General features: G+C 43.7%; 4 protein-coding genes across 8 annotated transcripts; 2 read left to right on the top strand and 2 right to left on the bottom strand.

Annotated features, from left to right (window-relative positions):
- Positions 1 to 4,658: 4,658 nt before the first annotated feature.
- On the bottom strand, positions 4,659 to 37,085 carry ZBTB11 (zinc finger and BTB domain containing 11). Its single transcript, XM_006271772.4, has 11 exons — positions 36,506 to 37,085; positions 29,451 to 29,686; positions 28,350 to 28,581; positions 27,086 to 27,909; positions 20,448 to 20,627; positions 18,248 to 18,484; positions 16,861 to 17,005; positions 15,715 to 15,832; positions 12,975 to 13,133; positions 9,451 to 9,626; positions 4,659 to 8,346 (listed from the first exon to the last, which is right to left on the bottom strand). The coding sequence occupies exons 1-11, from the start codon at positions 36,813 to 36,815 to the stop codon at positions 7,820 to 7,822; spliced, it is 3,144 nt and encodes a 1,047-aa protein (XP_006271834.1). The 5' UTR covers positions 36,816 to 37,085; the 3' UTR covers positions 4,659 to 7,819.
- Positions 37,086 to 44,764: 7,679 nt separating this feature from the next.
- Positions 44,765 to 48,808, bottom strand: RPL24 (ribosomal protein L24). Its single transcript, XM_006271771.4, has 6 exons — positions 48,717 to 48,808; positions 48,559 to 48,634; positions 47,933 to 48,043; positions 46,036 to 46,172; positions 45,368 to 45,431; positions 44,765 to 44,897 (listed from the first exon to the last, which is right to left on the bottom strand). Exons 1-6 carry the CDS (start codon positions 48,719 to 48,721, stop codon positions 44,817 to 44,819), a joined length of 474 nt encoding a protein of 157 aa, XP_006271833.1. The 5' UTR covers positions 48,722 to 48,808; the 3' UTR covers positions 44,765 to 44,816.
- Positions 48,776 to 78,206, top strand: CEP97 (centrosomal protein 97). 2 transcript variants are annotated; one of them, XM_014599141.3, is made up of 11 exons: positions 48,776 to 48,992; positions 55,929 to 56,071; positions 61,524 to 61,586; positions 62,039 to 62,140; positions 62,585 to 62,698; positions 65,200 to 65,366; positions 66,019 to 66,183; positions 66,504 to 66,637; positions 67,568 to 68,324; positions 70,505 to 70,580; positions 72,217 to 78,206. In XM_014599141.3, exons 1-11 carry the CDS (start codon positions 48,776 to 48,778, stop codon positions 72,940 to 72,942), a joined length of 2,664 nt encoding a protein of 887 aa, XP_014454627.1. In that variant the 3' UTR covers positions 72,943 to 78,206. The 2 variants fall into 2 exon arrangements, with proteins under 2 accessions (XP_014454627.1, XP_006271841.2); XM_006271779.4 differs by having other exon boundaries at positions 61,524 to 61,682.
- A 7,044-nt stretch (positions 78,207 to 85,250) lies between these two features.
- On the top strand, positions 85,251 to 123,069 carry NXPE3 (neurexophilin and PC-esterase domain family member 3). 4 transcript variants are annotated; one of them, XM_059720561.1, is made up of 10 exons: positions 85,251 to 85,345; positions 85,799 to 85,910; positions 87,266 to 87,362; positions 88,088 to 88,261; positions 89,753 to 89,970; positions 105,043 to 105,803; positions 109,210 to 109,283; positions 112,704 to 112,757; positions 115,491 to 115,694; positions 117,438 to 123,069. In XM_059720561.1, the coding sequence occupies exons 5-10, from the start codon at positions 89,806 to 89,808 to the stop codon at positions 117,986 to 117,988; spliced, it is 1,809 nt and encodes a 602-aa protein (XP_059576544.1). In that variant the 5' UTR covers positions 85,251 to 85,345; positions 85,799 to 85,910; positions 87,266 to 87,362; positions 88,088 to 88,261; positions 89,753 to 89,805; the 3' UTR covers positions 117,989 to 123,069. The 4 variants fall into 4 exon arrangements, with proteins under 4 accessions (XP_059576544.1, XP_059576545.1, XP_059576543.1 ...); XM_059720562.1 differs by lacking the exon at positions 85,251 to 85,345 and adding an exon at positions 85,439 to 85,491; XM_059720560.1 differs by lacking the exon at positions 85,251 to 85,345 and having other exon boundaries at positions 85,498 to 85,910.
- The last annotated feature ends 3,268 nt before the right edge of the window (positions 123,070 to 126,337 follow it).

Here is a 126,337-nt window from a genome sequence, read left to right as displayed (position 1 = left end):
ATTGGTTCACATATTACTGGCGTGCTCATTCACTGCATCTGTCCGTAAAGCAGATTTCTCCTGTTACCCTGCCAGACTCATATAAGCTATTTTTAGAACGGGGGGCTAAACTTTTTGCAAAGTGGTGACACTGTCACCTGCAGGGCTTTGCATCTCATCAACTTCAGAAGTTGTGTCCTGCTTCTTCCAGCTCAAAACAGTCGTGTATTTTAATAATTGCTGGCAGGAGTGGGACTTTCCCAGGTTGTTCCTAGCTGGAAATCAACTGATTGGACTTTGCTTTGTCCAAGATAACCCTGTCCTTGATTTGTCTGGTGTGAAGGACTTTGGAGGAAATGCTGGAAACATAAGCTAAAGCAGTGAGCATGTCCCCAGGGGAGCAATCTTCCATCTAGAACATCAAGGGAAAGAAAAATCACAGCAGCAATGAACAGGGCCTTCAGCTATTGATCAGCCTCCATGAAGCTGAAGGAAGTCTACTAGAGAAGTGCTAGGACAGCAGGCTCCTAGCATGTAGTTACAATTCCTGGGCCATGAAAATCCAAAAGGCTAGCTATTGACATTCACAGTCTTACTAGTTTAAGTACCTAATATTTCTCTTTTTTGCATAAACAGGGAAACATCCAAGCTTTTATAGTTTGGAATTTAATGTTTGAAGACATGGTTATGTACACATATTAGCACCCATAGACAGCAGTCTCATGACGATACCTATTGAAACATTTAAGAAACTTAATCCATCCTGTGTTAGTAGATGTATGCTTTTGAATTTATGCTTATCAGTGATGGACTGGATTACGAAGGCTCTGAGAGTGTGAGCAGGTTCAAAAGGAAAGATTGAGCTATCAAAGTATTTGATTAATAAAAGGAGGTATGACTGTTCCCTAGGCATACATACATTGTCTGCACCTCTAACTAGTACAGGTGCCAACAGCAGCAGGGACAAGGGAGCACAGGCTAGCAACAAGCCTGGTTGCAACCCTTCTGTTTGTATCCAATACTGCCAATATTCCTAAAACTCAGGCTCAAACTGTTACATTAAAAGGCTTTGGGATTATTATGGAGATTATCTTCTCCCTAGTCTGTTACTCAAAACCCCTCTGGCAAGAGCAATCCAGAAATAGGGCTTCTCTTACTACAGTGGAAGCATCACTGATTTTGGTACCCAAATTGCTTGTTGATACTGGCACTAGGCTAGCAATTCTATAGCACACCGTTGACAAAATTTAAATCTGCTTCCTGATTAATACTTCACTCTTCAGTTAATCAGCAGTGTGTGGTTTCTCTGGTCCAAGAGAGCTTGGCTATACAGGAGTACAAGTACTATACCTACACCAACCAGGGCCTCATAGTTTTCCTGTGACAAGAGGAGTGGAAAATTGGAGTTTCCTTAATAATAGTTATCACGATGGCAGAAGAAAACTTAAAACAGGTGCCAGATCCTACAGTGCTGAATCCAGCAGGTTTTCTGACTCTTATCCTTCAACTAGACTAAAGCTTGTGTTCATATAAATCAGTATACCATTGTCTATCCTGCACTTCTATGGGCTGCAGGCGCACACAGCTCTCCCTTGGTTGTAAAGGGCTACAGTGAATGAGGGAAGGGCTCAAGGAGTGGAAGAAGCAACAGCCCTGCTTTGTCATCAGCTGTAGGCTGGTTCTTTTTTTGTAGCATCATTCCCAAACTACAGGGCTGAAGAAATTCTGGTTTCAGTTTTTTTCAGGCGTGACCAACATTAAAACCAATTAAAATTTAATTGGTCTTTGAATTGTTCTGCATGGCTCCTAATCGAGTAACCGTGTACTTCCCTACCAAGCAGTATGAGCAACTCTAGAAGTCAGTGAACACAGCAGGACTCCTAGTGCCAGTCAAATACCTGAGCTGTCCCTCAAGAATTCAGATGAACAGTACAGTAATTGAAAATAATTAATCAAGTGTCAACATGGACAAAACATTCATGAATTGCCAGTGCAAGCTTTGAGGCAGGAAGCCTGCCTGGTACTTATTATAGGCCTACAGCCTCATATAGCCAATTGGCCCATCCCTCAAGCCAGGAAAGGAAATGACTTTGAAGAACAAAGTCCCCAGACAGCAACCTCAACTATGATTAAAGTGTCACATAGCTCAAAAAATGCATCCAAAACCTTCAAATATTGTAATAGAAGCAGGGGCCTGAATACAGCCACCTATGGCACCTTTCATATTGCCTAAGTCGTGCTCTACAATCAAGTGTCATGTGTTGAAATTAGAAAGATAGTGACGTTTTCATACTGTAAACTGACGTGTCACATCCTCAGACTCAAAATGCAGCTGGCTAAATGAAAGCTGAAACTATTAAACCTGCAAACTTCCTTAAGGAAAAATGCTGGTTCAGGGTAGAGCCAAACACATTAACTTTTTTCTAATGGATTTGGGGCAGGGATTGTTATTTACCCAGCATGGTTAATGTTACAATAAGAGTTCCCAGCAAGTGTGGCAATCCTTGCCCCCATTCCTTCCTTCCCCCTGCTCCTTACCAATACTCAACTATACACCAACCGGTAAAAATAATGTCTGTTTGATTCTTTGATGGAATACCCACTACGGAATAAATCCCAATGAAGTCATGCTTCTCTGCCATGTTTTTATTTCAATCAGGTGCCATGTTTAGTAGTTCACTGCTGACCATTCTGAAATGGAACTAACATTTTTGTTCATTGGTGTTGGTATACTGGCAAATGAGAATGGGGATTGGGCTGTTAACGACTGTCAAAAGACTAGTGGGGCAAGGAACAAATCTTGTCTAGTCTCCCCCTCACATCCTAAATAAAAATTATCTTTGGTTTTACCGTAAGCATTTTTTATCCTCTCTCCCAGTGCTTCAATTACTTGTTGGATACCAAATAAGTCTCTACCGCTTCCTATTTTTTTGGGTGCAAGTGTGGAAGGGAAGTTCCTTATAATCAAAACTTTAACCTGGCCAACTTCTACAATTTCAGGTACCTATCAAAAATAAAGAACTCCAGCAACGTGGTTAGCATAGTTTGCACTAAAGCTTTCAACATGTTGTTGTTTCAAGTGTAAATAAAACTAAACCATGTCAGCTGGGCAGGAGGGAATGTAGAGTGATACAAATTCCTAATTTCAAGCTCCCTATGTAATTTAGTCATCAAAAGGGATCCTGGTTTTCTGTTTAAAAATCACAACAGTCTGATTTTAAAAAAATCGTAACTTCTCCGAGTAAAAAACAATTAAACTTTTCCTAAAATCCATGATTAAAATGAAACACCACTGTATGTATGTATGAATTGAACACAAAGCTTTATTTCTATATTTACAACTTTAAAGCAATTTGGAAGCCTACCAGTCCCTCTATCACTATAATAATGTGAACTTATGTTCCTATAAATCTTGGTATTTAATTTTGGGTTTTTTTATCATGGAAAAAATCAGAGCTCCCCCTGCCCCCTTCACTCACCATAACACAGGTCCAGGCCCCTCACTCCCCATCCCGCCAGAAGGGTCCCCCAGCTGCCAGGGCTACAGAGCCAAGAACCCGGGTCCACAGCCCCCTCCCCCTCCCTGCAGTGCCTGAGCCCCAGCTGCAGCCTGCAGGAGGCAGCAGCACCTGCAGCGGAGTAGAGCGTGTAGCCCAGCTCCCCCTCCCCCACAGGTGGCACAACCAGAGTGGAGCCACTGGGGGCAGGAGGGGGGTGGATGCAGGCTTCCTGCTGCAGGCTCGAGCTCCCTGCCTTGCTGCCCTGCCCTCGGGGCTTCCGTGGCCCAGCCGGCGAGACCCAATGCGGCTGTGCAAAGCAGGGCTGGGTGTGGAGGCTTGTGCTGCCATCATGAGCCAAGCACCACCATAGCAAGGAGCCTCCTGTCCACCTGGTAGTAGCAAGGGGCACAACTCCATGTCACCACCCCAGCCCACAGCACAGATCTGGAGGGCACGTGCTCCCCATGTCCCTCCTTGGGGTGTGTGCAGCAGCAGGGAGCCAACTCCCCCCTCCCCCCAGATAAGCCACCTGTGGCCCTGTCCCACTCCCCATGGCCACCCAGTCTGGTCCTGGGCCCCAAGCCCCAAACTGGCAGCAGCCCCAGCCCCAGCCCTGCCCAACTCCCTCCCTATAGGGGCCTCAATCCCAACTCCCTGTCCTGACTTACCTGCAGGAGCTGCTCTCCTGGCTGCCTGGCAGCCACGTGCATGCGAGTGAGCACATGCACATGGCACCCCCTGCCTGACTGCCCTCGTCCCACTCCCACCAGTCCCTTGCAGGCTGGAACTCTAACAGCCTGCAGAGAACTCTTTGCAACTGTGGAAAATGCACACTTCTCCATTAAAATGAAAAATCTGTTTTCTCCTCAGTTAAAAGGGGAACTCCACATTTTCTTCTGTTTTTCCATGGGAAACAGAAAACCCAGATTGGTGGTCATCAACAAAAAAGTCTAGAACTTGGAGCAGCAGCCTCACTATTCTTCATTTTGAGGGCTCATCAGTGGCACCAGGATCTCATCAGACTATTGAATATCTATAGCGATTTGCTGTGATTCACATTATTCATATCCAATTACCTGCGTAAGGTCCTTGCATTGAGGTGGGATAGAATCAATTCTGAAATGTGCTCGGGGGGGGGGGGGGGGGGGGGGGGGGGGGAAGTTGCTTAAAAGAAAAAAATTCATGGCAAAGCTGTTTATTTAATGACAGAAATAACCGTAACTTTATACATCTAACACCAAACAGAACAGCGGAATGTTCAAATCCATTATATTCACAGGAGCTTTGTAGGAATACATTATAAATGGACTGTTTCTCATGAGCCCCATTAAAAAAGAAATTTACCTTCTACAATCTCAGCTGCACGTGTACAGTCTGACATCACAAACTCTGCTGAGCCTTTTGCACTCTTAAGAACTGTATTTTGAAAAAAAGTTAAGGCAACCTCACAAATCCAGGAAGAGCAAAGCTAAGAATAACATTCCCTTCTTACCTCATGCCATCCTGAAAAAAGTAAGGCACAATAACATGTGTTGTGAAAAGGGCATAATTATCACTGATATTCCTGGCTTGATTTTGTTTGTGGGACAACTTTTTTGTAATGTTATTATTTGATTGGCAGGTTAATAAAACCAATTCATCCAGTTTCATGTTTAGAGTAGATATTAACGTTTTAAACTGAAATTAACAACTCTTTTTCCTCCTTGCCCGTAGGTTGGGCAGATAAATAAATAAATGCACCCAAGAATTAAGGTACTAACAGTATTGTTTTGTAAGAGAACACACTAAATATACAACTGCAAATCTAGCAATATTTACAAGGGGTTTTCCTGAATGCTTCCTCACCACATTGTCAATACATAATTGTATGCAAGTTACAAATATTGAACAAGTTTTAAAGTTTACCTAACAAGCTAGTAAAATCTTTTTCACATTATAATGGCTATAAGAAGTATTATGCTTACCTGTTTTCAGTTGATAACAAAATGGACAAATAGCTCCCCAGTGCATGTCCATAATGTTTCTGTGCACACAAATCTTCAGTAACTACAGCTAGCAGTATTTTTTCAAGTATACATTTTATTCTGGTTTTACTCCATATTTAGAGATAGCCACAATTCTAAAGGAGGCTGCAAGACGTATGCAAGTAGTAGACTATGTTTTTTGCTCTGTTAGAAGACATTCTGACCTTTGGAATACAGTGACCTACAGCTCAATTTTGAACCAAGGCAGGAATTCAGATTAAAATTAGTTATTGCTTTTGAGAGAGAAACATTTCTAACAGCAGTTTACATGCCTATGAAATCTAGAGCAATGGTCTTTACAGCTTAGTAAACTGAGATGTTCAACTGGTTAAGTGAAGTAGAGTATTTACAGAAACACTAATTCAAATGAGCCAGCCACTTTGACAAGGATTTTGCTCCACATTTTGTTTGACAGAGAGAGAAAACCAGTCTTGTGGGTTGATCCAGAAAGTTGCTATATAATCAACCTTGTGAGACTATCTAGCAGGGGCTAGTGGTTTTGGCTTCTTTTGGAGCAATCTTTTATAGATGCTTCTAATACTACATCTTTGAACAAACTGTCCCTAGACTCTTAAGTCTGCTTTAGTCCCCGACCTAAATGCTATCAATTTGCATTTTGCAGACAGAGTATATTGTAACACCGCTCAGGCTGAAATGAATGTATAGAGCTAATTCAAAAGGCAAGACAAAGTCAGCCCTCTTCAAGCATATGCCAAATTCACTTTTTTTCTCCGGCTGTACCTTAGCGCTCAGTGATAAACCACACATTTCACTCAAATGCTTTATAGTTCTGTTGCCTTCTCCTTATAGCAATGCTTTACTAAAAAGTAAGCTTCAGACATACCGAGCACATAACACTGCTTAATACAAATGAAACAGACAGGCAAGCATTACTGACCATGACAGTAATTTTAGCAAGCATGAAAAATAGATGCAAATGCTAGACAAAAGAAGCTTGTGCTTCCGACAAAGCTATAAGGATTCAGTTCATGAAGAGATACCAGCAAAAATATTGCATAGAATTTCTATAACATTAAAACACCTTCCCTTCAGTTTAATATATCCTTGATACAGAAAGGTGATGCAACGTGTAATGGTTAGGAACCTGCCCTGACAGAGTTTTCATTTAACTGCACTGCAATAAGTCCTTTGGAGATTTTCAGCCAGACTGTAACAAATCTGATGTGTGTGATATATCACAAAACTTATTCAACTCAGTTCTAACCTGGCCCTTCTCTCATGCCAGAAGTCCCAAGTGTCCAATGAGATCAATTAGCCACAACTGGGTGAAAACCAGATCAGAAGTAGTTTAAATTTCTTCAGCATATTTTTTACACCATTGCCAAAAAAAATACCAATTACATTTAACTGTTTTCTCTGTGGAAATTTCTGTTAAACTGAATACAAAGTTTAGACTTTATCTACATCCACCATAGTTTGCCTGCCTCGGGCACAACAAACAAAACAGAGGAGCACTTTGTTAACACAATTAAGTAATAGAATAATTCCCTTATAATAAGTGAAGAGCAGTTATATCCTACTGTACTCATGCAATTAACTGCTCTTCACTGGAACTAAGGAGCTCATTATCACTGCCTGGCTTGAACTCTCACAAACTATTGTTTGCAGAATCTTTAGGTGTACAACCTGTTACACACCAACTTCAATAATTTAGGCTAATTTTGCAAAATTCCTGGATACACTTTATAGATTTATACACAATTATCAGGTCTCCCCAAGGCAAACGAACCCAAACACAACACTTCAGCCCTTCCCAGGGAGTAGTGCACACTTCATGGTGCAGTCTAACATCCCCTGATCTGGGGAGTAAAAAGAGAGGACAGAACCTGCCACTGAAAAACCATTCATTGACCCTGATGAAATGCATTAAAACAAAGGCAAAAAGCTAGCGAAAGAGTTGTACAGTACTAATTTTTTAGCACAATTTCATTGTAAAAGTTAATTAAAAAATTACATGTTACTAACTGCCATTACACAGGAAACATTTTATTTTTAGACCTTTTTTGTACTCATTGACTATGACCAGTGCAGAAATCTTAGTCTTCAAACCCTTGGTCCACACACTGAAATATCTGGGGTTTGGGGGTTTTTTTGTTTTGCTTTGTTCTGGGAGGGTGTTTTTTCTTCTTTTTGTGATACTTGGATCAATACCATTTCGCAACCAAGATATTCAACATAGCAATTCAGTGTCTGAAAGTTACTCTCTTATTATAAGCCTCAAATATTCAATTAATATTTAGCTCATTACATGTCATAATGCCACATGCACTTCTTGTTTTCCATTACAAACTGCGTTCACTCTGTCTCTGTAACATGGGCCACTTCTACTTCTACAGTTTCAATGGCTTGTGTGACCTCAGCCATTTTTTGTCCTTGCTGTTGTGCCAATACATAATTTACTACCTGCATGATACTTTGGTCAGAAAGGGTGGACACTGATGTACATTCCTCAGTCGCCGCAACAGCTTCAATTGCTTCAAGTGTTTCTCCTGTCACTACCACGGTCTCAATCTCCTCACCACCCACATTAATCTCAGTTTCTTGTTCTTGCATGTCTGCTGCTAATATACTGATGGCATGTTCCACCTGTGTCCCTTGGTTATGAAACTGAAGGGTGTCCTTTTCCAGCATTATTTTACAAGGTACATAATCTCTGTGGAACTTGGTCATATGCTTTCGGAGCGTCCGAGCATCTATGTAAGCTTCACTACACACAGGGCAGATGTAGGGTCGCTCTCCGGTATGTGTCCTGACATGGCGCTTCAAGGAACGTGCATCAGCCCAAGCTACTCCACAAGTCAGGCATTCAAAAGGCTTCACACCTGTTTACAAAACGAGAGCAGGAAAACCTCACCAGATTTTGTAAGCCTGCATAAGTCACAAGAAATTGCCCCCAGGAAGAACAACGTTATAAAAAGGTAACTAGGAAACTATTTGCATTTCAAGAGGCTATAGAAGAGTCAATGCAAAAAAGAGGACAGAACCTGCCTCTTCCTTATAACTTTTAAGGACCTGTTGTCCAGTTCTATGGGGGGTGGGAGGAGGCAAACTCATTTACTACATGTTAATTTTGGACTGAGAAGTCTGCAAGAGAACAGTCTCCTAAAACATGTTTGTAAGCGCTCAGCTTAGCTCAACTCTGCTTTCAAAGTCAAGACTGAGTGCTTTTGAAAATCCTATTCTGAGTGTTACTGAACCCAATAAGAGTCAAGAGCCACTCTGTTTTGCCTAGAATGATATCACACTTCATCTAGTGTACAACCACAGAAGAGAGGTGGGAAAGGAAAGCTGAGAGGCCTACTGCAGGAAAAAAAAACAAACGCTTTTAGTTTTCTCCTGAAAACTCTCCAAAACCAGTGCCACAAACTGTCCAGACAAAATATCTGCTTTCAAAAAAAAGTGTTTCCTGATGTAGCGTCAGTGATTTTTCATTTTGAGACAGTTTCCTTAGACACAATTCCAGTCCCCTATTTTTAGTCCCCATTTTAAAATAGCGTGGTAACAAATTTAAGTCCAGAAGGAACACAGACTTTCACAACATTTTAGAAGTTTTCTAAATATTTGAAACCAATATTGTAACTGTGCCCCACTCTGAAAAATTGTGCATGTTTAATGTTTTGCCACAATAAATTACTTGCCAATTATAAACCTTTAGCCAAATCCCACAGAAAGCCTCATGGAAATATAGTTTTACTACAAATAGAGACCAATCCTTGCATGTGTCTGGTGCTGTGAAGACTTAGGAGATCCCTTTGGAAGTTACCAGAAGCACATTAACAAGGGTAAGTGTAGAGCTACCTCCCCTTGACAGGAAGATCTATAATTACTCCTTGAATGGACCTCCTTGAGGGAGTAATAAGGTTCTGAAGCTTCTGTCTTTTTGTAAAGAAATAGTATTTTTACAGAGAAGACAAAATCACTTATACCTTCATGATTGTTCATGTGTCTCCTGAACTCTCGAAGCTGGGTAAATTTTCTTCCACAGTGTTCACATACTCGTTCCAGATTTTGTTTTGCTCTCCCTTTCTTCCCGTGAGTGGCCTTCTTTACATGCCTTCTGTACAAAGCTTTCTCATAGAATTCTTTGCCGCATATGTTACACCTGAAATATATTGTTAAGTATAGAAAACCTACTTGAAACTAGGTGACTAGATAACTTTTAAGCCAAACGGGACAGTTTAAAGGGAATGCCAAAGTTCTAACTGAAAGTGTTAAGGTCTAACTCTCTGACATGAGAGGAGTATTTCAGAATGATTGCAAGACCACATGCTTTCTTATCCAGAAAAACAAACTTTCACTTGCCTTTCCAGAGACTGGAAGCCAGCCATACATTATTAAAGCAACATCACCCCCCCCCCAATTTTACTTCCAAAATTGATTTTATGAGCTACAATGAGTAACAGGATGCATCCTGTACACATGTTCTTTCTATTTTGGTGAAGGATAGTGAAAGCAAGGACAGGATTCAGATGCCCAAGGCCACCTTAACTTTGCATCATAATACCACTTTATCTTCATACATTTTAGGAAACAGACTAGAGAATCCTCCTAACATTGCACTCTAGAGCAGCAGTCAGTAACCTTTTGCAAAATGCTGGCCACAGATTGCAATTGGACCAAGTGCCACAGGCCACATCCCCCTCCAACTACTCCAGCAACAGAAAGCAGAGGCTGCAATGGGGAAGCACAGCCCTCCACATGGGCTGTAGCTGCTAGCTGGAAGGGGTGCGTCATTAGCAAAGGGAGGACCAGATCAAATATCTGAAGAATTGGCATGTCCTTAATAAAACACAGATTGGATTAAATCTATGCAGGCCAAATCTAATATCTTTGCAGGCTAGCTCCAATTCCTGCACAGGCTAGATCCGGCCCACAGACCATAGGTCCTATGGCATATCTCTGGATTTGAAGTACTGGCTTTTGTACCTTCCACAAAGGAAAATAGTGTAAGTATTCAATCAAGAAATGTAACCAGTGGTCTATAACCAAGCACATGTAGTATTAACTAGCCTCGAACATAAAAGGCTCTCTGGGCAGACTGAAAATCTTAACTGGACTGCATGCTACTAATGTTCAGTAACAGCAACATATCTCATTTTGTTTCCTGAAAAGTATTCCAAAGGGATACAACAACTACTTTTCAACCATCCCTGAAGATACTCAAAGAAAGTAAACACCAAGTGATTCAGATCATTCTTTCCAGTGATCTGTCTTTTTCCTAATTTACTAATTCCTAATCTTTGTTTCATTTATATAAGTGGTGTCAAAGATCTGGCCCCCAGAGCTGTATCATTCAGCCCCAGGTGCTGCCCATGGGTCTCAGAGCAACTCAAGGCAGAAGGTGGGGCATGCAGATAACCCTGCACGCTGCACACAGCACCTTCTAATTCATGTCCTGGAGCAGCAGAGCAGCTGCCACATGCAGCACAGCCCTGGAGCAGCTGTATGCCGCTCCAAGGCCATGCTGCCCATGGCTGTGACTCCAGGACCGTGTAACACAGATCTAGAGTAGCCAGAGCAGAACTGGGCCTCTCAGTGCTCATTCCAGCTGCTCTAGGACATGCACTGAAATGTGGTGTTGGTCTGCAGGTCCAATCCCACAGGGCTAAATGAGTTTGACACCCATGATTTATACTATGCATCAGTACCAATTTTACATTTTCTTCCAGATGTTTGCTAGAGATATAAATAGCAAAGGGCAACAAATTAATTCACAGTGGGCTATACTAGGGGCACGTCTGATCATTATGGTAATGATTACACTGAGCTCTATTATTTAGCTCATTAACCCATCCAATACATGCTACATTGATCCTATGCAAGACTAAAGAAACTAAAATACAGTACCAAATCAAATTCCTTCAAGAAGCTTTGCATCAGCCCTATCAACCAAACTCATATCAACTCAAACAGATGGCATGAGATTTCTAGTACTTCTCTCAGTTTCAACTAACCTGAGATAATGCAGCTTTCTTTCTATATGCAGAGAGGTGTTTAAGTTGCTGGTCATCCTCTTCTTTCATGTGGTTTGGTGTTCTTTAGCCAACACCAAATAAATCCCTGATCTGTGAATTCTCTCAAGATATCAATCCAACATCTAAGATCAAGTCTAATCTATATAGCTGATTTTCTAAATCAGCTCTATGAAGTCAGTCACTAAGGTGGCAGTCTTCATTAGGCCTGCGCGAATAGGTCAATATTTGATTCGGATCCAGCCAATTCAGAGGACAGCCATTCAATTCAGAGATTTGGATCACCGTCCCAAATCGATTCGGCTGAACCTTCAAGAGATTTGGCGCCGATTCAGAGAGATTCGGCGATTCAGATCAGCCGGGGAGAGGTAGGCACAGCCGGACGGCTCCTCCCCCCCGCCCCATCCCTGATGGCCCTCCCATCCGGCCCCAGTCCAGGAATAAAAAACAAACAAACACCCGCACTCACCGGCAATAACAGCGACTGTGGGGCCTCTGGGACCATGTGGCAGAGCTCCCCCACACAGCCCCCGGTCCCCAATCTCCCTCCCACCCTCACCTGGCCCCAGCATCCTGACAATTTAAAAACAAAGCCAAAAAGGCCCTGTACTCACCAGCTCTGGCAGTGGCGAACGGGGCCTCTGGGCACTCGTAGCAGAGCCCACCCTCACACACCACAGGGCAGTGGGGGGCAGCGGGTCTCGCCCCCCACACCTGGCACCTGTGCAGCAGCTGCCCCATGGCGTGGGTGCAGCACGGCTTAGCAGGACGCCAGGCGCTGGCTGGGACCTGGGCCACTGGGGCAAGTGGTGCCTGGCTCCGGCTGACAAGTGGAGCCACCCCAGCTCCCAAACAACGTGCAGCACTCTCCTGAGCCATGCTGCACCCATGCCATGGGGCAGCTGCCGTGTGGGTGCTAGGCCAAGAGGGGCAATCCCTGCTGCCACTTGCCAGGGGGGAGGTGGAGGCAGCAGGCGCATGGCATACCTCTCGCTCCCAGAGCTGCTGCATCCACATCAGCATTGGGAGCGGGGGCTCTGCTCTGCTCTGCCGCCACTTGCCAGACAGTGCAGGAGGCACAGGATGGCAGCACCGGAAGCAGGGGGCTATGCCCTGCTACCACTTGCCCCTTTCTGCCTGGAGCGAGCCATGCCCACACCCTGCCCCCCCAGCTTGTCCCAGCCCAAGCCCCAATCCCTCCCTCCCCCAACAGACTTACCATCTGGAGGCAGCTGGGGCTGAGCGGGCCTGTCTGGTCTATGGCCAGATCCCTGAATCGGCTGAATCTTTTCCAAATCAATTTGGAACTTTTACTTGGTCTCCTGATTCAAATCAGATTCAGAGATTTGGTCCCCGAATTAGGCCGAATCTCCTCCTAATCAAATCAGCTACCAAAGCTTCGCACAGCCCTAATCTTCACTGGTTCATTTAGAGCTTTGAATCTTTATTGCCATAGTTTATAATGCTCCTTCACTCACCTGTAAGGATCTGTGACAGAATGGGACTTCACATGTGAATACCAGTCTTTCTTCCAACTGTAACATTTCCCACAGAACTGGCACTGGAAAGGCTTCACATCAAGGTGTTTGTTCATGTGTTGCCGAAGGTCCCGAGCTTCATAGAAACTTTTATCACACCTGGAACAGTAAAGGTTTCACCCTTTCTCACTCAACCAAGACGAAGACAGCCATAGAGGGAAGGGTTGAAGACCACAATTTCAATGGCACAAACAAATTACAAGTTGCCTATAGTAGTTTGCTCTGGAAATCTGAAAGCAGTGGCAGACTTCAAGGATACAAAATGTACAGTATTAACCACACTATTTACCTACCAGCCTATGTCTTTGATTGACATTATTTCATTAATGTAACCCCCACCTGTAGAGCAAGAGAGATGAAAAGGAACAGCTAATTTGAAAACTTGGAATATAACTTGGAGGCTTCAGACATTTTTTACTTTTATGCTTTACTTTTGCCAGTTATTTTCACCTCAATTGTTATAACTGGGCGGGGGGGGAAAGAAAAAAGTTTGTTTAAAACCATATTCATCAATAAAATAATAGTTATGGCTAGTAACACATCACAAGTTAGAGTACTTAAAGCTTTTGCTCTATATGCTAGAAAAACTCGAACAGATTCAGTTGGTGGAGCCATAAAGGATTAAATACCAAGTCAGAGGCAAAACTACCAGTTACATTTTTCAACAATATTTCCTATCAATACAGCCACTGGACTATCAAGAACCCTGAGAAAAGCAAGTCAGAGGGACAAGGAACACTTACTCTTTAGGTCTCCATTTCTCAAAAAGCAAATGCCCCTTGCCCTAGAACAACTTCCTCCACACTCCACAACAGCATGTCTACAGGAGGCAAAGGTTCACTAACTCCTTTTTATCTAGGGTGACTATACGTCCCAGTTTGGCCAGAATAGTCCTGGATTCCATAGGCCAGTCCTGGCTGGTTGGTCAAAAGTCCTGGGCCAAAGTCCAGTGGGCAGGCTGGACCCTATCTTTAGACTACTATAAAAGATTTGTTTTAACCAAGAAGTTACTTCCTTCCCTTGCAGACCTAGGAGTTTTGCTTTTCAGAAAGCTCTGCCTACCAGCCTGCCTCTCTGCTTGTTATAGTATTCCAGGGCTTTGTCAGGTCATAGCAACAGGGAATACACAAGGTAGAAAGACTTGTAGGCAAAGATGCCCCCAAACCAGAACTTCTAAATCTACTAGGAACAAAATCACTCTCAGTTTGACAAGCCTCCCAAGAGAAGTAGGTTTGGCCAGAATTCAAAATGTCCTGTTCTGTGGCAAATGCTGAAAAACTGATGTTGTTTCATATGAGAACAACAACCTCAACATGCCTGGCAGAATAGCTGAAACTCTAGACAAGAAATGAAAACATACTTTTCAAAACAATATTGACAGGGTTCCTTAAACCACCTATATACGCAGCAGCGCAACTTTCAATTTACATTACTGTGCAGATGGGAGGCTGACGTTCTCTGGTTTTCTGGGCTCCTTGCTCCTCAGCACGGAGCTGTTCCAGACTAGATTTGAGATTTACAAGCTGGTGGCTCTGTGCTTGCTCACTAGAATAATGGAAGAGTTATCAAATGGCATTTTTGTTGGAAGATTTCCAGCCAGCTAGACTACAGAAGAAACAAAACTTATGGAGGTTTAACCAATTAAGAAAAAATCCTGAGACGGGGCTGACCAAAGATCTCCATGAGGAGCTAAACCAGGGAGACAATTAACAACCAGAGTCTGGAATAAAATGTTGATGTCTGCCAGCTTCAGCTAGTGAAGATCAATGACAGTGTGAATTAGGTCCTTTTTGCCTTAATTCTGGAGGACTCTGACTAGAGACTTGCTGATGCCACAACTGACTCAGTGCAGTATATTCAAAGATGCAACTGAATGTAAACAGGCTTCAATTATTCCTCCTTCAAAATACATATTCTTTCTCCCAAAGCATTAAGTAATTCTACCTCTTCCCCACCCCCAACTTGATTTTATTTGCTCTGGGTTTTCAGTTTCTGGTAGTGTCAGAAAGTATTAAGAAGCTTCTACACTTTGCCACAAAAGTAAAGAGAAGTATTTTGTACAGTTACAAAAACATTATAGATGCTTATAAAGACAGCAATGCCCGAGACAGGTTTCAAAGCATTTAAAAAACATGTATTAATTCTCAGTAGCAGAATGTTTTGTATGTAGTTAGTAAACAATATTATAAGCCTATTCAATAAAGGAAGAGGGGAAGATATTTAAAGGCACTAATGTACTGTGCACTCTGGAAGTTTACTATCCTGAACTGTTACTGTATGCAACTGTATGTTACAAGGCATGCACCCACATAAACAGAGATTAGTAAATACTGTAAAATAGGGCCTAGAGCAGAATAGAGACTGTTCACCTGTGAAGAGCTGCTATCTCTATTACACATTTTAAAACAAACTATGAAACTATTACTTAGAGAAGCACGTAAAAAAACAACCACTCAACGAACCAGACTACTCCATATTCAAATCTGACTTGAAAAGCACAAATAAGATCATTAAGATCAAGACCATCTTCGCTACCAAATGAGCTAGACAAAACTTAATTTTCCCTTCTAGAACTTTATACACTTTATTCTGGAAAACTGACCAGTTCTACATGACCAAGTATGGCATAATTAAACTATCTTCAGTAATCCCAGGAATTTAATGATTATTTTATACTTACTGGGTACACTGATATCCACGAACTTCAGGCTTTGGCTGGTGTTTCTTGATATGCTTACTGAGTCCGGAGGCTCTATGAAAAGAGTTCCCACAGATGGAGCAAAGATACTTAGATTCTCCTGGTAAACCAAAAGAACATATTACATACAAGGCCATGTCTCCTACAGGGGCTCCATCTCCCTGCAGTACTTTAGAGGGAATATACCCCTTTCACAGAATTTGTCTGAACTACTCGGAGCATTAGCTCTGCAGCAAGAGGGAGATATATAATACATGACTGGAATTTTAAAGTGTATTCTTTATAAGATCTTACATAAATGTAGTTGTGTGCAAGATAAAAGCTAAAAAAGCAACTCTAAAATTTTAGTGGAATGAAGGTTTGGTTTTTTTTTTTAAAAAAGAAAACCTCAACAGGTCTCAAATTGTATGAATAACTTTACCCCCTCCCATACAGACACTTGAAGAGGCATCTACTCCATAGCTCAACAACTACAGAATGCAAAATTCAACTTAACAGCTTTTTCACATCATATGCATACATTTAAGAAAAATCTCTTGATGCACACATATCAACCTTATACATTACAAACAGCAAATGCTTAATTTCTTAGCATTTATATAATGCTTTATTACAGAAAAATCTTTGAAAAAAATTAAATGTAGGAAGGCAATTGAAACTGAAGATATGCAACATAACTTGATTAATTTCCCTCAGAAACAAACAATAAGTCTAAGAGGTTTCAGCTGCTGTTAACCTATTCCCTGAAAGGTACCATTTCTCAGATGCAAACCCTACAGGTATAAATATACAGAGTGAGCTGATGAGAAATCCCTACATACAGGCAGTAAATTCTTCAAAGCAAGAAATTGTGCTAGGTTCTTTACAGAATATAGAATAAGACATTTTGGACATCAGAAAAATAAGGCTAGTTTTATTGCGATTTTCTTAGATCCCAGAAGAACAATTTAAAACGAATGTATGTATACAGCATATGGAAAGGAAGATTTTATCTGTAACTTGTCACCTCCTTAATAGTCAGGACAGCTGTACATTAACTGCTGTATTTCCAAAAGCAAAAACTGAAATCCATCAACATTTACAATGTGCCAGAGCTGCTCCAAGATAAACAGAGGAGAAACCATTTACCTGTATGAATGCTCATGTGTTCCTGAAGACTCCGTTTTGTGACAAAAGACTTTTCACACAATTCACATTTAAACTGCTTCTGTGCTTCATGAAGAGCTAAGTGCATTTTTAATCCATGCTTGTAAGTAAATGTTTTTCCACAAACCTAAGGAGAAAAGCCCCACCAAGGTAAAGCACATACACACCAGTTTAAAAGAAACTTTAAAGCCACTGCAACAAAGACAGTATTGCAAAGACAGCATTGCATTTTATCGTAACTTTCAGTCCATAAATGTTCACTTCTCTTAAACTACAAGGCAAAAATCAGCATTTTTTCTTGGGAAATCTAGCTAATCACACTTATGGTTTCTTGTTGGAGAACAATTGTGATGTATTTCTTGCTGGAAAAGCAGCCACATGCCCCTGAGTAAAAGGTCATTTTTCCCTAAAAAAATATGGAACACTTCAGTGACTTGTCATTATCAGCAACCACAACTACATCCTAGTAGTAACATGTTTCTTCCAGAAAAGCCAGGCAGGGTGAGTTAGCACATCCATATGAGAGCTAAGCAAAGCCTGTATTCCAGCACTATTGGTATGAAATCACTAAGTCAGGGGCGGGCAATTATTTTGGGCAGAGGGCCATTTACCCAGTTTTGGCAGGCTGTTGAGGGTCGCATGGGTAGCCCCGCCCCGTGACAGGTGCGCCACCCTCTGGTCACCATCTTGGGACCAACATCCCAATGTCTTGGGACCAAGGTCCCGGGGCCAGCACTGGTGTGGCCCAAAACGGGGCACAGGCTGGCAAGGGTCTGTGGAGCCAGGCTGGGCTGCACCAGCAGGGAGAGGGGAGATAGCCCAGCTCCATAGAGCCCCTGCCAGCTGGGACCCCGCACACCTGTCACCTTGCTCTAGGCCCCACCAGCACTGGCCCCAGGACACTGGTGCGGGCCCCGTGCTCCTGCTGACTCCCTGCCTGCTCACACCAAGTGCCCCCAGCCCGGGGTACAAGCAGGGGGCAGCGGTCAGCCCCGACCCCCTGCTCGCCACCAGGGAAGAAGCTGGTGCTGAGCATGGGGAAGTGGACCCCTTGCCTGCCCCATGGCTAGTGCTCCCTGCTACAGGCGCTTGCAGCCCATGTGGGGCTGTCTGGAGCAGGCACAGGCAGCCTCATGCAGGCTGCAGGTGGCTGCTGTGAGGAGCGCTGGCCATGGGCCGGGCGAGGGGCCACTTTTCCCCGCGCTCTGCACCATCTTGTAACCCACCCCACTGCCAGCCTGGGGGTTTCACAAAGCTATTTCTAAAACAATAGAATAACCTAACCTTTTTAATATGTAGGGAATCTACAAATACAGCAAGAAATCATTACATATTTTAAAGAGATCAGGAAAAGATTAATTTTTGCTACCTTGCATCCATGTGGCTTTACACCTGTATGTTTGAGCATATGTATTCTGAGAGAATAAAGCTTAGGTAGAGTTCTTCCACATATATCACATATAAACTCCCTCTTGGTTCTCCCTTTCACTTCTGACATTCCCATCTCTTCTATGCTGGCAGTTGCAGTCCTCACTTCATTTTTTCGGGTATGCCGAACAAGATGAGCTCGTAGAGAAGCACCATATTGAAATTCTTTTTTACACAGCTAGGAAAGAAATTTTGGAACTGTAATGTGCCCCTATTTCTTTAAACATATATGTATCACATATATTACACGTATATGTATCAACCATTTAAAATGGTACGTGGAAGGATTTCTGTTAACAATCTGAATCTTTTTAAAGTCACAGCATTAGAGTAACATTGGTGGCTGGTCTTTAAATGCAAATGCACTGCACCTCATCTTATTTTTCAGAAATTTTTCTCCATTAGTTTTGAAATGTAAATAGTTGCCCAGATGAGGAGGACCAGGTTAGAGTGCTTCTGGAGGGGCTGGATGTGTTCAAGTCAGCAGGTCCAGATGCTCTCCATCTCAGGGTGTTGAGGAAGCTAGCAGGGGTTATTGCTGGGCCCTTGGCACAGCTTTATGAGCGCTCATGGTGCTCGGGCCAGGTGCCAAATGATTGGAAGATAGCCAATGTGGTCCCCATCTTTAAGAAAGGGAGAAGGGAGGACCCGGGCCGTCAGTCTTACCTCAATCCTGGGGAAACTCTTTGAGAAGATCAAGGAGCACATCTGTGATGGGCCGGCATGGGGGATGATGCCGAAGGGCAACCAGCACAGTTTCATTAGGGGCAGGTCATATCAGACCAACCCGATTGCCTTTTACGATCAGGTCACAAAAACATTGGATGCAGGTGTTGCCGTGGATGTAGTCTTTCCGGACTTCAGCAAGGCCTTTGACACTGTCGACCACCCCATCCTCATTAAAAAACTAGGCGACTGTGGCATCGATGCCTATACAGTCAGATGGATTGCTAATTGGCTGAAGGGTCATACTCAGAGGGTGGTGGTGGATGGGTCATATTCGACCTGGGGGGAAGTGGGCAGCGGAGTCCCCCAGGGCTCGGGCCTTGGGCCCGTACTGTTCAATTTCTTTATCAGTGATTTGGACGACGGGATGAAAAGCAACCTGTTCAAATTTGCTGATGATACCAAAATTTGGGGTGAGGTGGGCATGCTAGGAGGGAGGGAGGGAAAGACTGCAGAAAGACCTGGATAGGTTGCAGGGGTGGGCTAACAAAAACAGAATGCGTTTCAATATGGACAAGTGCTGGATGCTGCACTTGGGCAGCAGTAACCGGCAGCAAACTTATAAGATGGGAAACTCCCTTCTTGAGAGCACGGAGGCAGAAAGGGATCTTGGAGTCATCACTGACTCCAAGACGAATATGGGCCGACAATGTGAGGTCGTGGTCGGCAGGGCTAACCGAACCCGATCGTGCATCCACAGGTGCATCTCAAGTAGGTCCAAGGAGGTGATCCTCCCCCTCTACGTGACACTGGTCAGGCCACAGCTGGAGTACTGTGTCCAGTTCTGGGCACCCCGCTTCAAGAGGGACGTGGACATCACTGAGAGGGTCCAGAGGAGGGCCACCCGCATGATCTGGGGACAGCAGAGCAGACCCTACAATGAGAGGCTACGGGACCTGAACCTGTTCAGCCTTCACAAGAGAAGGCTGAGGGGGGACCTTGTGACCGTCTATAAACTCACTAGGGGGGACCAGAAGGGTTTGGGGGAGACCTTGTTTCCCCTAGCGCCCCCCGGGATAACAAGGAATAACAGCCACAAGTTGTTGGAGATTAAGTTTAGATTAGACATCCGTAGAAACTACTTCACAGTTAGGGTGGCTAGGACCTGGAACCAACTTCCTAGGGAAGTGGTGCTGGCTCCTACCCTGGGGGTCTTTAACAAGTGGCTCGATGCCTACCTGGCTGGGGTCACTTGAGCCCAGTTTCCCTCCTGCCCAGGCAGGGGGTCGGACTTGAAGATCTACAAGGTCCCTTCCAACCCTGCTTCTATGATTCCATGAACTACTGGAGAAGCAGCTCTGTACTGGTTAGTTCCCACAAATTTTCCAGACAAAGCTAGAGCAAATGCAGCAACACAGGGAACAATTATCAACTGAAAAGAAACGTAAAACTATTTAAAAGCCACAAAAGCTTACCGGGCACTTGTACTCTTTAGTTCTCTCATGTTTCAGTGTGTGCATTATAAGTGCATAACGCCGCTGAAAAACCATTCCACATTCAGTACATTTGTGCTGAGCTTCTACCTCACTGTTCTCTGTGGAATCTCTCTTGGGTTGCTTCATTTTCTTTCCTCTTTGCACTAACTTCATGGCAGCCTAGATTGGGGGGAAAGGAAAATACATACTTGAATAATAATTGTTTATATTCTATCACATGCTTTATTTTAAGTAACAACCTTCACTATGGTATTTTCAGTCAGTTGTTATAATTTCAGTGAAGTTAATAGAAACTGTTTAAAAAGAAAACTGAACCCATCATAATACAGAAGAGCATGAGTTGGGAAGAGGGTGGCTTTGCTTTTTTAATCATAAACTGGTTTTCATCTTAGATGCTGACCATTCAGTTTAGATGCTTCTAAATTTTCAATGCATAAGCTTGCTTTGAATAACTGATTTTAAAACAACAGGTTGCAGAGCTTCGGCAAGTTCTTCATATGATCATGGTGTCTATATCAGGCAGAGAAGAATTATTTTCTTCATTCAAAGTTCCTTTTTCAGGATTTTCTTCACTTTAAAAAAAAGTAAATCAGCTAAACCAATACACGTTTACCAATTGCTTACAGTGTGGTTTGAGAGTTTCAGAATAACATTAAGATTTATAAAATAAACCTTAACGTTATTTTCACTCGGTTTCCCAGCAGTGGTACAAAGCATCTCTTAGATCAAGCATCACAAGTAAAATTAGACAGGAGACTGTCTTAAAATGGATTGTGACCTACCCCCTCTTCCTCCACCTCTCAGTAGTGTGAACCCACACCCCTGCATAAGTTTAGGTATGTTTCATGGCTATGAACATCTGTTCTCACATTGAATCATAGAAAATTAGGGATGAATGGGACCACAGATCTAGTTCAACACCCTGCTCAAAGCAGGACCATTCCCACCTATATCAATCCAGCCAAGGCTCTGTCTAGCCGGATATTAAAAACCTCTGGGGAGGAAGATTCCACAGCCTCTCTAGGTAACCTGTTCCAGTGCTTCATTACCCTCCTAGTGAGAAAGTTTTTCCCAATATCCAACTTAAACCTTCCTTGCCAAAATTTGAGACCAGTTCCTTGTTCTGTCATCTGCCATTACTGAGAACGGTCTAGCTCCATCGTCTTTGAAACCACCCTTCAGGTAGTTGAAGGATACTATTAAATCTCCCCCTCCCCCCCAGTCTTCTCCGCTCCTAATTAAATAAAATCAATTCCCACAGTCTATCCTCAGAAGTCATGTGCCCCATCCCCATAACCATTTTCACTGCCTTCTGCTGGACTCTCTCCAGCCTGTCCACATCATTTCTTGAACATTGTACTCCACATGTGGCCTCATCCGTGCAGAATAGAAGGGAATAATCACTTCCCTCAATCTGCTGGCAATGCTTCTACGAATGCAGACCAGTGTGCCATCAGCCTTCTTCGCACCAAGGGCACACTGTTAGTTCATATTCACCTTACAGTCCCCTGTAGCTCCCGGAGCAGGCCCTTTTCAGCAGAGCTGCTGCCCAGCCAGACACTCCCCAGGCTGTAGTGGTACATGGGATTGTTCTGTCCTAAGTGCAGAACTTTGCATTTGTCCTTATTGAACCTCATGAGATTTCTTTTGGTTCAATCCTCCAATTTGTTTAGGTCACCCAGAATCCTGGCTCTACCCTGCAGTGTATCTACTACTTCCCTTTGCTTGGTGTCATCTGAAAACTTGCTGAGGGTTCACTGTATCCCATCTTCCAGGTCATTAATGAAGATATTGAACAAAACCAGTCCCAGGAACGACCCTGGGGCACTCCACTTGATACCAGCTGCCAACTAGACATCAAGGCTTCAATTTTAGTCTAAAACAGATGGACTTCAATTACTAAGCAGCTGCAGACCCATCCTGCAGGGATAAGGCCACTATCACTACCCTGAATACACTCACTGATGTATACTAGACAGACAAAAGCATAGAAAAAGGCAGATTGACTTTGACTGCTATGACCCCATTCAAAACATCTCGTGTCAAAGGCAGTCACTAGCCCATGACAAATATAGCTTGGATAGCATAGAGAGAGCAAACCGAAGCTGCTGTGCAACAGTTAATATACCTGGAAACTCAACTTGGGTTGCTTGTCTTAAGAATTGTTAATCTTCAAAATTACAGCATGCAAGACAGGCTCTTTTTGTTTAAGGGTATTTTCAGTTTTGCTGAAGATCTTTCCCAAAAAATAATTAGCAACATATGTTAGGGAAAGCTAGAATCAGGTAATCTTATGAAGGTAAGATTACTAACATGGGTTTTTAAGTGGCAACTTCTAACCATTTAGACTGCAATTTCCTCTGCTGGATATATTTCAAGCTAAATTATTTTCTCCCTATATTTGGGGGAAAGTAATCCAAAGGGCTTCCAAGAGCAACATTAAGAAAGTAAAATAAAACTTTTCCCCCCTCTATTTTCTGCCCTCCATGCTTTGTAGCAGATACAGGGGTGGTATCCTTTTTCAGGAATATCCACTTTGGCCAAATGTGGGTAGTTTTCAGAGGCAGCAAATCATAAAGTCTCTGAAAAATCAGTTTGCTCACGACCATTCAAGCTCATTACAATTTGACCAATACTCCATTTATATTGAGTATGCTCATCCCCAGAGATCTCCAACTGGCCAATTGCAATGGCTGTACTCCTACTCAGAACTCACCACTATTTTTCTACAATTCTTCCTTCTGGCTACTGCAGAAGCACCAGAACAGAGGTAAAGGAAACTGTCCTCCCTCAAACTCTCAAATCATTCATACTGGCACTCAGAAGCATGGAGGATGAAGAAATAGCTTGCCAAAAGCGATAAAGAATAGGTGAGGGCACAAGGAGGCTAAGAAAGGGAAGGCTGGGAATAGTAAGACCAGAGAACAGGAACAGCCTGGAAGACGAAAGGAGCACAGGGGGCTTAAAAGAGTTTGACGGGAAAAAGGATGTCCCTTCCAGAACCCAGAACTGAATCTGAACTCTATGGCAGTGGTTAGCAGCCTTTTGTGGGTATGGGCTCCCCACCTCTGAGCAGTCAGCTGCCAGTTTCCCTAAACCCTCGGCAGTGAAGGCAGCTCAGATGCTATGGAGCAGCAAGCTCTGCAGTGCAAGGAAGTACTGTGGAGGGTATAGGCAGCACAGTACAGCTCCATGACAGCGATATGCTTCATGCACCACAGGTTACCAATCTCTGCTTTATGATGATTAAGTATCTGTGAGGCTGGCTCATGAGGAGGAAACCATCTTAATACCACAACCACCACTACCAGTTATCCTATTAGCTCAAGGGGTAGAAGCCTGGGCTTCAGAGCTTAATCCTCTTGATGACCCAGAGGGGAATCAATACCATTCCCCAGGATGGAATTTGGTTTTGCCATTTAGTTAAAACAAACATACACCCCTTCTCCTCATTTCATGATGTAATGAAGCAGATTATATTAAAAGGATGTTTAAAAACTGGAAAATAATGCACCCAAGTTAGAAGACTTAATCTTAGTCTGTCTCCCAGCAGCTGGCAAATAAATCTATTGTGGTGGAAAGGGAGGGGAGAGGGAAGGGGCATGGGGGGCAGATCAACACCTGCCATGGCGAGGGAGGTAGAGGGCAGGGGCAAGTGCTGCCCAGCTGGGGTTGGGTGGGGCATGGGACGGAGCCACAGCTTGTCCGGGGGGTGGGCGGGGCAGCTCCTGCCACTATGTGCACCCCTGGAGGGCATGGGGGGGGGGGGGCGGAGTGTGCCCCCCAGATCTACATGGGGCAGGGTGTGCAGGCTGCAGCTACGGGCTGTGTCAAGATCTTCTCGGTGGAGGCTGGGCTCAGGGAAGGCAGTGGTGGCGCTGGAAGGGGGCTACAGCCACTCCAAATTTCACTGTAGCTCCCTATAGCGCCACTCCCAGCACCGCCACCACCCGCCTGGCACAGCCCCAGCTCTTCCTGGCACATGGGGAGGCAGGGGAGTTGAAACAGGGCTGTGTCAGGTGGGCAGCCGCGGCGTTGGGAGGGGGAGTTGGGCGGGGCTATGGCAAAATTTGGGGTGGCTGCAGCCCCCTCTCAGTGCTGCTGCCACCTGCCCCAAGCCCAGCCCCTTCTAAGAGCATAGCGTAGCCCTGGCTCCAGCCTGCCCACCCAGCGTAGATCCAGGGGGCACATGGCCCCCTACCCCCGTGCTCTCCCATGGTACACGCAGCAGCAAGAGCTGCTCCCCACCACCCCTGGATGAGTTGCAGATCCATCCCATGTCTCACCCTAGCCCAGCTTGACAGCACCTGCTGCCTCCCTCCCTCACTGCTGTGGCCACCGATCTGCTCCCCACATGCCCCTTCCCTCCCCGCTCCCCTTCCACCACAACAGACTTACCAGCTGCATGCAGCTTTTCAAGCTGCCAGGCTCTGCTCCTTGCTGCCTGCATGCTGTGCTGCAGCTGCACACATACACAGGCATTTAATTGGCCAAACTATTGGCCACTTTAAGCTGATTTCCGATACAGCCAATTTTCTTTATATTGGTACTGATCCGATATTGGATCGATGTATCGGTACACCTCTATTCAATGGTATTACCACATACATTGTTTTTGTTTTTTTACTGTAAGAGCCCTGCATTATTCTGTGCACTGGAAAGTCACAAGGGAAGAACCCCCCACTCCAAAGAAAAAAAATAAATGCTGTTTTCTTAGGATCCTGCCTTCATCTGATAAGTCAATGGGCTGCACAAATTGCTTATCTTGAGGAAGGGAGCTACAGGAAGAGAAAGGAAAGCTGATGTCCAAGGCAACCGAATGCTACCCTGGAGAACCGGAATCTGGGCAAGTCACTTACAGGGTGTCAAACATGCAGCCTGTGGGCCAAATCCAGCCTCCAAAGCCTCTCTGTCCAACCCACTAAGCTACCAATAGGCTACCAGAAGTTTGAGGGGGTCATAACCTGCCAGAAGGTTCACTGCTGTAGTTGTCCCCAAATTCATAACCACTTCTCCAAACCTGCTGGCCTCGGGTTCAAATCCAGCCTGGGCTCCTGGTCAATCTGACACACCTGTGAAACTTCTGATTTAAGTCAGGGGGGTCACTAACTATAGTTCTCATTTTGAGACAACGGGATATTTGCAGATTAACACAGAAGTGTAACTGAAGTCAATGGGAGCTAGGTTTGACCTTTGACTTCAAGTTATTTAAAAGGTAAGAGTTCTAAAAAGTTATTCACTAGACCAGAGGGCTTCAACCTTTAAGAAGTATATCCCACCTAGACTGTACCCCCTGGACGAGCTGGGAGGGGAGGGGGGGGGGGATGGGGCGGAAGGAGACACACAGACAGACGACATGATGACGATAACAGCCGGCCAATAGGGCAGGAGGGTGCTGGTGCTGCATAGCAGCAGAATGTTTCCTAAGTACCCCCACTTCTCCGTGCCACCACTGTGTACCCTGTGGGGCCTTCCCAAGTACCCCCAGGAGTATGCGTACCCCCAGTTCACAACCCCTGAACTAGACATTTTGAACAAAACTGGGGACGCTTTCCTGTATTTACTTTAATTTCTATGCTTCACTTTCTCCATCTACAGATGAAGGCACGATACCATCACTTTCCTCCCAGGAGCATTGTAAGGAAAATTCATTAAATGTTTACAAAGCACATATACTGTAGTGATGAGACTTTCACAGATAAACCTCTGTGGTAGTCCCTAATTCTGTTCAATACAGAGTCTGAATTACATTTGGCATATAAGGTCCTATTGTCCAATGATAGGAAATAATGAACAACAGTGAAACTCATCTAACCTATGCAAAGGGGCACAGACCCTCTGGGGAAAAAAGAAACAGACATGTATGTGCTCCTATAGTTAGAAGTGGCCTGCATACAAAATATACATAAGAGGGACTGAATTAATGTAGCCCTGGACATTCATGTTTAAACACAACTTTCCCTGCTGGATGTTCTATTAACAATATCTTGCCTAGTCTATGAAGAAAAAGGACCTAATCTTCAATTTAAAATGCTGCTATAGAGAATACTTTGATTAGGACAAGAGACAAAGATTTTTTGGGAACGTTATCTTTATTGGGCCAACTGTGTAGTTGGGATAAAGTTAGACAAGCTCTTGGCCATCACAGTGCCTTTCCTCAGGTTGATTTACGATCACATTTAAGAAATTTTACAGTGATGCAACCAGTAAGATGTCAAGTCTTCATACACAAAATATGTACTCTGTTTTCAAGTCACATATTGCAGGAATGGTCAGTAAACGAATGGATATCATATATGGCTGCCTCCTCAACACCCATATACATCTGAAAGTATGTCCTTCTCCTCCCCTCCCCACCAGAGACCTCAATTCTACTAGGAAATAAAAAGCCAAAGATTCACTCAAACTGTGTTTAATGTCGGGCATGCAAGAGACACTATATGCTAAAGCAAACAGCAATCTATGATCACTAGGTTTGAAAGAAGTAGGATATTTATTGACTTTGCATGTTTCACTGTTACACATATTGGCACTTATTCTAAACTGCACCTTTTAGCCAGAGAACAAAGGAGAACTCAAAACTAGGATATAGGATTGAACAGTGATATTTAACATACCTGCTGTGTTGGCGATTTGGGTGCTGTCTTCCTGTTCTGTAACTTTTTCTCAATTCCTTTATGCAATCTGATATATCCACCTTCGCTAACAGAACGCTGACGAAGTTTGCTTTTGTATGTATCATCTTGGTTTGAGACTATACTCTCAGGGTGAGGAGCTGGAAGGTCTGAGGCTTTACATGGCTGGCCAGGTTTTGGTTTAAGTATGTCCAGGGAGTTTTCTGACACAATTTCTACATTTGCTTCACTGCTCTCATTTTGATCAGCCCCATTTTCTGTCTGAGAGGGTGTATCCAGGCCCTCCACAGCTGAGGGCTCAGACTGCATGACAGACACAATGTCATTTGGAACGCGCTCTTCCATTTCTAGTTTTATAGCATTTGCAGTAGTTTCACACTGCCCCCCAGTCTCTGAAAGACTAGCAGTTATAGTCTCAGTAGGTTCTACAGTCTGAGAGTCAGACTGCAGTGCCACTACTTCATCTTCTCCAGTACTGGGGGAAGTTCCATTTGTAATTGCTACTTCTTCACTATTTGACATTTCTGTAGGTAAAGGCTGTTCAACACTGTCCATAGGCTGAATCTCAACGTTATTCTGTTGTGTTAAATTCTGCATAGACTCTACTGTGTGAATATCTCCCTTTTGGTACACTGTGATTTGTTTCTCTTCCATCTGTTTGTGCACATTTTCACATATTTCCAAAACCTCTGACATAAAGAGATGTCGGGCTAGCAAGGCAACATCTGCCATGCTACAGAAGTCAAAAGTTAATTCTGAGGTATAAGCAAATTCCAATAAAGGGAGAAAGCTTGACTTGCAAAAGCCTGTATGGAATAATACAAGAAAGATCAGAGGAAACCTGGAAAGAGAGACACAAAAACCCGATCTCCACTATATTATTCTGAAGTAATCCACTGGGAACACCTGTTCATGCCTGATTTGAATGGGTCTGAACTTTAAAGTACAGAGATATTTGCCAAATATCTGATGCTCATTAATTAACATATGATTTTAAATCAGTACCGCACATGTCCAGAAGTTGTTTTCCTATGCAGGAATCAGTGTTATAACTCCACAGTCCATGCTAGGCAGTTCAACAGACTAGACAATTTCAAAGGGAAACCTCTGGCATTAAAACTCTTAACTTAGGAATATTTTTAATAAGTCAAATCAAATCCTTAATCATTCTGAACACAAAAGATCTAAATTCAGTAAGGCTTATATCCCATTTCTTATGTCTATTTTTAAGCTAAAGGCTATTTACCTGAAAGATCCACTACAGCTTCATGACTTGAGACAGCTCCCTTTTCAATGAAGAGCTCCCGGAAGTATTCACTGTTGGCTGCCAAGACAGATTTGTGTGCTTTGTACTCCTCTCCTTCAATCAATAGGGTAACATCACAAAACTGATTGGAAAGCCTCTGCTGGTTCAGTTGGTTCAAGACCGACAGACAGTGTTTTGGAGAAGACTGCTTCACAAGACCTTTACTGTCAACCTATAATAAATAAATCAGCATATTTAGGTTATATCTTCCTAGTCATTCAAGCTGAAGCATAGAAACTTTTTCTGTAAAGAGAGAAGATCAATTTATTGGAAGACAAAAATTAAAAAACTTTTAGCGAGCAGTTTTAATTTGTAAATTCCTCTTCCTTTTAAAGAGCGATGTTGTAGCCGTGATGGTCCAGAAATGATGTACAAGGCAAGGATTTCTTAAGATGATCTATGTGCATAGTCAGTCCAATAAAAGATATCACCCTAAGAAATCCTTTCCTTTTCAAGTTACACACATATACATATGCACACACAAGATATGAACTCAAAGGAGGAGGGGAAAAACCCCACAAAAAATAATATTTAAAAAATATGTCTTTAATACACATATTGACATACAATATCATTTGAGGAGAAATAAAAATAAAGTAGGAAAAGTAAAAAAGGGAAGGACAAATACCTCTATAGCCATTTGATCTAATTTCTAAATGCTGCAATCTTATAGGAAAAGCTTTCTGGATACATATGCTTGTGAACTTCTACCAAGATATTTTAGATAGACAACTACCTCAAAAAAAAAAAAAAAATGGTCAAGTCAAAACTCCTGGAGGATACGGTTGAATATGGATGCAATGTTTGCAATCATTTTTCATGAGCTCCCAGGAGTGTCAAATAGAGAAAAATTATTTCCCATCATAAATTAGGCTCAGTGGTAAGTTTCACAGTGAGTACACCAGTCTCCTGTATTCTGTATACCTGAGCCATTTGCTGAAACTGAATACCCTGGTTTTACTTCACTAGTACGAGCAGTATCAATAAGAATTTGACTATGCAACAAATATCTTAATTCTTTAAACATGCAGCACTACTTACAAACACAAGCTCGTGTTTGGATATTGGCTTCTTTTTCACAGGTTTTGGGGATGCAGCTGGGATCGATGCTGTGTTACTCAATTCATCATCTGTTCCATTACTGTCTTCATAAAATTTTGCATCTAATCCTAGTTCCTCCAGCATTTCAGAAGGATCTGTGAGGGATCTAGAACGATCTAGTTTTTCTTGGCATTTACTACATTCCTTAATGTAGTCTTTAACTTGTTTAAGAATACCTAAGGAAAACCAGCAATGAAAAGTCTGATTAGTTTTCAGTCATTCATTTTACATTAAACAGGTGGTGCTTTTCCTATGGCCCGTAGGCCAGATATTACCTGAAGAGTTGTCATCCAGCCCATGGGGCTTCCCATAGGTCTGCACATTCTGTGGTGGGAATGCAATGGCAACACCAATTGCTGTGACTGTTGGCAATTATCACTGCCACCATTCCCCTGCTACCAGATATCTAGAACCATAGGGAGCCCCACTAACATAATGAGCATAATGGGGCAAAGAATTAACATCTCTGATGCCACCTGTCGGGGTATGCAAAAACAGCCATTGTTGCAGCAGTGGCTGACCATGCTACTGCAATCGGCAAAAGAAGAGATGGCACCGTCCCATGCACTGCAGCTGCCCTGGGTGAGGAGCCCTGCAGGCCAGATGGCATGGCCCCACATGCCAGATCAATCTGGCATGTGGGTTCTGTCTGCAGCCCAGCCATACACCACTCATCTGGCCTGCAGAACAGGATGTTGGGCACTACTGCATGAAACAGAGCAGTGAAAGCATCTATATAATATTATACACTTACTGGAAAAGCTTTCTGGTTTTACCTGGTTCTCTCTTTCTTACTTAGGACATGACTGTCATTATATCTCAGCTATTATGCCCCAAAGTTTATTCTGGATAGAACTAGTAGAAAATTATAAGGTTAAACAATCATCTCAAAAAATTGTGCAGAGTCTTTTACACCAGCCTTACACTTAGTTAACATTCAGTTCAAAAAGATCTCGAAGACCTTACAACTAGCACCACATAAAAAGAACCCTGCATTTGCATTCAGCCTCACTGAAGCTGGTGGGACTTTAAGCCAGGTCCATTTGGTACACATATACATGATACATGTATGCATGGTACATATAACTGTGCTGACTAGGATCCAAGTCATTCCCTATAGTTTGGGTCCAGGCTATTTAAGAGATGCCCCATCTCTAGTACTTTAAACAACTGAACTTGAAATTGTTTTATGGATCCCAACTGACAATCCCTTGATTTAAGAGGTCCTGGGCCTGGTAGCAAAGTGCACTCAATTTACAAAGACTTCAATACAAATTAATTTTCTTTTTGTGCATGTTGACCTTTGTGATAATTCAAAACCTAACAGTTTCTAGAAACTTGGAAAATACAGACTTTAGGCTGACTGGCAGCACTTCATCCCCTTCCAGAACATAAAATGTAGTAACACTGTCCACTTACATGTGTGAGAACAGGAAATACAGATTTCAGTCAAACTCCCACCTAGTCCCACTTGAGCTGGGAACAGTGAAAATGAACTGTAAACATGGCTCACTCAGTCATGTCATAATAAGCACGCACATGAGAAAGACTGAGCAAATATCCCATTTTTATGTGGTGTGCTGTGTCCCACACAATTGTAATCTGACATTAAACTGCCATAGTGACTGTTGCATTACAAGAAGATCTGTTTTGATGGGAACGGGGAGATTATAAATTGCTGGAATGAAACTGCTTTGTAATCTTAAATCTGAATTTTCTCTTATCCACTGTTTAATACAGATACATCCAAGCTCTGCCAGTCAGTCTCAACTTTGTTAACTAAGATTCTGGGTAGTGAACTTCTCTAGCTTTTGCAGAATTTGGGGGAAAGGGAGAGGATGGGGCAACCTGAAGGGGGGAAAAGGTAAGAAGGGAGTTAGCTTGGTTTAAAGGAAGAAATCAAGGTGCATACCTTATACTCCAACCAAATCAGAGATGCGTAAGCTCCATGAGCCACAGCTCACTTCAGGACAAACCAGGGAAAAGACTCATGTCACTGCTCTCAGAACAATTTATAATTTACATTCCCACTATGAGATTTACCTGTTTTTTCACCCCATCTCCTTGGGGGTGAGAGAGGGAAAGGGAATCAAGAGAGACCACCAGCCAAATGGAAAACAAAGTGCGGAGAATATGAACTGTTTACTTGCTCCTTTAACATGAACCAATTCTTGAGGTTTACAAGCAAATAGGGTGCAGGGATGGAGGAGGGTTCAGAAGTATAAGAGAACAGCTTACATGGAGCTGATGAGCCAGCCAGAGGATTACCTCTATGCCTGATATAAATAGTGACCTACTTAAATCGCGAATTCACAATTTTCATGGAAACTGCAAAAAAAAGCAGTCTCCAGAAAAAATGGCATTGGCTGTGATTTCCCATGGAATCAACCCTTACCCCCCTGCCAAATGCTTACCAGAATACAAAGAAAGTGCAGCGATCACTGCAGCCATAGAGCGCGATTTGAGTGAGAGCTACTGAGAAGCTGAGCTGGTGACATAGACTAAGTGAGAGCACCAGTCAGGAAAGAAAAAATGTTTCAGCGCCACTTTTTAAGAAGCTAGATGCAATGCAGCAGTGCTGCAGTCTGAAGATGAGTTAAAAGAAATTAAAAAAAAACAAAATACATTTCAGCTCAGGATCATGTAACACAGTTCCCTGTAGGAACCCTGCATTCAGATGGTGGTAAGTTGTTTTGTTCATCTTGCAACTTGACTTTGAATGACTCTAAAGGAAAAACAGCGCTGATCAGCATTTAGGGTCCAAATAGCGTATAAAGCAAAAGGCTTCCGCAGGGGCTGAAGATCATAGCAAGAAACAAGCAACACTGTCCTTGATGTTTAAAAGAACCACTGAAAGCAGTTTAACAAGAAGAGAAGCTACATTCAAACTAGTGGAGGCATTCATGGCTACCAAACTACCTCTAGACTAGAGCAACTGTTCCCAAACTCTGACAGATTATGCACCACCAATTTAAAATGATATAACTTTAAGTACCACCCGCACATTGTCATATAAAGTAATTATAATAAATCTGTTAATGCATACCACTGACAGGTTGCCTGCAGACCACTGGTGGTACCCATACCACAGACTGGGAACTGATGCTCTAGAGGAAAGTGATAACCTGAAAATAAGGAACTACTTGACTACTTGAACAGCCACATATCAAATGCTGTTAGCTTCCCTTTTGTGAAAAAGCTTCACCAGGATTATCTACCAGGAGTAATTGCTTCGCATGTTCAGTCTACAAAATTTGCACTAGCAGAATATGAATCCTTTTCGAATGAAGCAGAGGAAGCAACAGATGCCCAGGATAACTATGTCGTCCACATTTTATTTGTACCTGGGAACTGGAAAGACTGTGACCTGCCTGTTTTCTGAATAGAGACAGTTCAACTCATGTGTGTAAATTTTTGAGTTGTAGCACAAGTTGTAGTGAAGGTTGTTGTAAACTACGGCTCAGAATTTAACAAGAACTCAGCACTTCTTTCTGATAATGCAATGTATATGTGCAAAGCTTTCTCTGATGTGCTCCATGGAATGACACCCAACGCAATTCAAGTCAACTGCAATGCAGGCACTCTTTCTTCAGTAAGTGACATCTGGCGCACATGTTTTCCTGATGTGGATAGACTAGTTTCCTCTTCTAAAAAAGCATTCAAACATTGTCCAGGCCATAAGCTTCAATACAGGAAGTCTACTGCCAATCAAAGCAGGGACCTAAATGCAACAGTGTCACTTCCATCAGAACCAAGGCTTACAAGGCAGAATTTGTGGTTTAAACACACTTCATTACCATGCAAAGAATATTAAGTTCTACTAGGGGTATAGGTTCTAGTTGTGTTGGTCTAAGGACATAGGCAGACAAGCTTCTTTGGGTAAATTTGATATCTATTATTAGACCAACTAAAATAGTTGAAAAAATTCTTCTTTGCAAGCTTTAAATTCTACTAGCAATTTATGCGCAATGACCCCAGATCACACCCGGAACACAGTGTATGCTTAAACTACGCAATCTCTTAAAACAGGGCAACATTGAAAATCAAGTTAACTTTGCGGCTGAAAATACTACCCAGTTCATGGAGTTTCTAATGTGGTTCCAGCCAGCAGGCTTTGATTCATCAAACACAAGCAGATGGATATGATCAGTTAGGGCCAAGACATGGTATCAGACATCACTTTCAAACTACTGAAGTGAAAACCAGTGGAGACAAGAACAGTTCTAGGCAATAGGTGCAACGTTAAATCAGTATTACAAATTATGATCAGTTGCTATCACCTCAGTTTAGACAACTGGCTGCCTCCTTTTTTAGTGCTGTTAGTATTTTTGACCCAAACCTGGTGCCTTTTCTCAGTTTTGACCCTCAGCTACTTTAATCGATCTCTGGATGGCAAAAAGAACCTGACAACTAATGTGCTGCTTATATGAATTTTGTCAAAGGATGTCAGATGCCTTTGACTGCAAATGAGTTTTGGGATGTGGTTTCTGATCGGTTTCCACATCCCCACAACTTGGCAAAACACTGCCTTATAATTCCAACCAATTTAGTGGATGCTGAATGTGAAATCTCATTGTACAGACACATGTTCACACGGCAGACACACAGGATGTCAGCTGCGACTGCTGGTGGATGCTGCACGCTAGCATTTAGCAACCAACGTAAATGGTTTCTATCAAGGTTAGCATTATGTAGCATTTTTTAACTTTTTGTAGAACACTAATAATAAATTCTGATATCAATTTATATACATATTATGCATATATAATATACATGAATTTAATACTTAGATTTAAGTTTTATTATAATACAGTGATTTATATAATATTTCCATGGAATCTATTTAATTATGCATTTTTTGCCTCTTGGCCAATCAGCAGCAAGGGATGAGGCCACCAGGACCCCTCTGCTAATCAATGGCAAGGGACGGGGCTACCAGGAAATTGACTGTGCACCATGAGCAGGCCATGAAAATCCCTTTTTCTCGCTGCAATTTCAGTAGGCCCCTACTGATAAAGGTTAGGACATTTCAATCATAGATAGTCTGTATAAAACAGTCAGGCTGGGACAGTTCTGCTTTGTATTCCCAAATACATAAATGGTAAAGACATCTCCATGCCACAGGCATGTGGCTAACTTGTCAGTATCCAAGAAGCCCAAAAGGAAATCCCCCTAAGTTGCCACATGCTAGGTGGACCTTTATGCACCACTTCCTGCCACAGAGCAGCACGTTCTCAGTGAATACTCAGATCTACCTTGGCAGCACATTGCTCAAAGTCAGAATACATTGCAGATCTAACTTTAGCAGCAAATAACTTTGGAAATAATGCCTTCCCAAAAGGGAAGAGAATGGCAAATGACCACCATATTGAAACCTGACCACACAACAATGGTTTGGAATGAATCAGTGCAATAACCTGAGCCCCAGATCTGCACTGAGAACAAAAGCCACACAAGCTGGAAGTACCATGAAGCATTAAGAACAAACTGTGGCAAACCAGGTCAGGCCATTGGTCCATGTATAGCCCAGTATCTCATTACTAACTGCAGCAAGAATGAATGCTTACAGCAGTGATTCTCAACCAGGATGATGCAGCACTCTAGGGCAGGGTTGTCAACCAGGGGTATGTGTACCCCTGGGGGTACTTGAGAAGGCTGTAGGGGGTATGTGTGGGCGGCCTGGGATGAAGCACCACCATGCATCATCTTGTGCAGTCGCTGCCTACCCAGTTGGGAGCAGCAGAAAGTTGCATGCAGCAGCTGCTGCTCCACGTTCAGCCACATGCCACCCCCACTGCCCTCCCGCTTGGCTTCCAGCCACTGGGGGTACGCTGACACGAAAAAGGTTGAAAACATCTGCACTAGGGTGCTGGTGAGGAGAGGTGTGAGGACAAGTGTGAGGCTCAAGACTTGTCTCTGCCTGGATGATCTCCCCACTACTATGGCCTGGCCCCTCTGCAAGGAGGCAAGCACTGTAACATGAAATTAATTTCTGAAATGGTGTGCTATACTAGTCATAAACATTCTGGATGGAGGAGCCTTGATTCCAAAAGTTAAGAACCACTGCTTTAGAGGCAGAACAGGGTATATCTCTAAAGCAGTAGTCCTTGGCCTTTTTAATCTCAAAGTCCCCTCCACAACTTTTAGAGTTGAACAGCACCCCCTTTATTATGGCACTTGCATCCCCCCAGGGGCACCAAACAGTGGGAGCAGGGCAGCAGCCAGGTGGGGAGAGCCTGAGTCTGCCCACATCTGCTTATCCCTTTACCCTTCAAAGGCTCTCACGGCACCCCAGCTGAGAGCCACTGATCTAGAGCAATCAACTCATTACCCTCCCTGGCACCCACTGTGCTTGTTTTAGAGACCCCACAAAGCCCCTTAAATTGATGGCAGGACATTGAGGGGAATGCTTTCTCTACCCTTTCAGGAAGGCAGTATTTCAGCAATGCCCTTGATACTCTGCCACCAATTCAAGGGGCATCGTGGCCTATATGACTGCCAAATCAGACTCATTAACCCAACGGAGATCTGCTCCCGCCATCGCCTGATGTCACTCCCAGCATGCAGCCTTGCAGATCGCAATGTGCCCCTCCCACCACTGCACCACTCTCCACCCAGCCCAGAAGAGTATGTCCCACACAGGAGCCAATGCTTGACCCACTCAGAGCCAACTAGAGCACCCCAACATGTGCACGCACTGGAGTGAACAACTGGTCCCCCAACCACTAGCCCTTCACTTCCTTGGAACCACCTGCAGCAGCTCCTGCACATGCACACAGCGCGGGGCAGTGCACCCACAGGGTCTGCTTAACCTCCCTCAGAACTGGAGTAGCCTCGCGTATCCGCACACGGGGAACACGTTCTACAGGGGCCAAAGCTCTACCCACTCAGCGCCCAGTCGTGCAGCCCCGCGCATGCGCCCCCCGCCGCCCCGGCCCCGCCCCCAGCCCCTCGTGTCGGACCCGCGACACCTGCAGGTGCGCCGCGCCCCTCACCTCTCCACCAGTACTGCTGCGAGAGTCCCTGCCAGGTCTGCAGGCGTGTGCGGTGGGCGCCGTCGGGGCCGAGATGGGCGGCGCGGATGAGGTGTTCGCGGCGCTCGGCCTGCAGCACCACCTCGAGCTCGGCGAAGCGCGGCTGATCCCGCCGCCGCCGCTGGTAGTACAGGGTCCCGCCGCGCACCACGTAGCACGCGGCCGCCTTGCGGATCTTGCGCTTAGCGTTGCCCTCCGTGCCCGGCGCGTACGGCTCGCGCTCGTTGGTCAAGTAGCGCAGGATGGCCAAGTAGCTCTCCTCGCTCGCCATGGCGCCGCCCCCGGGCCCCCCCCGCGGGGGAGGGGGCGCTAGCAGCCCCCCGCGGCGGTTGAGTGGTCACGTGGCGGGGGGGCCGCAGGGCCGTTGCCTTGGCCCAGGGCCTCCCCAGGCCCTGGCCACAGGGAGGCGGGCGTGCTGCCACCCTCCTTTCCGAGGCGGCGGGTCCGCAGGGAGCCGGGCCCGGGGGGGAACTGGAGTTGCGCGGCCAGCGGCGTCCAGTGGGAGGGAGAAGCTCGGGCAGCAGCCGCGACGGAGAGACAAAATGGCTGCTGCACAAGCGGAAGTGGCGTCAGTGCCCTCTCGAGCGTGGGGGGGAGTTGCGGAGCGGCCGCCATTTTGGAGTCGGGCGGGGGAGGTCGGCTTGGCGACATCTTGGAGCAGGGCGGTGTTAGGACGCGAGCAGCACCCACGTGCTGTCAGAAACCTACCCCACCTTGGGGCCGAGTCAATCCCTTTATATAGACTAGCTGGAGGTGGGGCGAGCTGCAGCACTGGTGGCACGGAGCATAAAGAGCACATACGGCACGGGACAGGGATGCGAATGCCATGTGTGGGGAGGGCAGAAATTTTCTCCTCTCCTTCTTTGTCATAGGCCAACTCAGGGTTGGGCAGTTACTTGCACTGTTGCCGCCTCTAGATTTTTGGCGTTCTTAAAGTCTATGCTTCGGGAATGTGAAAGACTTCTTTCTTATATATAAAATCAAAGTTTTGCACCCCCCACCTTCCCAGGTGCCACTCGCATCCCTCCCTAGTGCCACCATATATCGATCGATTGATAGATATAGATATCTATATAGTTATATATAGATGTGTGTGTGTGTGAAAGAGTGAAGGTTTTTCATATTTCCAAAGCACGGAAGATCAACACCAAAAAAAATTCCCCATGGCCCCTGGGGCACATGGGGAATTTTGATGAGTTGTCCTAGGCTGGGTTAGCACCCCCATACTATAAATCTAAGTATTAAATTGCAGTAGCAACTCACCAGAACTACCTGTGGGGCTGTGAGCAGGCAGAGAGCAGTGTTCAGGAGTGGGAGGGGTGGGTGAGGCTGGATCATAAGCCTCTGCCCTCTGGAGTGTGGGGGGCATGTGTGTGGAGATGGGGCTGCTTGGACACTAAGGGAGAAGAATCTGTAGTCCTTGTATAGGCCATTGCGAGGGGGTCACTTCCCCCACTTCCTGATATAGAAGAGTCAGCTCTGACTTCAGGGTTTCCAACAAGTTCATTTAATATGAGGCCACATGGTCCCCTACAGTAATAAGAACAAACAAAAGAAACAGTCAAGTATAATATAAACAGACAAGCAAACCATCCTTGTGGCTCCTTTCTCATTAGCTGGGATCAGTCCAAGCTGGCTTCCAGTCAGGTAGATTATTAGCTGGTAAGTACCTGCAGCTAAGTTCTGAGTCTTTAAGGGGCCAAACACTTTGCCCTGGCAAGGCGGTGCAAAGGAGCTGCTATAGTTGCAGGGCTGGTTGACACTGTCAGTCTGGTGTTAGCCTCCCATGTAGCATAAAGCCAAGTTAGTGGGGCATGGTTAGTGACCAAGAACAAAGGGAGCCCCCAGAACATAGTATCAAAGGCTCTTGACTATCCATTGAATTGGAAGGCATTCTTTCCTCTGTCACTATGTATTTGTGTTCGTGGGAAAGGAGCCTCCTAATTAAATATAAGCTCCTGTGTTCTGCATCCTCAAATTCTTTGGAAAGCACAGCCCCACAAGCCTCTCCTAGAGGCAGTCCTCAATAAAAGTTCTTTTGTGAAGTTGGGGCTACACAGAGTGGGGTGAGGAGGGTCACAGCACAGCCATCTGTATCTGAGTCCATTTGGGGTGAGCTGTTTGAGGCCAGCATGCTCTATGGCAGAGGAAGGTGACAGTCTGCATGGAAAGTGTACCCACTCAGCTCAGCTCGGGTAAAATGCTGCCTTTGAAGAGAAACGTAGCTTCCTGGGAAACTATACAGGCCTCGCTTTTTCAGAGTGGGTGGTCCAAAGAGCATTACTTACAATTGGTGCTGTCACATAAATGCAAAAACAAGCATATGAAGGTGTAGCCATTCTATGTATTAAGTCTGCCAAGGATAAATAATGGCTAGGGTACCATACGTCTGGGTTTTCCCAGACCTGACCTCTTTTTGGGTCCTCCGATCTGTCTGGGTGTTTTTTTTAATATGAACAGGTATCTGGGATTTTGGTCAGCCCATCACCAAAGTTTTTCCCAGCACTTCCCTCCTTGCCCTAGCAAGGAGCTTCTTGGAGATAGGGGGAGCGGGTGGTGGGCAATTGGATGTAAGGGGAGCCACATGCGTTCACACGCATTTATGGCCAGCGTGCAGCCAGGCAGGGTGGTAAGAGGAGACCCGGCAGCTGGATGCAGGTAAGTCTGTGGGGATTGGGGCTTGGAGGGCCAGGGCTGGGAACTGTCTGGGGGGCTGTGTGGGGCATGTGTGTGAAGTGGAGTGGGGGCGGGTGCCTGCCAGTGCTGATGGAGGCTGTCTAGGCACTGGGACTGCAGCAGGATAGGGGGGCGGTGGGGAGGCGCCTGCCCTTCTAACAAGGGAAGGGGATATGGGACTCTTTGGGGGCAGCAGGGAGCTGCATGGCCCAGCCAGTGGCACTTGGGCCAGGGTCCTTGCTCGCAGAGGCGGGGGGGCTGGAAGATGACGCAGGGCTAGGAGGCAGCAGGGGCTGGGGGGGCTGTGGCTTGGAAGTGAGAGGCATGTGGGGAGCCAAGGAACTGGGGGTCAGGAGTGCAGGGCACTAGCAGCACCAGGGGGCTGGAGTCGGGAGTGAGGGGCACCAGTATGGCCCAGGGAGGTGGGGTATTGTGGGTTGGGAGTGAGGGGCATTATTTAATGTTATGTGCTGTATACCACTTTAGAGTTTGTGAGTATGGCTACAAATTAAACCTAAGGCTTTCTCTATAGCAGAGTATTTCACGTTTAGGGAAGCACTGGTGTAAATTAAATGTGGCACATCCATCTTAGTTGTTTTAGCTGCTATTTTAACATGCCCTGAATAAGATAAGTACACTAGCTTCTGGACTGTTGTCAAACAGTTCCCAAAACAATTGGTCTAGTGGTTTTTGGAAGCCCAAAAGCACGTGAGGAAAGACTGTTGAAGGACTTGGTGCTTTCTTGAACCAGGTTAAACTCAGCTCCCACCCACCCTTCTTCAGAAGCATAGATTCATAGTTTCATAGTTGGTAGGGTTCGAAGGGACCTGAGCAGATCATCAAGTCCGACTCCCTGCCATGGACAGGAAAGAATGCTGGGGTCAAACGACCCCAGCTAGGTGATTATCTAGCCTCCTTTTGAAGACCCCCAGGGTAGGAGCGAGCATCACTTCCCTTGGAAGTTGGTTCCAGATCCTAGCCACCCTGACTGTGAAGTAGTGCCTCCTGATATCTAGCCTGAATCTACTCTCAACTTATGGTTGTTATTTCTTGTTACTCCTGGTAGGGCTTGGGGGAACAGGGACTCTCCCATTGCCTGCTGGTTTCCCTTGGCCAGTTTATAGACAGCCGCCAGATCTCCTCTCAGTCTTCTCTTGTGGAGGCTGAACAGGTTCAGGTCCCGTAGCCTCTCCTCATAGGGCCTGCTGTGCTGCCCCTGATCATGTGAGTGGCCCTCCTGTGGACCTTCTCGATGCTGTCTACATCCCTCCTGAAGTGCGGCGCCCAGAACTGAACGCAGTACTCCAGCTGGGACCTGACCAATGTCACACAGAGCGGGAGGATCGCCTCCTTGGACCTGCTTATGATGCATCTGTGGATGCATGACAAGGTGTGGTTAGCCTTCCTGTGTCCTCACATTGGCAGCTCATGTTCAACTTGGAATCAATAATGACTCCAAGATCCTTTTCTGCCTCTGTGCTGATGAGAAGGGAGTTCCCCAGCCTGTAGGTATGCTGCTGGTTCTTCTTCCCTAGGTGCAGTACCTTGCACTTGTCAGTATTGAAATCCATCCTGTTCTAATCCGCCCACCCCTGTAACCTGTCCAGATCTAGTTGCAGCCTGTCCCTCCCTTCTAGCATGCTCACCTCTCCCCACATCTTAGTGTCATCTGCAAATTTGAACAAGGTGCTTTTCACCCCCTCATCCAAGTCGCTGATGAAGATGTTGAACAGTGCAGGCCCGAGGACTAAGCCCTGGGGAACCCCACTGCCCACATCCCTCCAGGTTAAAAAAGACCCATCCACCACCACTCTCTGGGTGCGGCCCTTCAGTCAATTTGAGACCCATTTGACTGTGTAGGCATTGGCACCACAGTCGCCTAATTTTTTAATGAGAATGGGGTGAGAGACAGTATCGAAGGCTTTCCTAAAATCCAGAAAGACTACGTCCACCGCAACACCTTCATCCAAGGATTTTGTGACCTGGCCGTAGAAGGCAACCAGGTTGGTGTGACAGGACCTGCTTCTAACGAACCTATGGTGATTGCCCCTAAGCATAATCTCCCCTGCTGGTCCCTCGCAGATGTGCTCCTGGATAATTTTCTCAAAGAGCTTCCCTAGGACTGAGGTAAGTACCTAACAGGCCTCTGCCAAGTCCCTCAGCACTCTGGGTTGGAGATTGTCAGGACCTGATGATTTGAACATGTCTAGTCCCACCAGAAGTTCCCTGACTAGGTCCTCACTGACCCTGTGCCTGGTTGCACCTCCCCTGGGTACGTTTGGAATCCTGGGGGGGTGGGGTGGATGACCCGGTTCCTGCTCAGAAAAATAGATGCTAGGGTCAGAAGGGACCTCAACAGATCATAGAGTCTGAACCCCTGCCTGGGCAAGAAAGAGCGCTGAGGTCAGATGACCCCAACCAGGTGCCTATCCAGCCTTCTCTTAAAGACCCCCAATGTTGGGGAGAGCTCCACCTGCCTTGGAAACCCATTAAGAGTTCTGAAATGGTACACAAGTGAAAGCCAGACCAAGTTAACCTTTATTCATAAAATTGGCCATACATGCCAATCCAGCAAAAGTCAGCTCATTGGATTTTATTCACCAGAGCAAGGGGTGGCAGCGTTTCTGGGCAGTGCCAAGAACACCCACAAGCTCGACTTGCAAGATGGTGTACCAGGGGCAGACGGTGGAGGAGCTGCAAGGGGCCCAATCCTTATTGTGGCAGTGCAGCCCTGGTCTTTTTGTTGCCATCCACCCTGAGGCAGATGTGCCAAGCAAAATTCCATCACATGCCACACACTGGCACCCATGCCAAGGGCTGCCTGCCCTGTGCTAGAGTACAGTTCTAGGTTCTCACTGCAGCTGACTACTGGGGCCAGATCCTTAAAACCTGTGAGCAGAGGCAGCTCTGTAACTACAGAAGGATATGTTCATATTCCAGCACTAATGCTGAGTTAACTGGCATGGTTTTGGTAGTCCACTTTGTTTGTGGAAGCCAGGCATGTTTGGTGCACACTTATAGTGTGACTTTCCATAATCTGTAATACTATGAGTTGCTTCTCAAAGGGGTACATAATGCAGGTGAAAAAACTAAGAGAACTAAAACTTAGTTCATGTATTCATTCAATTTCTCTCACCTCCCTCAGAAAGCAGGATTAATTACAGGAGGGCATCATTTTAGGGAACATTTCAGTAGCTAAATGTAGAGAGGAAAAGTGCACTATGCCACCAAGAATACCACCATTTATCAGTTTTTACTCGCTGAATGTTTTAAAAATAAATATCCCACACACAAATAAGCTTCTAGTATGGAAGAGGGAACCCATTGCACAATGTGTCCTTAATTCTGACTGATCCAGTTCTGAAGCAACTAAAAGATGCTCAAATGCTTTGTGTGCGGGCCAGGAGCGATCCGGGCCCTTTTTTGCACCTCGCGGGCTGTGGCCAGCAGCCCGGGCACGCTGCATTGGAGAAAACAGGTGATGCGCTAGAATTAGTCACGGACGCTTAGTGGTTGATTCAAGATTGCTTACTTACACCGAAGATGGTCGTGGTGTAGGCTGGACAGTTTCCCGGGCACAGCTCCGATTAAATCCTCGTTTGAGGACTACGACAAGCTCGGGTCTCTCCCACGGAGTTGTTGAGGCTCCGTGGATCCTTTTGCGCACAGGGAGAGGGATACGTTGAGGATTGCGAACGGTGACGGGGAGAGGCTAGAGGCTGATCGGACCTCTGTTGCCTGCTTGAAATGTGCTGGGTCCGATAGGCTCCGCAGCGCTTAGAGATCTTCATACAGCATGAAGGTCCCTCCTCCTGGTGTTCGTGGAGTCCTCCAACTTGGGCAGAAACCACTCAAGCTTTTTATACGGCTAGCAAGCCAATCACTAGCCACCACGTGTGAATAATTTCACGCAAGCCAATAATGGGGCTCAAATTATCATACAAATGGTGGGAACTCTTTGCAACGAGCATTTCTTAACTGCAAAGAAGAAATGCACACTGCAAAGAAAGCTACAAATTGGCGGGAAAATAATTCAGTGGCACCAAAGCACACACGAAACAAAAATCACACCCTTGGGTTGTGACACTTTGTAGAGATTAATACATTCTAGTTCTAAGCAAAGGAACATCATTAAAACTTTTTTAATGTAGCAGTTTTCATGTTGAAAGAAATAGGACTCCTCCGTTATGAAGTGGGACTTGGAGAACAAGAGCTTAAGGGTTGTATGCAGGTTTCTAAGTCCTTGTGAATCCATTTGCTACTATAAAATTAAAAGCATCCTGTGCTCTCTTTGAAGTAGATTCAGAAAATAAGGCAACAGCAAACAGCTTGTTAGCATCTACAGTAGCAATATACTTTTTACTGAAAAAAGGCAAAAAAAAATAAATTGTTTTTTAAATGTGTACCTCTACTCTTCCTCTCCTTGTCCAATTGAAAATTAAAAAAAGCCATAATAGTAAAAAATGCACTGTTACATTCTAATGAATATTCAGGACTTTAAGCACAAACTGGATGAAATTTTTGCTTCAGTGGCAACCTCAATTACTGCCTTAGTATAAATATGCCTTTTGATCTTTCTTTATAGCTGCATGGTACATCTTACTGCAGCTATAAGCGGTAGGCAATTACTTGGGCTGGTGGATTTTGGTGAGCTCCTGCAAACCAGGTCAGCATGCCTTCTTCCTCCCCTCACCGCTTACCAAAGCTCTCCAAGTGGCACTGCCCTGGGGCTGGCCAATCCTGGTCCTACCTGGCAATCCTGGTCCTACCCCAGGGTCTCCAGGGAGACCAACCCAGGACCCCTGCAGGGAGGGTACACTGCAGGATGGGTGGGGCCAAGATCTTGGGTCTCACCTTAGTCCAAGTGCATGGTAGAGCTGCAGTCTACCTCTGACATGTCCTAGCCCACAGAACCAGCACCTATTGCAGGTATGAGCAGGCAGCAGGCTGTGACACTGCCTCAGACCAAGATCCTGGCCCCAACTGCCCATACAACTCCTGCTGTGTACTCCATCTCATCTGCCCATCCAGCACCTGTGGCAGTGTGTGGGGCAGACAGGCTGTGGTGCCCAGGCACCAGGGCCAAGTCTGGTGGCAGTGGTGACAGTAGTGGCAGCAGCTGGGAGCTGACACTGCCAGGGCTGCAGGGAAACAGTCTGGCCACCTTGCTGCCCCAAGCCCTGCTGCACACAAGCAGTAGCTGGGCTGGGCAGGGCTGAGGGACTGGCTGCAGGCCAGATAAAATGCCAGCAGACCATAATTTTCCTTACTGCTACTACATACAGGAATCAGACTCTGAACTCTCCCATTGAGAAGCATTTATACTTTGTGCTGTAGTTTTAGTGCCTCAGTTTACTCCTTGGAGAAACTGCTGTAACCCTTAGGCTATCCTTTGTTCTGCAGTGTCTTTATTTCAAAACTTTAGAGAATCTGCTTTGTACAGAGTTTTCTAGCAGTGGCAAGTGGCTTGTTTCTCCTCAAGTTAAGTTCTTGTTGTATTCAACTTTTTCAGCATTCCACATAGTGAACAGAACACTGCACAAGTTATGAAAGTCAGATGTTTATTTAAACACAGCCAACTATTTGTTTGCCAAAATTAGCGCTTTCCACCAACACGGGGAGCAGAAACTTTCACTGGCTTCACAATCTTCTGCTTAGGTGCTGCCTTCGTTGGTGCCTGTTAAGAGAGATTGAAAACAAATGGTAAAATTAGCTGGTAAAATCTCTTGTAGTGTTTCCATTTTAATTCTTCCTTGAGGACATAGAGTGTCCTCATTAGAAGTGAGGCAAGTGTACTCAGATAGTGGTATCGTATGCATAGTGACAAATCTCAGCAAAGCAGGCTGAGGAGGTTTACAGGAAGAGCCCTGCAGTGCTAACCAGCTTAAAGAACAGGCAACCATCAATATGATAGTCATGCTATCAGGAAATGCAATAATTTAGTATTGTTGCAGTCTCTAAAAGTGAAGATTTAAAAGCATCTCTCCCATATCGTAGACTGCCGAAGCCCATGTTTCAGCAAAAGCAGCACGCAATGCACAAGCTCTCAGTCAGGTGTTCCACACAACAGTATTTCTTATGGGCATGTTTCAAGTTACCAGTTTTACATTTTATAAATTTCTACCCTTTTGGCCTAAAAGATATCACCTTTGTAGTAGAGGTTGCAGTTTTCTTGGTTGCCTGCTTAGCCTTCTTGGCTTCCTTGGCAGCCCTGTTTTTAAAAAAAACAAAATGAGTTACAATAACTATTTGCTTCTTCCACCTAATGTTTTCCTTCCATCTCAAAACGAAGTGGACTCTATCTACAACGATACTAAAGAAACAAGAACTGCTTTGAAGGTAGGTAAACCTAAAATTATGATGCATTTGACTTCTGGCCTATAGCTGCATAAGGCATCTTGAGAAAGCTCACTCAGAATCTTAAAAAATACAACAGCTTGTAGTACTCCAAACAATACAAGTGGCATTTCCCCCATCCTAAATTATAACCAGTCATTTTTTTAATATATTTTTTGACCAAATAGCAGTAAAGGCAATTTCTATCTATACTAAAGCAGCATCCCCAAAAACTGGACAGCTATTTTTTTTTAAAGCTCCCATGACTTTGTGTTAACAGTCTTATCTGCTTCATCATTTTAACCCTCAAGCTAGCACTACCTTAAGTATTTTGTCTTCCTTTCCAACTCTACCCTCCCACTAACAAGCCAGGTTGCAAACTGTGACCTCAAGCACAATTTAGAAATCTGTAATGGAAACCAGAATATTTGCTACACTGGAAATACTTGAGATCGCTACAGTTGCCTTCAGCTGCTCACCTAATGGCTTGTTCCCGCTGCGCTTTTCGTACTTCAGGCTTCTGATTTCTCTTGGCCATTATCTCAGCCAAAGATGCACCAGTGATAGCCCTCTGGAACTTGACAGCACGGCGTGTCCGCTTTTTTTGTATCTCTTCCTAAAATGGGAGAGGTGTGAATTGGATAATTAGTGCCACAAGAAGCTGAACAAAGAGCACTGCATTATTTGCATTTGTCTTCAGTGTTGAAGAGTCCCCATTTTCTCCAAAATCCTTAACAGAGTAAGAATCTGTTTTGGCAGATGCTGACCATAATGGCAATCATCTCCACACTACATATACCAAAATCATCAATGCATTATTTATCGTCTATGAAGACAAAGAATAAAGATAAGAGAAATGAGTTAAGTGCAATGAGAATGTAAGAGCATTCCTTATGAGTACCTAAAAACAGGAAATCTATTTGTATAAGTCATTTTGTTCAAAAGGATGCTGTGCAATGAAGTTTCCAATCATGAGAAGTCAAGTTTGACCATCTTCAGAAAATGCTAGCAAACCTTCCTCTTTGATTACTCAAAATGGCACATACTTCAGCTCCCCTCTCCAGGCCCACCTATTTAACCCTGCTTCCAGAAACCACATTTTCAAATTTAACTTTCTATAATCCAAAAAGTATAATGAACTCCATGAGATCCCAAGAAGACTAAAACAGAACATGTTCAGAAACTACTATGATGGGAGAGAGCGAAAACTGTTGCAGTTCTCCACATAGCCTATTCACTTTTTCTTAAAAATAAATAAATAAATAAATAAATCTTAACTATAACACCAAAGAGACTTTTGGGGCTTTATCAAACAAGCTGGCATAGATAACCTAATCACATATGTGTTTCCCTGTTCCAATCAAAACAAGCATCAAAAACCTTGTCAGCTAAAGTTTAAGTAACACCTTTAAAAATTCCTTACTACACAATGGAAAGAGGCAGTTAGCTATGAGGTGAGACAGAAGGCAGGGCAGCTCCTACAGACATGGGGAGCCCGCTCTGACATGCCAGAAATTCAGCACATCAGAGCAGACTTGATTTCGAGTCCGCTGAAGCATGGAAATGAACGCACTCCAGCAGCCTTCAGCATCACATGCATCAGTGACCTGTGTGTCCCAGCAATGAAAGATGGTGGCAGGGCACTTTGAACTAAAGCTCATTGAATGTGTTTTATTTCAAAGGGCCTTGCCACCAATTTTTCAGTGTGGGGACACAAGATGCACACAATACGCGGGCACTTTTAGTTAGTGTGGTACGCTTAAAGTGCCCCAAAACACATATAAAAATTCTTTCAGAGCCATAAGTTTTTGTAGGTGACAATCAACTTTGCCAGATGCCATGACAGCTATCATAGCATGATGGGAACCATAAAAACTACTGGAAACATACTTGAAATTTGATGCTGTAGCAGAGATTCAGGATTTTTATACCCAGCAATCACTTCATAATTAAGTTGGACCTAAAAATCACAGTCCAAGCTTTAAAACAGATACAAGCTACACTTGCTACAAGTGTAACAAAGAATGTACACTCAACTAATCACCTACCAACTAGAGAGGAATATAGAACTCTTCCCTTCATTGCAGTAATCCTTCCGAATAAGAATTAAGTGGCATCACACTGCCCAGCCTTAATGTCAAAGTGTTAGTATTTGACAGAACCAAAAGCCAACAAACAGGAACTATGTACGGCCAGAATCACAAGGATATGAATTTTGTATTGGTAAAAGTGAAGGTCTGTATCACTTAAATGCTACAGCCCACTTCACAATCCAGGAGTTGTCACTTGTTTGCACACCTGTGGCAAATGGGATGATTCACATGCCTCTCTTCAACATTAAAGCATCGTTATTCATAATATATTAAATATACTTACAGACTGTCCTTTCTTGTGTTTGCGTCGATACAGAACAGTCCAGTTGATCTGGCGGGGGTTTCTCTTGGAGAGAAATGCAGACTCGCATTTTGCATTCAGGAACTGGAAAACCTGGAGACATGCACACAAATATACCTATTTTACAATAGGTTTACTCCATTCAAACCATCACAGTTTATATGTTTGTCAAGTTGCTGAGTCCTCCTTAGAATCATAGAAAGTAAGGGTTGAAAGGGACCTCAGGAGGTCCAACCCCTGCTCAAAGCAGGACCATCCCCAACTAGATCATCCCAGCCAAAGCTTTGTCTACTTTGGTCTTAAACACCTCCAAGAATGGAGATTTCACCACCTCTGCATAACCTGCCCCAGTGTTTTACTACCCTCTTTATAAGAAAGTCCTTCCTAACATCTAACCTAAACCTCCCTCCCTGCAACTTGAGACCAGCGGTCCTTGTTCCGTCATCTGCCACCATCTTTGCTGCCCCTGTGTAGGGTTAAAGCCTGCCAGCGTCCCTGGGCTTGTGCATACCTCGGGGCTGTGCTAGGTCTCTACATCACAGCCACCGTCCCCTGCAGCCTCCCCTCCCCCAGGTCCTCTCGGGCCGCACTCCCCAACCCTCGCGCACCTTGCCGTCCGTGCGGGCGTAGCGGCGGCCGTGGCCTGGGTAGATCTTGTAGCCGCTGAAGCTGCACAGCTCGACCCTGCGAGGAGACAAACGCAGTAGGTTAGCGGGGGCGCTTGGGTGGCGGAACCGACCGGGGGGGGGTGTAAAGCAGAGCTCACTTCATGATGGCGGTAGATTCGGCCTGGGCGGCGGCAGCGACTAAGAGGAAGAGAGGATTATGGGAACGCGCCTTTTATATGCGCCACGCGGGGCAGGCCGGGACGAAACTGCGGCGCCCAATGAGGGCGCTCAGCAGGGCGTGGAGGTGGGGCTGCCTCGCTGGAGGAGGCTGCTAATCTGCGCGTGGCCCTGCGTTGCTTGGCGGCGTGTGCAAACGGGCAGCATGGCGGCGGCGAACAGCGAAGAGAGCGGCCCGGTCGCGGGCGCCGAGGAAGGTAGCGGTGGTGCTGGGGGAGGGGGTGCGCCGGTCTCGCAGCGGTTGGCGGGGGGAGAGGCGGTGTGCGCGGGGCACGCTGGGAGCTGTAGTTCGGTCCGCGCGGGGCCGGCGCGCTAGCCTGGTGCTCGCACTACGCTTCCCGACAGCCTTTGCGTTTCTCCCCCCGCGCCCAGGCCTTGCCTGACCTCTCCGTCTCGTCCCGCGCCTGCCCTGCTCTCCCTGCCCAGGTGCAGCGGCAGCTGCTGCGCAGGTTGTTCTGCGGGTTTCAGGGAGCTGCGTCCTTCCTGACCCCCACCTCAGCGCGGCCAGGAAGCGCCCTCTGTTTTTAAGTCCCAGCAGCAGCACGGGCACAGCCCAGTCGTGGCTGGTGCCAGCGTCTGGCTGGGGCTGAGGCTACACCTCTCCATCTCCGTCCCCTGCACTCTCTTCTGTTTGGCCTGATGTCTTGTCAAGCAGTCAGGTCTGGTAACTCATCCTCTTGTCTTCTTCACCAATGTCCCCTTGGCCTGGTGCCCTCAACACACTCCCTCCTGCGTCCTGGCTGAACCCCTCCCTGCCCCTCCACTCCCTCCTTGAGACCCCTGCCTCTCAATCACACAAGGCAGCTGGACGGTAATAGTCTCCAGGCATCACAGAGTTGGCTCCTGTAGGGATGGTTCGGTCCCATGCCAATCCTCCAGTGCCTCTTCAAGGCTTGCTGATGAAGACTGCTGTGCATTAAACAACTTCTCTTACTCTATGCCAATTGTACAGTTGGTGCAGTAAAAGATATGGGGACAGGCCTGCTTTGAGCAGGGGTTTGGATTAGATGACCTCCTGAGGTCCCTTCCAGCCCTCATTTTCTATGATTCTATATTACCCAAAAGAGCTTCACCTCTTTGAGGCTTAAGCTGCAAATGTCGTGTCAGATCTTTTCAGTCCTTCCATTATGCATCACTGAGGCAAGATGGTTTTCTCGGTTTCCGCCCCAGCCCCTCTCACCTTCTTTATATAAACCCCATTTACCAGGGGATCTTTTCCTTGCTGTAGCCATAGCTTGTATGTGGCTTTCGTAATTGTCAAAGTAGATTCTTCCATACTCAAACTCCATTTATCCCTGCTGTCATCTCTAGAAATATATGTTGCCAGAGGCGACTCGAACAGGATCCGGGGCCCAGGGCAAGTCGGTCCATGCAGGGCCGTGCCACCACTCCGATCCCAGACCTGAAGAAGCGGGTGGGGTAGCGAGCGGCTGGGCTCCGTGGGGCCCCCCCAAAGCGCAGGACCCGGGGCGGACAGCCCTGTATGTTGCAGACATCGCTGCAAAGATTCTGATCCTCATTGTGAGCTATTTGAGGCAGGAACCTTGCCATATGTCTTTAAAGCATCCTGAACATTGCCAGATGCATGAGGATGATAATGGTAATAATTATCACTATAGGTTTTCCTCTTTATGCTGTATGTGCATTCCTGGAAAATGGAGTGTAACTTGAATTTGCATAAAGGGAACCCACTTTACAGTGTAACAAATAGGGATATGTTCCAAGACCTTGACTTTACTGACTCCCAGACCCATTTCTACCACTTTTACAAGGCAATTTTGGTATTCACCAACAGCAGACAGTACACACAAGCATAGGGTGGTGGTGAATGTTACCATAATGGGGATGGCAACTACAGAAACTCATCACAGACCATGAGCAAGGAGATCCACGCACAAGACTATATTTTGGTATGTTCCTCCCACAGTGTGCTGCACAAAGCAGCTGACTGCGGGCTTCCACCACACTGATCACATAAGAGTGAATTTACCTTGCATGTAAAGAATTTTTGGTATAAAGAGGGTCATCGCATAAGAATGAATTTGCACATACAGAACCCGCATAAATCAAGGGAAACCTGTATTGTCTTAAATTACTTATGAAGTTTTCCTTGATGAAGCTGAGTATGAAGTGAGTATGACAGACAAAAAACTAGAACTCTTGGTTCCAAAACAATACCTTTTATTAGACCAACCAAGATATCGCAAGAAAACTATCCTTTTCTACAAGCTTTTGGGATCAAAGTGAGTATGAAGCTTTTTTTTGATGAAGGAGAGAACTTCTCGATAAATTAACTCTTAAAAAAAATCAGTCCTTGTCATTGCAGTAGCAAATTTAGAAATATACAGCATCATCTCTGAGGCAAGATAGCTTACATTCTTTTGTTGCTGCTTGCAGCTTTGCTACTGCTGCACTAGGAACAGCTGCGTTAACAAAAGGAATGCAAAATTAGCAATGCTGTTGTTGGCAAAATTATCTCCAAAATTGGCTACTGTAGTTGTTAGCTGTATATCTGGCCCGCTAATACAATGACTGAAGGCAGTTCTTCAACATTGCTGTTTTTAGTCTTAGCTAGGTGGTAGCAAAGGTTTAAGAGATTTGATCTGGTAGGCCTGGGTTATGAGAACTGGCTATATTCTCCCCTGCCAGAGTACAGGGAAAGGGTCTACCAGTGAACAGGTGTCGGGAGAAGAACTTCTAGTTCTTCTCCCAACACCTTCTTCCGATACTCTTCAATGTCTTCATCAGCGACTTGGACGAGGGAGTGAAGTGTACTCTGTCCAAGTTTGCGGATGAGACAAAACTGTGGGGAGAAGTGGGCACGCCGGAGGTCAGGGAACAACTACAAGCAGACCTGGACAGGTTGGACAAGTGGGCAGAAAACAACAGAATTCAATTCAACAGGGAGAAATGCAAAGTGCTGCACCTAGGGAGGAAAAATGTCCAGCATACCTACTGCCTAGGAAATGACCTGCTGGGTGGAACGGAAGCGGAAAGGGATCTTGGAGTCCTAGTGGACTCCAAGATGAACATGAGTCGGCAGTGTGACAAAGCCATCAGAAAAGCTAATGGCACTTTATCGTGCATCAGCAGATGTATGACGAACAGGTCCAAGGAGGTGATAATTCCCCTCTTTCGGGCGCTGGTCAGACCGCAGTTGGGATACTGCGTGCAGTTTTGGGTGCCACACTTCAAGAGGGATGTGGATAACCTGGAGAGGGTCCAGAGAAGGGCCACTCATATGGTTAAGGGCTTGCAGGCCAAGCCCTATGGGGAGAGACTGCGGCACCTGGACCTCTTCAGCCTCCGCAAGAGAAGGTTGAGAGGCGACCTTGTGGCTGCCTATAAGTTCATCACGGGGGCCAGAAGGGAATTGGTGAGGTTTTATTCACCAAGGCGCCCCCGGGGGTTACAAGAAATAATGGCCACAAGCTAGCAGAGAGCAGATTTAGACTAGACATTAGGAAGAACTTCTTCACAGAGTGGCCAAGGTCTGGAACAGGCTCCCAAGGGAGGTGGTGCTCTCCCCTACCCTGGGGGTCTTCAAGAGGAGGTTAGATCGGCACCTAGCTGGGGTCATCTAAACCCAGCACTGTTTCCTGCCTATGCAGGGGGTCGGATTCGATGATCTATTGAGGTCCCTTCCGACCCTAGCATCTATGAAAGTAATTAGAAAAGTTAAAGTGATTTAGATGTGGCACAAATAGGACATGGGTAGTGTTCTGCATTCTCACTTTTTACCTTTTTTTCACTGATCGATTCCCTGGTTTTTGTTTTTTAAGTCATTTGTTTTTTACCGATTGACACCCGTTTTTCAGTTCAAATCCCTATTAGCTGGCACTTGGGGAATGGTCTGTTCTCCACTAGATATGGGGCCCTTTCTGTCTGGACCACAGGTCACTAGACTTAGGGACATCTATATTATTTATTCTATTCTGGTGCCAGGCAGTGCCATACTGTGACATCCATGTTTGTTCTTCTGAACTGAGACTCACGTAACAGCCTTCGTGCATTGCTGTCTGGCATTATAGCCAAGTAGTGCTCTTAATAGTCTGAGTTTGTGATCTGTGTGGGCAGGTGTGCCTCCTGTTAAACTTTCTTATAACTGCTTTTGGGTGAAGCACTTCAGCTCTCTATTCTGACTGTTAGAATATGTAGGCAAGTGAAGTGCCTCTGAATGAGTTTCTCAGCTGCCAGTTTGCTGTGCAAGGAGGTGTCTGTGTTTATTCAAAATATTTAGTTTGACACCTGTTTGCATTAGGTGCCCCAGTCCTTTTGAAAACTAGAGAGAAAGTCTGCCTTCCTTTTGAAGCATAGGTAGACAGACTGGAGAAGGAAGTGGTGGTAATTTGTTCCTGATGTACAATAGCTTAATGCAGGGCTTCTCAAAATTTGGGATACTGTGACCCGTTAAAATAATATATACATTTACATGCTCCCCCACCACCCTAATTAAAGCTATTGCTTTCATTCGGATTAGGTAGGAGATAAATAAAGCACATTTATCTTTGTACATTAAATGAAATGTATTTGTCAAAAAACACTTTATAAAGTGTATCAAATTCAAAATTGTTTTGCTAAAAAAAACCACTCTCAAATTTAAAACTGTCAATAGTTTTCAGTGAGAAGGATGAGCTTGCTTGGTACTGCTTAGTTTTTCAAACCTGGGCTTTATTTTCGAGACTGCCAGTCTCATTTCGTGCCCCGCATTTATCTTTGATTGGTATTTGCTCTTTATAGCGGCAACTGCTGGGGGGGGAAAAAAACTGCTGAAAAAACTTGCACTCAATTGCATGCAGTCAATCGAACTGTTGACAGATAACAACTGAGCTTCACTAACCCGTACACCTTGAGATTAGAAAACAAAAGAGACACTTCCAGTGTGGGTGAGTCCAAGAACATGTTCATTGCCGCTGGGGTAGGGAAGCAGGCAGAGTGCTTGCGCGTTGGGGAGGGAAGAGAAGTTTGCGACCCCCTTTTACATTGCTCGAGACCCCCCTGGGGGGTTGCGACCCACAGTTTGAGAACCCCTGACTTCATGCTTAGAGCAGAGGTTCCCAAACTTTTTCTTATTGTGTACCCACTTACCGGCTGCCCACATAGCCCTACCAGCATACCTTTTGTATTTAACCCCTTAACTACCAGTCATTATAATAATGGAAATTAAATCTGCCATTACACAGTTTCTCCCGCGTACCCCCAGGGATGTCTTGCCTACTCCCAGGGGTACGCATACCACAGTTGGGGAACCCCTGGCTTAAAGTATGCATCTCAGACGTGAAAGACCCAGGTTCAGTGTCTTCCTCAGTCTGAGGGGATTCAAACCCGCATCTCCAATTGCCTAGAAAAGAACCACGAGGCTCTTTCCTTTTGAAACATAGGTAGACAGACTGGAGAAGACACGAGTCACTGAACCACTGGGGCCCCAGTAATATAAAATAAGGCATAAAATAAATAGTCCTTTTAATAGAAACCCAGATCTGTGTCTCCCCTTGCTCAGATGAAAACCACAAGGCCTGTCCTAGGGGGTCAGACCTGTTCCTTCTGGCCCAGCACATTTTGAGTCCCCATCCATGTAGCGGCAATCTCAGTAGGAAAGGTGGAGCATGCTCCCTGCCCCAGAATAGCCAGTAATCTAGTACAGGCAACCCTTGCTTAGCGCTCTTAATTGGTTCCTGAAAAAACGGGCGTTAAGCGAAACCACAATTATTTGACGACCCAAGATGACAACTGCACTTGTTTTTATGACCCAAGATGGTGACTGCGAGCATTATAACGAAACTCGCTGAGTGCTAGGTGAAATTGGGTATCAGTTTAAAATTTGTTTTAGCAAAATAGCACTAAGTGAAACAGCATTAAGTGGGGGGTGCCCGTAGTCAGGGCACCTTTCTTGGAGGTGAGAGATGTAAGTTTGGGCCCCCTCAGACTGAAGAGCACACTGAGCCCAGCTCCTGAGCAAGTGCTTCAGCCTCTGGTCTATTCCATTAAACAAAAAAAAGCAGTACAACCTCCTCTTCTTCTGGTCACATTCTCGAAGGAAAGCAATGGCTCTCTTTTTATGTTGGGTATCCTGCCGAGTTGTATCTGGCCCCTCATGGGGCTTAGGTGGGGAAATGCCTTGTTCCTAGATTCCAGTAAAGTGTCAACATGAATTAGGTGCCAAGCAGCTCAGTCCTGACAAGATGGAGGAACTTTTGGGCTGTACAGTCAGAGTTTAGGCATTTGGGTAGTTTGACTGTGAAAAGTTAGGCTTGTGTATGAGTTGAGGTCAGAGTTCTGAGGATTCTACTGTTGCCAGGAGATGAAGGGAAGTGATTCTTCCCCTCGATTCAGCACTGGGGAGGCCACATCTGGAGTACTGTGTTCAGTTTTGGGGCCCCCGCTACAGAAAACACATGGACAAATTTGAGAGAGTCTGGTGGAAAGCAACAAATATGATGAGGGGGCTGGGGGACATGACTTACAAGGAAAGACTGGGCTTATTTAGTCTAAAGAAGAGGAGACGGAGAGGAAATTTAATAGTAGCCTTCAACTACCTGAAGCGGGGTTTGAAAGAGGTTGGAGCTAAACTGTTCTCAGTGATGACAGAACAAAGAGCAATGGTCTTAAGTTGCAGCAAGGGAAGTTTAGGTTAGATATTAGGAAAAATATTGTTACTAGGAGGATAGTAAAACACTGGAGTAAGTTACCCAGAGCGGTGGTGAAATCTCCATCTTTTGATGTTTTTAAGACCTGGCTAGACAGAGCCTTGGCTGGGATGATCTAGTTGGGGATGGTCCTGGTTTGATCAGAGGGTTGGACTAGATGACCTCCTGAGGTCCCTTCCAGCCCTAATTTTCTATGATTTTATGACACTCTTAGTATGATTTTAGTGTCTAAATCCAAGTCTGTCTTTGATGACAGAGTCCTTTTATGGGTCTAGTCTCCTGTAGTCATGCAGACAATGCATGTTAGCACAGGGACTCAAATGCCAGCCTCCTAAGCCAAACCACTGAACCTCATGTATTTGGTATGAAATATTTATGAGATGCAGTCTTAGAGATTTAAATGATAGAATTTGATTACAAGAATGCAAATCTGTTTCTTTTGCATGTGCTTATACTTTATTTCACTTTTTTCCCTCCTCCTTCAAGGTCTGGTAGTTAACTGGTCAGGACAAGGGCTACAAAAGCTGGGTCCAATATTACCGTGCAATGCTGATACTCACACTCTGATTCTGGATAAAAACCAAATAATTAAATTGGAGCATTTGGAGAAATGCAGAAACCTGATGCAGGTCAGTGTTACTTGACTGTTGCGGGTCATGAGTTAATCGAACTACATTTATTAAAATACTTCCAATTTAGGGCTGCAATATGCAGTTAATAGTCTTAAAAGTTCCTTTTCTTGATGTGAATGAATTGCCATTTTTTATATATCTAAACAGGAGAGGTCTTACAGTGGAAAGACATGTTTTCAATGCAGGTCTTCAGTTGACGATCGTATAAAGTGTTTCTCTAGTTACCTGTGTAATCTGAGATTTTTTTTAAAGATGTTAGAACTGAACTTCCTCACATATCTGGATATTGTGAAGTGCTGGGAGCATTCAATTCCTAGTGAAGTCACAGAGCTTTTATTCTACCCCTTCCTTCCCTTTGAATGCTTGACTTCACAGCCTTAGTAATGTTTTTCTGACAAAAGCTTTTCTGTATGTAATAACTGAAGAATAGCATTTGTCATCTTCACATTTCAAAAGCATTCACAAAGAAGCTTGCATATTTTTTCTCAATTTACTGATGGGGACACTGAGATACAAACAGGTTAAGTGATTCCAGAAGTCTCATACTGCAGCAGAGCTAGATATAGTCCTTGGATTTCATTGCTTTTAGTTGCACCCCTTGTCACTGATGATTCCCCCATCCTGTGCTTTTGCAATCTTTTACTCAGGACTCCTTTCAGTATAACCTGTTTTTTACCTTTGATTCATCTGTCTTGTTTAAATAACATTTTGTTGTTGCAGCTGTAAAATCTGGAAATAAATGATCACAAATTGGAGCAGTACCCACAAATTCATAGCAATGCATCTGAGGAATATGTAATGTAAAATGAAAGCCCAGGCAGTTTGCTGTGTACATTAACTTCCAGGCTACAAGATATCCTTTTTTACTTATTTACTAACATGATATTTAGCATATGGTATAAAATACAGTATGGAATATAAAATTATTATTAATATATATTTGAGTTAAAGGGGGAAAATAAATGTAAATAGGGTAAAACAAGTAGCAAAAATGTTTAATGTAAAATTAGAAAGTTCTAAATTCCCTTCCTGATGTCCTGAGTTATTTAGGCTTGATCTTGCAAGCATATTTAACTTTGACATTAGAAATAATTTCATTGAAATAGATGGGCTTATGCTTGTTAGTTAAGTTAAGTACACACGTAAACTTTTGCAGGATGAGGGGGTTGGTCCTTACAGGACCTCTCTAACACAGTGGTGCTCAGTGTTTTAGAACAGTGGTTCTCAATCTTTTTGTACCAGGACTCTTTTGTAAACATTGATGGCCAGTCCCCACCCAGTGAGTAGTGTAAGTAGAAAACAGCCCCCTGGCCCTGCCAGCACCCCTCACTTCTGACCCTGACTCCTGGGGATGTGTGGGGGATGGTGAGGGGGGAAGGGGGCTCAAGCAGCCTCTTCCAGGCTGCAACTCTGACAGCCTGCAAGGGAAAACCCACAGTTTCCCACGTTTTTCTCTTCTAAAGGAGAATCCATTTTTAAAGTTGTTTGATCCATATTTAAAGTTTGTTCGTGACTTCCATATATTGTTGTGACCCACTTTTGGGTTGCGACCCATGGGTTGAGAAACACTGTTTTAGAGGAGCAGGCTGGTTTGTTGCCACCTGCCTGTGGTGTGGGCTGCCACTCCCTTCTGGTAGACGAGAAGGGGGAGGGAGGGTGGGCGGGCAAGTGCCTTGCTGCCTGTATTTTGGGCTGTGTTCTTGGTGTGCGGGCCGGGCCCCGATCCCGCCGCCAAGTGCGAGTTTGGGGGGGGGGGGGGGGGGGGGGCGAACCGCGGCCCGTCTTCGCGCATGCGGGCTGTAGCCAGCAGCCCGGGCACGCGGGGTCGGAGAAAACCGGTGGCGAGCTAGAATTAGTCACAAACGCGTAGTGGTTGATTAAAAGATTATTTACTTACACCCAAAGATGGTAGTGGTGTAGGCTGGACAGCTTTCCAGGTACAGTTCCGCTTAAATCCTCGTTGGAGGATTACGACAAGTTCTTTCCCACGGAGTTGTTTAGGCTCCGCGGGTTCAGCAATTCTTTCCCACGGAGTTGTTGAAGCTCCATGGGCCGTCCGGTTCCCAGGCCCCGGAGTTGTTTAAGCTCCATGGGTTCGAAAATTGGGTTTGGTTCCCTGGTCCCCCAGAGTTGTTTAGACTCCGTGGGTTCGAAAATTGGGTTTACAGGAAAGGGAGATACGTCTTGGATTGCGCTCGGCGACGGGGAGAGGCTAGAGGCAGTTCGTTCTTTTGTTCCCCCCTCCGGAGTTGTTAAAGCTCCGTGGGTTCAGTTAAGCCTCTATTGCCTGCTTAAGAGAGGCGCGTAGGGTCCGCAAGGGTCCACATCGCTTAGAGATCTTCACACAGCGCGAAGTCTCGTCCTCCTGGGGTTAGTAAAGTCCTCCAGTTTTCCTCTCTCTCCAACTTGGGCGGAAACTACCCAAGCCTTTTGTACGGCTAGCAAGCCACTAGCTAGCCGCCACGTGTGCCTACATTTAGAACCAACCAATAATGTGGCGCGAATCTAAATACAAATGGCAGGAACTCCTTTGCAACGTGCATCACTAGTATGCCGCAAAGAAATGCACCCTGCAAAGAAGCTACAAAACGGCGGGAAAGCCTTTTGCACCCGGGGTTCTCCTCCACAGCAGAGAACTTCACCATGCAAAGAAACTGTAATTTAGGCGGAAACATAATTTAGCGTTGCCGAAGCATACACAAACAACAAATCACAACTTTGGGTTGTGACACTTGGCAGCTACTGCTAGATGCGTGAGGATGGGTTTGAAGATACCCGCTCCTGGCTAGACCTCAGCATCTTCCTCTGGGTTCTCTTGCTGCCTGCAACCTCTGGCTTTATTGTTATCACAGGTGGAGCCTGGACATGCGATGCACAGCCTATGGTACCCCAAGCCCCTGCCTTCTGCCGCTGACAGCAGGGCTGTTAATAACTGTCTCTCCCAGTCCAGACCTGCTCTGGACAGCAGTGGTGGCAGTTCCTGGGACATGGGATGGAATGCTGGTAGGTCAGGAAGCTCAGCTCCACATACTGAGAAAGCGAGAGCTGATGCAGGAACCTGGGTAACCTAGTGGCTACAGCCCCAAGGGAGAAAGAGCTGGCTGGGCTCACTGGACCCTAGGTCAATCCTTTTCTGAGTCCTGGTGTTGTACTGGGGCCATACCAGGAGTTGTCTTGTGCTCTCCAGCCCCAACATCCTTGGGCAGGGTACCTTACATAGCTGTGGCCCACTGGCACTTGACAGCCCAAAGAAGCAAGCCTTGGTCCCTGTGCTGGGCTGGGCAGGGCAGGGCAAGGCATCCATGCCTGGGACTGGGTGGCTTGGCAGGGTTCTGGCAGTCCATAGTGCTCTCTTATCCATGCTGCAGAGTCACCCTCCAGATTGGCCCTTCTCCCTGCTGACTCCTGCTCTGGGGCAGTACTGATTTCCTTCATCCCACGGGCTAGATTCAGTTGCTTTGGGGGTCAGATATGACCCGCAGGCTGAAGGTTGAGCACCACTGCTCTAACAAGTCCAAGCCATTCAGTAGTTATTAAAAGTGCCTTCAAGAGACATGAAGAACAGTGTTTTGGCATCACCTAAATGGCTTACATAAGAAAAGCTAAACTAAGTGTTTTTGTTTTTTTTCAAGTTCTGTGCTCTCAGTATTGGCATAAGGGAACATTCCTTTCTGTAAACAGCCATTCCCAATGCCCCTATGTTATATTTAGGATGGAGCTAATACTCAGTATTTTTACTGTTCCTGGTTTAACTGTAATTTCTATAGATTCTTCTCAAATAACATTAGAAAGAAAGAACAATTACTTTTTTCCAAGCTGAATTACAGGCCCTTTTGTAACTATAACTGAGACATTATTTATTTTACTGTTTGATGGTGCTATATTTAAGAGCCCATAAATACATTTCCACTCTGACCTCTCTCTTTACTCCTAGACTGGTATGGTAGACATTTGCCTGGGTCTTAACCCTAGAAGGCAAGTTCTTGAAGTGGGGAGGGGTGGTTAACTTGAAGGAGAGTGAGAGCCACCTCTCCCTGGGCACACCCATTGGCCACTGGGTAAGACATGCCACAAGAGACCATCCAAGGGATTGTACAGGATGCCCGCGAGTTAAACTCCCCGCTATTGGCCCCTTGGCAGAAGATAAGTATCCTGAACACCTTTCTCATCCACCCATATCTCATTCATAATGAGAGGATCAGCAGTCCCCAAGATGCATCTGAGGAAAAGCAGATGGTGAAATCAAGTAGCTCTTAAAGAAGTAGATGAACCTGCCACTGTGGGCCAGGAACAAGGTCTGGTATTGAGGTGCCAATGATCCTCACATGGGAGATGATCTGTGACACTGGAGTGTACTTCGGCTCGAACTCCCCCAGAGTTTATCACGTTGCATTAATTGCATCTGTAGATGCGCCCTGCATGTTTTAGATTGCATCAATATACTACAATTATACCCATGTAGTTACTATGTGTGGGGTCCTGTATTCTCTTTCAACTGTACAAAGACATGTAAATAATTAACGATTTAAAACTTCACTAGAAAATGTTAAAAATTATAATGTTTAAAACTGTGTTAAAGCTCCCTTTTCACTGGGACAGAGGGATGCGTGTGTGTGTTTTTAATCTTTCATTAAGAAGATGAGCAAGTAAATTTTGTGCCTGTAATGCAATGTAATAAACTCTGGGGTAGTTCGAGCCGCAGTACGGTGCTTCTGGGAGCAGTGTCTACATATGCACCTGTGACATCAGCACTTTGAGCCAGGGCAGAGCAGAGCAGAGCCCTGCTGGCAGGAGACTTGGGGAGTCAGCCGTGGGCTCTTGGGTGATGGCAGCAGAGGGGCTGGCTGGAGCACAAGGGTGCCAAATGTGTGGAGCAGTTAGCTAGGCAGCGTGCAGAGGTCTGGCCCCCACCCAGTGACTGTCTACATGTGAATTTCAGTGTAGGTAAGTACTATGCCAGAAGATAGTACTGTCCTGAACAGTAATATCTTACAACAGAATTAATTAGTTTACTGCACCCTAATACCAGTGCATATGTAGATAGTGACACTTTACTGCAGAGCTAATTAGTCTACTCTGCAGTAAAGAGCACGTGTAGATGAGCCCGCAGTTATTTTTGCAAGGCAGTTTTAAAATGCTTTTTACCACCTGAAACAATGACTCTAATTTATTCTTCATTTCATTCTCTTGAGTTTCATTATCTAACACTGCAGGTGAATTGTATAACAAAATGAGCTCTTCAATTTTAGTGCACAATTCAGGTTGAATGGTCTTGTGGTTTGTCTGGGCTACATTACTCTTTAGAAATAAGATCATTCTGTATAGTTTATTGGACTGTATATTTAACATTTCAAAATAAGAGCTAGATCTTATGTTATCATTTGTTAACCTGTTTTGTGTGAACCATTTTGTAGTAAACATTAAACATTTTTTGCATGTTTATCTACAGCTGTCAGTGGCCAATAATCGGCTGGTACGAATGATGGGTGTAGCAAAACTTACTCAGCTCCAGGTACTAAATCTGCCTCACAATAGCATTGGTTACGTGGAGGGCTTAAAGGATCTGGTGCACCTGGAATGGCTAAACCTGGCAGGAAATAACCTGAAGGTGAAATATCTATTTTTTTAGCTTTTCAAAATCTGGTATCAGAATACAGTGGGAAACTGGAAAGCCCTTCTAGGGGTTGCATTTTTTTTCCAGTATTTGAATAAGTGATCTCCAATTAATTGGCATACATAAGTAAAGCACAAAATTGTAATGGGAATTGGGTCATTTTAAAAATCAACATCATTTACTAAACATACTTTTTTTCCTAACCAAAGTTCTTCATAATTGAAAATTAGAAGCTTTCTTGGCTGTTTTATTGAGACTTATAAGCTTCAGAAAGAATTGCAGAATTGTAAATTCTCATTTAATGACAGAGAAGAGAGGTTTTTGATTTCTCATTATTTCTCTTGTTGTAGATGATAGATCAGATCAACAGCTGCACATCTCTTCAACATCTTGATCTATCAGACAATAATATGTCTCAAATAGGAGATCTCTCCAAGCTTAGATCTCTAAAGGTAAATGCGGTGTTACCTTTCTACTGTCTGTCATCTCTTTAAAAAAGCAGCATATCAGTTAACACTATTATCCAGGCCCATGCTATTTTAACTAGTCATGCATACTTGTCAAGTTAAGAATTATTATCCCCATTCTAAAGATGAAAAAAAATGTGGCTATGATTCTCTTGTAATCACTTGGTGATTTGGCCAAGGCTGCCAAAAGTAGTACTGAAGTTTCTAACTACAGATATTAAAAACAAATGACTCCCACCCTTTATAAAACTGATTTTTATATAGGAAAATTCTTCTTTTAAATAGTACGATTATTCCCAGCAAAAATCTGTTTGTAGAAACTCACTCTTGACTTGTTGATTCACAATTTTGTGCTCTGAAGCTGTTGCAATTAAGAAAAACATTTTGATCAAAATGGTAATGTTTAATGATGGTGTTTTTGTTTTATAGACTCTTCTGCTCCATGGAAATATTATAACTTCTCTTCGCACAGTCCCTGTTTGCCTACCTCAGAGTCTGACCATTCTTTCATTGGCAGAAAATGAAATCAGGGACTTAAATGAGGTAACAAATGTGGAGAATTTAGCATAAAAAGTTTTTAACTTAAAATAAGAGGCTAGTTGTGTAATTCTTTTGAGAGCAAAATACTCAGAGCGCAAGTAAAACAGCCTTTATTTTCTTCAAATCTGACAGACTGCTGAAGGTTTTTACTATTGGTAATTGGTGTTTGTAATAACCAGGTATCCTGGTTTTCTCTGATAAAAATTCTCTGATTTAAACCGCCCCCCCCAACATATTGTCTGATTTTTAAAAAGCCCAAAATCCATGATGAATATGAAATGCTACTATAGATAGATATCAATTGAACACAGTTTTATTGATCTATTTACAATTTTAAAACAATTTGGGAGCCTTCCAGTGCCTCATTAATGTTTTGATTTTCAATTTTTTATCGTGGAAAATCAGAGCTCCCTCTGCCCCCTTTTTGCTCACAGAACACAGGTCCAGGCTGGCCCCCCCCCTTCCCCTCTGCTCTGCTGGTACCCCTTATTCCTCTGGCCCTGCTGGTGCCCCTCACTTCCCCACCCCTGGTGGTGCCCCTTGCCTCCTACCCACATCCCCCTGCCCCCTCCCAACCCTGCTGGAGGCGACCCCCAGCTGGCAGGGCCCCCAGTCCACAGCCCCCTGTCCTTTGCAGTAGTGCTCAAGCCCCAGCTGCCATCCACAGGAAGCAGCTGCTGCTGCAGCATAAGGAGTGTGGAGCCCAGCTCCCCCTCCCCCACAACAGGCACAGCTGTAGCAGAGCCCATGGAGGAGTGGGCTGCTTGCTGTGGGCTCAGGCAGGGGATGGGGTGGGGCCTCTGCACCCCAGCAGGCGAGACCTGACAGGGCAGAGTGGGGCTGGGTGGGGAGGCTCCTTGTTGTTGCGAGCTCTGTGCTGCCCTGGCAATGCTCCAGAGGAGCAAGGGGCACAACCTTGTGCCACTGCCCCATTGTTGCTGGGCGGGGAGGGGATGCCTTGCCAGGGTGACACAGGGCTCATAGCAGCAAGGAGCTTCTCTGCCCAGCCCTGCTCTGCCCTGCTGCACTGGGTCCCACCCACTGGACTGTGGAGGCCCTGGGGGAGGGCAGCAGGGCAGGGAGCCCACAGCAGGCAGCCCACCCCTGCCCTCCCCCTGAGAGTGTACACAGTGGCTGGAAGCCGGCCCCACCCCCACCAGACAAGCTGCCCACAGCCCTGTCCCGCTACCTACCAGGACCCTGCGGTTTCTCATTCCAGCCCCAGGCCCCAAGCCCTGGCTGGGCAGCAACCCTGGCCTTGCCCAACTCCCTCCCTCTCTCTCTACTGGGGCTTCAACCGCCTCTACTGGGGCTTCAACCGCTGCCTGCCCCGCCCCAGACTTAAGAGATTTACAGGTGAGAGCTGCTCTCCCGTCTGCCTAGTGGCCACATGCATATACATGCACATGACACCCCCTGCCTGACTGTATTCTTCCCACTCCCCGCAGCCACTTGCAGGCTGGAACTCTGCTAGCCTGCAGAGAGCTCTTTGCAAAACTGCAAAATCCGCGTGTTTCTCCATTAAAAGGGGAAACCTGTGTTTTTCTCCACTCTTCTGTGGGAAACAGAAAACCCAGATCCCTGGTAATAACTGTGTGTACATTGAACAGCTACACAGAATAGCTAATCCTTTGCTGTGGAGGTGTGCTCTTAAAACTGAAACGAAATAACTGGGAAGGAAGTTTTAACTTCCAGCCAGCCTTTTATTTCATTTTTTATTTTAATTTGTTTTTATTTATTTAATTTCCTAGTTCCATTGCTCAAGGATGCCTAATGCATAATCCCAGGCTCAGATGCTGCCTACAGATTCATAAAACACTATTCACAGCTGTCTTTTCCCTGGATTGAACAGATTAAAAACAAGACTGGTCAGCTGCAGGCCTTTGCTGCTGAAAAATGCTACAAGTAATTTCTGTTCTAATGATAGGCTCACTCTGGATCTGAACTGCCTCAAAATTTACATTTATGGTTTTGATTCTGTTTCTTTATCAAGGAGTAGACAGGGAGAAGTTAATTGTTCTTTTGTGGTTTCTTTTAACGCTTTTGTGAATAAATCTTGTGAGTATTGTCAGCATAGCATTGTTGAGGGAATCCCTTAATGTGGCTGGATGCTCATTCTTCTTTCCTCTTCTTTAAATAAGTACATCTTTGCTGGTGAGTGTGACCATGTTTATAAGGCCATCTTTGCCACTGTTCTGTTCTGAATCAGAATGATATAAATATACAAAAATTCCACTCCCCCAAGACACAAAAATGAGGTGATGCTTTCCAAAGGTAATGGCAGCTAACATATTACAGGAAAGTGACTTAGTGATAGTGTTCTGACTGGGATCAGGGTGGTAGTGGTGTGTGTTTGTTTGTTTGGGTGTTTTTTTGTTTTTTCCAACATGTATTTTTGCATTTCAAATGCTGTTCTGCCTCAGATGTCCAGGCAATAGAAATGTTGCATATGTTGTAAACACCAGGTAGTTCTCTTTAATCAACAAAGATATTCTTTATTTCAGATTTCTTTCTTGGCTTCTCTTCCTCAATTGGAGCAGTTGTCAATTATGAGCAACCCTTGTGTGATGGCTACGCCTTCTATTCCTGGATTTGACTATCGACCCTATATTGTCAGCTGGTGTTTGAACCTTAAAGTTCTAGATGGATATGTGATTTCTCAGAAAGAAAGGTGAAAGCGTTTTAAAAATTTCTTTTTTTTTTATTTGGTCAATAAGTTTTAAAATGCATTTGTGTGCAGTGGTAAATCCAGATGATCAGAAATTAAGTCTCTAATTGTTACCATACTCACTGTTTAAAAAAAATTGTAAACGTTCATTGTCACTGCTGTCACGTATGATGTTCAAAATGTGATTTCTGAATATGGCATGATATTCATTGTGCTGCTTCCAATTTTAAAATTTCAGATTTGATTTCTGTGAATACTCTGAAGAGTATTACTGCTTTGAACATCTCTATTAATAGACACATTCAGATGTTGATAGGATACAAAAAAAGGGGCATGATAATAAGTGAACTGAATAAAATGTTAAGAGCTAAATGAAGAAGATATGGGCCAAGGTTGCAACTGATTCATGGATCAGAGTAACAGTTGCAGTAAATTATCTTCAAAGCCCTGTTTTTGTACAGGAGACAGTATTTCCCCCAACTCTTCTGAAGATCCCAGTGTCTCTAGCTTTTGTGAAAATGCAGGGTTTGGATTTGTATGGCATAGGCACCAATTAGAAGAAAAGTAACCAAAGAGTTGCAGTGAGAAAATTACTTGCATGTTCTAGTTTGGATTTTTATGCAGAGACATTACCTCCTCTTTTTCTTCCTCCCAGTTTGAAAGCAGAATGGCTTTATAGTCAAGGTAAAGGGCGATCATATCGACCTGGGCAGCACATTCAGTTAGTTCAGTACCTTGCCACTGTTTGTCCTCTTATTTCTTCGTATGGTCTCCAGACTGAAGAGGATGCCAAACTGGAAAAAATACTAAGCAAGCAGAGGTGAGAACATTTTCTCTTTCTCCATCAATGTCATATATAACAGAAGCATTTAAGAAGTACTGTTCTATAAAACTCAGAGGTTTTAAAGGAGACCACTTAATTTTGACAGACCTGGGACCTGGTCCTGTGAATCTGTTCTTGTGAATAGTTACTTCGAATTCTTGCATGTACAGTATTTCCCTTGATCAGTCCCTTCTTTTCAGATGGTTTAATCTTTTTTTTTCTTCCCCATAAAGTAACTCAAAGTTTTTAGTTGCTTTCAGATCTCGTTTTGAAAGACAGGTTTTTTTTCACAATGATTTCATTTTGTTTCTGCTCAGGCTCCACCAGAGGCAACTGATGTACCAAAACCAAAATGAAGGACCAATTACATCCTCTACTCCCAACAAAGGGGTGTCACTTGTGTGTGAACAAAGCAGTCCCGCCCTGGGGCCACAGATAGTCCTTGAAAGTGGTAAAGTCCAAATTTATTCTTGTGCTGCTGTGTATGGCAATAAGTGGAATTATCTGTATGCAAATACCATTGTGGGAAACAATTAGGGTTATAGCCTTCCTCTTGAACAGAGCCTTCCAGTCTTTAATGTGTCTGGATTTTGTTTTTTTAACTGAAGCAATACAATTCTGGCTACATCTTGGTTCCTAACCTCATGTCCCTGACTTTTATTTGTATACTGAAAGCAGTAATTACTAAAATAGTGAAAAGATTATTATTATTTAGTATATCACATCTTTTGGTGTTTGCTACTTTGATTGCTCTATCTTGTTAGGTAGGAGGTTCTTCAGGAAGGGGCTGTCTTTTGCTGTTTGTATATAGTTTACCGTGACCAGCACACTTTGGGCACCTATAAACGTGCTCCGATGCGTTCTGAATGTGTCAAAGCAGATTCAGTTAATGCGTCAGACCAGATTCAGTTAATCCAGTTCCAAGTAGTCTGCTGATTTAATTAAGTCTTCTGAAGTGTTCTAATCAGAACCCTCCAGCCCGTTGCAGTGTCTCGTGTATGCAGTGTCCCCACGTTTCATAATGGTGGCGAGGGCACTTTAAAGCTTTAGTTAAAGTGCCCTCGCTGCCATTTTGAAACATGGGATGCTGAATACACAGGATGCTGAATACTAGTAGCAAATGGAACAGATATTATCCAATAACTCTGCAGGCATTTTAATTAAAGCAGCTCTAATTAAAATACCCCATCCTGGAGCACATGTAAAAATGCCCCTTAGGTCTCTGTGTGCTAGTGTTACATCAGCATTAAATTGTAGTTATTGCACCTTACTTGGAACTGCTGTATTCTTAATTAAAACAGAAGATGAAGGCCTCCTAATGTTAAATGAATTATATTACTTAAATGGAGCGTAACTTAAATTTGGCTTTTTGTTCCTCTAGAACCTGTTATCCAAATGAATTCTTGGGTTGGGCCAAGCACCAATGATGATCACTCTTACGCAGCAAAGAATGCCTTTCCAGTTGAAAGAAGTTGTCGCAAAGAGCTGTACCTGGAAGATATACAGACTGATGAAGACAAACTGAACAGCAGTCTTCTCTCCTCCGAGTCTACTTTTATGCCTGTTGCTTCAGGATTGTCTCCTGTATCTCCAACTACAGAACTGAGACTACATGGAATCACTTCAGACATGGAAGTTGATGATGCTACAGTGATTGAATTTGTGAAAGAAGTTAATGAGAGTGCAGATAACAAACAAGAAAAGATTTCTTGGGTTGCAACAGAGTGCTCCATCAAAGCAACAGAATCTGTAGAAGCTCAAGAGAAAAATAAAGAGGCTGAATTATTACCTTTCCTTAATCCAGCAACAGTTGCCGCTGATCTGACTGCTAGTACTAGCTGCTCTCTAGCCTCCTGTGTAGACCAAGTTCTCGGGAGTTACTCTATCCCATCAGTGAATGATGAACAAACTCTTCTTTCAGACCACACTGTAAAGAGAGATTCTATTGATGAATTGGCTTCTGTGGATCATGATGCAGGTGAATTGCAAAAACTGAACAAAGCAGCCACCAAGCTTCAGGCCTGCTGGAGAGGATTTTATGCAAGGAACTACCATCCCAAAGCCAAGGAAGCGCGTTATGAAATTCGCCTAAGCAGAATGCAAGAGCACATTGTTTGCTTAACTGATGAAGTAACAAAGTAAGTAAGAAGTCCTGCCTTACGTTCTGTTTGTCCAGTCTGAATTGACGTAAGTGTAGAACAAAAATTAAAATGCTTTGATGCATTTCAGAATAAGTATACACTCTCCTTGGCTTGACTTTTTCCTATGCATAAGAGCTTTTGCTGCCTCTAACACAGTAGGACAAGCCAACTTCCACTTTCTAATCAATTATGCATACAACATCCCATCCTCTCTCTCTATCTAGCTCTATCCAAGCGTGCTTTGGGTTAGAAGTTTTACACCTTTCTGGTTCCAAGACATTGCACTCTAGTAGATGAGCAGAAAAGTTTAGTGACACATCTGAATTAGGCCTTTTCTCCTAGAGATCAGAGAGATCCTGTATGGCCCTGAATATGAAGAGTGGTCTAGTATCATCAAAGGGATGGCAGTGTTTGTAAAGGTTTTTCCCAGTATTTAAAATGTGAGTTCTTTATGGAAAAGTGAGAGTCTGAAAAAGTATGATGTGCTTCCATAGTTCATATGAGTTCATGTCAGGCTTGCTCAGTTCAAAAGATTTTTTTAAATTATTTTTCCTATCTGCTCTCTCTTCCTAGAGTATAACAATCAATATAAGTTCTTTTTGTTCTGTTCCTCGCAGCAAATAGCAAGGGGTCTATGGCAGGGCTGTCAAACATACTGCCCACAGCCTGGACCCAGCCTGCAGAGCCCTGCTGTGTGGCCCGTGGTGCTGCCCCTGGGTCTGATCAGACTGATGCAGAGCACAATGTGTGCCTGTGGTGCAAGGCTGGTCTGTGAGCCAGATCCTGCCCATGGACCCCTACCTCTTCCTCTCCCCCTTCCCCTAGCATTCCTAATACAGCAGCCACTCTAGGACCTGAGCATCTGGAATGGGTGCTGTGTATGGTACACTCTGCCTACAGCAGCAAAGGCGGTGGATGTCCCACATAGCACCCATCCTGGCAGCTCCAGGACTATGCTGTATGTGGCACCTACTCCAGCCCGTCCTGTACTCCATGCTGCCTGTTGTGCCTGCAAGCACTGTGTGTAGCATGGGTCTCAGATGGGCTGGAAAATGTGCCATGCCTGGCATATGCCTCAGAGTGGGCATCCATTGCATGCAGCTCGATTGCTGCTCTGGCCAGTCTGTAACGTCCATTCTGTCTACTCCAGGTCCCAGACTGGCTGCAATAGTTGCCATATCAGGTATGCTATGAGAGAGGGTCTGTTGGCCTGATCTGGCCCATTGACCAACCACATGCCACTCATCTAGCTTATGGGGCTGCATGAATTTGACACTCCTTCTCTATGGGTTCAAATCAGGCCCTCAAGTAACTGCTCTGAAACACCTTCACCATAAGATAATACTTCTGGTTACACTTGTTACCCCTTTGGCCTAGATTGGGGTGCGTGCAAATTACTGAGCATATGGCTTGGCGCACAGGATTTTTAGTGGTGTTGATAAATAAACAGGAAATCTGAAAGTTTGATACTTGGAGTACAGGCTGAAATTACAAAGCTGGTGATTAGAGTTGACATTGGGTAAAATTAAGCAGTGTGATACAACCAGAGAGATGCAATAAAGCAGAATGTCATGATATCCTTGCAGTGATACTTTCAGAGAAGAGAGCCTTGCTTCAGAGTGGTGTGGTTTGGTGTTTAAGTGCTCATACCTTGTAGCTGGAAAGAAGCAAAACTCATCTGGCATACTGGATGCCTTGTTAGTTAATGGATAATATTTGTATTGTTTGCTACTAGCACTCTGAAGCAATATATAGAAGCCCTTTCACTTGACTGACCATCTTCATCTTAATGATTTATGTGCCTGCAATAAGAGTTCCACGGAAGTAAGTGAGAGCCCTCAGACAGGCAGTTGTGTGGAAGTTGTCCAGCAGTACATTAGTCCTGTTTTAGAACAGCCTTCTTAAATGTCAGTTCTCTAAGGAGGTAATGGAGAATGGAATAAAGAGAACTAACAGTAAAAAAGCACAAGGGTATTCTCAAACAGTATTTGAAATCACTCCAGCAGCTAAATGAATGTGATGACAAGAAAAAACTAAATTAAGAAGAATGACTAAACACTTTACTTTGTTGTTTCTTTAGACGATAGTGTTATACAAAATGTTTTTATATGGAACACGTTGGTCTTGTCACTCAAGGAAACAATGCATTATTAAGTTAAATATCTTGTGTGTTTTAGACTAATAAGAGAGAGAGATGAAGAAAAGATTCAAAGACTTGTACAAGAGGAGGCCATCAGCTACCTTTGGGACCAGGTAAATATGTTTAGTACTTCTATCCTATTATGAATTAAAAAGCATACTTTTCAGTTGTAAATATTGAAAAAAATGTGAATGTAGCCCTGACCACCATGACTTGGAGTAATGGGCACCTTGCCAGCAAGTTACTTGGTGATAGCTGTTTTGTTACTAGCAATTTAAAAGAAGCATGCATAACCACTGCAAAATGTATTTACCCAAATCCAAGGTAACTTCAAATGTAAGACCCTTCCCCAATAATTAGATTCTATACATAGAAAATTATAAATTTGTTATAACTTCCTATGTCTAGAACCTAATTATTGGGGAGAGGTCTTAAATTTTTTTTGCCACAGCAGTGTGGGGTGGAATAGTGGGCAGAGCATGAGGGACCAGACCTCTGCCCCTTTCTTGGTTGGTCTGCCTACTGCCTGCACCCTCATGCCTCCCTGCTGCCAGCCTCTTGCTTTTGTCCTTCCAGTCCCTGCCTCCCTACTCCTTGATCCCCTCTACAGTTTGCTTCCCACCCCTTATCATGACTGTGCCTGCCTCCTGTGGCTGCCCCATCCCAATCCCTGTCTCTCCCCTCTTCCTGCACCCTTATCTTCTGCTGCAGTTCTGCTCTGATTAGGAGATAGTGTGCAGCAGCCATGTCCCTGACTGGGGCCTGGCCTAGCCAGAGAGAAACAGTGGCAGTTCCCAGCTGGCTGGGTCTGGGCTGGAGGGACTAGAGCTGGAGCACTAGGTAAGGAGGGGAGGGGGTAGTTGGAGGAGAGGGGGTGGAGGGGGCAGCTGCAGGGAAAGAATGTAGGGCCCAGGCAGGGGGTTGATGAGGGCAGACCCTGGCAGAGGTGAGCTCAACTCAGGTTTCATCTTGGAGCCCATGGCCAAAGCTGGAGCCAAGCCACTGCCTGCTCTGGGCTGCTACTTAAATCTAGGTTAAGGCTCTTTTTCCTGTGTTGTTTGGGGTGGGGGTGGACAACTCATTTTTGGATTTGAATAAATATGTTGAGAATCAGGCCCAGATAAGTTTTCATTACTAAAATTTAAAATTGAGTTAGGAATTGTAAAAAGGAGAAAATACTGGAGAAAGTAACTAAGTTGATCCTCAGTGTGGTAAAAGAATAATTTGGCGATTGCCCCAGTATCCACTGAGACCATCAAGTCATGTTGCCTCTGGAAGCAATGGATTAGTTTTTCATTAAGTTCTAAAGCTAACAGTTTTATGTTGTATCCAAAAGTATGTGTACTCTATGTGTGGAAAGAGATCTATAGTTGTAACATCCAGATAGAAACGTCTAAACATGAGCTGTCTCCTTTAAAAGCATCACACTTCTCTTCTTCAAGAGCCTGGTTTGAGCCTTTTATACTCTTGTTGGAGCTCTCATTTGATACATATCCAGTTACCATGCTCTGTCCGAAGAGGACTCCATATGGCTTCTGTTGAGGCCTATCAATGCGTAGACTCTAAGCTAGAAATAATAAGGGTCATTGTTTCATAATGTAAAGTTCATCTTTCCCTTTGTCTAGGCAGAATGCCTTTTATTTTTTTGATCCCTCCCAGTCTTATGCTGTTTATTTACAGACTTATTGCCAGGTTTAGCAAATGCCTTTGTTTTCCTTGTTTCATAACATTGTTTTTTGTGGTTTGCAGGTTCAATCACTTCAACAGTGGCAACTTACAATGAACCAAAATCTTAATACAATTTGGCAGCATCCTGTTCCTATATCAAGTACTTTGAATTCATCCAACCTACCTGTTCAGTCATCTGATCTCTTTAAAGAACCTTCTCCTGATGTTAGTTCTACCTGTTCGGCTTCAGTAGTTGAAACTATTCTGGAGAAATTTTTACCAGAGTTCCCAGACTCTGGCTTTCATTCCTCCATGATTGATCAAACCCACATTAGTGATTTACATGGCTCTGAAAATAGTTTTACACATGGGAGTGACAGTTTTCCTGTGGAAAATTCTATAGAAACTGTCAAACATTTTGGGGATTCTGTTTCAGAAGGTCCTTCCAATGCAGAAGATGCTCTGGTAGACTATGGAGATCAGAGTAAGAAGAGCTCTAACAGCGAGCAAGACAGTAGTCTTTTGCAGCAGTATCTGACATCTGTTCAGCAGCTAGAAGAGGATGATGACAGGACATGTTGCAGTGATGGGACAGAAGGAAGTAGGCCCCAGACAGCAGCTTCAGAGGAAAAACAAGATTCTTTATCTGACACAGTTTCTGTAGACACTCAAGACTTAAGTTCACTTGCACAAGATGAAATGAGTCAGTTGCCAGACAGCTGTAAATTGAATTCAGGAGTAGTGGAAGCAAAACAAACAGAGTGTGACTCTTCATTTCAGGTGCTGCCTGTTAGCATACCTGTCTAGTAGTTGAGCTCTGTGGAAATTTAGGGAACCTATTTAACACCTCTCTTCCCCCATTTATACAGCACTGGCGTTCTTTTTTTGACATGTATTTTGTTATAGATTCCTCTGCCCATGTTATCAGGAAGGCTTAACTTTAAATAGCGTTTTGCTACTCTTATAGTTGAATATTAACACTAACCGTGCTAAACTGAAATGAGCAAGTTCTCAGTGATGGTCATTATGCACTTTATTTCTTGCCAGCTGAATTGTATCTGAGCAACTGGTTTCCATAGCGTAATACAGAAGATTATGGGGTTTTTTCCTATATGTAAAATAGCTCAGATTTAGTAGGACTTTACTTTTCCTTGACGACAGAATTTGAGTTCTCACTCTACAAAAATAGCATGAATTGAAGAGTTGGGAAGAATGAAGATTATGTGCATACATACCAGTGTCAACTCACAGAAGAGATGACAATAGGGGTTGCTTAATAGATTTTTTTCTCTTTATCTTGGAATAAGTATCTTGGCCAAGATTTCAAACAACTAGGGCTTTGAAACTTGGGTTTTTAAATCAGTGGCATTAATTTTTCTTTTTTCTCCTTTAACTGAAGCTCTGCAGTTTTTTCAAAGCAGGCCACTTACGTAGGGGTTTAAACATGGACTAAGGGGACTTGAACATTAGCAATCTACTTTTATTTGAAAAAAAAGTGAGTTTTTTGTTTCCAATATGGTGCAAGCTACTTGTTCTTTCTCAGGTAAAACTGGAGTTTCTCAGCTGGAGTCAGTGAAAGTCTTTTCTAAAAATAAGGGCTTCAAAAGGACATACAAGATGAGAACAGTTTCTGAGGGATCCCTACTTCTCTGGTTGAAGTGGGAAGCCTGATGATTTGTGTAAAGGTATTGGTCTCTACAAAAAAAAAATAAAAAAAATCTGTCATATGCAGGTACTTCAGAACATGCATGAATCTCAGGATATTAATTAGTGTGATGGGCCACAAGCCCTTGTCTACGCGTAAACATTAGGAGGAAAATCCAGAAGTGGTTTCCTCCACTTAGATTACATGTAAGGTAGCATTTAGTGTGTGATGACCTCAGTCGGTTTTGAATATTAATTGTGGGCCTGTATGCCTCCCAGTGGATGAATGTGCAAAGCTAATTTTGTTACGTTCTCCATTTAAATTCTGGGCAAGCAGTGATAAAAGTTGAATTATTAATGGTGTTTGTATTTTTCCTATTCATCATGTTCTGCACTGTTCTGGGAAAGAAAGGAGCACTCAGTATGCCACAAAAGTAGCAAGGAGAAATTATTTTGCTATAGAGTTGAGAGAAGATGTTAGTAAAATAACTGTCAAGTAACCTGCCATAAGGCTCACCATCAAGTTCATTACTATTGCATTTCTCAGTATCCAAAACCAATGCTGCAACCATTTTCATGTGTGGATGTCTCTGCTCCACTCAGAGTGGAGCTGCACTCATCTCTTGAATAGATACAGATTTTATCTTTTGGCACTACTTTGTTGCAAAATAGCACCATTGCATCTTTCAATTTAAAGGGACTTTTCCAAACATACTAACCTTACAAAATATAACTATACCCTGGATTTTCAGCACCTCAATTCCTAGTCTGTTTCAGGTCCTAACGTGGAATTCAGCTCTGTGCAAAGTTGGCAAAGCCCAAGGCATCATTTGAGCCCTCAACATAGAGCTTAAATGGGACTTAAGTGATATATTAATCTTGGACTAGTTGACTGCAAAGGGGTGAAGTTACCTTTGAAGAATAAAATTTACCTTTGTATATAGTACAACTCTTCATTTTCCCAAAAGACTGGAGGGGGATGTTATTGGATAATCAAAGGACTTTTTTGTTTTAATCAAACAGTTATGGCACTTGAATAATGACTATATTTAGAGAATGTGAGGCTGTAGCATGTGAAGAATTTGTCTTTCCATCTAATTCTAGTTTTAAAACAGATCTATGACATAATTAGTTTGGCATTCAGATCTTTAGCTCTAACGAGATAAAACCTTCATTTTCCATTTATGTTGCTAGATATTATGGAATCTCTGAACTTTATGGGATTGGCCCTTTAGAGGGTTAATAATTTTGTATCAATCAAGTTCCACAAGATTGAGTTTGTATAATTAAGGGTGAGAAGATTTGTCTGCTGCGCACAGTACAGTTGCCAAATCTTAGAAGGAATGTAGAATTGGTGATTGGGGACATGAAGCAGAGTTTTTCTCTCTGGTGACCTGCATATCAGTTTAGCGTGTTGTCATGTTGGAAAAATAATTAACAGTTCTGTTAATCTCTTTGGCTCAAGAAAGTATCACTTCCTGACCAGTTTAATTCTCAAAGGCACCATAAATATTTTGCATTTAAGTGTCTCATGTGCTGCCAGTATCTGAACTGAGAAAGTGGTGCCCTACAAGTGCCAAAATGTGATATCTTTGTGAAACTAATTTTCTGTGGAAACCCCTGTAATGATGAAACTTGCAAACAGATATGCATGATGACTTATTTTAACCAATGCTTCTGTCAGCTGTGAAAAATTAGCAAAATAGATACCAACATATTATTCAGCTTTATCTTGATACTTTTAAAAGCTTTGAAGTTTGAAAAAAGCCTTTTCTGTTCTTGTGCAGTGCATTTTGCATGTGTAGAAGGTAAATTGCCTAAATTGAACATATAAAAATCCCGTTGAGAGGTGAAAACTGTGTTAACTATAGCTTTTCCAGGGTTAAAAGCAATTAGTTTGTACATACGCAGAAAAAGTATTATGTTGACCCTGAGTTAAAGAGCATTGTAGAAAACAAGAGACAACGAAAGATAAATTTGAAAAATAGCAAAAGGAAGCCCCTTGATGTGTGCTAAAAATAGCTCGTCTGAGCCCTTACTGGCTTGTCAAAGAAGCAGTTTTCATGGTGGTTCCATAACTTAATTTGTGAATTAACATTTACTTCTTGTTTTCTGGCATGAACTTTTAACAATGTAATTAAGTCAGATTCTTGTCTTTTCTATGTATTCATGCCAACAAACCAGTGAATGGAAACTACACACTGGAATAAGAAGGCAAGATTTGGCCTGTAACTTGCATGATCTCCACATATACAGTTTTTCCTTTATTCTCATGATACGTTTAGCTCTTTTTTGGTCAATAGAAAAATGTGGTTTTTGTGGCAATGATTTTCTTTGTATTAGTTTTTAAAAAAATCCACATTGACTATAGATTGGAGGGCACTGCATTTTTGTACATCTTATTTTCTCTTCATAGGTGGTACCTCCAGTTCTTAATTACAATCCGTGATGGTTTGGTTTCCTTCAACCATGCTTATGTTTTAATATTGAGGCAATCTCTGTCATAATCAGGAGTAGAGCTCATTTTAATTTCAGCTGTGTTGTGTTTAATTTCCAGTGTGTTATAATATTTGGTAAACTGAATGGTTCAGGTGATATTTTGAGAAAATGGGACTGGAATACTGGCTTGAAAGGAAGCCTATTTACACATCTCTATTTTAAAAGTATATAAGCACCCACAAAGAGGACAGTCGATTTTATATGTTAAGTAATGTCTTCCTTTAGGGAAAAAACATGGGAAGGTTTTCCTATTGGTGATCATGGATAAATTGCGACTTCTATATAAAAATAATTTAAGGTGGCAGAAATAGCATTTCTAGGTTCCTTTCATATCCAAAACTGTCATCACAGTTAGTTCTGGATAGTTAATTAAAGTGGAATTTCTAGTTCCAGAAGCTTCTGAATGACTATTAATCTATCTTGGTTCTATTTTGTTAAGTAGACAGAGGATGAGTGCTAGTAGGATGGCACGGAGCGTCAACCTCACTGTTGCCACTGATTTAAAGGAGATAGATTCAGATTGATACTCACTAGCTCTCAAAAAATATTTAAGGTAGATTATCATATTTACAGATAGGCTTTCACTACAGTGCAAGATTGCAAGTTTGATGTACTCATTGAAAAACACAAGTATCCTTTAGCAAATAGGTGGGAGGACTCTTGATAAACTAAATGGCACAAGTGTAGCAGAACTTTTTATTTATAGATTTTTTTTTTAGAAGGCCCTACAACATGCATTTTACAACTAAAATACAAATGCACTTAGCAGTTTGTCTGCCTGTATATAAACAAGCTTGTTTTTTCCCTAAATAATGTGGAATGCCCTTAAGCTTGAATTTGATTTTTTTTTTTTAATATTATAGTGTATTTACATTTTTATGATCTTCTTGTAGATATTGTCTGCAGAATTCCAAGCCTTATTTCTAGTTATGAAATGTTGTTTGAGGAACTTGCCAAATCCAAGAAATGAAAGATTCTTTCCTCTAAGTCTGCCTTAGTTTATTGAAGGGGTAATGTATCAAGCACACTTACCTCATTCATGAGAAGGCAGAATGAAGATTTCCTGAATCAAAATGTAATATAAAACTGATCACTTTCTCTGCTTTTAAAAAGTGGAAAGGAGAACTTTTTCCCTATTCTGTAATATGTTTTTCGTCTTGCGGACTGTGCCACCCAATATAGAAAATGTCAAGTCCAGTGAAACCTTTCAGAAAGTTTCCCTCTGGAATGATAAATCGTTTCCCTAATGTGGTGTTCTAAAAACTGTTTTGCAAAGAATCCTTTCTGGCCTCCTCTGCCTTGATAGACTAGCAAATCTTGGCCATCTTAAAAGTTTGCTTCTCTTCAACAAACACAAAATCCTTAAGTCTCACAAAAAACTCTGTATTAGTATTAAAGGGCAGGTGTTTTAACTGTATAAGTGCCATCCTAAAACTTACCAGAGTAATAGTCACAATACTGTATTTCTCTTGTACCAAAAGTTGTTGTGGATGCCAGGTGGTATTCTGGATACGTAATGAATGCAAAATGTCTAGCTCTAGGAGCTTCAGAATGATATTTAATCTATCTTGGTGCTGTTTGGTAAGCAAAAGTGATAAGGAAACCACTTTTACAGCTACCTGAAATGTATAAATACATTGGGCCAAATTTACCCTTAGTGTAATTCCAGTGAAGTAAATTTTGTTATGTTTTGAGGCCTCTTTCACAGTAGTATTCTACCTCCTAAACTAGAGTCTTAAGGAAAGAACAATTAGGCCTTGATTTGTCTTTATACTTCTCGCTGTTTTCTGTGAAGAATGGTGGGTGGGTAAACTGGTACAGTTCATATATTTTCTATGAGTGTTTACATTTATGAAGTTATTGGTTCTTATATAGATTTTGTTTGTACCTCTGAGTTTTGAATTTTAAATAAATTATTTGTACACTTATTGGAAGCATGATTGCTCTTGGTCCTGACTTTTATATTAATATCATGGCTGGTAGCCACTCTCTTGACAAGGTAGAGGCTTTTTAATGTCTTTCATCTGAAGATAGCTAAATGATTTACAAATATGAAGCTTAAATAAATAATAACAGAGAAGGTAGGTATTGATTTTCAAGCTTGGATATGGAGTTGCTAACAACCAGATTCAGAAGGGCCTTTAGGTATATAAATACCTCTCTGATTTTGGACCTAAGAGGTTAGGTACCTGCTTTATCACTCCTGAAGAAAATAGGGCTAGGGTAGAAGACAATTTTTGCTTCTGTTTGTGTCTTGAGTGTTTGTTAGATCCATGTTGAGAACTAAAGTCCTGATACCCATTCTGCTGTTTCAACCCCAGGACTCTTTATGTTTATTTTCTTTTATCATATTAGAAGGGCTTAGAGGTTTTCCATGCAGATCTGTAACTTCCAGAGAAGAAAGATACAGGAAACAGCCTCAAGTATTTTATAGACTTTACTTTGTCTCGGACACTGTTTGATGCTGCCGAGTAATCTTTCTTCCAAGGGGCTGAGGCTGGAGATGACATCCTGAAGGGGGGGGGAAAAGGCAAAAATTTAAACAGTTGGAGTGTAATTTAATTTGGAAGTGAAAGTAGCTAAAACTTCAGAGTAGTCTGAGGTACTGAACGTTACATAAAATGACCAACAAACAATGTGCAGGGCAAGGGCATTGGAATGGTTGGTACCTGTTTAAAGTTTTGAGCCATGCAGTGTAGGTTTCTTTAGAAACTGTGGCTTTCAGCAGCAACCTACTGTTTTCAAGACCATGGGTTACTAGAAATAAATAGAATAAAAAAATACCAAGAGCAAGGTTTCCCCTAACCGTTGAAGAGCCAAACAGACAGCTTGCAAAGCTGCAATTCTAGTTACAGAATTTTTAATTTAATACAGCCTAGAAAGTTTCAAGAGGCTGTAAGCACAGTGGCAGGTGAACACTAATGGAGAAGTGATTTGCTGTGTGATTCATTGATGCTCGTTGATGGGGATATTGATCTACTTAGGGTTACACAGGACAAGCTCCAAAAATTAGAATTCTGTCAGGTCATCAGAAGAAGCAACATTGTACAATACGTTGTCTCCTTTGTCTCCTTTCCGCTTTCTATTCAGATCTGTCAGTTGCCTACTATGCCATTTTTAAAGAAATCTAAATATGTTCCAGGTTGTAAGTTATTTGCTTGAATCACTGCCATAGTTCCGTATGGCTCAGAGCCCTATGAAACCTCAGGATGTTAAAAATCCTACATTCAACAAAAAATTTTTTTATGAGATTGTTTTAAACAAAAAAAATAAAATGTATGCCATGTGTTCTCAGGATGCTTGAATTCAAATGTTTCTTTACATCTTCTGCTATCCTAATGCAATAGGATTTTTCTGAGTATGTTTTGCGCACAAGGTGTACAAGGTGAATTAAAAACAAGCCGGAATCTTATCAGGGGGATAAGGCACAATGCTGCATTTATTGGAACATAAAACATACAACATAAAAAGAATAAAGAACAATAAAGTTATTTGCTTCACTCATTCCCATGCATACTAATTTATTCATTTATTTATTCAAAGAAACCAAACACACACACGCAGAAATTACAGTCCTGCAAAGGTTAAGGTGTTACCAAGTTTCAAAGTTGCTCAAGGTCAGTCTGGTGGCCAGCCAGGCTGACCAAGAGAGTTCGAGTTGGGTCTTGTTGGATGTGCCCAAAATGCCTTCTTGCAGGTGGAAGAGACCCAAAGCCTTGTCTTTGTGTTCGTTTTTCATAGTAATAGCTGTCCATAGAGCCTATGGATTTTGTGGAGTCAGATTCGAAGGCCGTCCTTCTTGTCCTGTTGGCAGGCTGGGATTGGTAGGTCGTGATCTTCTGGCTTTGTGGTCTGCAATCTTCAGAGGCTGTCGCTTGCAGTCTTCAGCCATCAGGATGGAGCGTGATTTAGTGTTTGGTAATCCTTTACTGCTGACTCTATTTTGTTACAGCTCTTAACCGTCGAGCCACAAATGCTATTTTCACCTGCTGCAAGAGGCCTGTCTCTGTGTTGTTGGCACACATGTCCATCATTTAGTCTTTCGTTACCTCTTTCCACATAAACCAGACATATTCACACATACACCAGACATACCACAAACCCTTTACACAAGCGTTTTCCTTATACTAAATTTAAATTCTAAAGACAAGAGACCAATAGGTCAAATACATTTATGCTAGGCAATAAATTTAAAATAGATGGTTAGTTCCAAATACTAACTTTATCTTAATGGTAAAATCTTTTCCCTATATAAAAAGAGAAATAACAAAATAAACAGTTAATTATAGTCAATAACAAGATAAGCAATTAAAGCAATTATTGTCACTGCAATACTACAAGTGTGTGAGCCAGTAGGTGGAATGAACCAGAAACAAAAGTTAACGCTCCTGGCTCAGGTTCTATTGGTCATTCTGTCTGAGAGTCGCAAAATAAAGATAATCACTGGACATTTTAAAGTGAACAAAATGCACAGTACTGCCTACAGGAATTTTAGTGGTCTGTGTGTCAGGAGGAGGGGGATATATTTTAAATAAGATTATGCCAAAAATTTCCTCCTAATAAGTATTCAGGGGAAGGCCATATTGACAACAGATGAAAACAGGTATAGATGCATTGGCCTTGGGACTTTTCAAGAAGCCTTAGGTATGGGAAGAGAAATGAGGAATGTTGCTTTTGTTATATGTGGGAGTAGAATTGAGCTCTTAGTCTGTGTTAAACAGTGGCATTTAAACTAGATCAATATATTATAGAGTAAGTCTATAGGAATTTGATTCAAAGATTGGTCATGTCCCTGTTTTGCATTTATGTTCGTAGAACCACATGACAATTTCAACCTTTAGCCATTGTAGAAAAATAAAGGCTTGAATATTTCAAATGGACAAACAGTTCTGACTAATATCAAGCAAAAAATAATAATTATAAATGTTGTGGGCTGCAGTCATCTGTGCAAACTCACCATCACCTGTTCAAACATACTGAGAGCAATAGATTTTTCCGCTTTTTCCTGCTTATTCATTTTTTTTGCCTGAGAACAGCAATCCTGAGGTCAGCAATGGAGCATCCAGGGAGGATGAAGTGTTCAGCCACAGGTTTTTAATGTCTTTCTGCAGCTGATAACTACCTCTCTCCTATAAATGGACAGATATGCTTTTTTTGCTCCATCTTGGGAGACCAAGCCTTGTGATGATCAAGAGCTGACTGTGACATTGATAGTTGCTAATTCTACCGCTGTGTGGAAATGTTCTGGATCTGCCAAAGAACGTAGGACATAAAGTTGGTTAATAAAAATATATCCAGTGTTCTGTTTTTAATAACCCATCAGTTTAACCATCTCTTTCCCACCCCCCATGCGTGGTGAACTCTTCTGCATGTATCAATGTGCTCGGGTGAAAAGGTTCAGGGAGGGAGTCAGCATCAGTCAACCTATGGAAGGAGAGAGAATACCAAACCTGTATACATGGGTAGAGTCAAAGCCTTTGGTATTTATTTGTATTCAGTTAGTTTTGGAGGGCCCTAATCAGGATCTTGGTCCTGTCATCCTATTTTCTGTTCATCAGTGCAGAACAAGTCTTTGTCCTACAGCATTCACTGTCTAGTGCAATGGTTCCTAACCTCTTTAGACTTGAGACATCATTTGTTAAACTCAAGGCACCACTCAGAAAATGAGGCACCCCTCTTAGCTTTCATAAATTTTATGAATATGGAAAAATAATAGAGGATGTCTTCCATTGCTAAGAACTCAAACTACAACAGGTCAGGATGTTTATAATGCTATGGATTCTTGATTTATCTGGGTTTATTTTGTAAGTCATGTTTGCACACCTAATAGTGCTAACATTGCATGGTACTGTGGCAACTTGGAAAGCAGATTAGGGCACTCCAGTGTGTTGTGACATCTTGCCTAAAAATCACTGGCCTAGTGACTGGTCATGTGAGTGCAGGCTGTGGTTCTGTAATTGTTCTGCTGTTGAGAAGGAAGCTGGCTTCTTTCTATATTAAGAAGGGAAGCCCTATGTTGATTTAAAAAAGGTGTGCGTCTGTGATGGTAACATTTTTGGATGCTGCAGAATATGTCAAACACATCCCATAGAATGGATTGGATGGTTCAAGTTTTCTCCATGCCTCCTAATTACTGTGGGTGAAAAAAAAACAGGAGAGAAATTGATTAATGGACTGTTCTCTTTTCCTTCTCCCCTGTTTTCAACCCCCAAATTTGTGCTGATCATTTGATAGTGAGAAAAGAGGTGCTAGCAGCAATAATTATCCTTTATTGATGTAAGACCCTGCAAGTCTAGTATCTAAAGGCCTCTCTAAGCTAAACAACTTAAACAACTTTCAAAAGCAATGTAGCCTGAAAGAGAAGTTTCATGATTGTTCTTTCTTCTCTAGGTTGCATCCAAGACTTTTATTACAGTGCTACTTCATGGCCTGTACAAGTAGAAAGGAGACCTTTTTTCCTCACCTATTGTTTTTATCCTTTTTCTTCACCTTCTGGTCTACTCCTGACTCCTGGCTAAATTTCCAAAATCAAACCTAGAATCTAACAAAATATAGCCATTGCGATAAGTCTTTCTAACTTCACATGTATAGTGTTCATTCATATTTCTGTCTGAATGATTTGTTCTTAAGTCAGTGAACAAAAAAAATGACTTAGTTTAAAAGCATTGTGTGTTTTGTTCTATACTGCTTTCTACATTTCCCCTTCTCTTCCGCAATAGTCCCCTGGTATTACTCCATCTCATTAGCTCCTCTTTCACATTGTCCTAACTTCTTTTCACTTGTCTCCAAGAATTATTTTTTTCTGACAGTTTAACTTTCTTGCACTCTCTTGATATGTATTCTTATGGAAATGTCTCACCTAACATCAAGTTGTGCTGTGTTTGTTATCAAAACATGGGTTAATGATTCCTGCCTGTCTGCTTTTGTTCTGCTTCAGTAAACTAAACATACCCGTTACAGAAGACATGTAGGATGTTGATAATAACAGAAATGCTCCGTTGGGGGAGGACACCAGCAATATATTTGTGTGCTTTTTCATTCAGAAGATATGGCTACAGTCAATAATACACTAAGGAAGTTGCTCTTAAGTGCAGATCTTCCCATAAAGCTGGTTTTTTTTTCACTGAATGCTTGCAAAGGGAAAAAAATTGCAACTATTTAGTTGATCTAATAAAAGGTATCAGCTTCAACCTATGAGTTTTGTCTTCCTATGCCCTTTGACTAACACTACTACAACCAATATCCCTTCCAAAAAAAAAAAAGCTCAGCATTTTCCATTATCATAATTTAGAAGAGCTAAGTTTGTACTTTAAAACCTAAATAACTGACCTAGCTTTCAAAATGAATTCACAGGTTGATTCATAGGGCCAAGTTAAAAAAAGTTAGGAAGTGAGTTGTCACATGCTGAACATGCTTGAAAAACCTAGCAGAGACACGAGGACAGAAGTAGAAACAAAGGTTTTAAAATTTGCCCCCTATGTGTGAGTAGAAACACTTGGAAATGTCACCAAAGATGTCCCAAATTAAGTGAGAAAGCACGGAAGACTTCTCCTGCTCCCATATTAAGTGCAAAGCAGTGGGAGGCAGATGGCATTATCTACTTAAAGTGAGTCCTCTTAAATTGTTTATTTACCCTCCAGTGATGTGTCCTTTATTTCCTAGTTGAGGGAATTTCTATTTATCCAACCTTTCTGCCTATAGTGACCTTTGCATATTAGGTTCCCCTTCATATTAGGTTCCTCTCCCTAGCACTAACCCTCACTCATTGCTGCAACTGTATTGCTGCCTTAGCATCCTAAAGGCAGGGGTATGCTCCAAAAAGTCTGTCTGATTCAGTCAGTCTTTAACAGTGATGCTGCACCCTGATGGCATCCTGGGCTGCCTTCAGATCCTTTCAAGGGTGCCACAAAACCTTGGCATCTGCTTAGGTGTGAATCCCAAGAGACCACCCAGAGATTTCAGACCAAGCTAGGTCAGAGGTAGGCAACCCCTGGCACAGGTGCCAAAATGTGGCACTCGAAGGCATTTTGCTTGGTACGCATCCCTCTGGGTGAATGGCAGTGAAGGGGCCGGGGCTGCACAGCAACAAGGATTGGACCCCTCATGGCTCCCCTGCCATATGCACTTGGAATGCCAACATCGTTCAAGTTGAGGTTGTGGGTGTTTTTGGCACTGTGTGCAAAAACATGCCAACCCCTGAGCTAGGCGGGGTCAGAAGCATCCTGCCCTGCTACAGGGTCTTTGACTGGGCAAGTTCTTTACCAGAGAATGGGCTGTTCTTGGTCCAAAACACCAAGGGAAAAATGAGGCTGAAGCTGGTTCCTTAATCCCAGTGCCTCCTTTTGGAAGGAGCGTCAAAAAGTGCGTTAAAGCCTGCTGAGAGAAGCATTTTCTCTACCCCAAAGCATATTTAAGGACTAGGTCAGGTTGCATTCAGCCTTGGGCCGATGATGACCAACACACAAATTAAAAAAGGTCCCATGTGTTCCATGGGTGAAGGTGCTAGTGAAGGGGAGCCTAATATGCAAAGGTCACTAGAGGCAGAAAGGTTGGATAAATCTTTGGATTCAGATAAACCCATCTGTACGCAATTTAAGTTCGTTAGCGATAAGTTAAGGTGCGCAAAAGAGTGCGGATTTTGCCAGAAATGAGAAACAGAGGGCATGAAGGCGGCGGGTTTCATATCACCAGAGTAGCAGGAAACCTGACTGTCCTCTATGCTTGCCACCCTACTGTGGTTTGAAGGAGCAGGATTACGCCCGTGGCCCCAGCTCCTTGATGAAGCCCGACAGGGCACGCGTGGACCTTTTTTAGAACTCAATGCGCCTTTCTGACGAACTCCTCGCTCCGCCGCACGCCTAATTCACTAACAACCCTGGGGGTGGCCCAGAGACGACCGCCAAGAAGCCCCTCCAGCCTCAGGAGAGGCAGCCACGTCGGGGCGAGGGGGTGGAGCAAGGCGCGCCCGGCCCTGCCCCCCGCCCAGGGCTGTGCCCGCCGGCGGGGCTGCGGCTGCGCGACCAGCAGCTCCATCTTGCAGGCGCCAATGACACGGGGCAGGGGCCGGGTGAGTGCGGAGGGGCCGTTCAGCCCCTCGGGCAAGGCTGCGGGGGAGGCGGGGAGGGCTGGACTAGAACTCTGGAGACCCGCTCTTCTGTGACGCCACATCCGGCAGGAGCTGGGCGCCGCCCCGCTGCCAGTGCGACAGGGATGGTACTTGCGGAGGCCGAGCCCCGTGCACCCTCAGAGCAGCTGCACCGCATGCTCCAGGGGGGCGTTTGGAGTTGGGGCCTCAGCCCCTAGCAGGGGCATCGCTGTCTCCCCCTTGTCACCTCTGACACGCGTGTCCCTGCTGGTGTGTGGCCGTGCCTTCCCCGAGTGCGGCTTGCTGCCATCGGACACGGCTTCTCTCTCGCCAGCTTTTCCTCTGGGCCCCTCTCGCACGCGTGTCGTGTGGTTCTCTGCCATTTTGCAGCGCGAAGCTCTCCCGGCGCTTAGTGCTACTGTTCTTTATTTGCAGGCGAGCTGGTGACTGGCCGCAATTCAGAAGAGTTGCAGCCACGGCCGAGGAGCTCCGTCAGCGCAACCTTTTACAGCAGGCATGATGTGTGTTGTACCAATGAGTTGCCGGGGTAAGTGGCTCACCTACACAAGGTTTTTATCTTGGTGGACCTTAGTAGTTACTCAGGCAGATGTTCTTAGGTTAGGTAGGTCTTAGGGAATTTGAAGGGACCGGGATAGCCAGTTTTCAGCCATCCAAAAATGACCCGTTCCAGTTTCCTTGGGTTTCGGCAGCAGGGAGCACCAATACATCGGTATAGTATATAAAGACACCACTGAGCCTTTTCTGCATTGTTTCATGGCTATGCAGTAACTTGAAAAAGGGCAAGCAATAAAGTACTGGTTCCCCTCCTCCCCCTTTTAAAAATGCAGCACTAGAAAATTCAGAATTGAGATGGAACACTAAAAGCATCAACTTATAAGCATACAAAATTATAAACCCCTAACTGTTTGAACTGCTTTGCACTTTGTGTAGCTGTATGTCAAATGCTAAAACATAAGGTTTAATATTGAGGAACTGTAAGAATTCTGGTTACAAGAATAGTTTCTCTTTCATGTGGATCATTACACAGACTGCCAGTGACAGGAAGAGAGCTGAAGATGGCTGGAAATGCTGATCATGTTTATTTATATCAGAATCAGATGGGCACGTTATTTGCAAAGGATGAAATCATAAATGGGTTCTGTAAGTCATCAGAAATGAGTGCCAGCAAAGGGGACCTTTAAACAACACCAGCTTGTGTTCTGGCATTTGCAGATAGATAAATAAATTGGTATGGAGTTGAGAGTTTTTTGAAAAATGTTATAGCAACTATATTCTGTGTTCTTCCATCATAAAGCCTTGGTTACTGTGCATCCACTGGGCTCAGATGGAGCCTTGAAGAACCTCTGCAAATGACTTAAAGAAGCTTTAGCCAGCCCTACAATGTGACATTATATTAAGGTCCAGTATCTGGAGTCCTTAACTTATTAGAAGTGAATGTTCTTTGGTCCATCATCAAGCTGGGGATTTCCTTTTTCCAGTGGGACAATGTCTTGTTTCTACCACTGCTATGATGAAATACATGGGACCTGTTTTAAATTTGTGTTGGTCATCATTGGCCCAAGGCTGAATGCAACCTGACCTAGTCCTTAAATATGCTTTGGGGTAGAGAAAATGCTTCTCTCAGCAGGGTTAAGGTGTTTTTAATGCAGTTTTCTGAAGCTTTTTTCGAGATCAGAATGGTGGTATACATTTCTGGTGTACAGGTACTGGGTAGAACCAAAGATGTATTATAATGTAACCAGAAATCTGTTAGTCCATTTGTTTGGTGGTTATTATATCCATCTAACACTGTCCCAGTCATATCCACATCTGTGTACTTTACCTTTGTATCTCTTAAAAATCCATAGATCCCAAGCAACAGAGTGTGTTTCTTTTGTTTAGAAAAACATGTGAAAGTCTCCTCCAGGAACGTGGCACCATACTTCCTTTCAAGCTAATTTTGAGTCTTGCTTTGATCATGTCTTCAAATTGCTTTCAGGTGAGTGGTATTGGCAATATGGCAAAGGCCAGGGCATGTGTGTGCGGTAGTCTTGCTTAAATGTACAAAGAGAGGTAGTTAATCATGTTAGGCAAGTCGATTAGAAGGCAGGGTATATTTGCACCTTAAAGACTAAATCAGAAAGGTATAGCATAAGCTTTTGTGAGCCTGAGCTCACTTCTTCAGATGCTGTATTCAATCCTGGTTTCCATTTCTTTCAAATAAGATCTTGAATTTCCACTGGCATGTTTGAAGTTATTTAAAAACATTATGGGTCATTTTTTAAATGGATACTTTGCCCTTACCATGATCACTCATCAGTAAAAATATACTAGGTTTAATCTCTCTAATCCATTTGGAAAGCAGTGGAGGTATAAACTATATAATCCTTATAAAGCAATTCCATGTGCAGTCTTTTGTATGATTGAAAAATATTACTGAAATAATCAGATCTTTCATTCGTTGTCAGCCTAATGACATTTAATAAGTAATTGCATTGGTGATATCTTTGCTTTAAATTTATACAGTACTGTTCACTTAAGGTCTTGAACTGCCAGAAAATATACTGTTTGTTATCTCAGCATATCAAAATTATTAGATAACCTTTTGGGTGGTTATGCTAATAAATTTGGATTTAACGTATGTGATAGTAAGAGGATTTTGTCTTCTGACTTCTCTTTCCTTCCACTTGCTTTCTCTTATCTACGTTTTAAATGTCACTACAGCAAAGAATGTATACCTCTATCCAAAAATGAGACTTTCAGGATTGTCCTTGAAGAAAGAAGGAAGATATGAAACTGAGGACATGCCAGATTGCAAGCACAATTTCTCAGAAGTTGTTAAGTCCTTGGCCCAAAGCATCCAGAAACTTTAAGGAGGCTCTGTGCATTTCATAATAGGTAGATGGCTGTGTTGTTTAATTTGAATGAACTATTAATAAAGAAGCATTGATAGTAATGACTACTTAAAGGAACATTTCAGTACATCTTTCTCCGAATGTAATTTTTTTTTATCATCATGGGTTTGCATGGATGAGCACTGTGAGAGTAGCATGTAAAAACTTAATGATGCAGGAAAAACATACTGTATCTACTGCTTCAGAAGTCTTCAGTTAGCTTGTGAGGTTCTGGTATTTGCTGTCTAATTATCAGCTTTTAAAATTGCATTAATGTCTGGAGGCAAAAATATCTAATGTGTAGGAAAACTCACATAGCTTGACTCTGCTCGAGCAGAATTCCAGTTTATTTGAAGGAAGTCTAGACCAAAAAGGGGTTCATGGTTGGAACTGTACTCTTTCTTGGTCATTCTAGCTCAGATTTACAGAACTGATTAGCAATCTGTGGGCATGATTTTCAGAAAGTAATGAATTGTCTGTCCTCTGAAAAATCAGTCCCCCTTTTTAGGTGTCTTTAATTGGGCATCCAGAAATAGCTGGTTACTGCTGAATTTCTTGGGTTGTTTTGCGCTGGGTGATGATTATCAATGTGGAGACTAAATTCTAAATACAATTTTTCTATTTGTAATTACTGATAAGAGATCAAACAATTTTCTTCCATAGGATAATGACCATAAAGCCAGATTTTGACACTTTGTATCAGGGGTTGCCTCCAAACTGAAGAGAATTGCTAAATTTCATAACTGATAGTATTACACCTAAATTGAATAATAATGGACTCTTTTGGGATGTCGGATGCATTTTTTCCCCTTTCCTTCTTGTCACAAAGTTCAGTCATTCCTTTTCTCAAATGCAGCATACTGGGCACATCTACACAAGATGTTTCCTGCAGAGCTGCCTAATTAGCTCCACGGTAAAGTCTCGGGGTCTACATATGTTGCCCCATTAGGCCGCAGGAAACTAATTAACTCTGCTGTAGGTTAGTACTTGTAAACAAGTACTAATCCTTGGCAGCGTTCTTTAGTGCACAGCATTGCATGTGTAGATGCTGGGAAGACTGGCTGTGGCATAAGGGTGCTTCAGTGTGGGGGATGCCTGCTTACTGGCACCACACTGAAGCACCCGTGTGCTCCAGCCACCCCCTCTGCAGAACATTGATCCAGGGCTGCTGCAACCTGGCTTAATGTGCTGCGCCCCCAGGTGCACGTGTATATGTGGTGCCCGGGAGCAGTAAACTCTGGTGAGATATGAGCTGGAGCTTGTTGTGTTCCATTAATTTCACATGTAAATGTGCCCACTGTCTCATATACCTAAAGGCCTGGTGGATGCCAGAGAGGGTAATGAACAAGGTTTAGATTACTTTAGGTGTACCCAATTTCAGTGCTCTCCCTCTAAAGCATCTACTCTTGCCACTGTTGGAGACGGGGAAACTGGGCTATGTGGACTGTTAGTCTGATCCAGTGTGGTACTTGTTATCTTCTTATGTTCTTCATAGGGGGAGACTAATGCAGAAAAATTCAGCTGAAATCTCTGTAATATTGAGTTACAATGACATCAGTGCCTGTTGGCTATGGAAACCATGGCAGCATGTTACATGGGTGGGAAAGACATGAGTGGACAATGTGGCCCAACTTCTGCAGATTCCACGTCTTCTGCATGATGCTGGCAGTATTAGCTGTTGTGGTACTGATTCACAACGTTCATCAGTTAGAGGTAAGTCAATGAGAGAAAAGGTGCTTATGCTTGTGGCTTGCATTAGTTCATGTACAGTTACTGTTTCGTGCTGTGGGTGCACATACTCTTCAGTAATTCTGTTCTATGTGTAGTCTGCACAGAAGTGACAAGCTCTGCTTGCAGATGGCTAGCCTGTAACTTTAAATAACTGATGTCACTTAATTCAATATACAGCTCTAACTGAACTACTTGTATGTGTCACTAAGGCATGCAAGGCAGAGATGGTGGTTTCTCTGTCAGCTCTTCTTGATTTTTTTTTTTTTTTAATCACTTTGCCACAGAGCTCTGTATTGTCATTGCTTCTGTTTTGACTGTTTGTGTGGTATATCTTTCTCACAGATCTGCTTCTTGTTCCTCATGCATCATATGATTTAAAATCAAATTCTTTGGATTTCCAAGGGTGTAGGATTTCCAAAGCGCTTTTGTTAATTCAGTGTCATCCATCTGTTTTGTGGGTCGTGTCCAAAAAGGTGCTAAAATCACACGGTTGGTGTATGTCTGGATTTGTTTTGTTTTCAAAATGCAGTTCCTAAAGGAAAGAGGAGTAGGATGGGGGCTTGGTCCACTTTGCAATTCGCATCTTGTCTTCGCTTATCCTGAGAGGTTTCATAGTATTTGTCAGTTACATCCAGGAGTTCAGTCCATCTTCTGTCCTCCGTTGGTCTATAGGCAGCTATCAGGGTACACTAATTGTAGTAAGTTGATCTGCTACCACACGGGTGTGCATTGCAGAAGCTAGGTACAGGTAGTTCTTGGACTTAGGATACAGTTGGTTCCTGAAAACCATGTTTTAAGTCAAAACATAACTCAGAACCCATTTCCCCATAGGAAACAATGTTATAAATGGGGGATTGGTTCCTGAACCAAGGCCCGATACCCTATTTTCACCAAAAATAACCCAGACTTTTGTACTCGATCAATTATAGATGAGTAATATAGCTACATTAATGTCTTTATATTGTAAATAGCAATCATATTGATTTGGAAGGACTTCTTTGAGGTGACTGCTGGACTTTTTGAAGGGTTTTCGGCTGGAGTCTTCTCAGGAGTCTTGGCTGCAGGTTTTTCTGGAGTCTTGCCTGCTTTCTTAAAGAAAGTGTCCAAGGAAGTTTGGACAGATGTTCTCCAGGGAGATGGGCGATGCAGCGAACTTGTTCGCTGGCATGGCGTTGCATTGGATCAAGCATCATGCAATCAAAACTGAGGTCAGAAAGTTGAAACAGGGTATCAATTTATAAACATTGTAAGTGTGAAACATTGTAACTCAAAACATTGTAAATCAAGAACAGCCTGTATTAATATTTCACTAAATGAAACTGAAGTTCCAAAGAAAGATGATCTTTTGTTAGCTTGATATATAATGAAAAATACTTTAGTGTGCATCCTGCCATAGTAAAAATGTAGCATCTTTCAGGTAACATTAACTGAACAGCATCCTGTAACTATTGAATTTTTATTTTGCTTTTATTTTAGAGGGTATATGTTTATTTGGTTCTGTATCGGGAAATTTGGTGTGTCATGCACATTTTCCTCCCCTCCCTTCTCCCACAAATCCCTAAATGTTGGAGTATTTTTTATCATGTCTGTGAAAATCAAACAGTAGTAAAATATTTTTACAAATATGTTATCTTTGCAAGTGAAAATACATGAATCAAGATTGTCTTTTAGCAAAGATGTTTTCAAATTCTCAAGCTTCTCAGACTTTCGTCTCCCATTGTTCTATGTTGTTCAGAGCTAGTCTTTACTAGGTGGGCACCCTCTTTACAGATATTTTGACGCCTGTATTTGCAAATTGAGAACAAGCTTTTCCTCTTGAACTCATATAGATACCATTGTGCTATATTAAGGTTCACTGCATTTAGCATGCAGTGGTATACTTACCAAGGGTTCCTACAGGTTGACACAACTTCTGGTGATTTGTATTAAAGGCAGATCTAATGCTTGTTTGGGAAATAAGCTAATAGATACTACCTTTAATTTAGAGATCCCTAAATTAGTTTTTGAATGTACCTTTTGGAACACTGTATGAGACTGCGTAGGACATAAAAGATCTCACTTTCTCCATCTCCCCCCTTCCCCTTATGCTATTATGTACCAAATGAGAAGCTGGCATCATCACTGACTTTACCCCTACTTTTCCCAAGATAGATTTCATGCCTGTCTCAGCCTCCAGACCGTGTTGTTCAGGGTAGTGTTGAGGTATCTGAATTAGCTATCAGCAAGCCAGCAGAGTTCCATGCAGGCTAATCGCACTGTTTCTAAACTAAGTTTCAAGTTGCTGAGGCTGTGATCCTTGTGGTCCCTGAGTTAGTCTGTTTATAGCAAGTGCAGGTACCTTTTACCGTGCTGTACTGCAAACATGCCCTAACACTAACCACATTGTGGTGTTTATTCTTGGGTACTAATGCTAACTCTTTTTCTTCCTTCTTGCTGTGTCTTAATTTTTGTTTGTGGTAGGGTATTGGAGGAACAGTACTTGTATTTATTTCTTGCAACTCATTCTATTTTTCATTGGTTGTTGTATAAATATGTGCACTGTATATAGTTTGACAGATCCCTTGTAGACAAATGGAAGTTGAGGGTTATGCTGTTTTATATAACCATAAACGTATCCAGTGCTCACAAACCCAGCCAAAAATGTGTTGCTGTTTAAATCTTTAGAATACCACAATCAATATTTAGCAGTTCTAACTCCTTTTTCTTGTCCTTCACTTCTCTAAATGCACCTGCTGAAGCATTTTTTTTTCCGTAGGTATAGCTTCCCAGTCAGTTTATTTTGATGCTCTTCAGAATAATTGTAATTGGAACATAATTGCAGTTCAAAAGCAGCCTCCATTGTGTTTGGTTGCTATTTAAAATACATAGGCAGATGAAGGCAACTTCCTGTTTTCTTGAATACCCTAGTGATAAAAAGCACCAGTTTTCTTTAGCTGGCTGTTTAGCTTTGATTGATTGAATTATCTAGCTGCCCATTTTGCTTTTTGAGGAGCTGCCTGCTGCCTTGCTGTTTAAGGCATAGTTGCTCCCATCTTGAGCACCGCATTATAGCAATGGATCAAGGTGCAGTTCTTGTGGATAGAACAGCGTAAAAGGAAATGCTTAGTAGTCTGCAGAGTACCAGGTTGCTATCTGAGACTTGTAATGCTTACATAAGCATTTGCATGTATGCTATCGCAAATTGTACTTGGAACAAGAGACGCTTCAGATTGCTTTTGAAAACATCCTTTGGTACATGACTTTTTGCAGAAATCCTGTTTCTTATCTAAAGAAATCACAGATTCACTGAAGTTTAGGGCTGGAAGGGACCTCATGAGATCATTGAGTCCAGCTCAAAGTTGGCAGCTATGGTGAATTTTGAGGTGGCTGTAACCCACCCCATAGCCCCACCTCCCCCCCCAGTGCTGTTGCCACCCAGCCCCCACTTCCAGGAAGACTCCATAGCCCACAGTGGGCAATCTGCCCTGGACCTGCACACAAATCCAGGGGGGCACATGCCCCCCCTGCCTCCCCTGGGGGTACGCATAGTGGTGGGGAGCTATCCCCCACCCCTCTGTGGCCCCTAGATGAGCTGCTTGTGACTCCATTCCACACCCTGCCCCAGCCCCACTCCCTCCCTCACCACGAGGGCCTCAATTTCCCCCTGCCCCTTCTCTCCCCAACAACCTGTCCCCTCCCACAGACTTGTCAGCTGGACGCTGCTCTCCAAGGTGCTGGGCTACGCTCTTGGCCACACGCATGCTGCAGCTGTGCAAATGCACATGGCATTTATAGGTGACATTATCAGCTACACCAGCCAAAAAAAAAAGCCAATTGCTGAGAATGTCAATTTTCTGTTTATCATTGCTAATCTGATATGCACCGATTCATAGATTCATAGATGTTAGGGTCGGAAGGGACCTCAATAGATCATCGAGTCCGACCCCCTGCATAATCAGGAAAGAGTGCTGGGTCTAGATGACCCCAGCTAGATACTCATCTAACCTCCTCTTGAAGACCCCCAGGGTAGGGGAGAGCACCACCTCTCTTGGGAGCCCGTTCCAGACCTTGGCCACTCGAACTGTGAAGAAGTTCTTCCTAATGTCCAATCTAAATCTGCTGTCTGCTAGCTTGTGGCCATTATTTCTTGTAACCCCCGGGGGGCGCCTTGGTGAATAAATACTCACCAATTCCCTTCTGTGCCCCCGTGATGAACTTATAGGCAGCCACAAGGTTGCCTCTCAACCTTCTCTTGCGGAGGCTGAAAAGATCCAGTTTCTCCAGTCTCTCCTCGTAGGGCTTGGTCTGCAGGCCCTTGACCATACGAGTTGCCCTTCGCTGTACCCTCTCCAGGTTATCCGCATCCTTCTTGAAGTGTGGCGCCCAGAATTGCACGCAGTACTCCAACTGCGGTCTGACCAGCGTCCGATAGAGGGGAAGTATCACCTCCTTGGACCTATTCGTCATGCATCTGCTGATGCACGATAAAGTGCCATTGGCTTTTCTGATGGCTTCGTCACACTGCCGGCTCATGTTCATCTTGGAGTCCACTAGGACTCCAAGATCCCTTTCCACCTCTGTGCCACCCAGCAGGTCATTCCCTAGGCTGTAGGTGTGCTGGACATTTTTCCTCCCTAGGTGCAGCACTTTGCATTTCTCCTTGTTGAACTGCATCCTGTTGTTTTCTGCCCACTTGTCCAACCTATCCAGGTCTGCCTGCAGCTGTTCCCTGCCCTCCGGCGTGTCCACTTCTCCCCATAGCTTTGTGTCATCTGCAAACTTGGACAGAGTACATTTCACTCCCTCGTCCAAGTCGCTGATGAAGACATTAAAGAGTATCGGTCCAAGGACCGAGCCCTGCGGGACCCCACTGCCCACGCCTTTCCAGGTTGAGACCGACCCATCTACCACGACTCTTTGGGTGCGACCCTCTAGCCAATTCACCACCCACAGGACTGTGTAGTCATCCACGTCACAGCCTCTTAACTTGTTCACCAGTATGGGGTGGGATACCGTATCGAAGGCCTTTCTGAAGTCTAAGTATACGACATCCACCCCTCCTCCTGTGTCCAGGCGTTTCGTAACCTGGTCATAGAAAGAGACTAGGTTGGTCAGGCACGATCTGCCCGCCACAAACCCGTGCTGGTTTCCCCTCAGCATAATCTGCCCTGCCGGGCTCTCACAAATGTGAGCCTTGATAATTTTTTCAAAGACTTTACCAAGGATGGAGGTGAGACTGACTGGCCTATAGTTGCCCGGGTCCTCCTTCCTCCCCTTTTTGAAAATGGGGACCACGTTAGCCCTTTTCCAGTCCTCCAGGACTTGGCCCGTGCGCCACAAGCGTTCGAATATTCCCGCCAGTGGCTCTGCAATGATGTCGGCCAGTGCCTTCAGCACCCTCGGATGGAGCCCATCCGGGCCTGCCGACTTAAAGGCATCCAGTTCTTCCAAATGACTCTGCACCACCTCAGGATCTATGTATGGAAGTCTGGCGCCTTGCTGCTGCCTCTCTACAACCCCAGTGAAAGACTTGTCGTGCCCCTCACTTAGGAACACTGAGGCAAAGAACTCGTTGAGGAGTTCAGCCTTGTCCCCCCTATCTGTTACCAATTGTTTCTGCCCATTTAGCAGCGGTCCTATTCCTCCCTGGGCCTTCCTTTTACTCCCAATATATCTAAAAAACAATTTCTTGTTGTCTTTTACTTGGGTTGCCATCCTCAGCTCCATGGTAGCTTTGGCCCGCCTAACTGCCTCCCTACAAGCACGAGCAGAGGAGGTATATTCATCTTTAGTGATCTCACCCTGTTTCCACTTTTTATGTGCTCCCCTTTTGGCCCTTAGGCTGCCCTGGATTTCTCTGGTCAGCCATGGAAGCCTTCTGGCCCCTTTCCCTTTTTTGCCTCGCTCGGGGATCGTCTTGCTTTATGCCCGAAAGATCGTTTCCTTTAGGCACAGCCACCCTTCTTGGGCTCCCATCCCATCAAAACTCCTACTCTGCAGTGCTTCCTTTACTAATCGCCTGAGTGCATTGAGATCAGCTTTCCTTAAGTCTAGCACTTTCACCCTACTAGTTACCTTACCCACTCGCCGTCTTATGTTGAATTCTATTATAAGGTGATCACTGTCTCCCAAATGGCTACCGATCTGGAGGTCCCCTATCATGTCATCTCCTGTTGCCAATACCAGATCCAGTATGGCATTCCCCCTAGTGGGACCATGCGCCTCCTGTGTCAGGTGGAGGTCCTGTATACAGGTTAGAAACCTGCGTGAGCGATGGGACCTTGCTGTCTGCGTCTCCCAGCAGATGTCCGGGTAGTTTAGGTCCCCCATGACTACCGCCTCTTTAGCTTTTATGGTCTCCGAGAGTTGCCTCAGGAGCCCCGCATCTATTTCTTCCCCTTGGTGTGGGGGTCTGTAGCAGACCCCTACCACCAAATCCCTTTCTCCTTGCCCCCCATGTAGCCTAACCCACAATCCTTCTACTTCCTCAACCTCGGATTCTGTCTTGATGAGGGTTGATGTATATTGCTCACTGACATAAAGTGCAACCCCCCCCCCCCCCCCTTTCTTCCCCAACCTGTCCTTTCTATACAATCTATAGCCCTCAATATGTACCGCCCAGTCATGGGATGAATCCCACCAGGTCTCTGTTAGCCCCACTAAGTCATAGGTGTTTAGTGCAAGCAGGAGCGCTAATTCATCCTGCTTGTTCCCCATGCTCCTAGCATTAGTATATAGGCACTAGAGCCCTGCGACTGGTGCCTTTGCTGCCCCCCCGCTCCGAGTCCCAAGGGGCCCATTGTTTCTTACCTTCTTGTTTCTTACCTGTTCTGTAGTGTTGGTCTCCCCATGGCTTTCAGGTTCCCAATGCTCTCTTTCTTCAGGCTGGGCTGTCCTTGTGGGTGCCACATGGTTTGGTGGTCCACAGCTTCCCCTGCGGATATATCGGATATATCCGTGTACCTCTAGTCTTTGACATTTAGGATAAGTAAGCACCTGAAGTGACCTGTCCCTGTCTAACTAGAGAACAAATAAGCATAAAATAGAATATGAGATGCAAATAAGATGACTGACCTTTTGGTGTCTGATGTACACAGTTCTGTATACTGTGTTCAGCCGATACGGCTGGTTAATAATTGGCCATTGGTATCAGCCAAATAATCTTTCTTCTCTGTTTAATGGGAATGCAGTACTTTTAGGGCAGGACCTAGGGTTCTAATCTCTCCACATTTACTCAAAATTGATGTCTGTCATCTGGATCATTTCCAGTGCTGTTGCAGCTATATCGCTATTACAGTGATATATGCTGGTTTGCAGCCACTGGCTGCTGCAGATGTGATAAGTCATTCTAAGAATTATAGCTGAATCAGGGTAGTGGGCACTAGAGGAGCACTGAAGGTCCATCTCTTCCAAAGCATTTGGCATTTAGTAGGTTCTTTTCTGTTTATCAGCCTTTTTTTTCCGACTAAGGGTAAGCTTTCAATACAGGTTACCCACTTTTACTTCAGACTCCTCAGTTTTCCTTACACGCAGCCCATATGCTTGGGCTTGTGTGTATGGTGACCCTGGTCTATTCTGCCTGTCTGAGAGTATGAATTAGAGCCCGCTATTTGCATTAAGTCAGTCTCTGGTCTACCAGCTTGGCAGTGATCATACAGCTGAAGTCTGTGCATCTGAGTTGTTAGGCTTTCCATACTTCCTCAAAATGCTCCATTCTTGGGTATGGAGCTCCACAGTTCCGTGGGTCTGTATTTTTCCAGTCTTGCTATCTGCTTACTTGCTGTTTGTACTTTCCATGCACTTGAAATAACTTGTTGGCTGATACAGAAAAACAGCATGGGCTGATGAGTGTGATACTTGGGAGAGCCCGGGATTTCAGGGGATATACCCAAAGTAGACACTAGTATGGAAACCTCTGAAACAAGCAGGCAGTGGCAGTGATCAGTCAGAAATCTGTCCAGTGCAAAGAGTGCATTAATATCTAGAGAGTGCTTGCCTGAAGGAAAAGGAAGAAAAACAACTCACCGTCTGCCTGCCTTATTGCAAGGAGTTTGAGTGGATTCCTGCCAGTCCCCTAGTGCAGTCCATGGTGCTGCATGAAAGGTTTCTGTGTAGGGGGTGATACCATTTCTAGATTAGGGCTGGAAGCAGGCACTAGAGAAATATGAAAGACATGGGTGCAGAAAGAGACCCCAGTCTAGGCCACAGTGCTGGAGCAGCACCAGAGCACGCCATATAGTCTCATTGGATTAGGATAGTGGGAAGCCAACCTTTCTGCTAGGCATATGACAAAGTAAGTGCTGCACCCTCCCTGAATGCCGTTCTAGTCCCCTTCCCTTGCTTAATCTGCTGCTCTGCTTTCTGCTCCCTCCCCAGTCTGTCATGTGCCACACAAACAGGTTGCTCATGCCACTTGTAGCACATGTGCTGCAGGTTGGCTACCCTTGGATTAGGGGATGTTTTAGGGCTATATTCTGAGTAGGGTAATCTGTATATGGATGGACCTGGGAAACAGCCTGGAGAAAACTAGCAGGTGCTCTCTCTCCCAGTCAAGCATAAACATCCTTTAACACCTTTCCTGCCCTGAAATAACATTGATCGTATACTTGTAATGGATTCCTCATCCAGTTGTCCTAACTTCTCAATTTTTTACTCCTAATTAAATCTGACATTGATACAGTAGGTCCTTGTAAATAAAAACATAGTTGAGTAGACATGAACACTAAGATGCATCCTTGCCCTGAAGAGAGATTCTATGCTCTTTTCATCCTTTTGGCAAGACCCTTCATCTTTGGACTGAAATAGGGACACGTTCCTATATTGCTGTCATTGGCAGTCCCTCAATTCCAGGATGATGCATCTCTATTACAGCTTATTTATGGATCTTGAGATGAGTTAAGAGTCCAATCCTTGACCCACAGATCTGTCTATAGAAGTTGCAGGACTTTTTGCAGTGGAGTATAGGCTGTACTTCTTTCTTGTCCTTTTCCTTCCTCCTCTCTCTCTCTCTCCTTTGCTTCAAGGGCAAGACACTTTCCCTCAAAATGGGCTGCCTCTTGGTTGAGGTTGCAGTGCCACTGGAGTCAGTTGACTGCCAGCTTCTCCCAGCTCTTGATGCCGGCATCCATTTTCTAAAGGTATGCCTTCTGTGCGTCTTTGTAGCATTTCCTCTGGCCACCATGAGATCTCAGGCCATTACTAAGCTGGGAGTAGAACACTTGCTTGTGGATGCCTGACTGGACTCCCAAGTGTCTGGTTCGGCATAGTTGGTGCTTGAGGATCAGCCGTTCATTGCTGGTAACTATTTCAGCAAGGATGCTGATGTTTGTGTGGTGATCTTCCTATTTGATGTGGAGGATTTTCCAGAGGCATCATTGGTGATACCTCTCCAGGCTCTTGAGATGATGACGTTAGGTCACCTACATTTCACATCTGTAGAGGAGGGTGGGGATGATGACTGCATTGCAGATCTTGGTGTCTTTCCAGAGATCACAATGAATAAATTAATAAAGACATGCCGAAACAATTTCCCAAATGAGGTACTTGTACACTGGAGCCTGCATTGGATCTCCTCATCAGTGTTCACTCTCTGAGAGAGGTGGCTATCGAGGTAGGGAAGTGTTCAACTACCTCCAAGGTCTTTCCCTCAATGGTAATTTGGGGACAAGTGGTCACATTGAGGGAGGCCCAGACTTCAGTAGGCTTCTCCTAAAACATCCAGCACAGTCTGAAGTTTTCCTTCAGTGTGCACAAGGATGGCACAGTCATCAGTGTGTTGAAGGTCAAGGAGGGTTGTTTTGAGTACTTTGGTCATGGAACAAAAATGATCCAGATTGAATGCCAAATGGATAGAGGGCTCTTCCATGTCAATTCAGAGAAGAAGGTGGTCCTTAATGAGAACCAGGATGACTCTCAAAAAATGGAGAATAGAGTTAGAGTGATAACACATCCTTGCTTGACCCTAGTTTGGATGACAAAAAGATCTGTCTCTGATGTGCTACAATAGAACTGTTTCAGTCTTCTGGTCACAGAGAAGCCTCATGACCTCGATGTACTTCTCAGAACATCCAAATCTCTGGCCAGTACCTTCCACAAGGCTTCTATGATCGATAGAATCAAAAGTCTCAGTAACATCAGTGAAGGCCATATACAGGTCCTAATGTTTCCAAAACTTTTCTTGGATGTGATGGGCAACAAAGATCATGTCATTTGTCCCACAGGATAATCTTAAACCACACTGAGATTCTGGCAAGACTTCCTCAGCAAGAGTTAAAAGAATGGTTCAGGAGGATGCAGGCAAGAATTTTTCCTGCTGTGGAAAGAAAGGCATTACCTCAGTAGTTCCCACACAAACTTATCTCCTTTCTTGATGATAATCATGATGTTAGCATTCCTTAGGTCCCCAGGGATCTCTTCATTGTTCCAAATTCAGAGAATAAATTCATGGAGTCTCAGTACCAGTTTCTTGCCACCAGCCTTGTTGATTTCAGCAGGTATGCCATCCAGTCCAAAACCCTTGTTATTCTGTTTCCTTGATGGCACGCCACACTTCTTCTAGGACAGGAGGGTTGGTGAGGGATCCCCTTTCAGGGTGCTGGGGGGATGGATTCAGTGGTGGTTTCTACCACAGTTGGCTCCTAGTTGAGGAGTACCTAAAAGTGCTCTTTCTATCTAGCTTGGATAGATTCATTGTCTTTGAGGTGTGTTGAGCCATCCTGTGATTGCAGGAAAGTAGGACCATGGGAAGTTGGGCCATAAATGGCTTCCACTGCCTGGAAAAAGCTTTGCATGTCATGTTTGTCAGCATAGAACTGGATCTCCTTGGCTTTATCTTGCCACCACGTATTTTTGAATTCCCAGATCCTCCTTTAAGCTTTGACTTTGAGAAACCAATACACTTCCTTTTGCTACTGAGATGAGGTACTATCTTGCCAAGCAGAGTGAGATTCCAGTCATGGAGGGCTTGGATCTCAGCATTGCTCTCATCAAACCAGTCTCGGTGTCCAGGGGTGGTATAGCCAATGGATTTAACACAGGCTGTAGGGACGGTGATTTTAAACCCCTTCCAGAGTTCCTCAATGTTGCCTTCATCTATGGACAGGGGCAGAGAGCTTTTTATGGAGACACTGTTGGAGATCCTTGTAGACCTTTGGCTCTTGAAGAGATTAGGTGTTGAGAGTCTTCTGCATTGCTTTTCTCTGTTTTTTGGTGTTCTAGAGCAAGCCGGATGTTAATAATGGGTCTGACAAGATGGTGATCTGTCCAGCAGTCATCAGTTCTTCATATGGCACATTTCCTAAATTCACTCCCTTCAAGTGACATTGTAGGGAATGAATACGAGTGACTGGAAAAAGGAGACTCAGAGATGACCTGCTATGGGACCTGCTCAGTGACTTAGAGCTTGGGTCAGACCAGAACTTGGAGTCCCTGAAAGAAGGGGAAGGAGGAGCAGGTTGTCATTTCTTCTACAATTTACAAATTTTTCTTATATCTGAGGCTCTTTTGGTCATTTCTGTCGCAAGGAGCTTGCAGCTTAAATGAAAAGTATGAAGATTGAGGGGAGCGGTCCGAGGCTTTCGGGGGCGCACAGCGGGCTGTGGCCAGCAGCCCTGGCATGTGGGTCGGGGAATGCAGGCTGGCGGACTAGAATTAGGCACGGACGTGTAGCGGTTGATTAAAGATTATTTTACTTACACCGTAGATGGTCGCGGTGCAGGCAGGAAAACTTCGCTTAAGTTGCAGTTACAAACGAAAAGAAAACTCGCTCGAACAAGACCCGTAGAAAACTTGAGCCTCTTAAACCCGGAAAGAGCTCTGGATACCATGATGAGAGTCCAAAAGGTGACTCTCCACGAAAGCGCGCAGGGAAGGGTATGTCGAGGGATCAGGCGGCGACAGGGAGAAGCTAGAGGTTGATCAGGCCCCTGTATCCTTCTTAAGGCACACGCTGGGTTCGTTGGGCTCCGCAACGCTTAGAGTTCTTCACAAGATGTGAAGTTCTCCTTCTCCTCCTCCACGAGATGATTGTGGAGTCCTCCTCCTCCAACTTGGGTGGAAACCGCTCAAGCCTCTTATACGGCTAGCAAGCCAATCGCTAGCCGCTATGTGGGAATAGTTTAGAAACAGCCAATAGTGGGACACAAATTTGCACGCGGGTGGTGGGAACTCCTTTGCACCGGGGTTTTCTCTTTGCAACTGAGAATTGCACCATGCAAAGAAAGCTCCTCGTGGCGGGAAATAATTCTGCAGTGCCAAAGCACACACAAAATCATACCTTTTGGGTCATGACAGAGGGAATCTAATTTTTATAAACATACACATCTTGATTTTGTTATTTGTATTGTAATTTATTAGTTAGGGTTGAGGGGGTTAACATTTGTCCTGGGCTACAGAAGTGAGACACGGGAGAGCATGTCTGGGTTGGTCAAAAATGAGCCTTCAAGAATGGAGCACCTTGAGGAAATATGAAAATCCCAATAACTGAGTAGCTAGAGAGTGTGGAACAAAAAGACCAGATATCTAGAGACTAACCCTTCCTACCCTCCCCCAAACTTTCATGAGTCCAGTATGGGTAAACAAAGAAACAAGATAGATTTGGGAACAACTTTGGTATGTTGGGCTAGGCACTTCTGCTATAGGGGCTGTGGGGCTTTTGCCATGCTAAACAAAAGACTTTGGGAAAGGCTGCCTATGCCCCTGCAGTTGCATTCTGCTGCATTAGCTCCCTACAAAGGAAAGTCCCCAGCAAAAATCACAGTAATTTGGACTTCCTAAGGACAAATATGCTATAATCCAAGGACCCAGTCTTGCTGAAGGATCTTTGGGGCGCGCTACCCCTAGGGATAGCTAAAGGAGGAACTGCAAAAAGTCCCGGGTCTTGAGCAAAACCTTGTAAATCTGTGAGACAGAGGCAGAACTAAACACTGGGAAACCCAAAGGAAGGTTTTGTCTTAGCTAGTCTACTTTGGTGATGGGTACGTTGTGCGGGAGATTTTTGTTTTTGTTTTGTTTAAGCTATTTTGGTCGCTGGAAGTTGTTTCAGTGCTTTGTAAAACCTGGATGGTCCTAAAATATCAGGCTAGCATTAAAAATGGCAGCTTTGTCTTCCTGAGTGAGTTGATTGGAATATTCTCTATGTAATTATAACTACTGTCTGTTTAACTGCTTGTGTATTCTCTTCTGTGTGTGGTTTATTTAAGGAGAAAAATGGTTATTTTTACATTTATAACGCCTCAGATATCCCTGCAGTTGAAGCAACAAATGCTGAATAATAAAGTGTGTGTGTGCCACAGTGAAAATGTGTACAGCTAGATATTTGCAAAAGCTCTCTCTCTTGCAACCGTCCAGTAAACCATAGGAACTGCATATATTATGCGAGCAAAATCAGGAAAAGGATTTTGAAGCCTCTGTTGAAAAACTTCTATCTATAAATAGAGCTCCTCTAAATTTGAGAGGAAGGGATAGTCTTATGTTCAAAGTATTTGAGATCAAGACAGAGCTAGAATTGCTTGTATTTTATTCCCTACTCTGCCAGAGACTTTCTGGGTGATCCTGTAGGATGCCCTTCATTTATGGTCCTACACTTGGACATGGTAATTAACTACTTCACAGGGGCATGCTGCTTAATTTGTTAATATTTGTGGACTCCTGTTGGAAGGTACTGGTCTGAAAAAATGTAAGCTTTACTGTAATGGTAAGGGTTCTTGTCTCTGTTCTCTCCTGTCAATGTACAGAAGAGAACTGAATATGAAATGTGCACAGTTGGCCTTGATACTAAGCATGGTAAGGGCACCTACACATGTGCTCAATTCCTGCTCCAACAGGTAAGGCTCAAAGTCAATACAATGGTACTGTGAGACTGTCTCATTAAATCATTTCTAACATGACAAAATGGATGAGTTTGATTTGAGATCCTATAGCTTCTCTCCTACATTGCTGAAAAATACACTAAATTACTGAATCCACCAATAGAGGAGACAAATAGAAAATGTAGGTCTGTTTTAATAAAAATACATCCCTATTTATATTTCTTTATTGAATACTATAGATTTTAGGTGCAGTTTTTAATATATAGCAGTATCTTTTGTAAGGCTGTGAAACCTTAGTGATGTCAGACCTCAGTGAGGAATTAACGGTGATAACTACAGAGAATTAGCAGATTACACGAATGATGAGCTATATGGATTTCTAGGGTTCTGTCATCTACAGAAAAATTTCTCCATAACCACACTTGTTTTAACATGAGTTTTAATTGAGGCTAATATGTGGAGGATGGACTTGGTGAGGAGAAATCCTGAGGCTTGGGTCTGTATTATCAAAAATGCAGAAATTGGGAACCCACCATTATAGGAGGTGCAGTCGTATGTTGTGCCTGCCACCCTTCCAGGTTGGATTCCTCCTTTGCTCCTGCAGTTCATGGTAGCTGAGGGCCTGATCCTGCTGGAGTTGGACTGCCCAGCCTCTCTTCCTACAGGCAGCCAGTGGTGTCTGCTGTGTCCTGCCAGCTCTAGAGTCCAAGGGCCTGATCCTGACCATTGCCACCCTTTTCAAAATTCTAGATCTGCTGTTGGCCACTTATATCTGAATGTTTTAAAAACTGGCTTTGACAATAGTCTCTGAAATCCCACCAACTTAAGAGTTCCCTCTGCTTGGGCAGATTCAACATTTAAACTTTGCTGACTTTTGAAAATCTCTTTCAGTTCTACAGGGACACTTTCTGGCTCCTCTCCTCTGTTGGATCAGACTAGTGACCTTTATGAAACCTACACCCTAACTTTCCAAATGGGAATAAATTTGACCTCTGGTTAAAATATATAAATTGCATAGATGTCCAAAATGTTGCCATAAAATCCTTTGGTTTAAATTGCATTTAAACAATTGTCAGAGCAATGGAGAGGAGCCTTTATGTAAATAGTAGGTGGGCACCTTGTTTTTTAGAAATATGCTTGCATATTTTCAGGAAACTGGGATGTTTGGTCACTAGCTATCCCAACAAACCCAGGTTGTAGTTTTGATCTTCCAATCAGAACTTTTAATCACCTGTAACATTTAATGTTCTGGCTTCTTTCTCCCCAGCACTTGGATCATAGCACAGTCTCAGGGTTAAATTGGATCACAGAACCTGGTGACCAGCAGTCTTCATCTCGGACAACTAAAATTGCCAGCAAGACTTATTGTGGTTATGAGCATCAAATTTTGTCCAAAAGAGAACGAGCTGAAGAGGAGTCCTTACTTGCTGCTATACAATGGCCAAAACCCCCTGAAGACAAAATCCCTTTTGTACGAAGTACTGATCCTGCCCACAGCGACTTCGTGATTTTAAATCATCACGCACGTTTCAAGGTGGGTGATCAGCTAGAGGTGTTAGTCCGTATGAAAGATTTTCAAGGCAAACCAAAGAAGTATGGTGGTGACTATCTACAGGCAAGAATCCACTCTCCTGTGCTGAAAGCTGGTGCAACAGGAAGGGTTGTAGATTACCAGAATGGTTTTTACAAAGTCTTTTTCATTTTGCTCTGGCCAGGGGAGGTCAAAGTGTCTGTGTCACTGGTCCACCCTAGCGAAGGGATCCAAGTCCTTCAACGCTTACGGGAAGAAAAGCCAGACAGAGTTTACTTTAAAAGTTTATTTAGATCTGGAAGGAATTCGGAAACAACTGTGTGCAATGTGTGTTTGCCCGGAGATCTTCCAGTATGCAACTTCACTGATCTCTACACTGGTGAACCATGGTTCTGTTACAAGCCCAGAAAACTTCCCTGTGCCAGCAGAATCAGCCATGCCAAGGGGGGATATCAAAAGGGCCTTCTGACAGCAGCGGAGAATCTCTTCTTCCAAAAGTAAGTATGTTAGTAAATAGGTAAGTTGGGATGTGGACACAAGACACATTCACACTGCCATAAATGTGGAGCAGACGCACAAAATGTAGCTTTACACAACTGTATGTACTCACTAGGCAAGTTACAGTAATGTGTGGATTATATATTCACATCTTTGGTCACCTGCTCAGTGCAAACAGGCTATTGCAGTTGCAGCAAGGAAAATTTAGGTTAGATATCAGGCAAACACTTTCTCACTAGGAGGGTAGTAAAGCATTGGAATAGGCTACCCAGAGAGGTGGAATCTCCATCAAAACCCAGCTAGACAAAGCTTTGGCTGAGATGATCTAGTTGGGGATGGTCCTGCTTTGAGCAGGGGGTTGGACTAGATGACCTCCTAAGGTCCCTTCCCACCCTAATTTTCTATGATTCTATTACTGGCTTTCTGGCCACTGGGGTGAAGTGCTGTAGTAGTGCCTACTACAGGCAGTGACCTCAGAAGAGTGGTCTTGTCTGTCCACTCCAGGTACCTATGTAACATGTATTGCTGTATAAAATGATGTAAATGCATCGTGTGTCCACAGTTTGTGTGTGGGTGTTCTGTGTTGTTTTTTTAATAGTCCTTTATTTAAATTACAGTCATGTATTGAAGAAGGATCAGGCAACATGTCAAATATAACATTGGTGAAAGGTGCTGGAATGACAGCCCTAGAGGCTGACATCCTCCCTCTTTATCTGCAGAAGAAAGTCCTGCCCAAGCAGTAGCAGTGAAAGTTTTCAGCCATGCTGCTCTGCCAGCAGGTTTCAGTCTTAAACAATTTGGAAATAGATTAGGTCATCCTCTGTGCTCTGAGTTTATCATCTGAGACAAACTACACCAGCCTTTTTGGCAGGTGTGCCACAAATTAGCCCCATGCCCTCCCCAGGTATCACTCTGATCCCCTTTCTCTCTAGAGCTACTGCTTTGCTTTCTGCTTTATTCCCTGTGATCCCTGCCTAATTTGCTGTTTTGCTTTCTGCTTCTTGCCCTACCTGCTACCATGCTGCCCGTCCCCTCCTCAATTTGCTGTGTGCTACAGATAGAGGCTTGTGACACCTGTGCTGCAATTTAGCCACCTTTGGAGTAGAACATCATGTATTATGGTGGTGATGTTTTTTCTGATTATTTCTTGTTTTTGCAACTACACTAACCTCAGTGCTGAATGTATATTTTGGCAAACAATAATCTTTCATAAATGTTTGGCATAACATGGTCTATTTTTCATTGTCCTGGATGACCTTCAAATCCTAAATTTCACAGCAGTTCAATTATGAGGAAAAGAACTGGCAGTGCAAACTCTTCTTGAGTGACTAGTTTTCAAAGGGGAAGTGGTCCATATCTATTACATAAGGTGCCAAAATAAATTAATTTCGAAATCTTTGTGCACGCATGTGTGTGTGTGTGTGTGTGTGTGTGTGTGTGTGTGTGGCTATGTGTTCTGGATTCCACTTTAATTCTGAGGTTTGGGGGTGGAAGACTGCTAGTATGCAGAATAGATGCCAACGGGCCTCATTCTGTGTGGTACTGGTTTCCCTCCACTACATTGAATCAGTAGGTCTGTGCACTGCCATACCATTCAAAAAAGGTGCTGAAAGCAGGCATTTTGTAATAGTGCTTGTATTAGTGTGGATAATGCATCTGTGCAGGCCTCAAATGAAGGAAGCCTGAAAGATACTACTCTTTCTCATGTAGTTTCATTAGAATGCAGTGTGTGTTTATACCTGAGAACAAGAAATCAGTTCTCTTGGGTCTTATTCTTGACTAATTTCTGTGTCTCAGATTACCTACCTGTAAAATTCTGGTATCCCTCCAGGTGTTCACTGCCTTGTTCATTTCATGTGATCTAAACCAGTGGTTCTCAACCTTTTTTGTACCAGGACCCATTTTAAACATCAATGGCCATTTTTGATGAAGTTAGCCTCAGTCCAGACCTTTTGCCCCCTGTTTCTAGTCCTTAGCCCTCTCATGTGGGGCAGGGGGTGGAAATGGGAGTAGCAGGAGAAGCAAGCAACCCTTCGCAGACTGGAGCTCTGCCAGCCGGCAGGGGAAGACCCATGCTTTCTCACATTTTTCTCCTTTAAAGGAGAATCCATTTTTAAAGTTTGTTTGCAGCCCTTTCATATATCCCTGAGACCCGCTTTTTGGGCCACGATCCGCAGGTTGAGAAACGCTAATCTAAACAACCCGCTTATTACCTCTTTTAGCGACATCCCCTCCTCCTGTCCCTTTCCCTTGTGTATGAAATTTTCTTTCTTCCATTTGAAGTAGGTCATGCCACTTTAAACCATTAAGCCTCTCAGGTACTGCCCTACTCTACCTTTCCTCTACTTGTAATACCTGAATGATGCTTGTAAACAGTACTTCCAAAAGAGAATTATGGCTTGTTTAAGTTTGTAAATTAATTTGAAATCTTCAGGTGAAAGGGGTTATAGAAATGGTAAATAACTCTTGGGGAGGGTTGGTGGAGGGAGAGGGGAGGAGGAGAACCAGGGAAGGGAAGTCCTTTAAAAAAAATCACTTAGCCTTTAAATCTTGCTTTTTATCATTAGTACATAGGATAAATTCCCCAATATAGATTTTCAGAATAGATCAAAGGCTTCAAACTATGGGGGGCAGGGAGGTGGGTGCTTTTTGGTGACTTCCAAATTTGGAGCACTAAATTTATAGGATTTGTATCACGTTGCTGAGCCAGTTAAATTCTCTAAGCACTAGACAGCTCCAAAGTCATTGCCATACACATGCTGTTCCTCATGGCCTCCTTTTAAAGCAATCCAGGAAGCATGCCCTTTGAGGGATTGCATCACTTCTGCTTTTTATTAATTTGCAGATTTTGCTGGCATACAAAAATGTTCCTCAGAAAATCAGTATTTGATTGCTTTCTTATGCTTTTTGTGTATTTTTTATCCACTTTGATGCAAGGTGGTGCTCTGATTATAGATTATTCTGATAAGAGTACTGGAGGCCAACTTTTAGCATTGGAGATCATCCTTTCCAATCCAGTGATGTGTGGGTCAGATATAACATATCCATGCTGTTGAATCCTACAGAATCTATATGGTAGCTTCCCCTACTCTGTCTTGTACAGATATCTGATTGCTAGAGCTGATGCATCTCACTGAGTCTGCACCTGTAAAAATGAGTGTGAAAATTAAAATATGATGTCAAATTTTGGCTAATTAAGGTCACGATAGCACCCCCTGGGGGAGGAGGAATTAATATTGGAAAGAGCTCTTGAAGCTAAGGAACATTTTAGAAGTAAAACCAAAAAATCTTATTTTGTATTCAGTGTGTGCACAAATGAGTTACGAGAAACTGAGGCTAGAAACTAGCATGGTGTAGCAGTATTGTTACATTATATATCCTTTTTTTTTTTAATTATTCTTCAAGTGATGTGAATATCAAAATGCCAGTATTCTCCAGTGGCCCGGATTCAGTGACTGTAAAGCCCCTGAGATTTACAGGTAAAGTAAGCTTTCAAGTTTTTTGTTTTGTAATTCATGGTTAAATCAATTGAAAGAAAAAATAATCATGAGTTAAATATTAATATACAAGTAGCTTTGCTGTCACAGCTATTGTTATAACACATATTTTCTTTAAAAGGTTGATGCATCGATTACCACTGTGTTGTGAGCACTTCTGTCACAAACTCTCTCTCAACAGTGTCACACAGCAGCCTTTGGGTACTGCTGTAGTATATGCACATTATAATAACTGCCTTCCTAAATTAGACTAGCAGAACCAGTTTCACACTTTTCCCCATCATTCCTAAGAATTTTATCTTGGAGGTTTCCTGAACATGTAGTTAATGGTTTACCATGTGTTTAAAAAAAAAAAAGCACCAAAAGAACCCAACCCACCCACACCACAACAAACAAAACCAAACCACAGTGTATAGGGGTGGTGGTTCTGAACTAGGATCCCATTGCAATATGCACTGTACAAATGCAAAGCAAAAAGATAGTCCCTGCCCCAAGGAGCTTACAGTCTATTGTGTGTTCATGCTTACTTGTACACTCAATGCACATATACGTTTTATTCAGATGTTCCTCAATAAAAAGAAAAATGCAGAAAATGAAATTACATAAGAGACTTGCCTCTTAACTAGTGGTTTTTCAAAGTGTTGCTTGAGGCCCAAGGGGATGTTTAAGGGATAATCCCTGCCTTGAAGAGCTTAGACTAAACAGAAGGACATATTGTGGCTTTTTTGCTCCTAGGTCCTGCTAACAGAGAGGCTGGGACATTAAGGCATGCTTAAAGTAGGTTTATAGTCCACACTGGAAAAATCTTCTTCACTTAGAACAGTGAGACAGTGGAATAGGCTGCCTAGGGAAGCTGTGGAATCTGTTTTAGGACATTTTCAAGAAGAGGTTGGACAAGTATTTGTCAGGGATGATGTAGGAGTAACTATGCTTGGAGTGCTCTATAAAGGGCAAGAGTTGAAAACTTTGGACCTTCCCCCTCTGCGTGCGTGCGTTCCCCTCTCCCTCTCTCATATTATAAGAGAGCTCGGCAGCCCTGAGCAGGCTGACATCAGAGAGTACCATACTCAGGAGACAGAAAATGAAGTAGAGCCCCACAATGAGCTTAGTTATGGTAGAATATTAAAGCAGCTGGAATAAGTTTAGGGAATGGATATATAAAGGGGAGTTTTGCCTCTCCAGTTCGAACAGGGGTAGGCAACCCCCAACACATGTGCCATTGCTTGGCACGCATGTCTCAGGCTGGATGGTGGGGGAGCCGCAAGGGTCCTGATCCTTGCTGTGGCAGTGAAGCTCCGGCCCCTTCCCAACTGTCTGCCTCAAGCTGCATGTGCACCCTGCTGCCAGCTATGAGTCAGTCTGGGGCTCTGTGGACCCTCGTCAAGCTGCTTGCAGCCTCCCTGCTACCTGCTTCAGGCTCTGTGGTGAGCAGCAGAGGCCTGCCCAGAGTGCAGGCTGGCTGCGGCAGGCAGCCAAGAGGATGTGAATGGCTACATCATAGTCCACAGAACCCTGGTCTGGCTTGTTGTGGATGGCAGGTGCATGCGCGCCTAAGGGCAGACACTGGGGAAGGGGCCAGGGACTGCAGCACTGGAATAAGGATCAAGCCCCTTGTGGCTCCTCTGCCATCCACCCCTGGCACGCCAACATCTTACAAGTCAAGGTTGTAGGTGTTTTTGGCACTTTTCCCAAAAATGTTGCTGACCACTGAGTTAGAGGGTATGATATGTATGTGGAGTCATGTTTTTTATCCCCTGGTTGCAGAGAAGAATGGAGTGTTTTGGTTTAATTGCTTCTGGGCCTTGCTGGTTGCCACATGAGGCCAGGAAGGATTTTTTCCCCCCAACTAGTGCTACAGGTGATGAGGTTATTTTTCCTGCTTTCCTCAGAAGTATTGGAGGTTGTCTGCAGCCAAAGCTGGGGATTTTGACTGGTATGTGCCAATCATTGCTTTTACTGGGACTAAAACCCAGAAATTCTTGGCTAGAGGGTCTTGCCCATCCACTCATGGTCAGACAAATCATCACATTTGGAATCAGGAAGGACATTTATCCCATGATCAGATTGGTATGGACTTTTGAGGTTTTTGTCTTTTCTCTGTGGTGGGGAAATGGCCCTTTTCCTTGTATGTCTTGAGTACATTTTAACAGCACTTGTAGCCGTGGGACACTGATAAGTCCTCTTGGTGAGTTTGGGCAATATGCCGTGTTCTGTGACTGGGTTGATTGTGTAGTTTTAGGAAAAGGTTAGACAAGGAGTTATATGGGTTGGTTTGGATAGGGATGATCCTGCCTCAAGTAGGGGGTTAGACTAGAGGTTCTTCTGTAAGTTCTTTCCAGCACTACTTTTCTATAACTCTAGTTGGCCAACAGCATTTTTTCCTTCTAGTCTCTGAGACCTGCAGGTGACACTACTAAGTTTTCCTTGATTTCGTCTTAAGAAGCTGATGAATGTTAGGCCACATACAGACGTTCAGTTTCTCCTGGGAGAAACGCTGCTTTCCCAGGAGAAGCCATGAGTGTACAGCTATTCAGGATTTTTCTCTCGGGGTAAAAATGGCTGCTCCAGAACAAAAATAATCACTCCCAAGAGAATTTCTCAAGGGAGAGTGAACATCTGCACACATTCTTTAATGACAGAAGCCATGGCACAGTCTTCTAGCATCCAAGGGTGCTTTCCTCCCATCCTTCCTCCCTCCCTCCCATGAAGACAGTGCATTGCTCATTAAACTCTGCTGCTCCAGAACAGAACGCACAGGCTGACTGATCAGTCTGGGTCAGCCAGTCAGGGCTGCCCTGTGCACTTCTGCCATCTGTCTCTGGGCAGACTTGGGAGTCTGCAGAGCAAGATGTGTGCACTAGGGCCCCCTGGTTGCACAGTGTCAGCACTGCAGACTCTGCTTTTCAGGGTTCAGCATTCAAATATCTATGTAGACATCTCCAAGTAAGTGTTTCTACCAAAAGAACAAACCTGGGAGAATTCTTCCAGATTACTGAAACGTATATATATGGCTTTAGTTACAGTTGCTATGTCCAAGTCCTGTGTAGGTGGCATGATAACTATTGACGATCAAAGACCTTGTAGTATTTTCTTAGAATTAATAGCTAATTAGGAAGGGTTGACAGCAGAAACTCAGCATTTCTCTCCATTAACTCCATAGGGATGGCCACCATCAGGATCATGTATATGCGGGTCCTTTATAGAAGATGCATCTGGTTTCTTTGCTTCTGCATTTATGTGGGTGTAGAGGGCTCTTCTCTTCTACAGGGAGAAGTGCAAGAGCAATGCAGTCTTAAAATGGGTTTAAAGATTTTTATTTTCTCAAGGGCTCTGTTATAACATATTTATTTGTGACTTATGGGGGGGGTTAATGTTTTGTTTTATTTTTGTTTTAATTCTTAGATTTTAGTCATTTAAAGCGGGATTCTGTTCTGTCACACCAGTATAAATATGAAGGTAATGACTTCTTATTCCAGATTACAACTATTGTAAAATTGGAAGACCAACTTTTCTGAACTGCAAGGCATCCAAAATACTTAACTGCTGATTAAAAAAGAATATTAAGATTATAAATCACCATCTTAAAAACTAGGAAATAATAGAATGAAGCCATGTCCATTGGGTGTTTGCAGTATGAAACAAACTTGATCATATTATTATTGCATGCTACTTTTTCCACACATCCCTTGCTCATTCAGTACACAGAAAGCATGGTGCTCACTGAGTGAGCATTTAGTTTTATTTTCTGGGCTCAGTGTCTGGTCTAATGCCTGGCAAAATCCACATCAGAAGTTTAAAATTATTACGTTTTTTCCAGTAAGGCTGTCCACCTGCTGGTCTGTGGGAAACATGCATCCTTTGAGGATTTAAATTGTGGCCCCTGGGCTCCTGCCCAGCCACCTCCCCGCATTGCTTTGGCAGCAGCACAGCTGAAATCTCCAAGCTCCCCCTCTCTCCTTTGGCTGCTCCATCCTGTCCCTGTCCCAGGGGATAGGGTAGTGCGGGGAGCTGAGAGTGAGCCTGGGACATGTGGTATGTTGATGAGTTGGTGGGGGGGCAGTCATGAGCGCGCAGTATAGTGGTGGTGGGTCGTAGGCCTGCAATACCCCAGGTCTGTGTCTGGGGGCGGGGTGATAGCAGACCTGCCAGTGTACCAGTGTGGAGGGAGTCCCCGGGGTGTCTGGTGCAAGGGGGGCCATAGCTTGCCTTGGTGCAGCCCATGGGGTATGCAGTCCCTGTTGGTGCAGCCCATGTGGTGTGGTGCAGGCCGTGAAGCATGCAGCCCCCAACCTCTTGGAAGCTGAATAACTGTTCTGTGGTATTCCTCATTACACAGCATCTGAGTTATTCATGGTAATTTTATGTTTACAACATTTCAATAAGGCAAAGGGATACAAAGAGATTAATGTTAAATGTGCCCGCTAATTTTGGGTGCCTAATTTAAGATAATTAAGACAGGGGTAAGCAGCCCCTGGCATGCATACAGATATGTGGCACATGAAGGCATTTCGCTTGGCGCACGTGCCTCGGGGCGGATGGCGGGGAAGTGGCCGGGGCTATGCTGCTACAACAAGGATCAGGCCCACCCCTAGCATGCTAACATCTTACAAATCGAGGTTGCTGGTGTTTTTGGCATTCTGCCCAAAAACATTGCCAACCCTGGCTTAGGACATTTTTCAGAGTGCTTAAAATCGATGGGGACTGTGGTTTGCATATATGAAGTGCTCTGTGATGTTGCCTGCAGTGTAGATTGTTCAGTTTTTTTGCAAAGCACACTGCATGGTATAAAGATGGGTTTGAAATAGGGGACCTGTGGACAAAATTGCATTTAGCCATGTCATTAAAGACCTGTTGTAATCCATGTAATCACTCAAGCAAATGTTGTATGGGGCTACCCTAACTCTGGTATTTCCTAATTTCTGAGTACAGTGATTTTATCCTCAAGTCTTGAATGTAGCTGTGCGCACAAACGTGTGTACGCATAAATCTTAGTTTTCAAAAAGGCAAACTGAAAAATAAATTCCCTCATGTAGCATCAAGCTAAATTGAGAAATTGATAGCCATTGTAGGTTGTCATCCTTCATCTATGGCCCAGCCACTTCAGGGGAACGAGGCTCACACTTATCTGTGAGTCTCAGAGAGATTTTTTGACAGTATAGGAATGGGGAGACTAAGGAATCCTGGATTCCAATCTGGACTTTGAGGGGGGCACAGACCTTTCTGCCCTTCCTGCTCCTCACTTTCCCTGGGCTTAGACACTTCTTTTTTTTTCTGTTCTTCTGAGAGTATCCCTATCCAAATCTCTGCCAAACCAGTTCCTTGTGCCCCAGGTCTCTATCCCAGACTTTTTGTCCAAATTTGAAGCCCTTCAGTTCTGATTTGTCCTCTCTGCATGCAAGTCAGCAACCCAGCAGGAACAACACTGAAGGCACAAGGAATTCAAGTTGCTGGGTTTGAGTCCTGATACCTGGACCCACAGCAACCTATAGCAGCAAGAAGGACTGATTGCAGGGGAAATCCTCCCCAGCTCTTTGTGGCCCAAGGCTGGAGCATGCTCACTGAGGGTGGAATCTTAGAAGAAGTTAGCCGGCAAACTTGAACAAGTTTCGATTGAGTTTGTGCAAACTAAGATTTTATTGAGGCCTGTTACATGGCCAGTTTTGGGCCTGATTTTCATGGTAATGGCAAAAGGCGTATTTGTGACAGTTAATGTCTAGATGCCCAGTTTCAAGCCTTGTTTCCATAGCACGGTGGCATCAGGACTTCTCTAAGTAATGTTTGTAAGCAATTTTTATAACGTGGATAAAACAGTGTAATTTTTCCTAAAAGTCATTTTTGCTGCATCTTTCTAATAATGAAAAATAAATAAATAAATCCGCTTCAGGCAAACATCGTATGTGGAACACTTCAGTCTGGATTATTTAAATCAGGCAAAGTTGTAAGCAACTGGAATCAGGGTCTTTGAATGGGAAGTCTAGTTAAATAGCTTTAACTATCAGTAGCTTGACATCTACTATTATTAGTTTTGTTGTTGTTCATATTACATGATAATGTTATAGGTTGGGTATTAATCTCTGTCCTCTGTCACACTGCTTTGTTTTAAGGTGTGGGGCAATGTTTTTTGGACGAAAGTTATGGAGACTGTTTTCTATAGTAGCTTATTGACCTTGAGGAATTTTTCTCTTCCAGAATCAGGCAATCTGGAGAGACAAGGTCCAGATGTTTTCCCTTCCGGTTACTATTATGAAGATCAGTGGAGGCCAAGAACACACTGGATTCATCACTTCAACAATTCTGTTGATGTTACCAAATGTTTACAAGGAAAAGTTATCTACTTGTTTGGAGATTCTACAATAAGGCAGTGGTTTGAGTATCTGACAGCATTTGTTCCAGGTTATTATTTGTTTATTTTTCTCCTGGTGCTTACTGGAAAGGATTAGAGCAGTGGATGGCAACCTTTTCAGGCTGTGGGCCAAAATGATCCAGCTTGGGTCAGAGGTGGTAGGGATCAGCATTAGGACCCAGCAGTTGTTGCCATCACTACTTCTCTGTGCTGTGGCACATAGAAGATGCCAGTCATCACTGTTTCTTCCTGTTGCAGCATGGGAGAGCACACATCATGAAAGCCCCACATTTGTGAACCAGTTTCAGTACCTCTGTGGGCCTGATCTGGCCTGTGGACCATAGCTTGTCAACTGCTGAATTAGAAAGTTTTACATCTTCCACATCTACCTACATGTTCCACATCTGCCTACATGCCCTACTGTCAAACTCCTGGGGAGGTGGGGAAACCCTAGAGGAGGATGGACAGCAAAAAAATTTCAAATAAATATTTGGCAAGGTGGCAGTCAACATAGTTCTTTAGTAAAGATGGGACACGCATTAGGATATGCTGTAGGATCCTACTGAACAGATATGGATTAGTATACCGTCATATTGGCACTAGAGAATGTCTTCTGCCTATTTTAAATCAAGACTGTTCATGTTACAGACCTGAAGAACAACACTTTGTGGCCAAAAACTTGTCTAAAGTCTCTCCCAATGATACAGTTGGTCTAGTAAAAGATATTGCCAAAAAACCTTCCTGCTTGCAATTTTTTTCTGGGCCATCACTACATCAACACTTTAACCCTGTTCCTTTGAGATAAGTGGTTATGTTAAAGTTTGACCACCAGGGGGCATGTTGTATCTTCTTTTGGGCATAATAGTGCCTGTAATATTTCACCGGTATAATTTTACTTTTTTTTTTTTGTGGGGTGTTCTTGGACTCATTTTCCTGTTTTGATATTTCCTATTTGATAATAAAATTCAGGTGTCAGTAACTGAATTTTCCATCACATCTTTATAAAGCTATTCAAATGTGTTAGTGGAAACCATAAATATATGGGGGGGTCAGTCCAAGTGATGGCTCCTCCTTTTTTTCCTCAGCTAAATATTATTGATAACATTTTAAACTTGTTATCTTAAACTCTAAATTGAGTTTTAAGGTTGCCAGAGATGATGGTGGGAGAGAAAGGAAGGGCGGGATAATTTATTGTTGCTTCTGAACTTAGAGGAGTGTTATAATGGAGAAAATATACTTGCACAGCTGATCTTTTACAAGAAGGTATGTGAGGTGGGGGAAACAGTTCATCTGAAATCAATCAAAGATGGTGGGGTTTTTTATTGGTTGGCATTTCAGTAAAGCTGTTTTAGCCTTCCAGTAGTGATCAACTGAAGTTCAGATGTATTATGTGAATCTCTTGTATTGTTAAGATGCTTTGGGCCAGATGCTATTCCACCTGTTAGGCACCTAAGTGGATTTAGCCATCTAATTATGGTAAAACAGGATTGGCTGTGAGGCCCTGAAAATTTTCTAATGCGGGAGGTGGAAGAGTCCTTTTGCTTGCTGCTTTTTGTGAGTTAGTATTAAGGCTGAGATGATGGCATGTTACCAAAATAGAAAGGTAATTTTTTTTCAGGGATTGAACAAGGTAGAAAAGGGATCACACTTCGCACCTAACTGGTAGAATAAGATGTCACCCTTGTATACTAAACACTTTTTCTCTGTTTGGTCTGTAAGTGGTGCAAATGCTGTTTTAGGGATGGTAGAAGATGGCAGATGAGGAAACAAATATTTGTTCTCTTACATTTTAGATCTAGTGGAATTTAACCTTGGGAGCCCTAAAAACGTGGGTCCTTTTATGTCTGTGGACCTGAAGCATAGCATCCTGCTGAATTTCCGTTGTCATGGACCACCCATTCGCTTTACGACGGTCTTCACCAGTGAGCTACGCTATATCGCCAATGAGCTAAACGGCATTGTAGGCGGTAGAAACACCGTGATAGCCATAACCATATGGTCGCACTTCAGCACCTTCCCTCTGGAGGTGTATATCCGGAGACTGAGGAACATTCGGAGGTCAATCGTGCGACTGCTCGATCGCAGCCCCAAAACAGTGGTGGTCATCCGAACAGCTAATGTCCAGGAGCTTGGGCCAGAAGTGAGCCTGTTCAACAGTGACTGGTATTCCTTTCAGCTTGACACAATCATGAGGAAAATGTTCTCAGGAATTGCTGTGTTCTTTGTGGATGCTTGGGAGATGTCACTGGCTCATTACTTGCCACATAATTTGCATCCAGAAGACGTCATTGTTAAGAATCAAGTAGATGCTTTCCTGTCCTTTGTTTGTCCTCTAGAAACTTAGCACAATTGGTGAAAAGGAGTTCATAGTTTCACTACAGCAAAACTTGACATGTTTGCCTAAGTTGCTCTTTGTCAGAGGTATAAAATAAAGCCAAGAATGATGTGGACAAACTTTACAGTTACTGCAGTTGCAAGGGAGGTCAGTTGTTTGGCTTTTGAAGTTGACAGCTGAAAGGAGTGGCAGTAAAAGGAAGTAGACTAATTCAGGCTGTATTTATATCTTCCTGTACAGTAGCTTCCTCTTGACCTTGTAAATTATCTCAGATAACTAGGGAGCTCCTTAAGTTAAATCAAGGCTCAGAAGGAAAACTCTTTAAATTATTAGCTTTATTGATAGTCTGTACTGCATGAGCATTCACACAGCATTGATTCTGTTCCCAAAGTCCAATCCTACCTCAGCGGGAAGGATTATTTAGGAGCAGTCTCTTTGTTATTCCAGAGTTGGAGCCAGTATGTAGGAAGGACATTCCTAGACTCCTACAATCAAAAGAAATGAACATATGAACAATTTACCACAAGTTTAAACTGGGAGTAAGGCTTTTCTGAGAGTCATTTTTTTTCAGGAGAACTGCCTTTTTGAGTGTGTGCTCTTGCCCTGCAATAAATGGAAGGAAAACTACAGGAGTTTAGCTCTCAGTAGAAGAGAACACACCTACTGTTCTTTAATTTTTCCATTTACCACAGGTAAAGCGTGTGATCACAGGGAGCTACAATGACACAGCTGATGCATGCTAAAACCCTGTCTGTTGTTTTCCTGTGGTAAACTGTTCATATGCCCACACCCAGAAAAGCACAGTATGAAAGCACAATATGGTTGTTCTAAAATCCTAGTCTGGAGTCTGAAAGGGATGTCCTAAAACCACTGCGTCAGTCAAGAAAGCACAATCTAAAAATCTGGAATTGTCAGAATATTTTTGACAGTGATATAGCACACTAATCAGCCATCAGTGGTGTTTATAGAATGGCTGCTAAATCATCTGAATAACCAGCACTAGCTTTATTTTTGGACTGCTATGTATATATTAAGCTTTGATACGCTGTTGTCTCATCAGTTGGTGGATCTGAAATGGGAAAGATGAACAATGACGATGCTATCTTTGGTAGCTCCTGCACCTGAAAAAAAGAAAATTGCAGAAACTAGTATTCATCACGTTAAATATTTCCTTTAAAAAATGTGTTCCCCCTCATCCCCCCTGTCAGGTGAGCCTGTTTTTCTTTTGTTATTGCATGACTGGGCTCCTGTTAAGGAATAAGTTTTGTTTGAGGTATACAGCAAGTAGGACATACAGTACAAACAGGATTAGGGAGTGAATGGAATGTTAAGTCCATCTCTCAACAGTGTTATTGTAAGTTCATGCTCTGACTGGTTTGATTGATCTTCTGGCTCATTTGCTTTTAGATTTGGCAGTCGTTGCCCCATTTTTTTCAACACCTTCATTTCTGCATAATCTAGCAGTTTCCACTAGTGCAAATTATTTCTTTGTTTTGGACAGCTTGTGCAGTCCAATATTGGCAAGGTCTGTCCACATGTTGCACAGAACTGACTGACTGAATTTGTTTTTGTATATTTGCAATTGTGTTTCTCAATATTGGAGGTCTGGTCTTTGCAGCTGGAGCCTGAACAGGATTTATGCTATCAGTAAGAGTATAGGTTTGTTTTTTGTTTTTAATAAAAGTTTTAATTGGAAGGCATTTAAAAATAAATTGAGATGTGTAAGATCAAAAATTACAAGCACACAAGTTGTGGACTTACATACAAAACAATTCAAAACAAGTTAAAAATGACTGGAAGCAAGTGATATTGTGAGATGACTCCATTCCTACCAAGGTGCATACAAGCACCTTGAGGCAAAATTTGGTCCAGGATAAGCTTTCAGGGGTTGATGCTTCCCTTGGCTCTTCTTAAAGCAGTGTCCAAAATGGTGGTGCTTTCTGTGTTTGGAGATGTTAGTAGAATTACTAACTGCTGATGAACAAGCCTGTGTCAGTTCGTGTCTGAAGGTAAATCACCTTTTTATCAGCCTGTTCATGAAACAAATGAATAAAGGCCCACTGAACTTAGCCATGTAGCTTTTAGAGGAGGCAGAGCCTTTAACCTAATTGTGCTGACATACTGTTGGAAAAGTTCACAATCCCCAGAAACCAGCACTGGGGGTTAGAAGCAAACTTTTAACTTGCGGGTTAAAGTTCTGCTCTCCTTGTTCACCCCTATCATATGTTCATTTACAATGCATTCAGGTCGTGGGTGCATGTGTTGCTGGTCAGCACAATCCTTCTGTTTCTTGTTCCCCTTGGTTCTTTTTGATGCCAATTTTGTCATCTTCAGCAGCATCTTGTAGAGCAGGGGTGGGCAAAATGCGGCCCGCCAGACCATTCGATCCAGTCTGCGGGGCCCCTAAAAAATTTAGAAAATTAATATTTAGCTGCCTGTCATGCGGCCGTCGATGGCTTGCCAAAACTCAGTAAATGGCCCTCCACCCAAAATAATTGTCCATCCCTATTGTAGAGGTTTAGAGTTGGCAGGGAAGAAAAGGAATATCAATCTGATTTGGCTTTTTGCTACCTTTTAATCCTGGATGCCAGAGTCAGCAAAGGTTTGGAGTTAGGGGTAGGGGAGTTGGAGGTATTCTGGGCCATAATCCTCTGGATCATCCCATGCACAGTCCCCCATCAGCTGTTGCCATTGTAGCCAGACCAGGCTCACTGATACAGTTGATTATCTGACCATTGCTGCACTGTGACTCACCTCTGCGGGGATCCAAAAATACTTGAAACTTGATGCTGCTTGAAGCAGCATCCACATTTCATCCCTTTTTTACTGTGGCTCTTCTGCAGCTGTCAGAGAGCTGGGTGGGTTGTGGGGTGGGAGTGAATATGTGCAAGAGAGAGAGAGGGATCCTGGTGTTTTGTCCCCTTTTTTCTTTATGGTTGACAGGCTACATGGACCCTATTGCAAAAAAGGAGAAGGAACTACTTGGAAAGGAAGCATCCTACCTGGCCATCTTTCCCTTGTGCTGTCTTTTTGCTGTCTCTCTCCCCACTTATCACTGTGCATCAGGTGAAAACACACAGATGCAAGTGGCAGGTTCCTGTCAGTATGTTGGCAACATGCCCTGAAATGAGTCCTACGCGCTGATTTGTTCTAGTTGTTCCTCATTGATAGTAGGGCTGTGCAAAGCTTTGGGTGCCGATTCTATTCGGAGAAGATTCAGCCTGATTCGGCAGTTGAATCTCTGAATCTAATCAGGAGACCAATAAAAAGGTCTGAATCGATTCAAAGCTCTCCGAATCAATTCGGAAAACATTCAGGCAGTCCCTGCTTACTGCCACAGGCAGCTGGACCTGGACTCTGTGCTGGTAAGTAGGGGGTTGAAAGCACTGGAGGAGGGGAGAGGAGACCATGGGGGGACCCCTGCCAGGCTCCATCACCTGCCTGCTCTCCCCATGGCTGCCCTGCCTGGCCCCAGCCCCTGGTGCTTTAAAAAAAAAAAAAAAAAAAGAGCCTTGCACTTGCTGGCTGCTGCCAATGGGGGGGAAGGTGATCCCCATTGCCCTGCACTGCATAGGGGGGCTCTGCCACAAGCCCCCATCCCCTGCTCGCTCTCTCTGCCCCATTGATAGCTGCCCTGCCCAGCCCCAGCTCCTGGTTCTTTAAAAAAAAACCCAAAAAACAAAACAAAAAAAAAAGCAGAGGCCTCACTGGCTGCTGCAGTGGCTGTCAGAGCTTCTGAGGGCTTGTGGCAGAGCCCCTCAATACAGCATGGGATAAGTGGGGAACCCCACCCCCCTGCCAGCTTAGCAGCAGCTACTGAGTGCTGGGCTTTATTTTTTTAAAGAGCCAGTATGTTGGGGCTGGGTGGGGCAGCCATTGACAGGGCTGGGAGAGCGGGTGGGGGATGGGGGCTGTTTGATTCAAAGATTCGGCCGATTTGCCAGTGGCTGAATCTCCAAATCAGATTTGGCCGAATTTCTGCTTTTGGGATAGTGATTGGGACAGTGATTCGAATTGTCAAATCAAATCAAATCACTGTCCCCTGAATTGGCCAAATCTGAATCCAAAGCAAATGCTAGCCACTTTGCACAGGCCTAATTGATAAGTCTCAAAGCACTTGAACAACCTTGTTTTGCAGATGTGACTTACTCAAAGTCAGCTGGTAGTATAATGACAGAGCCAGGGACAGAACCAGGTCTCCTAAGTCCCGGTCCTGTGTTGTGTTGTCTTGGTCACTTCCTTTCTATTGTGCTTCAGGACCCCAAATGGCATATTGAATTCACTTTGCTGCCAGCACTGGATTTAAGGCAGCATGAGAAGTGAGTAAGCCATGGTGCCGGTGCTGTGGGAAGCCAGTCTGGCAGAAGCTATGCATGTTGTGCCTCTGATCTCTATAGGGTTTAATGCTTTTATTCATGTTTGTGCAGCACATACCTGTGTTTAATCATGTTTCTTTATGCAGCCGGCTAAGAGCGTGGACCCTGCAGCTTAACTTGTGCCTCTGGCTGACCTGGTTCTTTCCCTCACAGCTGGTTTGCCCATGTTTATGGCTGACTGCAAGAGTACTCACCACATAGTAAAGTATTGGGAGGCCACTGGAAGTTTTGGGTAGTTAGGTGCCTGACAAGCTAAAGTAAACTTCTTATTTTGAGAGAAATGTGCAAAATAGGATGAATTGCAGCAGGTTTGATGCTATGTTAGCAGTTTCAAGGAGGGTCAGATTGCGGGGGGAGAAAGGTGGGGCAAGGAATGAAAGAACTGCCAGAAGGTATATTTCTGCTTTTTCCTTTGAAATTAGTTTCAGTTACGACTATGGATAATTTTATTTAGGGCATGAACTTCTGAAATAGTAAAATTGTGACTTAACTTTTTGGTTAAGAGCTAATATTTATTGTTTTGGGGAAGGGAAAAGGGTAGAGTAAAAAATAAAACTATTAGTGCTAAAAATGTCGAAAACCAAGGACACTACACTTCTAAATATCAGCCTCAAATGTAATTGTAACCCTGATTTTATCTTGCCCGCTGTGTATGTATTATATTCATCCCTAAAGACATAACTACCAGCAATAAAATAAAATATTTTTAAAGCAGTGACTTTATGGTTTCTGTTCCTAAGGTAAACAATGTTTTAAAGTCTTGTAAATGGATTTGAATAACCAAGCACCCACTACTACCTTGGTTGCACTTCAGATATAGGCCACAGGCTCCACAGTAAAAAAGGATCAGGTTCCTCACTGCTGCTGCCTTCAGCAGGCACCTACTAAAGGCAGAAGCGGGAAGAGGCCTGATCTTTTGGGTTTTTTTCTGTGGAGTTTGCCCGCCTTTCCTGCAGTCAGGGAGTGAGCTGCCGGTGGGCCAAGCAGCCCTTAAGCTGCAGGGGGCCCTGGTCCGTCCCTCCACGGAGGAGAAACACATGTATGTGTTTCTTTGAAAGTGGATTGGGCTGGATCTACCTTAACAAACATGTTTAGCTGAGACCCAGCCTCAAGGTGCTATTGTAATACAAGTCTATAGTAAAATTGTAACTTTTATTATTCACACACAGTTCTCATCCAAAGTATTAACAAAGTGCCTTCAAAATCTGATACACACTGAAAAAAGTCTGTTTTGTTTGGTCAGCTTTACCATCATCTGCATTGATTTTGCTCACACTCAAAAAATGATAATTTATATTATAGAATCTACTTGATCCTGATACAAGGTTTGCCATACTTTTCTCCATAAGGATCACCCTACTCTATTTCTCTGTGCCACTAATTTTGGGGGAATCAGTCATTTTCTAAAACTGAGCTGCTGCAGCAGCAAACGAAAAGATGCAGCTGTATTAAGATACTTTATGTATACAAAAGCTCCTCTCACCATCCTGACCTGATGAAAGTCTTGCCTTTGAAAGTTTGTCTAATTTTACCCCAACCATCCAGTTTGTCCTGTTAAAGATATCATCTGAAAAAATCTACAACATCACTGTAACACAGGTGGGCAATTATTTGGCTTCCACTGGCCACATAAGCAGTTCTGAGGAGCGGTTGCAAGCTGGTCAGCACCACCCCCCTGCAACAGCCCAGAGCCCACACACCCTGTGGCTGCTCCCCACCACTGCCACAAGCTCCCAGCAACCAGGGTTCAAATTACTGGTAGGGCTTGTGGGGGCTGAGCCCCTCCCCATAAGAGATGAGAGCTCCCCTATAAGAGATGAGAGACCCCCCTAGCAGCTGGGCAGAAACTGCTCTTTCGTGCAGGGGAAAAGCAGCTCCTCTTCCTTGTCGCTACCAGGTGCTTTTTGCTGCAGCCACCTGGAGCCCGTGCCCGGGTTGCTCTCCAGCTTCTCTCTGCCACTGCTACCACTGCTGCTGCTGCTGCCATCACCACCTCTGACCCCTGCCAAGAGTCAAAATGTAATTCAAACCCCGGCAGCAGCAGCTGAGTGCACAGCCCCAGCTCCAACCCTGGCCCATCCTGCACCCACTCCAGACTTGCCCAGGCAGAGTGGACCAGCTCCAGACCAACCAGAACCTGTGCACACAGCCCTGACTCCGGCCTGCCCCACAGCTGCTCTGGGCTGCCTGCCCACACAGCAGTGACAGCAGTAGCAGTGGCTGGGCAGAAGCTGCTGCTAGGCACAGGGGAAAAGTGATTGCTTCCCCTTTGCCACTGCCAGGCCCTTGGTATGCCAGGCTGTGCTGGGCTGCCCAGCTACTGCTGCCACTGTTCAGAGTGGGCACACACTCCAGAGTAGGGTTGGAGTGGACCAGGGTTGGGGCTGTGTGTGCAGGTCCCTGCTATTACCAAGGGCCCAGGCCCAGTGGTGGCAGCAGCCAGAAAGAACCACTGCCTGGGCTACCTAGAAATGCAGTCTGGGATAGAGCCACCCCAGTCCCATTGTGCACCCAGGGGTGGCAGAGCATTCAAGGGGCCAGAAAGCACCTGGGTCAGGTGGGTCCAAGCTTAAAACAAGAAAGTGAAAATAGCTAACCCAAGCAGGTCCGGACATGTAAAAATCAGCCTAGTCCCAGGACCTTTGTGTAAAGTTTGACTTTACCTCAGCTATATTCTTCCCTCAGTCATATGGACAACTTAGCTTGAGCATCAGTGCAAAAGATAGGAAAGCTGCAATGAGGTTAACACCTTGTGCAATTATGTCCAAGCCACATCTTTACATCCTGCCATAAACACCACCCCGATCATATTTTAATCTGCTAAATCTGATTCTGATGTAATCACAAGATTGGGATACTATAAAAAGGACACTGTGAAAATCTGTTCCATTGCAGTCTCTGTGCTTGAGCAAGCTGATTAAAATATTATACATTTAAATAGAGGCTAAAGTTATATTATAGCTTAGAAAATAAAAGCCCTTGCTTAGAGTGATTTAATGGAATACTTCTCAGTAATGGGCAAACATTAGTTTATAAACATCTAGTTATTTTAATTTGGATTTGTCTCCTAGACAGCTGCAAAGCCCTCAGAGTCATAACACAAACACATGTATTTATATTACTTCCCATGAAATACTCAGGTGAGAAATTAAACAGGAAGTGTAACGATTTTCATGCAATGAGAAATTGCAATAAAATTAAGACTAACATATGTCTAAAATGCAAGCAGGGATGTGAAAAGTGGTGTTTGGTGTACACTGATGCTTAGGTGAAAAAAGTCTGTAGGGCTTGATAAAAATGTTCTTTGGGTAGAAAAAAACATCAGCTCAGAGCCATTGAGGCTTTTCCCACACTGTCACTATAAAAATAGACTTAAAAAATGGAATCAGTTTGAAATTTGTATTTTAAATGTTAAGGAGAAATGTTGCTCAGGTTAGCCTGGGTCAAGCTGTGCTCATATTATTGTGTCTTCATTGCTTGTGTCCTTGCCCTATGGTTCTTTGTACCAAGGAATTGTATGACCAGTGAGATGTGGGAGAACTTGTCTGGTTTTTTTTAAGGGAATTGTGGTAAAAGCATTGGAAGACTATCAGCACTTCAGCAATTTGGCTTGCCACTGAACTATAAAATACTTGAGTTCAGAGTTCACTTAACTTATGAATATGCAACTGGTTAAGCAACATTTATCCCAGAGAAAGACTGGTCCCATTAACTACAATGGGATTACTCAATAGGGGAGAAATCAGAAATGTCTTTAAGGACTATTTAAGTTTATAGAATCTCTTTAAGAATTAAGTTTAAAGAAAGACTATTTTGAATGCTAAAAGACAAGTATAAGTAAGAGGGTTTTTTAGACTTATCTGAAAAAGAATTTTAGTTCCACTTAACTTCTAATGAAAGCCAGAGATCTCTCAGAAAATTAACTGAATAAAAGAAAAAGTTAACATTCAGAAAGTTTTAATATTTTTTTAGAATTCCCCAC

The sequence above is a fragment of the Alligator mississippiensis genome, chromosome 1, assembly GCF_030867095.1.
Source record: "Alligator mississippiensis isolate rAllMis1 chromosome 1, rAllMis1, whole genome shotgun sequence".
NCBI lineage: Eukaryota > Metazoa > Chordata > Crocodylia > Alligatoridae > Alligator > Alligator mississippiensis.
This window is presented reverse-complemented; position numbering and strand designations above follow the sequence as displayed.

Excerpts from the sequence above, each read along its gene's own strand:
- ZBTB11 (XM_006271772.4), bottom strand. The coding sequence starts at position 36,815 with ATGGCGAGCGAGGAGAGCTACTTGGCCATCCTGCGCTACTTGACCAAC. Across the intron at positions 13,134-15,714 it reads CGTGGATATCAGTGTACCCA|GTGTGATAAAAGTTTCTATG; the intron begins GTAAGTATAAAA and ends TTACTGTTCCAG. Across the intron at positions 8,347-9,450 it reads ACACATGAACAATCATGAAG|GTGTGAAGCCTTTTGAATGC; the intron begins GTATAAGTGATT and ends TTTTGTAAACAG.
- RPL24 (XM_006271771.4), bottom strand. Across the intron at positions 46,173-47,932 it reads AACACAAGAAAGGACAGTCT|GAAGAGATACAAAAAAAGCG; the intron begins GTAAGTATATTT and ends CTCCCATTTTAG. Across the intron at positions 45,432-46,035 it reads CAGCGGGAACAAGCCATTAG|GGCTGCCAAGGAAGCCAAGA; the intron begins GTGAGCAGCTGA and ends TTTTAAAAACAG.
- CEP97 (XM_006271779.4), top strand. The coding sequence starts at position 48,776 with ATGGGAACGCGCCTTTTATATGCGCCACGCGGGGCAGGCCGGGACGAA. Across the intron at positions 62,141-62,584 it reads CCAAGCTTAGATCTCTAAAG|ACTCTTCTGCTCCATGGAAA; the intron begins GTAAATGCGGTG and ends TTTGTTTTATAG. Across the intron at positions 65,367-66,018 it reads GTGATTTCTCAGAAAGAAAG|TTTGAAAGCAGAATGGCTTT; the intron begins GTGAAAGCGTTT and ends TCTTCCTCCCAG.
- NXPE3 (XM_059720561.1), top strand. The coding sequence starts at position 89,806 with ATGACATCAGTGCCTGTTGGCTATGGAAACCATGGCAGCATGTTACAT. Across the intron at positions 89,971-105,042 it reads ACAACGTTCATCAGTTAGAG|CACTTGGATCATAGCACAGT; the intron begins GTAAGTCAATGA and ends CTTTCTCCCCAG. Across the intron at positions 105,804-109,209 it reads GAGAATCTCTTCTTCCAAAA|TGATGTGAATATCAAAATGC; the intron begins GTAAGTATGTTA and ends TTATTCTTCAAG.